This window comes from Columba livia, chromosome 2 (assembly GCF_036013475.1).
Source record: "Columba livia isolate bColLiv1 breed racing homer chromosome 2, bColLiv1.pat.W.v2, whole genome shotgun sequence".
Lineage (NCBI taxonomy): Eukaryota > Metazoa > Chordata > Aves > Columbiformes > Columbidae > Columba > Columba livia.
In genome coordinates this window covers 101,575,741-101,710,379 of record NC_088603.1, presented here as the reverse complement: position 1 = coordinate 101,710,379, position 134,639 = coordinate 101,575,741, and the positions used below count along the sequence as shown (strand labels likewise).

General features: G+C 40.9%; 3 protein-coding genes across 10 annotated transcripts; 1 reads left to right on the top strand and 2 right to left on the bottom strand.

Moving 5' to 3' along the window:
- Positions 1-41,984: 41,984 nt before the first annotated feature.
- Positions 41,985-56,548, bottom strand: LOC102095953 (cytochrome b5). Its single transcript, XM_065053022.1, has 5 exons — positions 56,103-56,548; positions 48,261-48,389; positions 46,543-46,572; positions 44,000-44,034; positions 41,985-43,130 (listed from the first exon to the last, which is right to left on the bottom strand). Exons 1-5 carry the CDS (start codon positions 56,244-56,246, stop codon positions 43,052-43,054), a joined length of 417 nt encoding a protein of 138 aa, XP_064909094.1. The 5' UTR covers positions 56,247-56,548; the 3' UTR covers positions 41,985-43,051.
- A 149-nt stretch (positions 56,549-56,697) lies between these two features.
- On the top strand, positions 56,698-79,282 carry C2H18orf63 (chromosome 2 C18orf63 homolog). Of its 4 annotated transcripts, none has more exons than XM_021291385.2 (15): positions 56,698-57,310; positions 59,569-59,734; positions 61,137-61,215; positions 62,587-62,643; positions 63,947-64,058; positions 65,263-65,304; positions 66,290-66,366; positions 67,562-67,671; positions 68,329-68,425; positions 68,529-68,617; positions 69,177-69,354; positions 70,439-71,512; positions 72,456-72,569; positions 74,222-74,309; positions 77,439-79,282. In XM_021291385.2, the coding sequence occupies exons 2-14, from the start codon at positions 59,601-59,603 to the stop codon at positions 74,276-74,278; spliced, it is 2,220 nt and encodes a 739-aa protein (XP_021147060.2). In that variant the 5' UTR covers positions 56,698-57,310; positions 59,569-59,600; the 3' UTR covers positions 74,279-74,309; positions 77,439-79,282. The 4 variants fall into 4 exon arrangements, with proteins under 4 accessions (XP_021147060.2, XP_064909092.1, XP_021147064.2 ...); XM_065053020.1 differs by having other exon boundaries at positions 56,698-58,887; XM_021291389.2 differs by lacking the exon at positions 65,263-65,304.
- A 28,485-nt stretch (positions 79,283-107,767) lies between these two features.
- Positions 107,768-122,966, bottom strand: DIPK1C (divergent protein kinase domain 1C). 5 transcript variants are annotated; one of them, XM_065053018.1, is made up of 6 exons: positions 122,468-122,883; positions 122,156-122,285; positions 121,579-121,636; positions 115,241-115,918; positions 110,058-110,222; positions 107,768-108,957 (listed from the first exon to the last, which is right to left on the bottom strand). In XM_065053018.1, exons 1-6 carry the CDS (start codon positions 122,541-122,543, stop codon positions 108,847-108,849), a joined length of 1,218 nt encoding a protein of 405 aa, XP_064909090.1. In that variant the 5' UTR covers positions 122,544-122,883; the 3' UTR covers positions 107,768-108,846. The 5 variants fall into 5 exon arrangements, 4 of the variants coding, with proteins under 4 accessions (XP_064909090.1, XP_021147082.2, XP_064909089.1 ...); XM_021291407.2 differs by having other exon boundaries at positions 107,768-108,997; positions 122,468-122,683; XR_010470404.1 differs by lacking the exon at positions 107,768-108,957 and adding an exon at positions 114,836-114,985 and having other exon boundaries at positions 110,086-110,222; positions 122,468-122,966.
- Between the last annotated feature and the right edge of the window lie 11,673 nt (positions 122,967-134,639).

Genomic DNA, 134,639 nt, shown 5'->3' with positions numbered 1-134,639 from the left:
TTGATCGCTGCATCATTAATAATTATATATTATATATGCTCAAAAACCTGTTCTCCTTTAGGAAATGAAATTGTGTCACTGAAATGCTGTTTTTCAATAAAAATTGTATGGCAGACTACTAAAAATATATTTGAGGTAAGTGTGCAATTTGATCTTAACTTTTCCATCTCTGCCTTCATTTTTGTGGATGCCGAAACTACCTGTGTGTATAGTACAGGCAGCCAACATTCTTAGAACTGGTTTGTGGGAATAATAATGTTTCTTTGTCATCTCCATGACCTCTATTTGTGTCTAGGTCCTTTGTAGACTTGCTGTATCGTGACACAATGAAATATACCTTCAGGAAATTATTTTTTTGAAAACTTTAAAATGTAAAAAAAATGACTATTTTGTTTGCTAAGCTTCAGTAAGCAGAAGGTCATGCAAATAAAACAGAATTTTAGACTAGGGAAGAAAAATGTTGTTGTGCATGACTGATCGAGTTTAAAAATGACCTTGATACGTAAGTATTTCCAGCATGGAAATCAAGTTTTAACAACCAGTTTAGGCAACGGAGTCATGATTTTGGGAATGGTTGCACATATATGCATGTCTGATACAAGAAACTTCAACAAACTCACTTAACAAGCAGGGAAGACAGGAATGTGAGTAAGACAATTATTGCAACACATGCCAGCTGCAGAAATAAAGACACAAAAATGATATGCTGGGGGTTTTCACGATTAATGTCAATTCACTTTGTTCCGAGCTTCATCTCACTATCACAAGGGATGTCATCTGTCCTAATACTCATGGGATTATTCCATTGTGTTAAAGATTAGGTCCAAAAAGCACTGAAAACAATGGGGGGCAGGTTTTGAGTCAAAACCCACTTTTAGGATTCATTGCAGCCTGTAAGCTGATGGAAACACATTAGGAAAACACAAAGATTAAAAAAAAAAATAAAAAGTTAAAGGGTTTAAAGGAGCAAGTTTGAAGTAAGGCCATAAGGGCTCATGACTGACATCTGTGAATTTTACTTGAAGATCTAGAATACAGTCGGCTCTGGAAAAAGATAAATTTGAATGCAAAAAGATCTCCCCTCTGTTTTTCTGCGGAAAAGAAAAAAGGGACGGGGCGGGGGCTTAGTCCCTAAGTTCACTTGCTCAGAATAAAGAATAATAAACCTCCAGTGCACATTCTCCTTAGGCAGCTGGGAATATATACCAAGGATTATGAAACAATGGTTCCGAAGTGTACTATAAATAATTGAATGCAGAAGTGTTTGATAGCTGGTGGTTTTTTTATTCTGTCTTATGTAAAATAATCTATAGGAATTATAGAAGAATGTGAATTAACACCATCTTGTATTCTAAATCAGTACATTTAGATTTTTGTAATACTGGTATATACTTAGAAGTTGAAAATGTACAAAAAATATGTTGAAAGTAAAAGGAAATAAAAGTTTAAACAAACAAACAAACAAACAAACAAACAAAAAGCTTGTTTGGAAGTCTTGTGATTGCCCTAGGAGGAATACTTTTGATTCCCTTCATCTCATATAGGTCATCAAGGAACATTTGTAACTTGACAAATAAATGAAACAAGCACAACTACCTGTTTCAGTAAAGCAGTTCAGTTCGGAAAGCTCGCGGTTGCTTCTCAGTGTTCAGTATCAAACTACTGCATTTCAGTTTAAATATCCACATTAAAATAATACCAATTATGGAAAAAATGTAGTAAGCAAGCTTATCATTACCTATCTAAAGGAGATGACACAATACGCCTAAAAGACAGTATCAGGGATTTAATAGAAAATGTCAGTTTTAATTGTTATATATGTACAAGTACAAATGTTTATGGGGTGAAAATGGGGAACAGCAGGAATAAGAAATCTTGCGGTTTGGGATGAAGATGGGGAGATCGCTTGCCAGTTACAGTCGCAGGTAAAACAGACTTCAACATTAACTTTATTTATTGCCAGTTGTTGCTGTTGCTGCCCATGTTGCTGCATGGCATGGCAGCGTGGGCACCAGGGGGCTGATGGTGCAGGTGTCTCTACTTCCAGATCATGTACATGCATCTGCCTCCGCATCTGAAAACCTCCTGGTACTGTGCTGGGAAGTGTTTCCAGGATAATTATGTTTATCCAACCTCCATTTAATTACAATCCCCCTTTATCTGAATCACAATTATGTTTTCTAGCATGAATTGAATTATTGTATTACTCTTTACAATTATCTCTATTTACCTTCATTTATCCGAGCATGTTTTTACTTTTTATAGGAACAAGGTTGTTTTGCAATTTCAATCCTACTCTTTTTTTTTTCCCACTAGAAACATAACAATAACAGCCATAACAATGTCTTATTACAGCTGTTTTATACACACACTAAATAAGTGACTGTAGTCCCTGAGATCTGATTTGCTTCATTAGCACTGCAACATCCATATAGGAGCTGGAAGTGAATTGCTATTTTGTATGCTGTCTGAGGCTGTGCATCACACTATGTTTAATAACACGAAGCCATATCCCAATGGCAGAGCACAGCTTTGCAGAGTATCACTAGCTGCTTTTCGGCATGAGACCTGGCAATGTGCAGGTGCCCTCTCCTCCTCCGTGATGCTGGAAAGCCACTGTATCCACGTATGTGACACTAGTAAGGATACAAGTGGCAGAGACAAATAGCTGAGGCACCTCAAGATTTCAAACAGAAAGTAGCCTTCTATCACCTGTCTTGGACATCAAAGCCTCATAATAAGCTACAACTACTTTTCTTCGAAAACATCCGTGAAAGATGTCCTGATTTACTAATTTTTTGTATTCTTCCCACTTATTTTCCCTTAATTCCTTTTAAACACTTTTTTTGGGAGTCCTGCCAGCCTCTGCATATATTTCTTTTTCCTTTCAAAATATTATGCCTAACTTCCATGTCTGCATTTCTCTTTTTTACCTATATTTAATTTAGCAGGATGAAAGCTGAGGAAGAAATATTACACCTTCAGTTTCCAAGATTTCTAGAGCTGGCAGCTTTTCTCCTGTGGCTTTCTCCAACTTTTCCATCATGCTGACTCGCTTAAAAGGTGGTATGAAGTCAATGTCTACAGCCTGTAATTCAGCATCATCTGGATATCAAATATTTTACCACAGGTTAAAGTGAAATGATTTCAGGGAAATAATTTTAATTTTACTGGGTGTCTGATTCCTACATGAAACAGCAACAATACATTCAATGTATTGCCTGTGATTGTATCAATATACCATATGATGCACAATGCTTTATATCCAAAACAAAACTCAGGGAATTCAGCCCTGTCCCACCAAAAAATGAACAATCAAGTCCGAACAAGAATGTCATCCAAACCAGTCTTTCTGCCCCATTCTGCAACTATTTTCATTTTAATGTAGCGTATGTCTATATATAAATACAGATATATGCATATATATAAAAACATACGTGTGTAATGTAAAGCATGCATGGTGTATAATATCTAGTATGTATATGGAATAGAAATACCTACCTAACTATATATGGTTTTGACCTTCTTGTTAAGCTTTTTGTGTAACATCAAATTAAACCAGCTCCTGAGGCCATTCAAAAGCATGCACCTACCATTACTGATCAAGTCATATGGGAGGGCAGATCTCCAGTGATGCTCCTGAGATTGCTGAGATCTTCGGAGGCCATGCAGAGCTCACAAATGTGAATTTTGGATGGTGAGTCAGATCAACCCTTTCATTTTGAACTGATGTTATGCATCCCATCCAAACTTCCAGGCGCTGACAGCTAAAAAAGCTCCCGGACATACTCCACTGGTAAACACTTCAAGGGGAATTAGAAAGAATCAGAGAAGCACTAAAAGGATGTGAGTTGTGTTAAGATTAGAGGCAGTCAATTCTAATCTCCTCTCCTGCACTGTGTGAATCATGACAGCAGTTTTTCCTTGATGATGCCCCACTCCAGCCTGCATTGTAATGCTAAAGGCCAGAAAAATACTGCTGTATTCACTGGCAGTTGTCAGACTTTTTTGATGGAATACCAAGATGAAAGATGGCTAGGTTTTCTGTGTTAATGTAAAAACCTACATTTTTCATATCGAAAGTATTAATTCTGAACCAACTGCCAATGTCACAGCCTGCCCTGGCCATCCCGCTGCACTGCCCACACAAGGGATGTGACATAGTGTGGTGATGAAGAATGATGCAGACAGACACAGACAGATGCACAGACACAGAGTTCGTGTTAGCAATGAGAGCAGAACCAGGCAGAGCAGAGCTGAACTGAGCCAGGCAGTTCTCAATTTACAGGTTTACAGATACGGGCCTGGACCAAGAGGTTAAACGGGATGTTTTTTCAAAAAATGTTATTCCCAACACACCACACTCATGTTGTGACTGTTTTCAGTCATGTTCTCATGCATATCTTGTGGGTGGCATTCCGACCCACTCGTTCAAACGCCCAGGCCCAACATTCACACATCATGCATACAGGGGCAGTTTTCTGACCTGAGATATCATTCTCACTGGCCTGGGCTATCACTTATTCCACTCAAGAAAAACATATTTCTGTATAACATGTCCAAGGCCCTTTAGCTGGAACCACACATCCTGCTGATCCCACAACATAGTGACCTCCTTTTTGTGGAGGACTGGCCCTGTGCTTCTTAAGTGAAGTGCTCCCACATGACATCTCCAACATAATTATCAACCACAACATAAATGTCAACACATACATGCACAAGATCAAAGAAAAAGTAACACTCTAAAAAATTAAGCCATCGTAATGTCAAGAAAGAGACTATGTATTCCATGCAGTGAAGTCCATATTTTTAAATGTAACATACTTCTGTAAATATTGTCAGGCAACAGTATAATCAGTGAGTAATCTTGCTGTGGAGAGCATTAAATACTTTTGCTATATGTCCAATCTGATGTGGTTACATTGCTGTATTGCGATAAAATTCAGGAGCACATACCAGTCCATGCTGAGGTGATAGTGATGACTTATAAAGGTTTTGCTGCTGTGTCCACTGGTGTCATACTCATGGGAGTCTCTGCCTTGCAACTGGCTGACATTTGATGGCTTTCTCTATATTTTCTCTATATTTTTCTCTATATTGTGTTCAGTCTTGGAGCCCTGGGGAAGTTTCCTGCCTTTAATACAAGGGTGATTAATCTCCTCCTTGCCGACCTGCTGGAGGGCAGGAGGGCTCTGCAGAGGGATCTGGATAGACTGGAAAAATGGGCTGATTCCAATGGGATGAAGTTCAATAAGGCCAAGTGCCGGGTGCTGCACTTTGGTCACAACAACCCCCTGCAGCGCTACAGGCTGGGCGCAGAGTGGCTGGAGAGCAGTCAGACAGAAAGGGACCTGGGGGTACTAATTGACAGGAAGCTCAACATGAGCCAACAGTGTGCCCAGGTGGCCAAGAAGGCCAACGGTATCTTGTCCTGTATCAAAAACAGCGTGGTCAGCAGGACAAGGGAAGTGATCCTTCCCCTGTACTCTGCATTGGTGAGGCCACACCTGGAGTATTGTGTTCAGTTCTGGGCCCCTCAGTTCAGGAAAGACATTGAAGTGCTGGAGCGGGTCCAGAGAAGAGCAACATGACTGGTGAAGGGACTTGAACATAAGACCTATGGGGAGAGGCTGAGGGAGCTGGGATTGTTTAGTCTAGAGAAGAGGAGGCTTAGAGGTGACCTCATCACTCTCTATAACTACCTGAAGGGAAGTTATAGCCAGGTGGGGATTGGTCCCTTCTCCCAGGCAGTTAGCAATAGGACAAGGGGGCATGGGCTTAAACTCTGCCAGGGGAAATTTAGACTGGATATTAGAAAGAAATTATTTACAGAGAGAGTGGTCAGACATTGGAATGGCCTGCCCAGGGAGGTAGTGGACTCGCTGTCTCTGGAGGTTTTTAAATTGAGATTGGACATGACACTTAGTGCCATGATCTAGTAAACGGACTAGAGTTGGACCAAGGGTTGGACTCGATGATCTCTGAGGTCTTTTCCAACCCGGTTGATTCTGTGATTCTGTGATTCTGTGATTCTGTGATTCTGTGAATAAGAGGTGGTTTGCTGGAGGCAACTGCAGGGTAGTCCTTCAGACCTCTGTGTACCATGCACGTTCTTCAGGATATGCTTTCTGTGGCCGTGCACTGTGTGACTCCATGCAGGTCACAGTGTGATTTTAAAGACAAGAGGTACCATGGATATTTTTGGAACCGCCTATATATCTCTGCCACAATATACAGGGTTACATGAGAAGCACAATTTCACACAGAAATAATTTACTTAGTAGAAATAAGGATTTGTCAGTAACGATGCAGGTATTTTCTGCAACCAGGAATAAGCACAGGGATGGGACTCAGGAAATACTGATTCTAAACTAAATTCTGTCATTCATGCCATGTATAGGCCTGGAATGAAAGTTATAATAATCACCTGTCCCAGATGAATATTGTGAGAATGAGGTAATGAACTGAAGCTGCAGAAAGCCTGGGCCAGTAGGCAGGAGCCCTCAGAACAAAAGCATGAGTTTCCTGAAAAACCCAAAGGAGCATGTTTACAGAAACTCTTGAGCACATTTGTTAAATACATTTCAAGTCAGATACTCAAAAGCATTTTGCCAGGAAGAATATCACATCAGTCTGTCAATTTAAGTGATGAGAACAGAAATTATTACATAATATGTCACATCACAGGAAAAAAAACCCACAATACCAAACTTTCTATCAGGCCATACCTCAAGAAATCCATGGTTATACAGGAAATTTCATAGGAAGCAGATAACATTAGTGCTGATAATGAAGGGCCAAAATGTCCGGTGTATCCTGGACATCCCACATCCCTGCACTGCAATTAATCTGGTTTTAGTGAAAAGCTCCTCATGCTTGAAAAAAGAGTATGTCAAGAAGCAGAAGCTCACTTTGAAGCTTAGATCAAAAACAAAACAAAACAAACCCACCACAAAACAAACCAAAGATTTTCATGCATAACAGAGCTAAACCTATAACTCAGGGACATCATCTACTTCTTTATGCATATAAAGAATAAAATACGTTCCTCTGAGCTGGGTGCAGCTTTCTTCTGATGCAAACAGAAGCCATAGCAGTGTGTGCTGTGACTGGGAGCACACACATCGCTCCACGATACAAGGGGCTGCATGACTAATAGCAATTAAAAGTCATTGAACTGCCACCTACTGTAAATGGCAATGCTGTAATTGATAAAATATGCTCTGGAAGAACATTTTAAGCCTAACTGGTGGTTCTTCCTTTTTGCCCCTTTATAGCTTAACTCCTCAGAAACGTTTCTTTCACTAACGCAGTGTGTCTGGCTGGGGAGGAGGAGGGGGAGGCTGAAGCACATCTCCTCATCTCCAGGCACAGGGACAGGGTGCAGAGCCTGCGACCCCCAGTCCCTCATGAGCACAACTGCCCGAGGTGAGAGGGGGGAGCAAAAGCAGGTCTGGAAACAAGATCCAGCTGAACACGGGTGTATTATCTTGCACCACAAGTGGTCTAACAGGTAGACTTGTCAAGATTTTGCTCCCTCTGCTGACACTTATTGGATATTGTGAAACATTTGCAAAGAGAAATATGCAGGTCTGTGTCTTGGACATGCATCTCACTGACCTTAATCTACAGCTGCTTTGGCTCCAGGGTTATGCAGATGATCCCTGTTCAGGAGCTGCTGCCTCTCCCAACAGCCTGGGGCTCCAAACTAACCCATGCATGGCAGTAAACGGCCACAAACACAAGTGTGTTGGCAATGAGCAAATTATTTCTAAGAGTGAACAAATATATGGCAACAATAAAGTGATAATCAGCCCATCTGTAGTTCACAAGCAAACAGGACAGCAATAACTGATGAATATTTCTTTGCTGTTAATAGCAGGTGCAGCCGCATCATACCTGGATCTCATTGAACTTTTGATTAAAAGTTGGTGGAAGTAAGTTGGAACACTTACAACTTCAAATAACTTTTTAAACAACATTTGAAAATTTTACATGATTTCACACCCGTGAACTAAGCTTTCTACAAGTTTTCATAATAGATTCCCACCAGTCATGGAAGGGGGTAGGGATGGGTAGAAATTAAGAGCAGATCTTAGTTCTAAGATTGATTCTTCTTACATGACAAAATAACAGATGTTGCAGAAAGGAATGGGCTTTCCTAACACTGAACTGGGAACTTTATTAGAAGATAAATAATATTATCCTAAGCCCATTCACCTTTTTTTTTTTTTTTAAGTTCTCTACAACATTCCTTCTACAATCTTTCCAGATTTCAAGAAACGGTCACTAGCATCAGTAAGTCCTTCTTTACCTGCAAAGGATGCACACTCCCTCAGCTTTTGCCTTAATTTGCAGTTTAGCAGCACTTTCATAGACATGAAAGAATGACAGCTTTGCACTGCCAGCTCTTTTGCCTTCAAGCCTTCACACAAAAGCAAAGAAAAAGGAAAGTACAAAGAAGAGTGGCTATTTCCAGATCTGTTTTAGTTCCTAGACATTTTTAGTAATGAGATGGAGTTCTCCATCCTCAGTAGTTTTTAGACCTCAGCATTTTTTAGAAACTATCCCACAGACTGGTGCTCCCTGTAACAATTCGGTTATGACAGTCTATCAACAGCTGTGAATCTGTGCTGTCACAGTTTCAAGGCCTGTGGCTTACATTTCCAAGTCATGAAAACTGAAGTTTCTAATGCAAACTGTAGTTTATGCTGAATGTAGCATAATTTAATATTAAAAAGGAGATTGTTAGTGCCAGATCTGAATGCAGTCCATTTGCTCAATGTTCTGGGCGATAAGTTTCAACCTATTTTCTACACTTTGTCATAAACAACTCTTATGGTAAGAGTTTCAGTGATTCCTTGAAAAACAGACAGAATTTCCAATGGTAGTTGGAAGCCGCATAGTACACAATATAAATATTTTCTTCCATAATCCAAGGGCATGATAAGAAAAACAGTAAAGGTGACAGACGCAGGGGTAACTGACCTACATTAACATATAAATTTAGTCCATACCTCAAAGAAAATTCGAATGAAGCATCTAGTTTTTTTTTCCAATGCGGTCTCCAGATTTCCCCTTCTACTCATTCCCCAGCATGCCCTCACTTGCATGGGGCATGTTCAGGATCAGCTAACCAAGAATAAGCTTAATCACAAAATTACCTTACAGTCACCCTCTGCAGGCCTAGGCTGACCTCCTTATCCTGTGACCCAGAAGCTGCATATACCCCCCGTGACATGCCTCACATGTTGATACTTCAAAAGAAACCAGAGTTCTGTGTACTTTTTCTTGGTTTTGTGCTTCACTTCAGCACTTCAGACTCACAGCAGGTACTCCCCAAGATGTAGTCACAAAATTCGGGGTGACACGTGGTGGCAGTCCTGCCTGTGTTTCTTGGGACAGCCTGGGGGCTAAGCCACTTAGTGCCATGTTGGATGCTGAAGCTGCATCCCCCCTTAATCCTCTGCTTCCCTCTCTAGTTGTTGCTTTTAATATGGATGAAACCTCTTACACATTCTGTGTCTTAGTTTCTTTGCCTATGCAAATTACTCAAGCATCACCTGACTGTGAATATAAAGCAACTCCTCATTTTTGTCTCTTTGAGGGAAGAAAAAAATAGTTATATCGTATACAAAGCAACCATCACACTTCCCCTGCTAAAAGTCTTCACCTTTTTATCACATACTTAATTTCCCAAATTCAGAACCTCCGTGGCAACCAACAGTGATTTTAGTTATGGCAGTGAGCTAAGAAATGGGCATGTTTACGTCTGCTGACTCTGGGCAGCAACACAGAGAGAAGACGATAAATGAGAAGAGAGGAGCAGCAAGTGTCGGCCTTTAAAATCTTCCTCAAACTCCACATGTGAATCAGGTATGGTTTCTGGAGGCAGCCTCCAGAAAATTCATGTGAATTCATCTTTTAAGGTGAATTAGTTTATTTTCTTTACACTTTTGTCTGGATGTTCTCATGCAAAATTTAAAAAAAAAAAAAAAAAAATCTAAAGTGGTCTTGATTTCATTTCCTTAATTTCCAAGAAGAAATAAAGCAGATTGAATTAAGGACACTAATTCTGGCTAAGAGTGTCCACATCACACTGTGCACTGTGTAATGCATTTCAATCCATGCCATTTCAATTCATATTTTTAGCTTATTTAGACTGCATTTCCAGCGTGGCCCTGAGAAGACAAACACCAAATGCATTACTGTTTGAAGAATGTTATGATAGCATGCAATGCTAAACAGATATATGTTATTTTCTTGTCCCAGTTAATGGACCATATAAATATTTCCATAGACATTTCTACTCAGTAGAGGCAACTGCATAAACAGATCTGTGTGTTTACGTGGCACATATTTTTGATGCTTCTGTTAAAATTTGAATTTCACTTCAATTGCACCTGCAGTTTACACAAAAAAATGTATTGTATCAGAGAGTTCTTTCAACTGTATGTGACATTTACACTTGCAGAAATAACTGTTTTTCATATAGACATGCCCATGGTAAACAGATTAACTCAGCGGGGAAACTATTTTTAAATGTCTGTACTTCCCTTGGCTCTCCAGACCTTCTCAGACATGAATCGTTATTTCTAAAACCTCTCAGTGTCAGGTCCAGACCAGCCACAGAGTGGGACAGGTAGCTCAGTTAGGAAAGCCATGGGGACAGCTAAAGTGTTTTGGCATTTTTTACTCATGATGTTAATATCCCCAGTTTATTGAATTGATTTGGGCAGGCTCTGACCACTCTTAGTAAAACAATAACACTGAAATTGAGCCAACAGGTATCTCAGGGGTGTTAATGCTGAATAGCAAGCCCTTTACAGCTCTTGTCCATCAAACACTGTGGTCCTGGACAGCGCAGCCTGCAGAGCAGGCAGCTGCCCAGGACTGGTGGAGATTCATTGCTAGAAGTGACAAACACCACAACCTGATTGTCCATACAAATGGGATTGCAGCACCTGGGCCTTGGGAAACTGGGGGCTGGAGAAGGGTCTGTGGGCTGCCCATGTTATGAACTCAGTCACATTGATTTAATGCTTTTCTTCAGTGTAACCCATCTTCCCTCATAAACGACATCATAGTATTGTGGCCAGTAAGATATTTCTACCTCAAATGTACTGCCCTGGTGAAGACATTTGTTTGCCAAGCAGTTTTCTGTCTTCCAGGTAAGTGAAGTTTGCAATTAGCTCCGTGAGCATAGTATTTGCATGGAAATTGTGCCATTAAGGATGCTCTTTTTGTCTTTCAGCTGCTGCACTTCAAATTTGACAGCATTGCCGTGCTGTTAGAAATTTGAAGAGAACAAAGGGCGAACAGCGAGAACAGAAGGCACACAGTATTAGCAATTATTGTTTGATGAATACAAAGTGGTAGCGCCAACTATAAAAGCTAGACAAGTCCTGCTTACAGTTGCTTAACAACTTGAAATTAAATTTTACACAATGAACATCTGTTATCAGCTGATTTCCCCCACACTGCTTCACCAAAAGCTTCAGCACATATAGTTTGCCCATTTTTGGGGCTAAGGCTGAACAAAAAAAAGTGACTCCATTTCTCTTCCACCTGACATAAAATACCAAGACCCTCTTCTGGCAGCTCCAGCAACCTCTGATTTGAAGCAGGGACTTCAGATATCTTTCTGCACAGCTTCTGCAGCAGAAATGTAACCTTTTATTCCCAAGAAAATCTGAGCAAGCTTGGCCAATACACCAGAAAGTGATTATAACTGTTGTTTGCTTCCCACAAGCTGATGCAAATCCCCTCTGCCTGTGGCTGTCTCACAGTAACCAGGACTAGGCAGCCCCTCCTGGGTTGTGGCACCATCAACTGCCCTGGGGTGCCCAAACCCAGGCAACCCTGGCTGCTGGGTCGTATCTGTGTGAATATCCCACCGGGCAGCAGGAAATCCCCTGGAGCCTCTCAAACAGCAAACAGAACCTCACCCTTGCCTACAGGATTTACGGCAAGCAACAGGGAATCGCCCTCTTGGAACACTTTTTCATCACATTTTTAGAAGGTGACATCTTGCTTGTTCTTGACTGAAGCCTTTTTGCATGCTGACAGATCCTGGCAACCTTCACACCTGGCAAGGTGAAGCCAGCTGAGCAGCTTGCTGTTCCATCAGAGCTGTACAGCTGCAAAACTCAGTCAGCAGACCCAACACAGCTACCGTGGGGAGCCTGGGACCTCTACTTGGGCACCCAAAGCATAACTTCTGATTAAATTATTTAGACATTTATTCTGACATGGATTTTTTCTTTATTGTCTTTCTTTTTTGTCTTCCTGTACATTGAGAGCACAGGCCACTCATTCTCAGTAACTGCAGCAGCCTCAGGAGACGTCATTCTCAGTAACTGCAGCAGCCTCAGGAGACGTCTCTGACAGGGGCAGGGACTGGCAGGCCTGGTTTAATTAGCACGTCCCAGCTTACCCTGGGGATGGGTGGCTCCTTCAGCCACCGTGTCTCAGTTGCACCCAGTCATGTCCATAAACCCTTATGTTTTTGCTGTCGCCATAGAAAAGGTGATAAGCAGAAGTCTATAGCAATGCAATAGGATGCTTTTCCAGCGCTGTTTAGCAACAGCTTGTATCAAATGTTTGTAAACTCCCATGTACTGCAAGCAATTGAAAAAACTGAAAAAATTACCAAATTGTGTTAGGTCACCTGCATAAACAGTTTAACTCCCACAGATACTGCTCTGCATGTTCGCTGGGGAGGAGGCTGCCAGCAGACAGCAGTGAGGACCCACCAACACCATCACCTCTTCCCTTGGTACATGGGTCAGGAGAGGATTTATTTCCATGGACTGACAACTGAAACTCCTTAGTTTTAAGCCCCGCTCAGACTCTTTAAATCCACTCTGATGCCCTCAAGTCTTTTTTTCCACTTCTGAGTTCCCAAAGTGGTAACTGGATTAATTGCTGTTTACGCAGAGCTTTGTGATCAAAAGACTTGATAAAATGTGTTCTGTAGGTTTAGCAGTGTTAGGACTACAGATTCAAAAAATTGCAATATGATGTTATTTAAGCATCCTCATTCAGGGAAATACTTAAGAGCATGTTTGCAGTTAAGGATTTGGGTTAAGAACTCCACTAATTACAAGCCTAACTTTATGAATTTCTTTTATAAAATGAGCAGTTTTCCATGTTGGCATGCATGCCAGATTTCAACCATGTTTTATTTAAAGCTGTAAGCAAATTACATTTTTGTCAAGCATCTGTAAATCCTGCTGAAAACATGTCTGAGTTATTTTGCATAAATAATTTGTAAATGTATATTGGAAGATTCAAAATGTTTGGAGACAGATGCCTCTTCTAACTCCCTGAAGAAAAATTGAGAATAAAAGTGTCTTTAACTGTTTAGCACAGATGGTAGGGCAATAAAAGTGCTGAAGAGCTATAAATCAGGCACCAGAAAATGACATCCATCAAAGAAGAGCCAGTAGCAGTGAGATGCACAAATACAGATACTAGAGAGAAGTTAACTTAAGAGCAAAGAATGAGACCTTTTATCCCACATGTCATATTCTTTCAGCCTCTATGTCATTTTGGTTGTCCTGATGCCAGTCTGCCATTGAGTGGTGAACAAAAAATACAGTTAATTGCTTTACTGGAAACAGATCCAGCCATATTCAGCATTCATCCCTCACGAGCAGTGGTGGTTGTATGCTGTACATGCAACTGGTTTCTTCACTTACCAGTGCTGAAAACAGTGAGCATTTTTTGCTGTAAATTCTAAGTATGCTATCACACACGCCGAGAAACTGTTTTTCCTGCTCTTCCCTGTCTTGTGCTCCGACTTGCCCTGGTACAACTTCCATGCAGAAATGGAAGGAACCAGGTTACCTTGCCTGGCTGTTCAAGGGCAGCATTCAGCACCCGATGTGCTCATGTATGTGTTCATTAACGATTTCATTAGCACAACTGTCTTTCTCTCTGCTACTACCTGACCGTCTGTGGCTTATGGCAACTGATTTTTCAGACTTCTGTTAAGTAGTATTTTAGTAGTTAGTAACATTATTAATCATTACATTATTATCTTTACAGTTACCGCTAGCACTCCTGAGCTTAGTGAAGAGCTCTAAAGCAGAACACTTCTAAACTTTTATCTACCTACTCTGGAAGACCATTAATTAGGTAGGCTATTTGACAAGGTAAATGGTTTCAAAATTTCTCATTATTTGTTATCTTCAGGCTTTGAAAGTGTCAGTAGAATTCTTAGGTCCGATCTCATCTATTCCAAATACCCAAGTGTCTCTATAGGACTTTCTTACTTGGTGGCCTTGTTGTCTATTCAGGTTCCTCATGCTCCATGTAAGAAGTCTTGTTGTCTTCAGTTGTTCGACTGAAAACTTTGGAAAACAAGAATCTCCATAAGGAATACATGTTATGTTTCAGAGCACATTTCTAGATTTTGCAAGCCCAGAATTTAAGACTTTGGAAAAAAAAGAATCCCCTTTCAAGAACATGGAGTTTTATCAACACTAACACATTTTTTAAATGAAGCGATTCTTTTAATTTGTCGCAAACAATGATGCTAACTGCCTATTCACATGTTTATTATCCTTTATTTTCTTTATTTAGATTCTTATGCTTTGGATTAAATTTTAGTATACTCTGATTTTCACCACAGTCACAGAGCCTACCTGTAAACCAAGAATCTTGGATAAATCAGTTGGCTCCAGAAACAGAAAATTTGTGCACTTCTTCTCTTCAAAAAAAGAGTAGCACTGCAAGTAAACGTCTATAAACAAAAGGGAAAGAATAGTTCATTTTTCTTACCCAAGTTTAATCAAATTCAAGGAGTAGATAAGAAAATAAAGTAGGAAAAATCAATTAGATAATTTAAGTCTTTCTTTTTGATATAAAAACTCTTGGTAGACAAGATAAGGATTATTTATAACTGAAAGTATAGTTTGTTAAATCTTCATTGTTTTTGTTTCACCAAGAGTGCTTAATCCCATGTATTGCCCACGGAATGGGTGTCTATGAGGCAGCATAGAGCAATGAAAATCTGATGGCAATTCCTAAAGATGCGGAGTTAGGCTTCTTCTTTCTTGCAGAAGTATAGAACAATTCTAAGTTACTTTCTTCCCTAGAAATGAAAAATTCTCTTCCCTTTGGTGGTTTCTTTAGAATTTAAGACATGCAGATGAAGGCTTGAACTTTATTGACACCAGGAGGGTTCACATCAACTGAGTGTACAAAGTGATGCCCTCAGACCTCCTGATGCTCCATTTTCTTTGGGATTTATCACCACATACAAAATCAGACCTGTGAATTATGTCTTTGCTTCAAAACAGTTCTGTGGTTATCAACCAATGCTTCACACTACTTTGCAGTGTTGCAGTGACAGGCATTTTTTCCTGAATGAAAAACAGATGAAAGGTATCTGGAAATGCAGTTTCTCTGTTTGTTTGTTTGTTTTTCCGAATCAGATCGATATTTTTTCTCTATTCACAACCTAATTTGTTCAGCTGATCTTTACAAAGAGCAGATACAGGATTTCAGAGTGCTTTTGTCTGTATCACGCATCACTTTTTACAGACCTGCAGTTACATACTATAAAATTGGAAAACAGGTCCCCAACAAGGCTGACAAGTTCACAGACTTTTCCTGATGACCAGCAGACTTGGCTAGAGCTTTAACATTTTTCTTTCTGTACTGTATGCCAAAAAACTATGACTCATACCAAATTGACGTAGCCCCTAAGAGGATAATACTAATTCTGGCTAAAGCCAAATAACTCACCCCCCGTTTTTGTGTGTGAACAAGAAACAGATTCAGCAGAAATTGTCTGTTATAACTGAGACTAACATAGCACAAAGGGGCTGTGGCAGGTAAAGGAATGAGCTGTTTCATTGGATATGCCTGACAGTTTCAGAGAGCTGAAGAAATATCTTTCAGAGTCCATGGGTAGCACCTTAGAGTCAATAAGTCAACAGCAAAGCTCCTACTGACTTTGCTGAACTGCCTCTGACCGGATGGATCTTCCCAGACATTTAGCTGCAGACTTGCCTGTAATTCATCCTGGCAGGTCAGCCTGCAGGGACCAACCCTGAAAAACATAGGAACAAAGAATTTCATAGAATCATAGAACCACGGAGTGTCTCGAGACGGAAGGGACCCATAAGGATGATCAAGTCCAACTCCCTGCTCCTCACAGGACAACCTAAAACTAAACCACATGACTCAGAGCATTGTCCAGATGCTCCCTGATCGCTGACAGGCTTGGTGCTGTGGCCACTTCCCTGGGGAGCCTGTTCCAGTGGCTGCCTGCCTTCTCAGTGAAGAAAATTTGAAATATGGAATTGCTACATTGGCATAGATGCAAACATACTAATTAAGATGTGTTCATTGCACAGTAACCATCAAGAAGGCACACAAGAAAATATAGTAGCTATTGAGAGATAATTACTATTAATCCTTCTCTGTCAGGATGCCACTAAAGCAGAAGTAGCCTATTAGTTCAAAACATGTGCCTCTTTTCTAGTGTAGATGCGAAATGTTTTAGCATATCATGGCAAAATTAAAGAGAAAATGCACACCAGTTTATATGATAGTATAGCCAATGTACAACTTCTGCAATATTTCTTAATGGAATTCTTAGTCACTTAGGAGAAAATGTTAAGAATATTAAATGAAATCACAGCAGCTTTTAGCACTTGTACAGTCCTCTGCATGTTCCCTGAAATGCAGTCATCCATTTTTCAACCAGCCAACCCCTCTCGTGTACACTCAAAAGGGTTTAAAAAGAACACAAAGCACATATATGCTGAAGGCGTGTACCTCCCGGTGTATTGTGGCAGCATGTAAAACTAAGGCTATGTCTTCACTGAACAACATAGTACTGGAGAGACCTCTGCAGCAGCTGCAGCAGCTGAAGCTGCACAGGTGTGTTAGTGTCATGCTGCAACAACGTTGAATCACACTGTGGCTTGGGCCAGACATCATAGCTGTTCAGCCCAGTGCAAACTCTTTGTACTGTACAGACACAACCACAGATAAAATCAAAATGGACTTCAGTTTAAGAAGTTACCAGCACCCACAGAAACTACGGTCAACAATTTTCCTCCAGCTTTGCCAAAAAGCCTGTGCAGACCCCGTGTGAGGTCTGCCATTTTTGCATGGGACAGGAAGGACACCCAGGATGTTTTCTGAATCCACAGACCACACCACCAGCACGTCTGTGATTCAAATCCCCCCTGGCTATGGATTGCCTCTGTTTCATCAAAGGCTTTTGCTGGAATCTGCTGTTAACACTGCCTTTGACCTTAATGCTTACATTCCCATTTGCTAAACTCATCATTATAGGCAAAAAGTAGCTATAGGACCTCACACGGTCAGTGCAACCAAACTGTGTCAGAAAAATGTATGCAAAATGCCAGGATATGTAACCCCACAACAAAATCTGCTCATCACACACTGCTTGGTGCCCCAGAAAAGGCAACAGTGATGCTCTCCCCCCTACTCCCTCACTAACGCATCCCCTCTGCTTTGCAGGCAGCAGCCATGGCTCCTCTCAAGTCTGATTAAGGCAATTACTCCGTCTCTTCTGAGCAGCTGTTCTCAGCATGGATTTAACTTCATGAGTTGCCAAGAATTTAAAATGCAAAGACCTTTCTCTGTACTTGCACAATAGCGGGGTTTTATTTTGCAGAAAGCCAGCGCACGCACACCCACCATTGATTGCACTGTATCCCAAAATTGTGAACCGTGCTTTTGTGCTTTTAGACCTGAGCAGTCATGAAAGAGACAGACTTCTCTTATCAAAGTAATATGAAGCTAACACACCCCGTGCCCAGAGCCAACACCGCCAATATCCAAATAAATGGTAAAGGAACTCAAGTGAAACAGAAACTGTTGAAAATATGTTGTAACTAAAATTTCTGTAGCATGTTTGTTAGCAACAGCTAGGGACTTTCCAGAAATGTAAAACAGGATCATCTTTTCCCTGAAGAAACTAATAAACAAGGGCAGATAAATGTTAGGGGATTCTTGTACCCGAGACATACTAGAAGGTTACCAGAAGTTATTTAATTAGAATTTAAAGAAAAAATTATTTTCATTAACAGTGGGAAAGTTCTTAAACAACCACTGAATACAACTGAATTATTTTTCACCTGAAGTTACCCTTACAAAATTTTTCATTACATGGCATAACTTTGAATAAATGGCTGAACAGTATTTTCACATTAAAAAGAAATAAACAAACATTTGAGATCACAGGATAATTCTGGTTAGAAGTGAGCTCAGGGTACCTCAGTCCAACCTCCTGCCCACAGCAGGACCAGCCCTGAGCTCAGGCCAGGTTGCTTTGTCCACTTCATCCACTTCTTACCACAATGGATTTTTTTCCTACTCAAAGTAAGAAAAAGAGAAAAAACATGGGAAGAAGCTGCACTGATTCAAACCAAGGAACCACCTAGGCCAGGATCTTACTTCCAGTGGTGCTCCACCAGCTGGGGCACCAACAGCCATCTTCATTCATGTCCTTCACAATTGTGCCAGGCAGCTTCACCTGATGTCCCAGTGCTGTACTTGGAGGGAGGGTGGTCAGTCCTTCTCTAACTCAGTCATACCAACCACAATTTTGTACTGTAAGGGAGCCACATCACCAGAATTTCCTCCTTTCCTCTCCTCGGTTGTTCCATTTCTTCTTTTGTTTAATTAAAAAAGATACACTAATGAGCCCACAGACCAACAGTACCTGGTGTCTGAGCTTTCAAATATGACAGAAAGGACATATTCAAACACCACTGGATTAAAAGCAGGCAAATAATTTCCTAACAGAAAATAACACAGGTCTGGCAAAATATAGGTTCTTGTAAGACATTCTGGGTGAGAAGTTTGCATGAAAGGAACATATTTTTTTTTTTCCCCCAAAAAAAAGATAAAATTATAAGAATGAATAAATATACATGCTCTGGAAACTTTACATGATTTTATATTAAATTGCGTCCTCCAGAAAAATCTAAACTGCCATGTTGAACAGGAAAAAGGGGATATTTCAGCTTAAAAATGCTACTAATTTAAAATTCATTAGTACATCATTAATTGCTATCGCAAAGGCACCCAGCATCGTTGCAAAATAAGTGCTTTCAAAGGCCTCGAGAGAGGTCCTCCTCAAAAGCTGAAGCGAACTGGGGAACTGTACAACCACAGTGCTGTTCAGTGCCTTCTCTACAACATACACAGCATGAAACAGGTATCTCAGAACCCCTCTTTAGCAAATGTCAGCAAGCTCACTTGGCTTGCATCAGTTTCATGGAGGATATGAGCTTCTGATCTAGTAAAAATGCTTACAAAACCTCTTTTCATTTATAAAAATTAGGTCTCAATAGTTAAGGCAACTCGTTCTGGCTGCAAAATCCATGTACTTATATTGCTGTTACCTTAAATATTTTTCACCTTCAGATACAGACTGTTTTCCCCCTGGGTTTGAGAGAAAACAGCCTTTCAAATTTGCCATTAACTCATATTGATCAGCAGCTTATAGATGGGCCACTGTGAGACTGGGCTGCTGCCCAATCTACTGCCATACTACAAAGAAGTTTTGACAGCACTTATCTCAACCATGTCCCTTGAGTTGATGGGTTGCCCTGCATCACTCCCAGCTCTCACCAAAGCCTGGGATGGCAGTTTGCTAACTGCAAATAAGGGAAGAGAATAAATCTAAAAGAAAAAGAACTGCTGGCCTGTTTTTACATGCGATTGATTTGATAGTTCCAGGCAGAGAAACATGTTATTCCTCTGTATGTCACTAGCAGAAAGTTAATCATCCCTTTCTTCCTCTACAAGGGCAACAGTGATAGCTGCTTGTTTCTCAGCTTATTTATCAGGAATGAGTTCAGATGAGGAGCATTTTGGATCCTATTCTTTAGCTGAATAAATCATGATTAATTATTTCGAGACATTTTAGCCTGGTAGTGTTTTACATCCTTCTCCAAAATGCACACAGTGACACATCTCTGGGAGCTGCTTATCTTTACAGGCAGTTTCGTACACCTTGTCTTATAATACTTTGACATGTGAATATCCACTGAAATGTACTTAACGGCTTTCCTCTGCTTGTATTTATTTACAGCTTTTGTGGTCTGTTCTTTTTGTCGTTGCCTAACACAGGAGTTATCAATGCACCACACAAAGCTGCTTGAGCATCTTGCTGCTAAAATATAAAGCTGTAAAGCACACAGAAATTCGAGTTTCCTGATTTAAGGATTGCTATTCTGTACTTTAAGTCAAAATGGCTATAAGAGAACAACTCTTGGCTTAAAGAAACCAAAATCATACAGCATTGTGTAGAAGGACTTCAGAAAAGGTAAAAGACGCAAACCAGGTATTTTGGATACAATTCAGTAAAACAATTAATTTGATCAAAATCTACTCAAATATAACCTCTGATACAGTTTTAATGAAGGTTTTTATATACCTGAAGATACAAGTTTGTTTTGAACAGAGAGCTTTTAAGCAAGTACAGGAATGAAGGTGGGTACCTGCACTGTCTCTCAGATGCATTTTAAATCTGCTGAGTGTACAAGGTCAAACAGTTCTTACATAGTCAGCCCTGCAAAGGCTGCCAGAGAGCTGCTAAATCAGGGTGGGTTTGGTTTCTATTTTTGGGGTTTTGGATTTGCTTTTTTTTCTATTTTTTCGCACCTACAATAATTAAGGTCTCGCAGGAGAGAAGGTTTCCATGTTCCAGCAGCAGCAACTGTATCCTGCTCTTCATTAAGCTATTTCAACCATGCTGAAAACTGCCAAGTGGCTTGAAAGTATTTTACTGGCTTCATGATTGCAATGTAACATCAATTTTGGTCCACAGTGCACTCGCAGGAGAAAAATAATTTGTTCTGAGCTCCGAGGTTATGGGTCTTGCTTACATTAGGGATTTTTTACACAAAAATCCCCAGTTATTGTAATTAAAGCTGAGTAGATACATGATTTTCTGCTGAAGAAAAAAACAAGGTGCCCTTAAGTTTTGTATGGCAATATATCCAAAATTAACATTTCAAGATGTGATCTCATCAGAGGTAATGATAAAGATCTAATTACAGTTGGGTCTTTCTACTTCAATTTTGTGATGCTAACAGCTCTAAAAGACAGAAATAATTTATTTTGATTTCTAAAATATGCATAATTGACTTCACATGCAGCCTGGTTGCAAATTTACTGACACAGAAAACACTGTTCTTGTTGTCATGTGCAACAGAAGAATTGCTCTTTAAATATAATTAAAATCCTCAGAGAGAGAAGCTTAAATATTTGACAATTTTCAGGTCTTGCTAAAGCGATGTTGATTATTTTTCAGATTCTGCACCTTTCCAGCTTTGGGAGATGTCTTTCCTGTGAGTGTTATGTGTTTGTGTAAATACCTCATTACCACTGAGACTGAAATTATCAGGGTGGTGGGTTTTTTTTCTAATTGTAATGGCCACAGCACACAGGATGCGCATAAAATCTGGCAACTATAATATCCGGCAACTATAATATCCCTCCTTCTGCCACCCCCTTTTACTGATTTTGCAGAAAATACTGCCTTTCAAAATACATAAAGAGATCAGTGGAAGCTTTTTACATATGTGTTAACCCTGCCTTTCTGCACATGCTGAGTATTCTGTGGATGAAAACACATTATATAATAAGAGCATAATATGCGTGGAGAGAGATGGGGGCTGGGGAAGAGGCAGATCACTGAAGGACCAAACTGGAAGGAAGAAATGAGGTGACGTATTGTGGCTGCAGGTAGACAGCTGGTCCCTGTCTGCTGATGCTGTCTCAGCAAGACATGGAGAAATTGCTGGAGGTGACAAAGGACAGTGGGAGAAACTGGCAAAAGTTAGGAGAGCCAGGAGGGATGGCTGGATTTCGTAAGGGTCTGAGGGGAAAGCACGCAAGAAAGGGCCAACCGTGACAGCTGAAGGTTGCACAGGGGACTTTTGTACCTTGCAAGGCCAACAAGGTTTGGGGATCCACCTCAGTAAAGTCCTCTAAGGGGGAGATGGGAGGTGGGATGCAGCAAAACTGGGAGGAATGAGGAAAACATGATTAGGGGAAAGCTGTTTATCTGAGTGGAAATAGGGAGAGGTGAAGAAAGGGGTGTAAAAGAGCAGCTAAAAAGGTGACCAAGAAATAAGAAAAAGGAAGAAAAAGTATACCAACAATGTGGTCTATGTAGTCTGGAGGCACTTACAGAGCACTTACTTACTCTTGGTCATCAGGATCACAGGACCATTCAGGCTGGAAGGGAGTTCAGGATGTCTCAGTTCAACCTTCTGCTCACAGCTCTGAGGTCAGACCTGGTTGTTAAGGGCTTTCCCAGTTGGGTCTTGAAAACCTCCAAGGATTGCCAAAACCAGGATGCTTAAACCACATCAGTTGTCATGCCCACACCACATCTCAGCCCTGTTGCCGTGGCCCGGAGGCTGCGAGATGCTTTTCCCCCCGCAGCTGAAGGCGGTCCCTGGGGGACACATCAAGTGTGGACCTTCCTTACCAAAGCTGCACATTATGGCAATGTAGGCCTCCAAAACTGTGTTTGGTGTGTCCCTGATGGCTGTCTGAAAGCTCTTTATCCCTTCAGCCCTGCCTTGCTCCCTCTCTCAGGTCATCTCAATGGACAGAGACACAGGGCAGGGTTTAGCCAGCAGTGAGTGACTGTATAAGTCAGAGTCAACCAAAAATTTGTTTGCAGGTAACTCCCCTTTAACACTTTGAATCAAGCCTTTCCTACGGAACTAAGGATAATACACAAAAAAGTGGTTTTAATCAGGATATAAGCCATTTATGCAAACCGATGTATCCAGTGTTTCAACATTTAGTAATTGGTGACTCATTGAAAATTTTGGCACCTAATTGTTTAATCACTCGCTTCTCTGCACTCATCATATTAACCAGGACTAGAGATGGCGTATTTCCCTATATTTCACTTTTTTATTGACTCTTTACATTAATCACTCTAGGACTGCAATGCCAACACCTCTTCCTCGGGCTTCAGAAATTATGATTTAACCACAGCAAACATCATTCATGTAGCCATAAGGCAGTAAAAGAAAACAAGAGCTCAGCTAATTTAGGCCTAGTTTCAAGGCCAGGGAAAATTGCACCTAAAAATAAACCGTCTAACTTAAAGACTTTTGGCCATGGCAGATCCATCATCACCTAGAAAGTCTCCTCCATTGCTTCCTACCCTTGGTATGTTATTGCAGCACTGCTGCACAGTGCTCACAGTCCCCAAATGTCCTCTCATCTTTTCCTGCAGAAGAGAAACAGCTGTTCCCCGTGCAGTGACAGTACTAAATGGTTCCTGCCCAACTGTATGACCTTTGTTCTATCTCCATGATGAAAATGATCCATGTCTTCAGTTTCTCAATATATTTTTAACTCTAACTTTGTTCCCCTGTGTTCCCACCTTCTTGTTTCCAAGAAATTCTGCACAAGAGCAAGGCGTAAATCCCCTGTTCTCTAATGAGGCACTAGTGAAGGTGTCTCTAAGTACTCTCCACCTCAGCCTCCCATGGGCACTTTGAGTCCACACAGACTCTGCTCCTACACTACCATCTCTCAGGACGTGCATTAACAGCTTTTCCTTTGTAGCTGGCTAGTTATTTTTACATGTAGAGTCAACGCTTAACATCTCTGAAACCTTTTCCCTACTGCCAAGTTTATTTTACAACAGTAGCCAACAATTTCAACATTTTTCAGGGGAAATAATGTACAATTTTGATTCCAAAAGTAACAATCCTTTAGAAAATTATAAGAGAAAATGATGGGTTAATGGATTTTGCGCTCACGTCAGGTAAATAATTTCTTCAATGGCTAAGCAAAATTACCTGAACCCACACCTGAATCTAACATTTTCAGCTCTAGAACACCTATTTCTGCTACAGTTTTAACATCCTGGCATAGGATGACAACTCTTAAAATGGCAACAGTCTCAGGCCAGGAAAAGATCAGGTATTTTCTAAACCCTACAAAAAGAACTCATTAAAGAGTTACCTGTTTCATCAGAAAATGCATTATGATACTCATCTGGCTTTCAGAGATAGTGTTTTTTTATTCAGAATGACAAACCTGATGTTAATGCGTATTTAGTGCACAACATTGGTTTTAATTAGAAAAAGGCTTCTTGTTGTGGTTTGGTTGGTTGGTTGTTTTTTTGTTGTTGTTTTGTTTGTTGTGGTTTTTGTTTGGATTTGGTGGGTTTTAGTGGTGGTGATGGTTTTTGTTTTTCAGTTTTGGTTTTTGTTTGTTGTTGTTGTAGTGTTTTGTTTTAATGGAAAAGAGTCCTATCATTTATGCTTTGACTTACTAGTATTCCAGATCAAATAAACTTCTGGTTCTTTTTTCCTCTCTTGTCAAAGTGGTTGTTTGGAAGAAAGGGAGAAATAGCTACTCCTACTGCACCAGTACTTTAGATATGTAGAATAATCTGTAGTTGACATATTTTGTCACTAGAGGGAAATCCATTACAGTGCTCTGGTCAGTAATGCTGGTAGGTACACTGTTCTCCAGAGCTGCAAAATGTGCAACAGTCTTGAGTCTGGATGCCAAAGTTGTAGCAACGGAGTATAACATAGGGAAGACTGTTTTTCCCTTTCTGAGAAGGATGCCCAGGTAAATTGTCCTTAGTCTCATCACATCACATCAGAAAATAAGATGGAAGATTGTGGACCACAAGGGTTCCCAGGAAAGAGAAAATCCCAAACTGGGCCAACCTCAGCAGTCCAGTTGCCCTGCAACAGTGTCTCCAAGCCGAAACCAGGACAGAAAGCTATCTCCCTGAGGGGAGCACAGGAAAGGAAACAGTGATGCCTATTTCCACCACCAGCTCTCAGACCACAGACATTTGGGAAAATACTTCAGCAATTGAGACACTTCTAAGTACCACCTCTAGCTGCTCTTTCTCTAGCTGGTCTGCGTCTTACACCAGAGCTCACATGGCTGTTGGCCATCAAACAAGATACCAAAGACAACTGGTTCTGTCTAGTTTAAAAGGCTGTGTCTCTGGGACCAAAAAGCCAATTTGGAAGTTAATGGTCACAAATAAAAAGCATGGCAAGCGGCAAGCTGGGGTGCTGCAGGGGCAAATCTATTGCACTCTGCCTCACGGCCTCCATGTCCTCTTATGCGTTCCTGTACTTGATCTCTGCAACACATGCTGCAAGCTCCAAGGGCATGTCCATGCAGGGTGTGTACATCCCCGTGAGGACCTCAGCCTCGCTCCTTGCCACCCCCAGGCCTGCTGGCTGACTTGACCCCGCTCCTGCCATGCACCCCAGTGCAACCAGAGCTCCTCCAGGTGAAAGTCCCGGGTGGCACCTGGCCCAGGTGTTGCTCCAGCCCTCGCATTGCTGAGGATGATCTGCATCGCTAAGAAAAAGAACAACATGAAAGAGAAATGCTAATGAGGGAGCAAACCTGATTTTCAGTTCTGGCTCCTAGGGATTTTACAGTATATTTTATCTTTCACCTCATTTGGGAGGTGTCAAAGCAAGTGGATGAGAGAATAGAAAAGGATGGCATGAGCTGCTGCCATTTTGCATCACAGTGTGTCCATTTCTAGTTTAAATGTTTCATTTCAAGATAATAAATTGAACTCATCTCCAGAAACACCATTTCATGCTGTTTTAGCAGTGACCTTCTGCAGCGAAGCACTACAGGAATCAGTATCGCCTGTGTAGCTGGTATTAATTATGCCCCTTTTAATCAAAGCCTCATTTTAAATGAAACACAGTCACCACAATTCAATGATTACTACTTTTATTTCCCTTTTTAAATTGTGTTACACTCCTTACCATTCAAACATTGCATCTAAATATCAGGACATTATAAACCCTGAACTTCATGCTATGAATGAAATAAATAATAAAGAGTTGTCTGAGTGATTTCTTGATAGACCAATCCTCACTGCCATCCATGCTTTCTGGTTTTGTTTGTTTGTTTTTCTTTCCACTGTAGTGATATACACTAATAATCACTTTTCTCCTCTGGTGTCCTACACAGAGATGTTGAAAGACAGAGTAGATCTTTGGACTGACGCAGGGTTACATTGACTTGTACTGGCAACATCCTCAGCTCTGATCAGCCCTCTATATAATTTCCCAATTTTATTATTCCTTTAACTCACTGCAAAGTGATTTTCATCCTCTTACACAATTTACTTTGAATGCAGCTGAGCATTAGATTACAAGATTTTCAGGCTTCAGAGAGAATGCCTGAACTTAAGAATCTTCAAAGCCTTTGGAGATCAGACTGAAGAAATACTTGCGTAATTCTAGTTTTGAACAGCTGTCAAAATCGATTTCACTTTCAAAGTTTCTTATTCTGTTCCAAAAACTGGAGTAGCTCTGTGTTTACATATGGAACAGCCAAAAAAAACACAAACAAACCAAACCCCAACACCACACAAGAAAACAAGACACATTAATACATGAGTCCTAGGAAGCTTTTTCTCCTAACAGTATTTTCTTATCCTATGAATATATATTTTAGCACACATATTATGGCCATTTTAAAAGGACTTATATGAGATTTATGTGCTATTCCTAGATGATAGCAACTAGCAGAGAAAAGAAGTAGATGAAGTAGACCAGGAACAGAAGAAGGAAAAGAAAAAAACTGTGGAAACCACAAACAAGTAATTAGTGAAGGGGATCAAAATCGGTTGGAGGAGACACAAGCCTTAGGCTGTGACTTCCATCCAGTGGCTGCAGGTCACCTTTTGCTGTGGGGACAAGCAAGACTTCTCGATTTGCCTGTTTTGGAGCTAGAAATGCCAAAACATCCAGGATTCAAACTTGTTTCTAGAATTTTTTCTTCCAATAAACAAGTGTCTTGGGAAAAATAAATTTAACTTGCAGAAATCCATAAACTGTAGCTCCTTACTCACATGGGTTTGTCGCACTGTAGCTCATTCTCCATAGCTACATGCTTCAGAATCACAAGATAAATGAAAATAATTTTTTTTATTCACTGACTTAACCAGAATGCTTTATGACAAATTTCATACTGTTTTCAGGGAAAATTATATCATTAGGCTGGAGACAAGGACTAACCTTTTTTTTCAGTGCTTGTTTGCATACACATATATACACAGGTATAGAGAAACTCATAGAAAAACTTCAGTTGGAAGGAACCTCCTGATCTCATCTAGTCTGATCCCTGTTCAAAGCAAGGCCAACCTTGAAGTTAGATTCAAAGTTAAAATTAGATGGGATTGCTCAGGGTCACATCCAGTCGAGTTCTGATTATCTCCAAGGATGGACATATATGCTCTTTCCATGATAAACAAGTAGCTTAGATCCAGAGCACAGGCAGCTCAAGGACTTAACCCTTTGGACTTTATCTGCAAAATAAATTAAGAACACTAATGGAAGGTATCATATGAAAGAAAGACACTTCATCCCATTCACTAGTCTCAGATCTGGACTTAGATTATAATCTACTGTTCTGTGACTAATCTTGCTTTTCCATTTCCAGTGTTTTACTCTCACCCTAATATCGCAAATATCACAGGTATTTTTTCCTTTAGGGAAAAAAGTTTATTACATTGCATACAGGTATGAAATTTAAGGGCTAAAATTAAAATTGTATCAAGATGTTTCCTTTTATGTTCTCTCACACACAGAGAGTCTGAAAAACTTCCTTTACTGATTAATAGGCTTCTGGCAATCAAAAAGTCCAAAGTTTTACTGGCAGGACTGAACTCTCTTGCTCTTTATTGACGATGAACCTTTTCAGAAGCTGCAAATGTAATTAATTAGGCTTTTTTATACATTATGCAGGGAAAAATATTTCCTTTTCACCAGCTCAGAGTTGTCAGTAAGAATAATAATGAAGTCAATTGGCAAAAACTTAGGTTAATTTCAAGACAAGTTTCAAAATGTTGTGGCATTTGATGTGTTCCACATTTATTTTGAAAGGCTGAGCAAAATGTTGGTATTTTACTTTATAAAATGTAATTGCTTAAAAATATGAATTGTTTTGGAAAAAGTGACTGCAGACAATGTTTTAAATACACAAAATATTGAGTAGCAACATTAAATTTTTTCAGCTAGGTAGGACCCAGGTGAAATAGAGGACCAGACTAGAAAACAAGGGCTGCTGTAGCTTAAGCCAAAGTTATTTCAGATCTACTTGGCCCCACTGAAGGCCTCTATTCACTGCTGAAGGTCGCTGAGCCCATCCCTGTCTCCATTCTTCATCCATCACAGTCATGGCCACTGCAAACCTCTCTTTTATGGAGATGGACTTGAACTAATATGCTGATTTGTAAACTGGGATATACACAAACTGGCACTGGCACAGAGCTGCAACCTCCAGCAGAATGGGACTAAATCCACTGCTACATCTGTCAGAGCCATTAGGCTCAGCAGCACACAACTTTAAAGCATTTGTCCTCAAATGAAGAACAGACTCCAGATTCCTTCTTCCTTTATCTGCCCCTCATCTCTTAAAAGAAAAGTTTACCTCCACCTGTGTAGCATGCTGGCCCTCAGCATGTCCACATTCTCAGGGGATACCAAAGTCACTCCTCTCAAACCAAGGCCTTGGGCACTTTAAACAGACAGATATCTATTCTGTGGTTCACATGATCAAGGTATCAATTTGCTCATCCTGGTTAATGCTGGAACATCTCTGGATGGATAAACAAATGCTACTGTAGTCCTGGGGGAAACTTAAGTCAGACAGAAAGATTTTTTTCTATGGATATTAAGAGACACCAGGGTTAAGCACTGCCCAAGCATGATTTTCAGGACCTTTATTTTGGACATAGGGCAATACCTTAATCTGGCTTCTAGCCCCAACAGCAACAGCACATCAACAATAGGAAATAAAACAGGACCAAGGCACAGGTTGCCACAGCATAGACCCAGCCCAGGCAGCCTTACACAGGTAGGAGCGTGTGTGTGTTTTAAACTTAAGGAGGGGAAATTCAGGCTAGACGCAAGGAAGAAATTTTTTACAATGAGGGTGGTAAAATACTGGCACAGAGAGGTGGTGGATGCCCCATCCCTGGCAACATTTCAGGCCAGGCTGAATGGGGCTCTGAGCAACCTGATCTGGTTGAAGACGTCCCTGCTCATTGCAGGGGTTTGGACTAGATGACTTTTGAAGGTCTCTTCGAACCCAAAATATTTTGTGATTCTATGGATGGTAGATTGAGATTTCCATTGGCTTCTCTTGTCCTCATTTCCAGGCAGAGTATCCAGCACATTAACCTCTCAGTACGTTGATAAGTATGATCCTAAATCCATCCTTTAACAAGGTCTCATTTCTCATTGCCTGAGCAAAGGCAGTGTGAGCCATAGCACAGCCAGTGCTATACTGTCCCTAAGTTGTTTGCATGCTGTTTCCCTGTTGGGATATCAAAAGGCTGCCACGACCCACCAGGACACTTGTTCTGTGCTCAGTCTCCAGCCTCAAAAACTAAAACCGTAATTGCAGCATGAGCCATATAGGATAGAACATGGCAAGAAGTCTCAAACTTGATCCCTTGTGGCTTCCTCTAACTGAGACCTTATTCTTGTTTAGTGAGCTCACGCACACATCTTACACCCTGCACCTTCCCCCCCAAATTGACCTATGCTGATTTCCCATTCCACTCCCCGTCTGTCCCAGCCCTTATTCATGTCAAATGTCCCATCATTGCAGCCCAAAAGCAAAAAGCTGCAATTCCCTCCAGAACAAAATATTACCTGATCACATCAGCTTCCAAGAAAGTAAATACATTTAACCATAGCCCTAATCTTTTACACATGCTTAAAAAGGTAAGCCTGATCTAGTTGTCTTCATCAACACATTTCACTCAAGATACTCAGAGACTCCAGATTTACAACTCAAAAATAAATAACTAATAGCTCAATAATTAGAAAATTATGTCTTAAATATTTATTTTATTTCCCTAACTCCCCACTTATTTAACTGAAATCAGTAATTAACTTTAACTACAAATCATCCAAGGGAACTCCTATCAGTTCAAGAGGAAAATCAAAATAGGACAGGTGCAATAAAACTTGGGTTTTTTTCTGAATGGACTGATTCTGAAAGATTTACCTGAAAGATAAATCCTGAAAGATTTACCTCTATATTTGGAACACTGAAAAAACCTACTCCTGCAAAGTCCAATCAAACCATACCTAATACTAGCAAAAAAAAGGTGCTTTGTAAACACTAAAAAATGCCCTCAGACCACGCCAGTGCTCATCCATAGTTTGGTGTAGCCATCCTTTACACCCACCTGCTTCACTGGAGGAAAGGGTGATCCTTCTAATGGAGGCTCAGAGGAGCTGCCCCATGAGTTAACCGGAACTCACAGTAGCCCAGGAGAGCCATTTTTTTAAAAGCAAACAATGGGTGTCAGAAACACTCTAACAAACCTCATTTCAGAAAACCTGGAGTCCGAAACATACAGAAGTAAATTTAAAGCTTCTTCAGACCTCAGCCTGGAGCCCTAACACAAAAATTACTTCTACCTGCATAACCCCTCTCCAAATTGTCAAATCCCAAACCAAACCCTCAAATAAGTCTCATTTATTATAAACAACTGCAAAACATAAACATCCCTCAAAATATCCCCCACTTAGAAGTGAGACTGATCAAGGAATGATACTGGGGATAAAGTTAGGAATGGAAGTTACCAGAACAACAGCCAAATTGTTTTATGTTCATTGCAAAATAAATGAAACGACCCCTTCCGCCCAACAGGATTAAAAATCAGTGTCTGCAAAAACTGGGCCAACAAACCCATGCTTCTTTGCAAAGCTGACATTGCAAGGGGATCCCAGCACCTGACCCATGCTGAACTTAGACCAGAAGAGAAAGAGTTTATTCTGGTATTGCCAAACCAAATGGCAAAATAATAAATGGTTTGTGCAGGCCACACTGCGGGTGCAGCCTTGTAAGGACAGCACAGCTGTTGTAGGTAACCGGGCACAGGCTTTGCTTTGACCCTGCAAAGGCTCAGGACAGAGGTTTATCAGGCTTGCTTTGCCTGAATTTGTCTAGACCTGCCTGGAGCTTTCCTTTTATCTAGTTTGATTTGTTACTGTAACAGCCATTTTTCTAATGTCCAGGTAGCTACGCCTAACTTGCTTTGCTTATCTTCACACAGTATAATAATAGCTTTTATACAGGTAGCAGTAACACGCAGCTGTTCTGTGTAGTGTGAAGTATTTATGATCTTAGCAGAATGATCTAATACAGGTCTGGTATGACAACAGAGGCCCTGAAGGTTGGCTTGCAAGTGGTGGTGTAGAGGAGTACAGGCACAGGATGAGAGTTGGGACATGGGCTAATGCTGAAGGCTGCAAGGCCGTAACCCACACACCAGTGATCAGATAGCAAAGTACAGACCTGGGAGCTGAACAAAACCCATCTCAGGGGTAACAAAAAGTAACACAAAGAGTAAAGAACAGGTTTCTAACATAGTTAAAATGCACCATATATAAGAAATTGAGATGTGATGTAGAATTGCAGACTGATGAAGAAAGACAAAGCACAAGAGTTGTTGGGAAACATGAATATGACGGTAACTGGATCCTAGAGGAGGAGGAAGAAACCACCCCACCACATTCCTCCCAGCAAAGGACTCAGGATGCTGCTGCCTTGTCATACCCGCTCCCCCCAGACAGAAGCCATTTACCCAGAGTAGCATTGGAGGGGTGAGCAGGACACCAGGGGAAAATGGTAGGGCTTAGACAGTGCGTGCATAACAGTTTTGACTCTATTATTATTATTACTATTACTATTACTGAGGCTTTCCATAAATAATAATGTTCCTAATATTTTTCCTCTTTCTTCCTGTTTTAAAAAACAAACAAATCAATCTGCATAATAACAATTATTTTATTAGACTGCTAAGACTTGAGTTATACTACTACTAAATTCGCAGTGTCCCCTGCTCTGCCCCACAGCCCCACAAGAATCTGAATGTCACAAGGCTTATACAAGCATGGATGTACTCAGGTGAAGGGCAGCAGGGGCTGCTAGGCTGGCTGAGGCTGGAGTCAGAGTTTGATTTCAGATTGGGTTCATAGTTCAGGCCTGAAGGGGCTCTGCCAGAAAGTGTAGAGCTTGGGCTCCAAAAGGTCTGTCAAGTGTAGCTGAACTCAACCGATGTCATTCACTGTGATCCCTTCACATCTGCAGCTACATTTCTGCAGTCATCCCTAACTCTAACAAAATCATCACTTCTTGTTGAGGCACCCTGAGCAGAGGCAGGGTTCAGTGACCCATGCAGGCATCAGCTGACAGCTTAACCTGCCACCACCTTTTTAAACTTATCAGTTGCCTTGGTGTATCCCAAATCCCAGCTGCAGCCAGGCTATGGGCAAGGATGATGGCTTGGGCTTGCATACACCCATGAGCAGGAGCAGGCTGGAGGTGAGCCTAACTGGAGCTGCCAGCACTCCTGCAGCCTCCTACCTCCTCTGCCCAAACCTGGGAGCCTGAAGCTTGGAAAGGGTCATGTTGTGCCAACAGGAGGGGAAAAGGAGAGAGGCTGCCCAGGAAGAGCTCAAATCAGTTCACTGTCCCCAAGAACAGTCTCAGCTTTCCCTTGGGCTTTCTGGTGTCTCTTGATTTGACTTAGGCCTTGGGGGACACATTACTCTGGGTGGTTTTCCTTCCAGTTTGGACACTGGACCATGACAATAGCTCTTAGGCAACAGAAATAGTTAATTAAGCATCAAATCCCTGAATGGAGCTGTCACGCAACAGGGTCAATTTAACTCATTTGCCTTGGACTCTGTCCCAGGACTGCTGTCACCACACAGTCCAGAAGGACACAGTCAATGTTCAAGTAAACAAAAGATTATTGGTCTGCTTGGGAAACTGGGAAGAAGGGGAAAGATAAATTGAACTGCCTGGATAACCATAAAGAGATTGATTTTTGTTACTAGTGCAGGGCAACGATAGAGGATAAGAGCTATATCCAAGTTTTGCAGTGAAAAAAGACAGAAAAAACACTAAGAACAAAGCCTTTCCTACTTATATGAAAATTATTCTACACATAGCCACCGAGTTAAAAAAACAACTGAATGAGTAGGAAGTGAAAGATTTTTATCATTCCTCCTCTTTGTTAGAAGGAATCAAAATCAAATGTGAAGAGCTTACTTTAAATTAATCACCTTATTTTCTTTTTATACACTTTGTATTTACAGGTAATTTACTAAGACAAAAATATTTTGACTTTTCATTAAATTGAAAAAAAAAATAATAGACCTTAGGGGTTTTTTCCCACCTTCTTTCATCTTTGGATGTTTTAATAAATGGCAATTTTTACAGAAGACAACACTACTCTCATTCAAGATGTCATCTTCATTATGTCTCTTCAGGTAAGCCCACAGCCTGACACAACTATATTCCCCATCATTGTAGAAAAACCTTTTTGACAGTTAATCAACAAGATTCCTGCAAGGATCCCAGCATATGCTGTTCCCGTTGTGAAACTTTATGATGCCTTTCTTCTAAGGTCACTGGTGTTCTTTTCCTTAACATGCACTTGCGTGACACGGCTGGTCCTGGCACACCTTCAAAAGAAACTCCCCAGCAGCCTGTCACAACCCACAGAGAAACGTTTGCTCTGAGAGCTTAGCAGTATTCAGAGGTGCCCATGAAAGGAGTATTGCAAATAAAACCATACTAACAGAAAAGAAAGAGTGCTGGGAACACAACAGGCAGCCCTAAAACATCACCTCTAAAACCCAAGGTCTCTACTGTTGGATATTTGTTCAAAGAACCCTCAGCTGTAGCTAATTAAACCCAGGGCCACAGAGTGAATCAGCAAGCGCCTTCAGGCAACAAACCAGCACTGGCAAGCATTGAGAAAAGACACATGAACACAAAATTTCCTCTTCTGTGGCTGGTGTGTGGTATTTCTTCCTCCTCCGAACCTCGAGTACTTGAAATAAAATCCACTAAGAATGAGGGAATCATCCAAAAACCCCCCTGGGCACAGACCAGGCCCCTCCATGACTCAAAGCCCTGTTATTTCAGCAAGGTCAGGGTGAGTTAGCCTGGACTTAAAGTCAAGTAGCATTTGGCCCAAAGTTTTTTTAAAGGCACTGAGTTTTCTTCTGCCTCTGCTTAACTTTTAATTAAAGGCATAGTAAAACTGGGGGAGTGGGATTGAGTGGTGTATTAATAGTGAACCCCCCAGACAACCTTGTTCATGGTGTGATGTGTATCACCCATACCGGGGAGAAAAAAGCTTTGAAGGAAGAAAACACAGCAGCAGTGCTTGCAAAAGCCAGGTAAGTCCACATGGCACATATTTCTGTCATTTTATCTTGACAAGGAAAAAAATTAATGGATCATCTCAGCCTCTTACAAAACCTGTTGTTCCTCACTAGTTGTGTTGTCTGGCAACAGAGCAGCTCTGTGTTTGGCCTGGAACCTGTATCTGAGCTGTGTTTTGGCTCAGCTACAAAATCCAGGCACAGGTTTTGCCCCATGGAATAAGGCATGACAGGCTTGAGAAATAAGGTAAAAGAGAGCTACTCATTCTTAGGTAAAAATTTGAAAAGATGTTTTCAAAAAGAATAAGATTTTTTTCAGTGCTCAGCTCTCACAGATGAGCAAATAAGCTTCAGAATTGTTTCTTCTGTGAGAGCTTTCCCTGTTTCTGTTACTAACATGTAGCTATGTGTATGCAGCTAGATAAAAAAAATTAGGAAGATATCTAGGTCCATTCAGCAGCACATAGCAATAATCCAACTAGTTTTTGGCATTAAGCAGCCTTAAGACCCTGATACCTTAGCTTAGTAAATCTTATTTGGTCAAGTATTTCTCGTAAACACTGTGTCTTCACGGCTGTGCCTCTGGGAAGAGCAGCTCCCTCAGCACCAAGTTGCAAGAGGTTTGGAGTATAGATGGAATAAGTGGGTGAAGGTAGCCTTGTTTTACCAGCACAAGACCTCTTGTGAATGCAGCTTCACTAGTACAAAGCATCTTTAAACTGAAGCAACAGTGCCCATTTTAGACAGATCAGCCTGGTCAATGCAACCAAGTACCACCAAATTGCTCTGGAGGACTCTCTGACATCTGAGGAGGCTTCAGCAGCTGCAGCATGGTGGCTTAGCAGAGTAGAGGAGCTGCAACACTTGAGAAGCTGGGCATGAAGACTGTCAGTACCCAAAGATCATTCCAGAAATGCTCTGCTTTTGAAAACTGGCACCAACAAAATGTTGCAGGACACTCAGAAGGTGACATAAGAAAAGCAACTCTGATTGGGAAGGGTTTCCAAAGTTTTTCAAATCCGTGTGCTTTGGTTTTGATGGCCACTGCCTGGAGCAAACTATACTTTTATTTTAACAATTAAAACTTGTTTACCTTGCATTTACCCTCTATATTATTTTCTATTGCCAGCAATTTAAAGAGTCCTGATGAGCTATTTTTGTTTTACTGTAATACTTCTAACCTCTGAACTGCTTGGTGACATGGTAATTCACAATACCACTAGAAACTGGAGGAACTTTTAGATGCAAACTTCGGTATTTGAAATACTATAATTAAAGAAAAAAAAAGGTAATTTAATATGTTAGTGAACCTTTCATTTTTATTCTAGAGTGGAAATCAAATTAAGTTCTGATCTTGTGAAGTCATTGGCTGAACCATATGAAATTTTTATTATTGGGGAGAGGAATGAAATGCCTGCACTCTGGCTTGGGCACATTAAACTAATAATAAGACTCAAACTGTTTCATGAAAGTGAGAAATCAGGAGGAGAATGCTAAAAAGGGTATAGAGTATATCATCTTTCACTAATGTCTCAGCCACTTAAACAAAAGCCACTAAAATTTGTTTTGATACTACTTTCTATTTATATTATTTATAGTGCAACACGTTGATAAATATGAAGTCTATATTGTTACACTCCTCAGACAAAATTCGTCATTTGCTGAGCAGCTGCTTTAATGGATTTGTGGTCTACTCACAGGTGATCTATGCAACAAGATGCTAAGAAATATGTATGCCTAAGCCAACTTGTTTCTGGAAGAAGGCTATCCTTATTCCAGAGCATTTTGACAGCACTTTATTGCATAGACTGGGTATATCCCTCTAAAATGAACAGTTACCTCAGTTTAAAGTTTACCTAAATAAAAAAAAAAAAAAAGTATTTTTTATGATATAGCAATATAATTTCTGTGGAAGTCCTATTTTCTTCATTATATTCCTGATCACTGATCTCCATCACAGTCAGGTTATGATCAATAAATACTAGAACTCGTAACAGTTACATGACACTTTAAAAACCTAGAAGTCCTTTTTAATTGTGTTAATAAAACGAGTATTATAGTAAACTTACACTTCTTCTAATAACATTGTATGAGCATATTCCAAGTAAGATTAGAAGAAGGTTTGCCCAAAGACAGAATGACTAGAGTGCAGTACGCCAGAAGAAATAGCATGCTGAACAACATGTGTACTCCCCTTCCTTACTTAGAACAAATGCTCCACAGCACTGCACGGTTCATCACAACATTCACATGTGGTGTCTCACTTTGTGCTCAGTTTCAAGACCAAGTTTGCAGACTTAATTAATTCCATACTTGAGATTTTTTTTTATTTGTTCTTGTAGTTTACGCAATAAACAACAGCAAAAAAATCTAACACTAACACGCACAAATTTGTGTTTATAACGGAATTTAGACTCATCCACTTGCCTGCAAGCCCCATAACTGGTACCCTTTTCAGCAGTGTTATTAGAACTACTGAGCACTCCAAACAAGATCAGAATCTGTTTGTACCAGGTGTTTTAGACATAAGACTAAAGTCCCTGCACCAATGGGTTTAAAATACATGGATTTTTAAAGTACAAAAATAATGTAGTTCAGAGATTTGCTATTAATGTTAACCCTATGCTCCTTTTTTAAAAATTCGTATTAGCAGTTGCAAGTAGGAAGGCCATCTGTTTTAAAGGATTCATAATGAGCTCACACCAACCTCGATATCAAATGCCAAGGACATGGAAGTGTGCAACAAGTCCAAAGCTGTTATTCTTGTGCTTCATGCAAACCAGAAGAGAAGCCCTGCAGAAATCAGGAAGGTTTTGCCCAAGAGAATGATGCAGACATCCAAGTTCCCTCTAAACTAGGCCAGAGTTTGCTCAGGCTGTAAAACTTTGTCCAAGTACCAGGGTAAATATTCAAGCAGTTCATCTGTTCCCATAGAAAAAACAACGCTGGATTCACAGCAGAGAGGAGAGAGTGAAATTCTTTGCAGTTTAGCAGTTAGGGCACAAAGCTCAGGAAATAAAATTCCTGGGTAGTCCTTGCTTCACAACCTGTTTCTTTTTTCTCCAGTGACTGTTCCCACTGTTTCTCATCTGCTGACACTTACTTGCAGACAGCAACTTACTGTATGAAGAAGCACAAGTTGTTGTGAAGAGTCTGATCGTGTTGGTGTGTTATATATATGATACGAGACACCATCCTGGATCAAGACACTCACAGAACTTTGAGCAGGAAAGTTTTGTTTGGTCAGACTTACACATCTACTAGATGTTGAGCTTCTCAAGCATGTGGTCATATATCCTTCAGCAAAAATGGAATAAATTGACATGCTGAGAGTTGGGGTTGTTCAGCCTGGAGAAGAGAAGGCTCCTGGGAGACCTTACTGCAGCCTTTCAGTACTTAAAAAGGGCCAATAAAAAAGATGGGGACAGACTTTTTAGCAGGGCCTGTCGCAATGGGACAAGGGGTGATGGTTTTAAACTAAAGGAGGGGAGATTCAGATTAGACATGAGGAAGAAATTTTTTACAATGAAACACTGACCCAGGTTGCCCAGAAAGGTGGTAGATGCCCCATCCCTGGAGACATTCCAGGCCAGGCTGGATGGGGCTCTGAGCGACCTGATCTAGTTGAAGATGTCCCTGCTCATTGCAGGGGGTTGGACTAGATGACCTTTGAAGGTCCCTTCCCACCCAAACTGTTCTACGATTCTATGAAATTATCTTGCACACAACTAAGAGCAACTCATCAGCAGGAGATGCCAGGGAGTAGCTAGCTTTAAATCTACACACCCTAGCTTGTATTTTAGTAACTTGTTCACTCATATCCTCAGGTCTGTAGATCTCCTCATCATGACAACAAAGTAGATAATAACCTGTGTTACTCAAGTGTCTTTGTTACTTCAATACTTTCAAAAAGTAGTTCTACAGAATCACCTAAAAATAAATCAAGGTTGCCTCATTCTAATCCCAGAAGCCGTGACTGCTCAAATACCAACTTCCCTTTATTATTCATAAATTGCTTGTTCTCCCTAGGCTGATGCAGAGAATGTTACTCATTGCAACACTACTCTGAAAATTGATACAAGTAAATACAAGCTGGGAATCCCTTCAGTATTCAAATGAAAGGACATTTTTTCTCGTTCCCACTTACCAGCCCACCACCCTGCAGGCTTCCAAGCAGCAGGCTAAGCTCTTCTTTCATGTCCATCCTCAACATCCTCAACGACACACGTATCATGCTCTTATGATCAGCCCTGCAAGCCATGTTAAGATTAGATGAGTGACACTAAAAGCACCAACTGGCTTCAGAAATCTGTGACAACCAAATGTGACAGGAGAATGAGCCTTCCTTATTTTCAAGACACCACTTAGGAAAGCACTCCCCTTGCTTGGCCCACCTTCCTCTAACCACCTCCTCCCTCACCTTGAAGCAGTGTCCAGAACACATTCTGTTTAAAGGAACCGTTTCCCACATCTGCTGTGTAAAAACTTGTATTTTCAAACAATACAAGGCTGCATTTATCCAGGACCTAAGCAGGTGGAAGTCCAGAGATACCTGCAATAGGATCAGTCAAACAGCTTCATCCATAGACCAGGGTCTATGGAAAAAGGAGATATTTCTGAGGTAAGTGTGCTACAGGGTATTGTTCTTGGACTCCGGGGGGCCATGTGAGTTCTGTGATGTTCTGTCTGGGGACACCAAAAACATTACCCTAAGGTTTTCTTGTGCGCATCTTTTCTTGCCTGACAGCGCAAGCCTTCTCTCAGTGAACAGAACTGAGAGCTCCTGGCATGATGCTGTCTGCTTAAGCACAATAAATTGTAAGACACAGGCACAGAAATTACACTACACAGGATAAAAGTCAAAATCTATTTCTGATACATGATACTCTGCACTGCAATCTAGTCCATTCTGAGCTCTCTTTAAGTACTTATCGAGACAAGTAGTTGCATTGCATGTCCCGAGTTTTAGAAAGCTGCTAAAGAAAATGTCAAGGATTGTTTGAAGCACACCCTTACATGCAAGAAGATTAAGAACAAGTCTAACTAGTTTTCAGAAAAAACAAAAAATCCAGAATTAATCATCTACTGAGGTCCAAAGTTCCAACATTTCTCATTAATTCATGTGCTTGTCTGCCCACCCACTTATAAGCCGGGTCATTCAAAACTCAAAATATTTCAACAAATAACGAATTAATCATGACAAAGAACGTAACATAGTATGAAAGTGAAACGAGGGAAGTAAAATGCAAATATATGATCCATCAGCTACTAGCTTCACCTCAGATCTGGTCAGGTGTTACAGCTAAGCATGCATGAATATCAGCTTTCTTCCTCTCCTTGTTCCTTCTATACTGTTTCTGAAATCCTGCTCTATATTCAAGAGAAAACACTGTAATACTATTGACGTGCTACACGTTTTGTATGATACTTTGATACAGCCTATTCATTCTCGCTCCAGTTTCACCTACTAATCTTTATTGCCAGCCTGCAGAAAATACAGCAAGTTTTGCTCAAAATGGCCAAGAATTTATAAGCATTCATTTACCCTCTGTAGTCAAACACTCAGGGAATAAAAATAGCACCTTTTCATTTTTTTTGCATCTGAAGAAAATTTGTGAGCAGCTTCCATTTTCCTAGCTTTTAGCCTCTTGGCGTTTTCTCTCCGGCATTCTGCGAACTCCTGACTGCAGCACAACATTCAGCACTAGAAAAAGGCACTGAAGAGACCAGGACAACATACTCTTTTTTTCTCATCATAGCAGAGGGAGCAAGTGAACAAGTTGTGTTGGCTTTACTCCACAGACACCAAGAGGAAGCCATCTCCATTTGATGAAGCTCTCTGCCGCTATACATTCTTGTGAACAACAGAGGAGAAGCAGATGAAGGCCAAAAATGTAAAGCCCAAATAATTTATTTCAGGATACAAAGGCAGTATAAACATTGTGAGGTTGTACAAGTAAACAACGTAAGACAGTATCTGATGTAAAGCATCAAACACCAAAGCCAGCTTCTCCAAGCAAAAATTAGTATTAAAGCTAACTGGCAGACAATTAGAGCAAATACCTTCAGATTGTACCCGAGGACAAAGGATTTTGTTCTGAGAACAAAGCAGACTGTCTTCTTATTGCTGTCAGACTGTAAAAACCTTGACTACCCTTAACTCACTTCACTTCACCAGAATAGTTATTGATTCCTCATCACACCCATATATCTTTTTTCTTCCTCTCATATTCATAATCAAAAGCTAAAGTCACACAGATACTCCTGTATGGCCCCCTATTAAAAGCAGCTCTATCTTTAGGGTATTAAAAAGGAAAACGATAAACCAGCTTATTTTTTTGTTGCTGTTTAACCAGCTTACATTTAAAAACCTGAAACAGTCGTGCCATCTCTGAGGAACAATTTATATCAGCACTAGCAGAAGGGAATCTGAACAGACCAACTATAGGGAAGGAGCTGTGTACATCTGCATTAGCATTTTAACTTGTATCAGCTTTGGAAGCATCGCCTGCTCGCCTCTACTCACTGTGCTTTTGGCTCACATTGTAGAAATTCCCTGCATGTGCCAGTCCAACTGCTTTCAGATGGGACTTACCTTGCTATAGGTATTGCAGGGGATTGCATAAATAAACATCCAGTATAGGGGACCCAAACAGAGTTACAACATACTGAAACTCCCAAAGCATACACAGCATGGAGAAAAGGCCTTTTAAAGCACATGTTTTGCCTTACGGATCTACTTTGACTGCACTACCCTGCCTGCTGATGTGGACGTAACTATCCCAGCCTGAAATTCTTAAAAAAAAAAGGTTAAGCTTTAAGTTGCTTCCCACTTTCCCACTCCCCACCCCAGACATGTGAACTTTAATGTTATTTTAAAAGGTAACAGAAAATTCAGTACTTGGAACTTGATTTATGAGTTTAAATACCAACTCATAGTTAATACATACTTTTGAAAGGTTATCTGTAAAAAAAAGTCACTAGAGCTTCACTGCATTCAAAGGAAAAGCTAGGGCAAGAACAGAACAAAATGAGATATGGCAGTGTCGGGGATTGTGCCTAGCACTTTTTACTGCAGGTTAAGATATCCAACATAAAGAAGCTGACTGTATCTACTGTAAGTGCGCATGTGTGTTTGTAAACCAAGTCAGACAGAACACATGAATACAAATATAAGAGGTACTATATACTTTCACCATCGAAGCTAGATGAGATCTCCTTATTTGCTGTAACAGTAAAGGAATTCCCAGAAAAGGAATATCAAAATATGGAGTCCTTACAGAATACCTCTATTAAGATATTTTTACATATGCACAAGACTATCTCCTGAAGTCACAGCACTTTCCCTCCACCATTTATTATTATTACAATAATTATTATTATTATTATTAACAGCTGCTGTTCAGTATACTGTCTTTCAATTTTGACTTGTGACAGGGCCTGAACTGCATGCCTCTTCCCTGGGGCTGCAAGTCCTGATGACCATCAGGGAGGCAGAGCTTGCAGGGCCAAACCACTGTTAACTCACTACTTGGTGCTGAGGTCATGCTGATGAAAACATTCACTTATGCCAGCTGCTCCAGAATAAACTTTCCCAATCTTACATGCAACTTCCCCGCATAAAGAACATATCTTGACTTTCAGGATGCACCATCAAATAAGTGTCTCAATATGAAAGAATATTTCTTCCAAGGCCTTCAAAAAAAGTTTGAAATGAATGCATTTGAGGCAACAAGAGTAGGCAATTAAACTTTTATTCATGATCATTTACATATGACTAAAATGTTCACCACAAAATGCAAACTTTCAGTTATCTCGTATTTAGCAATGAAAATAGTAATCTCTTCATAGTAAAGCACCAAGGAGCACATCACAGAACAGTCAGAAACAGATTCCATGCATCAGTTTTTCCCTCATAATGTACATGACAAAACTGCAGATTTTATAAAAGTCTAAAAGTTCCAAAACAAATTCTAGAGTCACCTGAGTGCTTGGCAGGAACAGTATTATTTAGTAGCAGTTACATTACCTGTAGTGGGATTTACAAAGCACTTTTTTTCTGCCTTTCTTGGGAAAAAAAAAAAGATACTTTTCACAAAGCTGAGACAGAGATAACTGGGCCAAACGTTGGGCTTTGTACTTTGCCTGTATTTTTCAATGGGAGCCAAACAGAGCAGTTTGCTAGTATCTACAAAAACTATAAGAGCAGATGTCAACAAGAAAAGAAAGGGGGGAAACAAACAAACAAACAAACAAATCTGTTCACTATAGTCTGATCAGTAGGGCCCAACTGCTTAGAGACACCTATACCCACTACTCCACTCAGCTTTTTCCATTATATTTAATTAGCATTTCATTCAAACACACTACGTTTAAGAAGACAACATGATTTTTTTAAGTTGCCTACATAGACAGATTCATGTACACACTTTTGGTAGTCATTTAAAGCTGTAAAATTTATATGTAAAGAGAGTCCTATGGACTCCATTACAGATCAAAGAAAAATAACCAGAATCAGTGTTACATACAAAACAATATTCTAACACAGAAACCAATACAGTTATCAAGTAATTCATTAGGGAATAAAATTGTTATACAAAAAGAGAAATGGTGCCTTTTTATCACTTTGGAACAGCAAATAAGAAGGCAACATTAAGAAAAGTGCACAGCAGAATAGAATTGTTCAGTTTTCAGAAAAAGTTGAATTTTTCTTCAGACATCAGGCTTTTTGTCTGGAAACATATTGGGTTAAGATTGCTTATATCTAGATCAGTCTCTTCTTGCATTAGTTCTCAGCAAGGCGCTTAGTCTGACATGTACGAACGATACATCATGGCCACGATGATTGCTGCTATTGCTGGGATCACCCAGTTGGACCACGAACTAAAAAGAAGTTTTTGAAACAGCAGTTTAGGAAGTAATAACCAGCAAGTTAAAAAACAAAACAAAACAACAACAACAAAAAACAACCCACAGCACCAAGTCATTGCTTAAAGATGACCTCCTTCCTCATCCCAACAAATACGTGAAAGATCAACCCACAGAATACCTAGGCTGGCCAGTAATACTCTAGCCAAGTAATAAAGAAGCTTGTACTGTTAAGGTTTTGGACTAGAGTTTACAAGAAGTTTGCTTACTAGAGAAGTAGGATTCCAGACACGTTTAAAATCATGGTATGCTGCCCAGGCCCATAATATCATTCATTCAAAAGCCATTTAAGCAGCAGCATCACATGATACTTTCAAGCATCCAAGCTCCCCACTCAGAGCGGCATGGAACAGTCAGCAGGATACAAATTCATGAAGTTTGACTCAGTGGTGTTCCAAAGTGTTTTTTCCCTCCTCCCAATTATGACACAGATTTTCCTTCTTACAGACACAATCCTTTGATTTCCCTTAGATGCAATAGTTGTAGTAAGTCATAAAAGTGAGGACTACATGTCAGTGAACAAGTCAGCAAGAGCACCAGGTGCCTGCTGTTCACCCAATAGTCTCCAGAAAGGAAGGCTTGTGCAACGTAAACCATTTGGTAGATATCGATACATATTGATGTGGGAAAAAAATATCTGGACAGTAAGCTAAAATGCTTGTAAGGTGGTAGAGTTACCAACTTGGTCTTTATACAGAACAGAAATTTCCCTGTACCATCCCCTGGCAACTAAGCTTCCAGCAGACAGAAGCTATTCAGCTTTCCAAGCTTCAGAAACATAATCATAAGGAACTTCAAGTTCGACATCAGGTGCCATACTATACCTGGACTGAGACTGAACCGTCGTAATAAGAGTTTCCTGGAAAGCAAAGCATAAAAAGATATTTACACCAGGCAGACATCCCTCTCCATCTTAACTAGCTCCTTAATTTCTCAAAACTCATTAAGTAGGACTAGTTTAAAAACAGCTAGGCATTGCATTTGGAAAGCATTTTCTCAGATTTCCTTTAACAGACTCTTATTAGAAGGCGGGTAGCAGCAGCTTCTGTAATCAACATTGCATCAAAAGTTATTAAAAAAAATATAATCACAAATAATTTTGCTGCAAGTTTTCCCACGAAGCTGTCTTCAACCTCAGGTTACATTTGAAATTTTTAGTCACCTAAAAGAAAAAGATCCCTTATTTGCCTAAAACCTATTTGAAGAGACTTTGAATTAATATATGTGTTTATTATATGTAACCTGCATGAAGAAAGCTATTAATTTACATCCACAGGCTTATTAAACTCAGGTGGTTGTTTTTTTTTGGTGTGGTGTTTCACATTGCGTAAGAATCAGTCAAATTATTATAGCTGTTTCCAATATTGATTTGGAGTTTTTGTTCAGCTTCCACAGAAAAAGAAGCACTACAAGACCAAATCCCAGTTGGGTACATATATGCAATTTATATGAAGACTTATTAATTGGAATACTACTAATTGCACAGGGCCCTAAGTGCATTTAAAAGATCCAAGCATTAAAACCATCACTAAAAAATGAATCACTCCAGTATCAGAATATTTGCAATTCATTTAAAAGAGCAAAAGATTCCTAACATCCTCTCATAGGTTTAAACAGGCTATGTTTTCAAGCACACAAATTATCATAGGTTTACACACGACAAATACCCTTTTTAAAAGAAAAAGACACAGTGATTATGCCTATATTGGTTCTGAGAACACCTCCATAAAAACTAATCCCAAAGCCAAACAGCGTGGAAGAGCTGCCCGCACCATCATGGTCAACACCTTCTACAACAGGCTTGTCACCTCCAAATCCAGGGGGTGGTTTCCCCCTACACTAAGACAGTAAGAATATGGCCCAGCTCATTAAAAAATGGCTTTAAACAGTATGACATTGGACATGTGCACTGAAGGTACTTTAAATACAGGGGAGAGGACATTTGAAAGCACAGGGCCTTCTGACGGCTCCCAGTGAGGCAGGGCAGAGGGCCTAACCTTGTGTCACCCACCCAGAGCACAGTGCACACTGAAACTGTCTTATCAGCTACACACACACGTCCTGCTGGAAGAACATGCTCCAGCTTCTCTCTGGAATGATGGAACACACACGCAGTGTAGATAACTTTGAAGAGTGCTAAAACAATGGAATAAGCCCAATAGGAATTCAGAAAAAAGCAATTTGTATACATCTTAATGCCCAACTGACCACGCTTTGGCCAAGCTAATATTCTAAGTGCTTCAGTTTAGTAAGTTCCTGTGAGCTTTATTAAGCGATTGTATTGCTACAAGTTGCACTGGGCAGTCTGTTTTTCAGTTGCATTTACAGCTGGAGCCCTTACAGCTTAAGTGTAAATTGCCCTGAATTTCAGAAGAAATCTGACCAGCAGATGTTACTCTTGGTGGGAAGAAGCTCTGAATTCCAGTCACCACTCCATTACTTATTTTTATTAGTATACCAGTTCCAGTCCTTAATTAATAATAAAATTGATAATTGCTCTGGTGAACATTTCAGTATGTATATTTTTTGCTTTCTTTCTTTAACTTATTAATATTATTGGAAGATCTTACAAAAGTGATTGTTTCTTAAAAGTAACCTCTCAAACAGCAAGAGTAATATCCTATTCCTGCTACGCTTCATTTAAAAATAGTCTTCAAGTACTTCCTAAGTGCACTGCTGTACTGTTAAGCCAGCCCTGAGCAAACACCCTCTATACACACAGCAGCAGCAACTGTACAAATTAATCTGTGATGCACCTGCTCCTTTAAGGGACATCTGTATTTATGAGTTTGATAGCTGAGTTTCAAGACATAAAAAAAAAAAAGAGTGCAATACCGCATTGACAGGACACTTAGCAAAATCTACTGAAACAGTCAGGAAAAACAGTATTTTAATCTTGAAAAGGGTTCACAATTTCAAATTAGCTCATCTATAACACAGCATGCAAATGCCTCTACTTCAATAATATATTGGCAGCACTAGTAGATAAACATCACATTTTTTCCCCACAAACATTTAGTTTAATCCATCCCATCTATAAACTGATTTTTTATTAAATAAGATACTAGAAAATCACTGACTGATTCTCCTTCCTCCTACAGTGTAATGCCAACACAACTAGTAACCTCTTGGTTTGCAATGATACAAATTAAAGAAAAACAAACAAAAACCAAACCCCACAAACATAAAAAAACAGCTAACAGGAAGAATAAGTTGAAGCCAGATCAACACATTTAAGAGATTTATGACCTGAAAAACTACACTTAAAATAAAGCTGAATTATTTTTGCTTCTGAGGGTATATCATTTACAGACACTGTCCCTAATGCTTAAAAGAAACAATGTGGCATTTCAAGAAACACACTTACTGATGGTTTCTGCAGCTTCGCTCTATCATCCTGCAAGAAAGCAAGCAAAAAAAACCCATTTAGACAAAACCAAAAAATACTTGGATAACAGTTATCACTTAATTCAGTTTACAGTTCTGTTAATGTGTACCTATTTTTACCTAGGAAACAGATATGCAAAAGAGCGGATATCAGTGTATGATTTTGAGCTATCATAAACAAGATCACTTCCTTAAATACTTCCCAGTATACAATAAAGTTAAACCCTAGTCTCCAAAATATTTCATTATTTCTTGTGCCCATATTTTTGCATTTCCTTTGCCTCTAAACAGTACACATAACCTTAGCTTATACATTGATTACAATCATATTAGTTTACTTAGCGTACTTGTATTACCGAGCAAAGTCATCTAACTAGTTATGGTCCAATGTTCAGTACAAAGGTCCCAAACTCTATGTATCTTTCATAAACTCATTAAGTTTTACTTGACATAGTCATATTTATTACAAAAAAAGCACCCAACAGTATACAATCTTGACAGTGCTGTGTTTGTACATTAAAGTATCAAGCTGTATGTTTCATATAAAATGAAAACAGGTGTTTATCAAACAAGGAAGAACTGGACTGGTAGCCAGGTTAAGAACAACTTCACTGGCATCAGCTGCCATCTGAGATGACAAGCCTGCAAGGTTACAAGTGTGCATCAGAGCTGAATTATTTCAAACTAGGAGAAGCTACACTAGTAGTGTTTATTAACAGAGGACCTAAGGCAGATACGAGATCAGGAATCTTACTGTGAAACATGCTACTGAAGACAGTGATACTTATGCCAAATGCTACACAAAATATACACAAAACAGACAGATGTGGAATAAAGAAGCAGGGATGGGCAATAGAGCAGATGGGCACCGTTAGGGAATAGACTGCCTTAGCACAGCAGCTAAACTATGAGCCTAAACCTCTAGCAAGTGGTTTTCAACTATTAAGATGCAAAAGGGCTTAAATAAGGCCTATCTGTAGGAAGTCAAGGCAGCAGCTCTGCAGCTAGAAATAAATCCTTCAAACCTTGAGGCAGCAGAAAGATACTTGTTGGAAGTACAGGAGATGGTAAGGACAGTATAAAAAAGAGGAAGGGACAGATGATCCAGTGGGAACTGATCATAAACAATCCTGACAACTGCAAGTAGGGAAAACTGATAGAGCTCAAGATGGGGGGAGCCAGAGAGGAGAAGACAGAGCAAGATGCTTACATAGCCATTTCCTGAATGCACATATCAAGAGCCAGGACTGTACTTTTTAGATGCAGATGGAAACCTGGCATATACGTTTACAATGATGAAGGAATGACAGCAGTTGTCAGTTATCACTCTACATACTGATGTAAGAAAAGACATTCTGACATTTCACTTTCAGTCTCATTTCACTATACAGTCTCATTATAAAGCTCACAGCGTACACCAGAAATTGCATGATTCCATGTTCAATTTATTCAAGAACTAAGCTGTAAAATATTTCAAAACAGCAAACTTTTCAATGTGACCATTTTTATGCTACACTAATCAAATCCTTTCATTGTGGGGGAACCTATGTCCAGGCCAGGTCCACTGATAAACAACTGCAGAGCTGGCATCCAACCAAACTAGCAGCTCTCCTTTATTTTGAAGTAAATTACCAGAGAAATAACTATACACAAAACCACTATGGTAAACAGCAAGTATTTGTACTCTCACATACTCACCGGATGAAGTTCCCCAATAATAAAGGTTTCTGACAGTGCCCTTGCATCTGTGGAATGGCCAACATCTTCAAAGTTCTCAGTAGCGTCTCCCCCAGCTTGCTCCCTTAGGACTTCTTCACCACCTGGGTGCTGCAATTTGTAAAAGATTCAAATTTGTTACTGAAGACCATTCCATGTGCTAAAAGTGGAATTGTTAATTTCTACATTTCTAAAAAAAATAATAATTTTTTATAAGTTACTTGCAAAATCAGCTGCTAGACTTCCTAGAGCAAACATAAACCTCTCTGAATAACTACAGATTTTTATGTACTGTCTGAAGCAAAAACCAAGGAAACTAAGTCTCTATCAGCAATGGAGCAGTAAGAGGCATCACCCCTAGCAACTAAAGCAGCTAGAACACTGTAGGAATCAGTCAATCTTTTAATAGACCAACTATTATATGAAGTTACAGTCCATGTTCTCACTTATGCAGGAAATGTATATTTTTATCCAAACAACATTTTATGCAGCAAAAGCATAAAAGCCAAAAGCTGTAAGTTGCATCAAGAACATTCCAAGTAGATATAACAGAAAACTTTTCACAAGAGTAATCAGGCACTGAAATAAGTTTACAAGGGAGCACACAGAATCTCCATCCTTTGAGGCTGCCTAGACAAGGCTCTAAAAAAACCTGACCTTCAAGTTAATCCTAGCTGGGGGTTAGACCAGATAACCTCCAAGGGTCCTTTTCAAAATAAATTATTGTATGATTATCTAGTAAGCCAGTTACTTTGAAACTGCTTAAGCACAACTGAAAGTTCATACACGACACTAGAACAGCAATTTGGTTTTAGAAGACTATGGAATCCCAAAACCACACTGCTGATAAAACCCTTGAAATGTTAGAGAAGTCATCTTCCACTATCTCCTAATACTTCAACCCATCACCATTGCCTTAACCTAAATCCCTGTTCTTCATTGATTTTTATTCTTCCCCACATGCACTCTTGGGATTGCATTAAGTTCCACAATTCCATCGATCAAATAAGTCAGCCTGTATGTACTGCAAGACACAGCACATCTTCTAGTTCAGTGAATTTTCTCAGCTTCAAGTTACTCATTTTTATAACAGATAAGTAACACGCCATAAAAATTCATCACTGAACCTTTATATAGGAAACTACCACATAGACACTAGGAATTATCAGATAAACAAGCTGAAATCACTATATTACTACCGCCTTGGATTAAAGCAATCACGAAATAAATTCTAACACAGGAAGTAAGGCTTTGGAGCCTCAATTCCACTTTTAATGCTTCTGACTACTGGATCTAAAATGATGAAAATAGATTAAAATGCTATTATTTAGGGTCATGTTGCCTGGGGTACAGCTGAACAGCAAGGCTATGCTTAGACACTAGATGAAATAAATGGCATAAACATTTCTACTAGTCTAGGCAATCCAGGTTAGCATTTACTCAAATCTACCGTGTTAGCCTCCTATCGATCCCCCTCTTTCAACAAGACTTGTTCATACAGATCAGGAAAATACTACTACCGCCAGTTTCCAACAGTACCAGAACTCCAGAACTTGGACCTCTGTATTAAAGGTATTTATTTTAATAGATTAAGAAAGGTGCTTTAAGAAAAAAACAAAACAAAATAAAACAAACAAAAAAACCCACAAAATACACACAAACTCAAACCAACCCAGCACATTTTTTTAAAGAGCCAAGATACCACAGCTAGAAGAAGAGATCCCTACCATGACTAAGCAAAAACAAGATTAAGCAACTGATAGCAAGATCAGGCAGAGCAGCTGAGCCAAAAAAGGTTAGAAGAGTGCATTACGAGTAAAGATTATGCAAGCAGACGTGCAAATATGACACGCTCACCAAAATCCTGCCCTTGAGTCCATTCTGATAAGTACTTAGGGAAAGGACTGGACAAAAGTTGAGGGATTACTCAAGTTCAGTGCCTTGAAATGCATAAATTTTTCTTTTAGACAGCACCTCTGCTTAAAGATGTAAATTTGCAAACCCTCTGCGAACAACCAGCATGTAATACAAGCAATTAATGAAAAGACATCACTTCCCCTAATGAGAGGGAGCAACTGTAATGTCTCACAAAGGACAAGAAGTGACTTTTCTATCAAAAGCTGAGCATTTTCCATGGTTGGATGAGTTTCTCAAAGTTTGTTTATACAGGGCCTTTGTTCACCCTTTGGCATGGTAAACCAAGATTGTGATCAGAATTTCTACTTTAATGAAGAGCCTCTGGACAGACCCTGGGACTGGAAGACCACAAGACAATATACAGATAATGACTCCTAAACTGAAATCCTGCCAGTACAAAGAACTAAACTGCTTTTGCAGGTAAAATTGTGGTTCAAGGGAAATGAAAAAGCTTTTGCTGATAAACTGAGCTAGTCTAGCTCAATCCGAGGACATTCCAAATATAATAACATAGATATTTAAGTTACACGTGTAACACAAATCTGCACAAAGCCAGAAATGGTACGTATCATGGACTAATTCCTAACAGAAGCACATTAGAAAGCTTTATCTAAAAGCAAATAATCAGTTAAATTCACTGCTCTCACTGGTGTCAGAAGACTGTGATTACTTCATTCTGAACTCCTATCACCTTCCCCTCGCTAGCCATGCAACTTCCTCAGTGTCATAGTTCAAGACTCTATTAAAATATAACTCTCATAATTCACAATTCCTGCACCCTCCCCCTTCCCATATTGGCAGAATCAAATCTAGGGTCCAGTTTAACTTTCCAGGAGATTAGCAAAGGTCTCCACCACAAGCAGTCTCATAAATTCAAGTTTTGCTTTCTGCACTACAGAGAATGAGAAGCAGAAAGGACGAGCAGAACCAAAGACCCACAAAACCTCTGCTTTATTGTGCAAGACAGACAGAACAATGCCCATTTGTTTTAAGGACACTTTCAGGTAGTTTGAAAAGAGTCCTCCCAATTATCTCCATCATCTCTTTAAGTTACAGGACAGAAATTCTGTACTTACGTAAAACTCTCAGAGGCTAAGGGAGTAGATCTCTTTATGAGTGTATTTTTGAAAACCATTATTACGGTTTTAGATGAAGAGCAAAAGAAATGCCCAGTAGCTGGGCACTCAGTTCCCTGCTTAAAAACAATTACAGCTTCCAGTATCTTGCACAAAAGACTGCTAAGAATTGCTATTTTTTGAAGCATTGTCAAATCTTCCTGCAAGGTTCAGCAGAGTTTAAGGAAGCGATAACACTGGTTTTGATCCTTAGACTGCAAGGTTCTGCAATAAAAATCCACATGATACATTGACAGACAAAACGTGCTAGTACCAGCACCTTTCAATGTAAGTCACTCACTACCTTCCACATGGAAGGTGTTACGCTACTCCTCCACAACATCATCATATACGATGAATATAACTTATCGCTATATAGTAGACAGAACATTTTTCATTTCAACGGAGTAAAACAATTTTTTCTGCACTTTATTTGATCAGCATTGCAGAACAACTTTGTGGTAGCTATCCGTTCTGTTTAGAAAGAGCACCATGAAGGCGCAAGTTCACACCTTATGAAAAATCAATTTTCACTGGCCATTAATATTTTCACTAAATTATTAAACCAACAACAACTGAAGTAACAAAAAAAAAAGTCTGTATTAGATGAATATTAAATACAGACCACAGTTAGCTTCCAGAATAAGGAATTTCTCTCGGGTAGAGATGTTCCTATTCTTATTAGCTTCTCTGCCTAGCTTAAAGAATCCAACCAAGTTCCCACCAAAGCAATAGGGCATACTCTCACTACAATGGCAAGTGGATCAAGACACTGATCATTTCATTCTTATTTTTATAGGCCCAGGTACTCTTGTTTGGCTCATTAGATTGATATAAGAGCCTGACTAGTGGGATTGCTTTATTAAACTATGGAGAAATACTATCAAGCATTACCAACATACTTAATCCATTAATTGACATTTAACACCATTCACATATGTAATTACAGATAATTACACAAGATGCTGCTGTGAGTACACATGCATTTCTAGCCACTATCTTCTGTTAAATCGTGTAGGACTTGAAACTATGAAAAAGCTTCACAATTTTTCTGTCATACAAGTCTGATAGCCTTTGAATGAAAAAGATGATACACACGTTTCTGGTCTCAAGAAGATACTTTCATGCACTCCAAAAGCTGAGGTCTCTGGATTTCCTCTTCTAGAGGATATACTTTAACAATCAAAGAAAATTCAGAGATATATATTCAAGTTATAAAATTTTCCTAGCAACTGCCATATATATATATATATATATATATATATATACACACACAAATATATATATCAGCAATTGTTGGAATCTTCATCTTCAGTAACCCCTAGGAAAAGGTGTCAAAGTACACAATCCTTTCCTCCTCCAGCACTTGATCTCTATTTCAAATTATCTTTTTCAAGCCTTGTCCTTAGGAAACCAAGCTAATATGGTCCCACTGCGCAATGCCTCCACTCCCTGTCAGCCTCATCATTTCCAACGCATATATACCACCATCCCCAGTCCACTGACTATCTAACTTCAATTAAGAACAAACCAGCAAGAAGCTAGCTCCAATTTCTCCTCTTATGTTACACGTAAATGCCTCAGTGTCCGGCAGTATCAAAAGAATTATTGCATCATTTGATAAATTCACCAGGTATCAAAGGCATTGAAAAATGTTTAAAAAAAAAGTGTCCTATGAAATGAACATGACAAGATCCAAGAGCCTTCCTTAGGACTGTAGCGTCTTTCAGAACCATTGTTGAAAATGGTTACCTAATCTCATTTATTTATTATCTCAGAATATGAACCAGAATTTAAGCTCCACAACCAGCCACTGAAAGCTGTGAGGCTAAGTTTTGACCCATATCTACCAGAGTGCATCAGACATCCCACAATTGTCCAAGAAACAAATATTTAACTGCTTACAAACTTAATTCTTTTGATATGCTGCTGAATTAGCAACATTGTTCTGAAAGCTGAAATGAAGACTTCCATGGAGAAATTCACACATGGTGGTGCCTCCTAATATTTACCAATTTCACCACATACTAAAGAAAGAGGCTATCAACTTGTTTGTGCAACTACTTAAACCCAAGAGCTCATTAGATCACAGACTTCTTCCAAGTGTGGTTTTTTTGTTGTGCTGTGTTAGGTTTAGGGTTTTTTTTTGGTTGGTTGGTTTTGTTGCATTGTTTTGGTTTGTTTCGTTTGTTTGGATTTTCTTGTTTTGTTTTTTTTTTTTTTAGTTTGTTTGGGTTTTTTTTTTGGGGGGGGGTCCCTTCCCAGTCTGAAAGCACTCACATAGTTATGTATCAACCAAAACTGATCAAGTTTCCAAGAACAGCTACTTCAATTTCTTAGGCTGCATGATAAACTGCATTGTCCTCTAGGGCTTCTATAAATTGCCCTTGCCTGAATAACAAAAAAAAAACATTAACTTTCAAAGCGTTTACAACCACAAAAATCAGGACAGGATTACAGAACTAGAGGCTTGAATTCTGTCATGTCACTACCAATCTGAACTGTAGTCTCAAAGCAATTAATAAAAATCTGTAATCACACTTTTTGATTGGATGATAGATCTCTGCAGATAATAGGGGTGAGGGAAAAAACTCAAAAAATCACTAATAAAACCTAGCTACACTTAATACTAACAAAAATGGCTCAGTAGTTGCATTTATCATAGAATGTCCTGAGTTGGAAGGGACCCACAAGAATCATCAAGTCTGATTCCTGTCCCTGCATGTGACAACCCCACAGTTCACACCATGTGTCTGAGGGCTTGTCCAGTCTCTTCTTGAACACTGTCAGGCTTGGGGCTGTGACACCTCCCTGGGGAGCCTGTTCCAGTGCTCCACCACCCTCTGGGGGAAGAACCTTTTCCTGAGGTCCAACCTAAACTTCCCCTGGCACATCTTCCTGACATTCCCTCAGGTTCTGTCATTGGCCACTAAAGAGAAGAATTCAGTGCCTACTCTTTCTCCTCCCGTTGTGCAGAAGCTGTAGACTGCAATGAGGTCTCCACAGCAGAACGTTTTGGTCCACTAACTAAAAAGCTTCTTTGTTAACCATGACTATCAATGATTACATCAAATGTTCACTACCAGCAAGTGTCCAGCAAAGTCCAGCTGAAGGCCTGTAAGCAGAGTGCCTCAAGGGTCAGTACTGGGGCCGGTATTATTCAATAGATTCATCAATGATTTGGATGAGGGAATAGAGTGTACTATCAGCAAGTATACTGATGACACCAAGCTGGGAGGAGTGGCTGACACACCAAAAGACTGTGCTGCCATCCAGCGAGACCTGGACAGGCTGGAGAGTTGGGCATGGAAAAATATAATGAAATATAACAGGGGAAAGTGTAGAGTCTTGCATCTGGGTAGGAACAACTTCAGGTTCCAGTGTAAGTTGGGGAATGACCTGATAGAGAGCAGCGTAGTTGGAAAGGGACCTGGGAGTCCTGGTGGACAGCAGGATGACCATGAGCCAGCACTGTGCCCTTGTGGCCAGGAAGGCCAATGGCATCCTGGGGTGTATTACAAGGGGGGTTAGTAGGTTGAGAGAGGTTCTCCTTCCCCTCTACTCTGCCCTGGTGAGACCACACCTGGAATATTGTGTCCAGTTCTGGGCCCCTCAGTTCAAGAAGCACAGGGAACTGCTGGAGAGGGTCCAGCGCAGGGCAACAAAGATGATGAAGGGAGTGGAGCATCTCCCTTATGAGGAAAGGCTGAGGGAGCTGGGGCTCTTTAGCTTGGAGAAGAAGAGACTGAGGGGTGACCTTATTAATGTTTACTAATATATAAAGGGTGAATGTCACGAGGATGGAGCCAGGCTCTTCTCAGTGACAACCAACGGCAGGACAAGGGGTAATGGGTTCAAACTGGAACACAAAAGGTTCCGCTTAAATTTGAGAAGAAACGTCTTCACAGTGAGGGTATCAAAACACTAGAACAGGCTGCCCAGGGCTGTGGAGTCTCCCACTCTGGAGACATTCAAAACCCGCCTGGACACCTTCCTGTGTAACCTCATCTAGGTGTTCCTGCTCCGGCAGGGGGATTGGACTGGATGATCTTTTGAGGTCCCTTCCAATCCCTAACATTCTGTGATTCTGTGAAGTGACCAAGAACGTCAACGGTTAAGTGGGAGAAAAACAAACAAACAAAAAACAAACAACAACAAAAACTCCAAACAAAACAAAAAAAGCACAACAAAAAAAAAAACACAAAACAAACAAACAAAAGGTGCTCAACTTGACCGCTGTATTCTACTAGAGTTTGAACGTTTGCAGCTTCGCAGACCGGCGTCGCACACCCCCGCAGAGGGCGTTAGGACAGCAGTGAGAGAACAAAGGCTCCGGAGAACTTCGGTTTCTACAAGAGCAGAAAGTTTAAAGGCCGGGGAAGGCAGACAGCAGCTCTCAGCAGCGGATCACACGCCAGCGGGGGCCGGCACACCCGGGTTTTCCCAGCCCGACAGGCGCCCGCTGCCCCGCGGGGGATCCCGGAGCCCATCCCCGCCGTTAGAGCCACGACCCCGCCCCCAACAGCCCCTACAACCGAGTCCCGGGGCCGCCCTACGGCCGCTTCTCCAGAGCAATACGGCGGCAGGCCGAGGGCGCCACCCCGCTGTGCCGCTCCCGTCCCCAGTCAGCGGGAGGCCGACGAGAGCCTGTAAGGGGCAGCCCCCGCCCCGCCGCACAGCGCGGAGAGAGAAGAAAGCCGTCCGACGAGCCCGCACCGCCCCACGGGGCTCGGGGGATCTGGTACCCGCAGCTCCCCGCTCCTCCTTCACCGTCCCCTCCCCGAGCACTCACCTCATCCAGAAACTTAGTGATATCGTAGATGCGGTGGTGGATGATGATCCAGGCGCTCTGGCTGGTGTTATGCTTCTGCACCTCCTCCAACCGGTAGTACCGGCCCCGCCACGACTCACCCCCGGCCTCGCTGGAGCCCACCATGTCCCCCACAGCACGACAGCACCACAGCTCCCACCCCACCGGCTTCGCAACAGGCTATAGCCCCCCGCGCACGCCGACTGCAGCCCGCCCGCAAGCCTATCGCCACCAGCCACCGCCCCCTCCGCTCCGCCCGCCCTCCGCCTTCTTGCCGGTTTCTCATTGGCGAAGCGGAACGCCTTTCAAAGAAGGCGTCAGGCTGGTAACCGAGGTGGCTCCGCGGGGGCGGGACTTGTGGGGCGAATCGGCAGCCTCATTGCTCTGCCCTCTCTCCGCGCTGTGGGCGTAAGCTGTGCCCTCCACGTGACCCGCCGCTGGTCACGTGCTGCGGCGAGGGGTGTTACGGGCTGTCGCCAGGCTCTGAACCCGCGGCTTTCTCCCACACAGCTTTGCGGAACGTGGTGCTGGGGGAGGTTACCCCAGCGCTCGTCACCTTTGGCCGCGGTTGGCTGCGGTGCGTGCCGGACCGCGTAGCGACGAGATGACTATTTGTTCTCGGCTCCTTTTTATCCCGGCGGCTGCTGCCGGTTTATTTCCGCAGGAGCGGCGGGAAGTGCGGGCGGGCACCTCCCGTGCCGCCGGGGAGTACTGTGCCTTTCCCTGCCCGCCTTTCCGGCCGGCCGGGGAAGTCTCACACGCCCTGGTGTCCCCGAACAGCCACTCTGGGTGCCCTGCGGGGTCCCCGCAGCGCCGGCGGCCGCGCCGCGCACGGCCCCGCCCTCTCCCCGCGCGCGGCCGTTGCTCGCGCCAGAGGCGGGAGGCGCGCGGCAGTCCCGCAGCCTGCCAGTCCTGTGAGGGAGCGCGGCCGGGCGGGCTTGAGGCACGTCCCTGCCTGCCGGGGCTGCTGCCTACGGCTCTTCGAGCTCCCGGCTGGCGCAGGAGCCGCCCGCCCTTCTCTGGGAGCGCTCTGCCGCGGGCTTCCAGCTGGGGCTGCGCTGTGACAGCCTCACCCTCACACCCACCTTGCTGCCGGGCGGGCTGAGGGCGCAGGGAGCAGCATCTCCCCCAGCGCTTGGTGACGCCCTTTCACCCACTGCCCACCCCTTTTTCCTGCAGTTTTGTTGAAGGTAAAAGCTAGTTCCTCTGCTCTGGTCTCAGATGCGTTTGATGGCGTTGTTTGCTTGTTGAGCCAGAATGGGCCTCACTGTCCCATTCAGGGCAGCGCCCTGTGCTGTGCGGCCAGTGCTGGGTCATGCTCATACACTCCTTGGGTGCCTCAATTTCAATGGCCTTGTGTTGTACATGCTTCGGCTTGATAATGTGTTGAATATTTTTTGTGGAGTTTGTTTACACCATAACTTCAGTGGCATAAAATTTACCCAATGTGACTTGTCAAGACCCCTTTCCTTGAAGCTGGTGCTTAGGTAGGTTCTTTTTGTACCTGATGCCTGTGCTGTTCTTTATGCTGTTTCCCTGAAAATAAGACAGGCTCTTATATTTTTGCTCCAAAATTTATTACTTTTTTACATGTATAGCTGCCTGGACACTATTTCAATTGACTTTTTAATGAACTGTATCTAGGGCTTATTTTTGGAGTAGGACTCATATTTGAAGCATTCTCAAAAATCCTGAAAAATCATGCTAGGGATTATTTTCAGGGTAGGTCTTATTTTGGGGGAAACAGAGTATCACCGTGCGAGACAGCTCCTTACTACCCCATGGAATGCCACCATGATCTCCAGTTTGTTACAGTCAGCCTAATGGGCAGAGTAGCTGCTGCTGCCCCACACAGCTTGGTGTACTCAGCTTTAATAAGTTCATTACTGAAAATAACAAGTATCACTACAAAGCTCTTGTGTTTCACCTGCCTGTTCTGACACAAAACGAGCAGTAGCTGTTCTCTGATGTCCTGTTCAGCTTAGCAGGAGCTTTGTGGTGGTTTCAAGTTCATGTGGTGTGATTATCAGCATTTAAAGATGTAAATTCTCCCACACATGTTAAGTTCTGCTTATACAGCAGGCAGTTGCATTTATTTCCTATGATTTACAACTGGAAGATCTATGTTAACTGGTAGTTCCCTCTTTATCCTCTCCCTGAAGGGAGAAGCTCTTTGGAAGCCCTCTGTCCCTTTAGCTTTTAAGATGACACGCTGAACACAGTGAGTGCTTCCCACAGGGGAGTTGGTCTCAAACAGCAAGCGGATCACTGGAGCGTTGCAGCATGTGTTTTACAACATCTTCACCACAAATATCCCCGGTTGGCAATGTAGGATTCTTTTAAACATTATGAAAGCTGAGGACTCAGGCTTTCTTTTCTATGTGTGCAAACGGACAAGGTTTTTTTTCCCCATTTGTTTACAATGGCCCTTTCCCTTAAGCTGCAGCTTTTAGAGTTCTCTGATGAAGAGATAATCTTGACTGGCATTTTTAAAAAATCTGCTTTTCATGACTGCTAGAAAAAGCTTTGAATATGTTTTCCTTAAGGGCAAGAAACAAGAAAACATGTTATTTTATTTTAAATTACAGTTATAAAACACTGATCTTGTGATTTTTCTAGGATATGACCGACGTTAATCTTTTTAATGTGTTACGCTGTAAGCAAGTGAAAGCAAAATCAGAACAGTGAAGTTGTCTTTAACTTTGTTCCTCAAAAAATCTTTCCAGTTCATCGTTTTTGGATCACGATTTCCAGAATTTCTTTTCAGGTGAATACCTGGTGATTTCATAAAATTCAGAAACAAATTACTTATTGCTATCTTCACTGCACTGGTAAGATGATTTCCCAAAAGGCTTTTAGGTTTTGAAGGGGGGAGATCTATTAATATTAAACCAGCTTTTTCTGGTGTGCGGTGTTTGTTCCTGGCTTTTCATAACAAGCAGACTTTCAACCTGCTCGTTTTTCTTTGAAACACTTTGAATGAAAAAGGTACTGTGATTAGAAGGTGTATTTTCTTTAAATAATGAAATATTAGATATTTTTTTTTCAATAAATATTCTGATTCCTTTACACTGAGCCTGGCCTGTGCTGCAGTACATAGGATTGTACAACAGGCTGGATAATGGCCATAATTCCAGTATTACTCACATTCAATTTATTAGTATTGCATGTGAAAGGATTGCATTCTCAGTCTGAAATTCTGGAGTCTTTTTGGTGCTTTTTAGGAAGTTCCAAAAATGCTGGTGTTGCAACACATCTGCTCAGCAGAATGGCAGTGAACACACATTACTCTGTATTCTAACTTCATGTGAAGTATCAGGTCATGTGCACTTCAAGATAATTCCTTACTTAATCAGAAGATTATTAATTTACCTGATACCATATACTGCTAAAGTTCTGTAAACAAATATCTGCCATACAAAAGTGAATTTAAATTTTTCTATTTAAGATCCAGGTGGCACTTCGAGGCAACAGTATAACATGAATGACACCAGGCACCAGTCTCTTTTCTTTGTCAGTCTGCCAGAGTTACAAAAACTATGTGCCACTACAGTAACACTAAATTCTCGGATACCAGAAACTGAGACAAGGAGTACACAAATAAAGATTTGCAGGTAAAGAGTTCTGAGGGTTATTGTTTTCAGAAGCTGTTGGTGGCTGTTATTCAAAGATTTTATTAGCAGTACTAGAATTAACTGTAATAAAATCAGCAAAATCGTTATCATCAGCAGCAAACAGTATAAAATTGTTCAAAATAAGGGTAGGGGTTTTGTGGGGTTTTTTTTGTTTGTTTGGTTTTTGGTGTTTTTTTTTTTGTTGTTGTTGTTGATTGGTTTTGTTTTTTTAGGGAGTCTTGCTGGCTATTGGAAAAAAATATAAACACATTTCTATTATGTTTTAAATGTCATCAGCTGAAACTAACAAGGCCACCTACTTCAAATTAATAAATAGTTAAAATTAATCTGTGTTCACCTGCAAAGTTGGAATGCTTTAGGTACATCTTTTGAGCCCTCGTATTGTTTTATAGCAGTGTGCCCAGGTGGCCAAGAAGGCAAATAGTGTCCTGGCTTGTGTCAGAACTAGTGTGGCCAGCAGGACTAGGGAAGTGACTGTCCCTCTGTACTTGGCATTGGTGAGGCCCCACCTTGAATCCTGTGTTCAGTTTTGGGCTTCTCACTACAAGAAAGACACTGAAGTGCTGGAGAAAGTTCAGAGATGGGCAACGAAGCTGGCGGGGGGTCTGGAGCACAAGTCTGATGAGGAGCAGCTGAGTGAACTGGGGCTGTTTAGCCTGGAGAAAAGGAGGCTGAGGGGAGACCTTATCGCTGTCTGCAACTACTGGAAAGGAGGTTGTAGCATGAAGGGTGTTGGTCTCTTCTCCCAGGTGACAAGTGATAGGACAAGAGGAAATGGCCTCAGGTTGCACCAGGGGAGGTTTAGATTGGGTATTAGGACCAGCTTCTTCATTGAAAGGGTTGTCAGGCACTGGAGCAGGCTGCTCAAGAAAGTGGTTGAGTCACCATCCCTGGAGGTGTTTAAAAGACATGTGGATGAGGTTCGTAAGGATATGGTTTAGAGGTTGACTTGATGGAGTTAGGTTAACAGTTGGACTCAATGATCTTAAAGGTCTTTTCCAACCCAAATGATTCTATGTAGGTTAAGTCTCAACAAAAAGTATACTTGGAAAGCATAAGTACAGTCCTTAGTGTTTCTTGAGAATTATGTCATTCCCTTTAATAGGAAGTGTAAGAAATGAGAAATACTGCCAAAGGAGCACTTCTGGAGAGTTCTGTTCATGTGCCAAAGGCCTGTAGTCTTTGCCCTAGGCCACTGAGGGTGGGTTAAAAGCAAGTAACTTGGACTGGTTTGATATATTATACTGAACCACTTGAAACTGAAAATTGAATGTATTATGTTTGCAGAAGGTGAAGAAAATAAATTTAAGCTGAGAAAACCAGGTATGGAAAATTATTTTTGAATTTTTTTCTAACTTTTTTTTTTTTTTTTTTTATATAGACAGTTACTATTCCTGTATCAAGACATCCTTTCTGCACCTGTCATTGGAACACTAAATCAAATTTCAGTTGTAATGGCGGTCAGTATCACTGTGTAAATAAGTATATGTAGTTACATGTAGTTACATACCATTGCGGATGAGCAGAATGTACCTCACTCAAAAGAGAGAAACAGCAATATATTTTCTTGAGGTAAAATAATAATTTGACAGAGTTCAATAAGTTTGATGGCAAGGTTCATCATATTAATTACTGCACAGCAGACACATATAAAGGAAAATTGAGTTATAATGACTCACACAGAGACCAGAGGTACACAGAGTAAAGAGGACCCTCCCACTGAGTCATGAGCTTCAGAGTGCACTCCCTTGCTTTCTGAACTCCTTTTTGGAGCCTAGGTGTGGCTGAATCCAATCTCCATCTCAGACTTGGTCAACCATTCATGTCTAATGGAATTATCCATACAATGTTTATAATATCTGGGTAGCCACATGGATTAGTAATATTTTGTAATATTCAGCATCTGTCAGCCACTTACTGAGAATCTGTCGTGGGTAAAGGAGCTCTCCACCTTGGGTAATGAATGATCTCTTAGTAAGAAATTGTGAACCTTGAGAGTCGTCCCTGCTCGAGGGGAGCATCGCCTCGCGTGTGGTCCAACTGCCTGTCAGGGAGAGCTCAAACTGGACCCATCCTGCTGCTGATATTTATTGGGTGAAGTAGTCAGCTGCTAGTCAATAGTGTAGACAAGATAGATGTCTTCATTTTAGCTCTCATATGCTGTTCTGTGCTTTGGTTATCTTGCACTTTTGGGTTTTGAAACCACCCTTCAAAATTTAAGACACCTTCACTCCCATGTATTACACATGAGCCAGGGGGTTCTCAGCTCTCAAGTTCGCCCCAAGGACATGAGGCCTGTTGCTTCTTGGTCAGCTTGAACCAAGGTATGGCTAAGTATCAAGTGTGTCCATCATGTGTATGTTTCTCTAAGACATGTTTTGTTTGAGGATCAAGGATAAGTAAAATTATGTCATTTAAAGCCAACTTTTCTTTTTGTGCATTAGTAATGTAGATGACAACTTATATCTTCTACTCTTTTGATGAAGTAACCTTTTCAGATGGTAAAACTTTGAAGCAGAATGAACTTTATTGGTAAGATGCCACCCAGTTCACAATGGGAGCAGCATGGGCAGAGCCCTGCAATTCTGTTTTGGGCAGTCTTTTGCTTGCTTGTTAATGTATCTTCAGCTGGAAATGAAATTACACTATGACAAATGACTGAACTAATTTTAGTTATTCTCCTTTAAAATATGGTGTCTGCTTTAACTGTTCTTCAGCGTGTTTTTCTTAGGCAAAGTCACTGATGGACCAAAATTTAATTTATGATTTGCTAAAACACCCCTTAATTTCAGACACTTGATTTTTTTTTTTTTTTTTAAATTTCTTTTTAGATACCATTTTACAAATCAGGAATATGTCAAGCCTACATAGAGAGACAAGGAGCTACTGTAAGTGCTGAAAGATGTCACAATTCTTAAGATTGTTATACTTGTCTGCAGTTGCTGTCGCCAGAGATTAGTATTTTACATAGAGCATGCACTTTGCACTACAGCAGCCAAGTTCCAGGGTAAAAAAGTCTGTCCCATAGACAAAGTGTCTCTTATGAATCTGGGTATAGTAAGAATACTTTGTCAGTAAAAAGTTTTAAGAAGTTCCTAAGCAATTTCACTACATGTCTCCGGTGCAGTGAGGTCCTGATGCTTTTTAGGGGTGTTGGGGTTTGACCTGGAGGCAAGGACAGACCTGCCCTTTGGGCCAAAGACCAGCAGCTCCCCTGCTGGTGTCACCCCCTCTGTGTGTGCCCTATAGGTTCCATAAATGGGGGTGCTCAGACAGCTGAACTGTCTTCCCATTCACATTTTGCATTTATCCAGCCTGTATAGGACAATCTCAGAGAAAAAAACTAAAATCAAAGAGAAGAAGTTGAACCCATGAGCTTGACAGCTGACACATTTTTAAACGATTATGCAGTTGGGTGTATTTTATCTTTGTTCTAAGAAATGTAAATGCATGCCTGGTTTATTAAGACATACACTGTTCAGATATGCTTACCTTACAAAACTGCTTTATGTTGATATGTGTAACTGAACTGCCATCACTAGATTTTCCAACACCAGCAGATTAGTAGTATGAAATATATTTAATAACCATGAGCTGCAAGCAGATCCTTGCAGGATCTTGTTAGAAACATTCTCTTGGAGGTCTATTAGTTAACTCTTTTTAATTCATTGTAATTAGTTTATTTTTCTTGACCAATGTTGACTGTCAATAGAAAGCTATGCAGGACAGGCAAGCAGTCAGGTAAGTAGTACTACTGGGTGAACAAAGCTACATTTATTTATTTTTCTTGTGATCGGAAGAAAATGTGTCTGATCTGGAGCTTGACAGTAGAGTTAATATATATAAATTTTGGATGTTGTGCCTATTGTCTGGACAGAGATGCGCATCTAGTAAAGTACTCCAAATAGTTCAATTAATCTTTTCTCCAAGTCTGTTTTCAGCCCTGTGAAAACATTAAATGAATTGTAGTGCACCTTACTTTGATGATGCATGAAATCTAAATGCGTACATCAAATATTGTGCTAACTTCCTCTTGCATCTAAGTAGATGAAAAGTAAAGATGTGTAACATATACTAGGATTTGGCTCCAAGATGAAGTAGCAGTATCTTTGATTAAGTTTTGATTGAAGCCTTTAAAAAACGTGTTAAGTTATTAATAATGTATTGTTCTTTTTTCACTGATGTGATTAGCTGGAAGCACCACAATCAGTTAGTCCAGCCATTCTCCAAAGCTGTCTCTCCTACACACTTACAGCCAGACTAGCTCCCAGGTGGAACAAGGCTGGTCATCTCTTGGTGCAAGGTATTTGACTCACCTGGATCAGGGACTGAGCATTTAGCTTTCTGTTCTTTATTGTTGCATCATTTTCAGTAATATAATTTCAATAATTATTTCGTTTCCATCATTATTTCATTCATTATATTCAGTTGTTCTTTCATCCTATGATTTTTTTCTTTGATTGCATTTTTATTGTTCCTTTGTCCAAGTGCAGTGATCCAAGTCAACAATCTGAATTAACGTATATTTCACTTTTTCATCTTCCTCCTCATGTTTGTAATAGGTGAAATAATTATGTCCACTGAATGCAACATATAAGATGAACAATTTCCAAACCGAATACCACTGGGCTGCAAATGTCTTCTAAAAATTTGGCCCATTTTTCAGATTCATGCTTTCATTGGTGTTATTTTGCACATGGTTTACATGCTTTTCTAATGCAAAAGTGTTTTTCTTTCAGACTATCTTCTTCTACTAAGCTTTGTCTTTTTACATGGCAGTTCCTTTGTCTGACATCCCTTTGCTAACTCCTGTGTAGGATGAATGTGAATTACCAAAGTATGAAAAAACAGATGTGTTTCAGCTAATGTTCCTATTAGGCAGAACAATGGTATAAATCATTCCAAATATACATTGAGAAAAATGTATATGTTATTATCTTATTTCCAGCCACAATATTAGCAGTACCTTGTTTTAATTATCTTCAAAATATATAGCTCTCTGAATGAAATGAACTTTTTCAGGAATAGGAGCTAGAAGTAGAGGGCTAGATGATAGCTGGTATAAAACTGGGTTCAGTGAAAGGTATTGACTAACAGCAATGTGACCCTGGTACATGCAGCTTGTTTCATCATATATGTTGCTAAAGCTGGGCAAAACTCGTGGCAGATGGCAAAATATATAGTAATATGATACAGATTTGCTTTTGAACCTGAGAAATTTATTAACTGTTAGTCAATTAATCATAGTTATGTGTATAAATTCCTTACTGGGGGGAACGAATGATGTATAAATTACTGTCCACCAATATACTTTTATATATATTTTTATATAAGACGTTAATGAATCAGCACAAAGGTAATTGATAGAGGAATTTTTCTCTCCGTAAAAAGGAACAAACCTTCAGCATTAAAGACACACACAAATGAAACTGTGTGATTTCTCTTTATTTTGCATAAAGACCTTAGGCATATGGTTTAGAAAATAATGTATATCTATTTTATTTAAGGAAAATATTTTTTGTCTCATTCAGGAAGGCAAAATGCTGTTGGTAAGTATAAATTCTCTTCATGGTAAACTTGTGAGAGCAATGCATAGTTATGTGCTTTCATACTGCCATGACGTTGATATTACCAACACAATGTATTTTTGGTTTTCATTCTGAAATAATCTCTGTCAAAGTATACTTGGTGGCAGATAATGCTCTGTACATAATAGTTGTCAGCTCAACTGCATGTTTGAAAAATTACCTACAAAAAAGATATTTTTTCTACTATTAATCTACACCCATAGATTGAAATTCACCATTTTAAAGTTACAAGTATTACAATTAAATGCACTTGCCTCAAATTATGAGTCTTGCAACTGATGTGAAAGTTCTATAATAATAAATAGGAAAAAGAGCTACAGTGACTCTCCTGTATGAACTGTGTTTGCTGTTCACAGAATTTAAGTCACAAAGCATGCTGCTTAGCTATTGCAAAAATTACGAAGTAATTTTTAAATCTAGCATGAAAGTTAAAGATTACATTTGGGGATATCAAAGGCTAAATTTGTGACAGGGTCATATGTTGAAGAACATAATCCATTCAGTCCCTGTGCTACAGCTTGCTCAGAGCTGAGTGGATGTTCTGGGGATGTGTCAATATATGCTTGTACATATAGTCTTTCCTATTGACCAGTTCTGGGTGCATAATACTGGGTCAGATGACTCAGTACAGCTGATGGTTATAATAACTCTATTTGGTTTGAAAATGGGTGTTTGTGTATCTAGGATATGAGTATCAAGCATCCAGCTGCATGGACAGCCATGTGTTCCTAGGAAAGTGTACCGTATGGATAGTAATTCATTATTATTTTAAATTTTCATAGTTAAAATGCAGTTAACTTCAATTTTCATGCTGAGGTAGTCTAGCCTTTTGATTTTTCAAATGCAGCATTTTGACTAACAATTACTTTAAATAAACATTTGGGTTAGCTTTCTAACAGATGAACTGTGGTTAAAAACAAGGCTTTGTGCCTTGTTTATGTTTTAGTTGTAGATCTCAATGTATCAGAGAGACAGCTTTGCATCAGTGTGGAGCCTTGCTCGATTCGGTTGCCACCTGCTGAGGTATAAAACGATTTTGTATGCCTGTATTTGTCTTACTGATTTTTATCTTATTTTCTGTTAGGTGACTTGCAATTAGCCTGATGGGGATAGAAGCACTTATTTCTGATTGTATTAAGATAGTAATCTTACTCATTGACAATCTGCATCTTTTATAAGTGCGTAACATCTGTATTATATCTATATTGATGCATTCTAGCAAGCATTGTAAAATTGAGATTCTAGACTAATTAAGAGACCTTTCAAAATGCTGACAGAATATAGTAGTGAACTGTCTTTATGATTCTAGATTTTATTCTAGCAGCGTTTTCTAGAAGCCATTCACTGGCTCACTGTAATACATAGATAGTTTTGAGCAGCATCTTAAAAGTGAATCTAGAAGTAAGTTGTCAGCGCTGTGTTTGAAGTCCCTGTATGTAATTATTCTGGAATCTGCTTCATTTTCTATGCAGCTTCCAAAATACTGCAGCAGTCTGGACTATATTGCTTTTAAGCATAATTAATAAATTTATTAAGAAATCATGGTTGAGGTTGAAAAATTACCATCCTTTCTGACAGCTGCGTCACCTTTGTTGAATATGTACGGGGACATATATGTTAGGCTTGCTGATTTCTGCCGAAGGATTTCTTCTGTGACCTAGTTGGACAGTGAAAACATTAAAGTTTAAACATTAAATGAGAAAAAAAAAGTAGGAATCAACTTCCAAAATGACACAAAGCAGTGATGGAAGCTGTCATGATGTGGCTTCATTATCAGTTTGATCATTTTAATACTTTCCTAAACCACAAATGGCTAGATTTTCTTGTCAGTAAATAAGTGCAAGCCCTGGTAGACCATAAAGAGAGAAAATGTTTCTCAAATCTCAGTGTTTGATTGGCCCCTACAGTCAAATATGTGAAAATGTGGGGGGCTTTTTCAAACGTGGGTTTCTAATTTGAACTTCAAAAAATACACATGAAAGTGAGACAGTTCTTAGTTTGAGAAGTTCCTTTTGTACTTTCACTTTACTAATAACCTTTGAAACTTGTACTTAAGTTTTGGAAGCGAGAATATATTCTGAAATAATCAGTCTGCGAAAGCTGATAAAAGAATAATAATGTATAAGCTTCAGTATACTGTGATACACAATTATTTTTGAATATTTTGATGATGTACTGCTGTAGAAGTATTTGCAAATATTTTTTTTTCTGTTTTAAGCTGGAGGATTTTGATATTTCAGCAAACACCTTAAAACTGTTTGACAGCAATGAAAGTACTGTTATTCACCAGCATTCCATATTAAGTAACTGGTGCTATGTTTTGCCAAGGTAGGAGTCTGTTTACATTTCAGCAGAACCAAACATTTCCTGGAATGTTTGCCATGCAAACTGTGAATTTTATGTTAGTGATAAGAACACTTTTGTTTTACAATCTGGTTTACATTCAGGAATCTTTCTTTTTCACTTTTATGATCTCAATGTTATGGAAAATGAGAAAAAAAAAAAAACAGTGAATCATAAATTGCACATTTAAATATTTCAATTTTAGTATTCACTCTGCTACTTCTGTCATATGCAAGAGCATTACTTTTTCTCAAATATTGTTTTAGCAGAAAGTGTCAATTAAAAAAAAACATATTTCCACCTTTGCCACAAACTATCTCTATTTTCATCTATGATTTTCATCATAAAAATATGAGAAATAATGATACATTTATTCTTGTTCTACATTCACTGGTAGCGCGTATTACAGACAAGAGAAGTTAGACTTGTAGGTGCCAAGTTATTTTCCATACTTAAGGAAATATTACTATTGTTCTGTCATAAACTTATAAGCTAAGGATATTAATCCAGAAAACACAAAAATAGTCCGTAAATAGTTTGAATGCCAAAAATAAGACTTTTTTTTTTTTGCAAAAGTCTGGTATATTTTCAGCTGAGTTTTATGACACCCTGTCTAAGCATCCCTTCTTTACCTATGCACAGCATGAAAATGGGTCAGATCATAAACATCAGCCACATAATTCCTCCAGAATCTCCTTTCCATTCATATACAGAATTTCAGATGCACTGGAAGAATCTGGTAAGAAACAATATTCATTGCTTTCTTTTTTCCCTTCCCTTCCCTTCCCTGTTGTGTACCTATTGAGTTTGTATTTGTAATACAAGTTTGTGTTTTTTTAAAGTATGGATATATTCTTCCAGAAGAAGAATTTGAAGAGAAAAAAATATACGTCAGTGTTTACTTCAAACCAATAGGGGAAAGGTTCTTTACGTATCCTTTCAGAACATTTTTGTTATGTTTCCTCTACTACACTTCTAGCGAAGCTCTAAATTTTCATTTTTGAATGTGCCCCATTTTATTTTTCTATAATTTCATAGAAGTTAGTGGAGAATTGTTTCACTAGGCAAATTGGAACAAAATATTTAGTCAAGTCTCTTTGTCCTAGTATTGAATAATAATAAGTCAGATAGATCAGTTTGGTTCACAGCTTCTGTAAATATGTTAATGCCACTCTAACTGGTGATGTAAAAGGAATAATTAAATTCCTGTAAAAATATGGCCAACAAATATCTGTTTTAAAGATAATTTTCCTGCTAGGAAATACTGGACCAAGGATTACTTATATTGAGTGAACTTTGCTCTGGTATATTAGTATGGTATAATCATGTTGAAGTCCTGTAACTTTATAAGCTTTAGTCCCTTAAGCAAGTGCTTTTGTTCACCTTTTTGAAAAAGCTTTAGACGTGTTCCTACTTTCTTCTCAATGAAGATGATTCATAATTCTGGAAATGTAAAGAAGCTTTCTATGTATCCCTGAACACTTATTCAGGTACCCTTTAAGTTGCATTCGAAGTCAGCCGGTGCAGTATTTTCCTAGAACAGATTCAGAAAGTGTGTTGAACTCTTTTCTTTCTGACATGAAGCAGAATCTTTCACATCTATGTGGATTTCCAGTAAAAATGACAAGTAAAGCACTTTATGCTACACAGGAACTCTCCAGGGCTCTGGTGCGTGTAAGGTTTTTTTGTAAACATATTCATGGCATGTACTTTTTTCATGATATGAAGTGGTCTTTATCACATTCAGAACGCAGTAAGAGTATAAAACTATGCTTTTCATGACAAACAACTATCAATCATTTAACTTTAAATGAAATGTGTAATTAAATATTATATCGCTATTTGCCATTGTTATGTGACTCACATCACAAATACATTAAAAAATTTGACTTAGTGTTAATTAGTTGCTGTCAATATTTGCAGTTCTGTAGACCTTATTTTACAGTTACACTTTCTCACACTTCTTCCATAATAAAAATAATAATAATGACAACTATTATTATTATTATGGTTACAATTTAATTTAAAAAAGTAAAAAGTTCTGTGGAATTACACATTTAAGAACACTCAAGCTGTAAGATTTACTCCATGGCTGGTGATGGAAAGGAGGCAAGCAATCAAAACTCCTTTAATTTGAGGTTGTGACAAAGGCTGAGAATCAAATTTCTTTGGTAGTAGTGTGTGAAAGAAAAAATGAAGTAATTAATTCTGAGCAAAGAATAGTGACAGAAATTGCAGAGATTGTAAAATACTATAATCCCCTTTCAGAAAGCAGTTCCTGTTTATGTCTCTTCAGTGATCAAAGCTAGAATGGCTCCTGTTTGTCATCTCTGGTTTTTATAGACTTTCAAACTGCCTTTCGCTCATAATACAGATGCCCTTAGAAGTCTTAAGAGACAAGGAGCCCTGTTAGTCAAACTCTCTGCAGACTCCTTCAAAAGGGGTAGACATTACCCAGTCGGAAAACACTAAACCAAGATAATGACAGTCATTTAAGTCTTTCCTTCTGAGAAATATGATATTCCAGCACAGTTTATAAGCAAAGAACTAGGGGGAGGAGGAAACAAATCTTCATTTATAGTGCCAACAAAATATTATTTAAAAATATAGTTCATTCTAATTCAGAACAGGAAAATGTATGGTTGTATATTGTGATGTGTATTAGGTAGATATAATATACTGATACATTAAGTGACACTGTCAGATATTTTAATCCAGTTCATTAAGTTTATCAACTCTTGTTGTATTGCAGGAAATAAAATCTAAGCATATGAAACTGGCTGGTGAGATGGTTTGTGTAGTATCTCTAACAGAGGCTCCTCCAAGAAAACAGACTTTGCCTAATTCTTCATCATGCAGTATGGAAAAAAGCCACTGGATGGAGCATTTGGTCAAAGAGCCAGAAACACACGCTTTTTTGAGTAGCTGTAAGGGTACAGAAGAGGTTAGCATCGAAGCAACAGGGAAATCAATGAATAATAGGCAAATACCAGGAGTACCAGAGTTACCCATTGTGAAGGCTTTAAGAATGCCTGTAAATTCAGCCTTTGAACTCCCACCCAAAAAAGTCAGCAAAATTATACCAATTTTCAAAGGAAAGTTGTTGCAAATGAATGGAAAGACCTCAAATCAAGTGGATGGAAAGAAAAGAGAAAAAGCTGAAAGACATTCGCCAATTAAAAATATGAGTGTTTCCTCTTCTATGCTGAGTGTGTGCAAATCCAGCATATTCCAGGTTTACAAGCCAGTTCAAAATATGTCAGTCAAAAATCCTGCTCATAGCAGCATATTTCAGGTAATAAATGCAAAAACACATGCAAAACATGGTATACCTGTATTTAAATGGAAAACAGAGTCTGGTGGACAAACAGCTAATTCTCATCTTTCTGATAACTCAGCTCCAGGTGGGAATTCAAGTGAAGTCAATCACAAAAAGGCAAATTCTCCTTCCTTTCTTAAGAATGTTGGGTCAGTGCTTCAGAAATCAAACATCAATCTGAGTTTGAATACATGTGCATCTCCTGCTTCCAGTGTAAGAAGAGGGAAAAAGTCCACAAGTCAAAATACCATGCAAGTTCTTGAGAAACACCACCAGTCAAAGAAAGTACCTTTGCAAATCTGTAAATCAGACAACAAAATGACAGGCTTTGGTTTATCACAGGAACAAACAAAAAGATCAAATGGAGGAGCAGAGTTAAATATTCATGACTCTGTCTTAGATGATACAATGTGCATCGCCAAAAATGAAGGAAATAAAGCAGCCTGCCATTCTAAAGACTGTAGTGCTAAGACAACTAGTCATCATTCCAAATCTAACTTTGAACAGGTATGGTGAATAACAGGGCTTATTCTCACTGGTTCTCACAAATTTGGTAATGTTAAGCAATAAAGAGCATGACTTTCATCATGTTCTGTCATAATTCTAAATACCATTTTCTAAAATTTCTACCCGAGAAATTAATGCTTGCAGCCACTGCTGCTTTTTTTTCTGACAGAGAATGTGATCTACTGTGTTGTCTGAGATACTCACTTTTTTTAATTTGGGACTTTTAAGATGAAATGTTTAGTTTTCATTCCTTTAAGACTGTTTATCAATATATGTGTGAGGTGAAATTCACATGGTGAACTTTTTGGTGTTTGGCCTGTCTTCATATGATACCACATAAATGAACAGCTCCTGGAAGTTGGGTAGTGCTGACTGCAGTGTATGTAAGGCATTGTGCTGTTAGACAAATATGGAACTTTGACAAATACAAGTTTAATTATAATTACAATTTCACTGAAAGCACAAGTTGCAAAAGGAGAAATTGCTGCTGGGCATAAGGAAAAAAAAACTTCAGTGATAGTTGTTAAGTACTGGAAGAAGTTGCATAGAGAGGTTGTAGAATTGTTCTCCTCTCAAATTCTCAAAACTTAATTGGGTGGGGTCCAGATCAATGTGATCCAACTTAGCTGTGTTTTGAGGAAAAATTATTATTAGATGACCTGTAGAGGTACTTTGCCAGCTAAATTTTCTATGATTCTGTCTGCATTTCAATAAAATAAACAGCTGAGCTGGTTTCAGTGGAATTTCCATGAGGATGCTATCCCACAGATTTGGCACATGGATGAAATCTGTTGTGCTTATTGCTTTTTTCACCTAAAAAAAGGTAATTTGGTAGGTTGTTTCAACTTTGTGTTATGAGGGCACCTTTTGGAAAGTAGATAATTTTAACAAATAGTTACTGGGGTTTTTTGGCTAATGAATATATAAATTTCTGTACTTTAAGATGATTACAGGGAATGGTGTGAAATGTGGAACCTTGACCTCAAAACCAGCTTCCTCAATCAAAGAGAGCAACCTGGAAATATCTGTAAAGAAAGGTGGTGCCAGAAAAAGACAGGTAAGAAACCCACACATGTACACCCCTTAATCCAGTCTACAAGGACCTGAATGAAGAGATAAAAAGGAAAGTTTTTTTATTTTAGCATGTTCCAGTTAAAGCGAGGAAACCAAGAAATCTTATTGAGACCACTCTGGATAAAATGAATCATTGGTTATGTTACTGGTACTTCAAGTGTGCATTTAAAATATTTGTCTCCTGCAAAAGATACTACTAAAATGAAAATGTTTAATGATGTTACTGATGTAAATATCTTTCTGAAGCAGATTTTTGAATTCTACAGAAAGCGGTTTTACGCTCTCTAATATGACTATGGGCATTCTCATTGGCTCTGTAAGTGTCTCATCTTAAGTGCTTGAATTCAGCAGCATTCCATAGAAATGAGTTCCAAAAGGCTATTTGGAATTCATTCTGGGCTTTTAAAAGGTGTATTCTCTTAATTATTTAATGTATTTCAGTTGCTATTCTTTTGCTAGAGAGGTGAACAGCAGGGATTATATGGGTTCCTAATACTGTTTGTGGGGTTTTAATACTTTTTTCTCTGGATTCTTCTCTGTCATAGTAGTGTGTGCTTTTAAAATAATCTTTAAAATATTTTTTCATTATTTTAAAATATTGCTTTGATGTACCACTGTGCTACACTTCTGTTTCTAAATATTAATATGAGTTCTTTAAAACTCAGCTGTATCTTGTGTCCTTCTCCTTACAACCACTTTCTTAATGTTTTTACTATCTAGAAATTAGGTGGATTAGAAAGAACAGGTCCCAAATTTCCAATGCTCAGTATAAGTGTATTTTCTTACTTAGATATGTATGTATTATTTGTGATAATAGCCAACTGAAAATATTGTGCAATAACTCTAGAAAATAAGCCAAAAGGGGGAAAAGTAGCATGCACTTAATACGCTTTTCAAAGGTCCCCTTGCCTTTTATATTTCACCTCAACCATGTGACCATTTGAGGTCTCATTACACATGATCAGTCCGAAGTGCCTTAGCGAGGTGGGTGTTTGTCTCTTTTTCCCAAGTAACAAGCGATAGGACAAGAGAAAATGGCCTCAAGTTGCACTAGGGGAGGTTTAGATTGCATTTCAGGAAAAACTTCTTCCCAGCAAGGGTTGTCAGGCATTGAAACAGGCTGCCTAGGGAAGTGGTTGAATCACCGTCCGTGGAGGTGTTTAAAGGACACACAGATGAGGTTCTCAAGGACATGGTTTAGAGGCGGACTTGGCACTCCCAGGTTAATGGTTGGACTCGATTTTAAAGGTCTTTTCCAACCAAGATGATTCTATGATTCTATATAAACTTGCCATGTCAAATGTCATCATTAACCGCTAAACACTTCTCTGAAGAGTAAGCCTTTGTCATTATCTCATGTTTGGACACCCAAGGTGATCAGTTGGTTTTGAAAGTCCTGGCTGCCAGCATGTAAAAGGGTATTTTCAAAATGGCTCTGGCTTATTTACCCACCATACATACAAATATACTTTAAATTATATTTATGCTGGAAAACAGAAACTTCTATTAATTACTTCTCATATCATTCAACTAATCATTTCACTCAGGAATAACTTTTTAGTTGAGCTGTTAGCTTAGTATTACTGCTTTGTTTGCGTCACTGTTTGTTGCCTTTTGTTTGTTTTTTGTTCACAGAAAGAAGAAGGTTATTTAAAATTAAAGAAAGCCAAAAGAAGTAGGCCTTCTATTTAGGATGTTCTGGAATACTGAAAGAAAACTCCAAGTATGTTCATTACAAATTTTAAATATTTTTTCTTTATTAAAATGGTATCACATTTATAATAATTTCTACTCTTTTGCATCATGATAATGGTATTGCCTGTTTCCAAAGGAATCACTTTACTGAACAAATGGTTCCTAGAGCAAAATAAGAAGGTAGCAGAAGCTAAGATTTCTTGAGTTTATTGGACACTAGCAAATAAAGCTTTGATTTTTTGTGAAGCAAACAACATTAAATACAAAGGCATTTTGTACTTAGTAAAACTCAGAATTTGGCATAAATGTGTATTTTCATTGGCTCATTTTCTTTCAGACTAAAATAAACCTGTTTTTTGTGCTGCTGAGTTTCATTTCATTTGAATCTGAGCTGAAGTTAAAACCGTAAACCATTAAAGTGAAGCTATGTGTATTGTTTAACATCATTACATGAAATGGGGTGGCTAAAAGCTTTTGTGGTGCTAAAATCTAATTCAAGGACAAAATGGTCTGTCAAACAAAATGAATCAACTTAGTTTTGTGACCAGATATTTCAACCCACGTCGTGGGTGGTTGTTGATAATAGTGTTGCAGGATAGAATAAGGTTTTCCTTTGAATATTCCTTTAAATATTTAGGATACATATGGTATATGAAAAACACCAGTTTGATTGTCCTAGCGCCTGTCACAAGTTATCGGTAGTTAAGCATGCAGGAAGGAGTACCCTATACAGTTAACTGTTTAAAAGATAAATAGAAGTATTCAAAAGAAAATATTGATGTAAGCAAGAGGGTCACACAGACATACCACCATAAAAAATGCTTATTGTACTTAACAAATAGAAAAACATCGCAATAAAGAAGGAAAATATAAACAGTGCACCTTTTAATCTGGCTTTTGGCTTCAACATAAGTGATAACAAGTAGCCAGATATGCGTTTTGTTTCAGAGATGCACTTCATGTCCTTCCTTTCTTTTTATGGATAAATTTCCTTAGGTGAACATATATATCAGTTGTCTGCTTTCCCTAAAGGAAGTCCATTGTATGGATGGAAACTTCGTACTCCAGTATTCAGCAGTTCCTGGGTCTAGCGTTTCATCTCTCCTGCTTCCAGTCAGGCAATTCAGGCACGGTCCTTCTGCAGAGGTGATCTGTTCTAGTGGTTCAGCATAGATATCTGTAGGTCCAAAGTCTGTGACTTTCACTGAGGACAGAGAACAGAAATAGTGTCTCTGAGCATGGTCAGAACTTGATTTTTTTTCTTCAACAACAACAAAAAAAATCTAACTTTTTTCTTCTTTATGAGTTAGATACCACAGGAACTTTGATCATGGTAGATGATGCTTAAGTCCTAGAGAGGAAACAGTATCTTCCATAAAACATGTAGAATATGATTTCTAAGAATCCAATTGGTATGGGCTCTTCATTGGTGTTGATGATTTAAAAAAAACCCTAGAGCTAATATAACTTCTGCAATTGAATCTGTGCCTACAATTTTGACCTTGACAAGCTTTGCTCTGAATGTCTTTATTATATATTACTACACATGCATTCAGAGTGCATGTTTTCATTTGAACACTTGAGAATTACTTTTAAGTTTTCAAATTTACTGTGTAGCAACATTTATGGGTGAGAAGGTCTTATAATGGAATTCAATGATGTAGTCAACAGGAAGGTCTTGGATCTATAATTCATGGCAGTAAAAACATTTTTTTTACAATTATCTTGCAAAAAGGGTCAGTTTTTATGACTAATGTGCCAGATTGTACAGCGTCTTAAGTTGTCCAGGAAATCACAGCATAATCCAAATTTTCTTATTTATTTTGCTGGTGAAAATAGTGGGTATGTTAATAAAGCAATGTGAGAGAAGTATTTAACATTTTAAGAACTTGGACATGCGATTCCAATACTAAATCATTCTCATTCATTCTGTTTTTACCTACGTGTAGACAGTCCTCCACTCTCTATGGAAGGACTCAGGCTTTTCTTCAGCATAAAAACAGTATACAGATAGATATTAAGCATGAGTTTGAGATACCTCCCTCCCGCCCCCATAGTTAGGGGTCTGGACTGTGCTGGGTATATCATTCTATTTCAAAGCCATGCAGATTGGGCCAGTGGAACATGTAAGGCTGCTGAGGTGCCCAAGCCCATGGGGTGGGGGCAGGATATGTGCTGCTGAGTGGGCTCTGCAGAGCCTGTTGGGTATGGCTACTAGATTTCCATTGAATTTAATGGGAGTTTGGCATCTAACACATGTGGACAGCTAAACATAAGTACTGTAAATCTGGAGCTCAAAACCATCCCAAGAGTCAGACTAGAATAGTTATTCAATTTAAATAAAGACCTGCATCATTACAGAGTTTTCAGAAGAGGTTTGTAGATTCTTCTCAGCTATTTTATATTTGCTGTCAAATTAAAACAAAAGTCTTCATGTCTTTCATTAACAAAAGTCATCCTATAATTTCAAGGTCAAAAACTGCTGTGAAAGGAAAGTTGGCTTCTAAGACCAATCAGAATAGCGGAGCTTCCAAAGAAGAGTATATACTAGTCCAGAAAAAGTATTTCAAAGATGGATTTGTATCATTATAAATATCGGTGCTGAAGTTCCCAAGCCTTTTCCACTCATCTGCAGAGCTCTTCCTCTTGCTTTGCTCGTGGGTTGTCATATGATACTGACCTTTGCTTTTAGTTGCCAAATTTCTTTTAGCAATTGAGAAGCTACAAATTCATCACATATAGTAATAATATTAATATTTTACATGAACATAATTGCTGCCACTACTGTAAGGATATTGTATGAACACAAGGTGATGGCAGGGGATCCACACAACTGGAGTTAGGTAAAAATTAGCAGCAGTTTTGTACAGAAGGGCTAGAGATTTACTGAACTGTTTCTTCTAAAATGTGGATTGCCCCAAGCCAACATTTAGGAATTTCTCTTCTAATTAGAAGTCTATGGTACTGCAATTTCAACAAAGCTATCTTTCAAATGCTTCTTTGTGAAATATTAGGTTAAAATAACACCTTTTAAGATATTGTATGAATATAATAGCTTGAGCTGTTTTTGTGAATAAACAGTTTTAACTTAAATTTGTAAATATTTGCATGGAAATTGTATGTGTTTCTTAAGATTCTGTCTCTTACTTTCTTGTAGATTTAAGGATGTGGTTTGGCTGCCTGATCACAGCTGGTTAAGAACATGTGAACAGACTTCTGCAATTGAAGTTCCTCCAGCACCACAACTGATTATAATATTTTGAGGGCTTTAAAATTGAAAACCGAAGAGGAAGAATAAAGCTGAGCATAGTATCATAGGTTTATCAAGGAGATAATTCTTTCTCATTCTGTGTAAAAAATGCAGACATTTAACTTGAATGCCATAAATCCAAACTTTGTAAACAGGATGCAAATACAAATGTGGAAATACAGCAATGTATGTTTGCCTATTAACCATACAGTTTTGAGTTGTCTTTTGGTCTCTTTGGTGATCTAAACTTTTTTCCTCCGTTGGATTCCCAAGAGGGCATTAACATACTTGAGGATCTCTGAGCTTTGTGAATATTATTCTTTATATTTCTCATCTTTGGTACCTGTTTCTGGATGAAAAACTGAGGGTTAAAGACATACAGTCAAGTGAACCCATGTATCAACAACTTCTCCAGACAGTTTAGGTTAATAACTTTCTAATGAATTTGAAAATTTGGCTAATTGCTTAGTTTTTTAGTCACATTATGTCTGTCCTAGCACTTGGTTACACAATCATTCTTCCAAGTTATTTTGAAGTTTCAGGTCTGTCTTTTTATGATACAATTATATTTAATTCTTATAAACAATGTCTGGGCTTCTTTGTTTCGTCAGTAAAACATTCCTAAATCACTTTTCCATGTCAAGTCAGGTGGTTAGAAAATAAACAGTACATTTTTTTCTCGGGAATAATCTGAAGGCTGGATTTGATTTAAGCTTCATTAATTCTTGTTATGATTTTTAATGAATTTCCATTTTCAGAAATGAAATTGCTCTGTAAAAGATTTTTTAAGACAAACAGATAATGCCATTCTTTAGCAGTTCATGCAGAATGTGTATAGCTGCTCTTTGAGTAATTTTATTAGCATAAATATTATCTTCAATGACCAACTTGAAGGTATAGTTACCAATATATACTTATATGTGATTCTTGCCCCATAATTGCTCTTTTTAAGTGAATATTATTATGTTACCAGGAAAATGAGAACCAAATGTCACACTAGCTCCTGAACTCAAACAATATAGAACTGTAGTTTGACACTTGCTTTGGATATACATTTGCAAAATTTTTTTCCTAAAGGAGTTGGTACAATGGATTTTATGCACTTACTAAAAACCTTTTTAGGCTTATATTGCTGCGGCTATATTTTTATTTACCTCAGTTTTCAAAGCAGGTTTTTTCCCTACTACAATGACAACTTTTGTTTTGTTTTTTTCTTGAATGGCAATTGTTAACATAGCTCTAATTTAATGGTGCCGGTGCTTGAAAAGAAGTGGGCACTTCAACAACATGTAATTTTCTCATATGTAATAGAAGAAGTACAAACCAGTGCAAATATTACAAAAATTAGAGCAATATGCTCAGGAAGAAACAAAATTATATTTACATTTTGTCTGGAAATTGGTATGCAAAGGTACTTTTCAAATGCTGTTGATTAGTTATTCTTTCCAAGGTTTGAATATAAATAATTGATCTTTTTCTTGTCTTACAATATGGAAAAGCTTGCAGAGCATTTGCCTATATACAATGCTATATAAATGCGTACTTCAGCTGATCTGTTTCCTGTTGTTGCTGTTTAAATGCTGCTGGTTGCCAGCATTTGCCTTGTATTATAACAAAAGTCATTTTGCATTATTTGTGCTTTTGAAAATGTTTACATCATTTTGTGTTATCTATTCTAGTACTCAAAATACAGAAAATGTAATTATTGCAGATCCAATTATTCCATTTAAAATAAACTACTGAATTACTCATTTGTGCTAAATTGCCAAATACTTCCTGGTCTGTGCTGTGGGGAAGGACACTTATTCTACCCCACCCACCCACTCCTTGTAAATGTATAGTAAGATGTTGCTAGTGAGTGGAAACGAGCTGGGTGGGGGAGCAGTGGTGGAAATGCCACTAAGGAGGAGGAAGAGTTAGTGCTGTGGCTGCCTTTGGAGGCTTTGGCAAGGCTGAAGGGACTTTCGCTGCTGCCTTGGTCTTCACTGGGGGGGTTGTAAGAGCCCGTCTCACTTTCTCCTTTTGATCAGTTCTTACTAAGTGGGCAGGATCTCCTCGCTCCTGGCACGTACACGAAGCTGTCAAAGCACAGGAGCCCTCAATGTCCAGGATCTCCTGGAGCCTCCACGTGCGATATCTTCAGGCTTGAGTTCTCAGGGTTAAAGGAACAGACCCAACCACCCACCCGGAACCACAGGGTGTTTCAAAAAGATGGACCCAATTTGATCTGCTACTGCTTTGAAATGGGGTCCATCTTTTTGAAATGCCCTGTATATACATGTGGAACAAGTGGAAATGTAAAAGGTTAAAACAATCCCCAGGTGTGAGAAGCCAAAAGGAGGTCAACTGGCAGAAGACAGCACCTGCCCTTTGACACATGCTGGGTTTTATAGTGTTTCATAGCCTTTTTTTCCAGTTTTTAAATAATTTGGTTCTATGTCTACGTTGACTCAGAGTTACATTGGAGAAGGCTTCTTTTGGCCACTGTATTAGAGCTGCACTTGAAGTGTTTGTAATGAGTTCACATTATTTAGTAAATATGCACTTCCAGAGAGTGATCTTTTCTGAACTATTTTCATAAGTTGACAGTGTGCTTTTCCTCCCTGTTCTTCACAGATGTAAGCCGGAGGGACTCCTTACATACTTTCTATTGGCATACGCTCAAACTCGCTGTCAAATCTGAACTTAAAAGCTTACAAATTATTTTCTAGGTGCCTATGACAGCAGCGGAGCTTGCTGTCGAGTTCCTTTGGTGCTGGTTGCATACCAGCCCGTGGTTCATTTTCAGTTTAAAAACAGTCAGATTAAGACCTCTAAAAGTACTATGTCACTATATCACAACATAATTTACTAAATACAACAATTCAACAACTTTGGGCAGCATGCTGGTTTGCATCACCATGCTTGTCCTAGCTTCACAGAGAACTGGGAACTGAAGAATTGTGACATCTCTTGTACCAGTTCAGAAAAAGTACTAGGTGCAGCCCTGAGACAATAGTGTTCTGTCTCTTCACAAAACTCTGGAGCTCTGCTGGCCCATGAACAGCACAGAGCAGCAGCTCGACCTCTCACCTAAAAATTTGCGGGCAGGATGAGCAACTATGTTTTCCCTGGGATCCCTTGATACAACCTCTGAACAGCTTAATCCCCCCAGGGTAGCATTAGAATCTGGGACAAAGCAGCCTAACTCTGCTGGAAAATATGTGAAAATTGTTCCCAAAGAACTCACCATTCCATCAAGAACACACGTAGCCTCTTACATTTTTTTTTTAAATTGTTCAAAATAGTGACAACAAATTTCTTAAATAAACCCAATATGTAAAAGGGATTTAAGCTTTCTCCAGCAAGAGAAGTTCAAAAGTATTGGAAGCTAATATATCTGATCTTCTTGCAGGATAAAACTCCTTGTCGGGGATAAAATGATCACTTGCGGGAACAGATACAGTTTTGTTCCAGTGTGAGAGTAGCCCAACAGGTGTGTAAATACGTAAGGATAAACATATGTATGTATGTTAAAGCATGTGTGCACATACAGACACAAACATACATACATCTATGCTTCATTACATGTTTAAAAAATATGCAGACTATGTGTAATGCAAAAAATGTTGTTCTAGTACAGACAGTTCAGATTGAGCAGCAGTGTCTGGTGATCCCTGTTGCCAGATGCCATGGGATTGTGTGTGAGCGATAATTTTCATTTTGCCATTGCAGTTGCCTTGTCAGAACCCATGACACAAAACTCCATTTAAGTCAAAGGGAACAGGCTACCAAAGCATAGCTGGTTTTAACTGTGCTGTCTCTATTGGCGTATGGGCTTAATTAAATACTACTAAACCATCAACTACGGTTTAAATAAATCAGCAGTTAACCAAGTGCCCTGATAGTTGCAGCTGCAGTGTGACTGTGGTATGAAACCTGGGGTGATGCCAACTTAGCAGTGAAGGTAAAACCTTTATTCTTTTCTCCGTGCCAGGACCTACCTGTTCCAACACACAGTCTGTACACTGCAGGTGTGCCTGGGGGTCCAAGTGGTCACCTGGACAGATGATCCAAAAATATTAGGAAAAACTTCTTCATGGAAAGGTTGTCAGGCATTGGAACAGGCTGCCCAGGGAAGGGGTTGAGTCACCATCCCTGAAGGGGTTTAAAAAATGTGTAGATTATGTTCTTAGGGATGTGGTTTAGAGGTGGGTTTGGCAGTGCCAGGTAACAGTTTGAGTCGATGCTCTTAAAGGTCTTTTCCAGCCTAAATGATTCTATGATTCTATAAAGCACATGATGATGTACTTTTCAGCTTCCACAGTTCAGTAAAATGCATTTCCCTTAATTATGCATCATATCACAGCACAGATTTTAGCCAGAATAAACATTCGTCTCACAAATCAGCTGGCCACCTGTCTCAGTTCAGCCAGTGAACAGTACCTGGGAAATCAGCTAAGGCTGCTCAGTGCCAACATGCTTTCTAGAATAAAAATAAAAGGGGTTATTCCGCTGTAAAGTGAAAGAGATACCTGTGCATACACAGCCAAAATAGATGCAGATACCTATATAACTTTTTATGTTATATTTTTTATTATATGATGCAGTAGAAATATTTGTATTGTACCTGGAGCTGTACAGCTGTGGGATATTTCAAAGCAGATGAGGTAAATGAAGCAAAATTCAGCCTCTGCTGCAGAGGGGAAAAAGGGTGATAGTCATAATTCAAAAAGATAATGTGTAGTTTTCAGTTTTCTAAAGAAAAAAATATCAGAAAATTAACTTTATTTCTTTTTCTACCACTCATATAATGGAAAATAATATGGAAAAAGGAAAAAATGGACTCTATGTAAAAGAGCTATCATTCTGCAGATTACTGTGCATCTTTTAACATATGTGACCAGCATTGTAAAGAACAGAAATTTGCATAAATTCGAACATTTGTTAATCAGGACACTTCTGTAGTGCTCTTTATGTTGAAAGAAAGACCTAAGTAAGACTCAGAACCATAAGGTTTTATTTTCTGGAAGAACAAATGCTTTGAAGGCTGATAAAAACATTTCATTTCAAATCTCACAGCTCCTTTACAAATGCCCCCACTGAAGTGACACCCAGACAAATTGAGCACTTTGTCCTACTGGCCAAACCTGGGTTAATATTTTTCAGTCTTATAGTAGTAATGGGTTATTCTGCCTCTGTAGGTTTTTTATTTCGGAAAGAATAACAATAAAATCTGAATTCTGCACATCAATGAAAGTAAATGCATTCCAGTAATGGGAGAGGTATAGCTCCCCACACCTGGGCACCTGGCCAGCCCAGCTTGGTATTTGGCATCCATCTTCATTAATTCTCATTTAGGGATGAATCGACTGGTGTTAGCAGTGCAAGCTCGAGTAGTATAAACCACCATTCAGACGTAAAAGAAAAAAAAAATCACTTTGGAGATTTCACCCATACTGGGAATACTGATTGTGCACATATACACCAGCTATTGGTGTGTGTGCGTCTGCCAAAATCTGAGGCCCCAGCTGGGCGAGGGATGCTGAACTGAAGTCCCTCACGTCCTGTGATCCCCCAGCAAAGCCAAATCAGCCGGCCTTTGGGTCAGAATGCTGATTTTACCTACTTTCCCAGGCTTTTTCTGGGTTGGAGGGAGCTGACTTGGTGGGAGTGAGCAAGAAGTTGTGTTAAATCGCAGAGACACACCTTTAGAAAGCTGATTTGCATGTTCAGAATATGACTACAGAGATTAGTTAATTTTAAACAAGTCCAAATTAAAAAACTAAAAGCTACTTACTTTCTTCATTGTTCTTTGGTGATGATAAGCCAGTGAGAATTTATCATAACAATTACTCTGGGAGTTTACATACTCTGAATACATCTTTATGAAGGAATGTTCTCATCTGCGTGGAGATATATATATTACTGGAAAGTTGAAAAGGTGCTATAGAAGAAGGCTTTTTCTCTGCTTCGCAGCTTAAAATATTTAGCTTTTTTTCCAAACTTCAGTAAAAAAACCCCTATTTTTATGCTTTTATATGGACTTTTAACCCAAGATAGACATCTAAAGCAGTTTTATTGGCAACTAGAAAAGGGAACACAGAGTGGAGGGTCTCACAGAAAGTCTGTAGATTAAGTAGAAAAGTAAAGATATGCAGAAGGAAAGCTTTTTGGTGAACTGAGCCCATTCCCCTATATATCAAGGACATAACCATCTAGCTGGAATCTCATCTGAACCTACTGAGTTGTGCATCAGTAATGAGGTAATATTGAAAGTATGCATCATTAATTTTTAAGACAGCTACTGTTAGAAGAAAACTATCAGACTTCGTGAAGAGTGTAATAGACCTGTCAGGGCTACGTTTTAACACCACAACATTTTTATTTTCATGTCTCGGAAGAGTTAGTATCTGTTTAAGTTACAGCAACACTCATTTACTGTGCAGTTTCACACAGTACTCAGGGGAAATTTGATGCAAAGTTTAGCTCCTTCAAATCAACTGCACATGCCTACTACTGCATAATGAGGGTGAATATTTTCAGAATAATTCATAATAATAATACAGCAGCTTTTAACATGTTCATTACAAAAAAAAAGTTTAGCACAGAATGCACCAAGTGGGTTTTTAAAATTTTTGTGAACACAGGATAAAATATTTGCACAGTAACACACCATTCATTAAGATACAACATGTTTTCTTATCATTTTAGATAAAACAGTAATGTAAGCTCAGAAGGTCTGTAAGAATTTGGAAGTCACATTTCATCACTGGAAATGACACTTGCTGTTCTGAGGAGCTTATGCTTGACCAGACAGGTGAGACACTTACTTGAAGGTATAGGCTAAGGGTAGGAACAGAGCTGGTAAGTATTGACATTTATAACTGATTATAGGTCATCTGATTTCCATTTAATTCTTTGTACATTTAATCCTGTCTCCCTTTCTGATTATGGTGGCACTCCTATTATAGTTAGTTAATTAATGCTATGTCATTTTTGTCACTCCCCTCTCCCACAAGTTTGTCCTCAGTCCAAAGGTGTAGCTCTCTGCCTGCATCCGAATTACGGTCTTCTCACCTCTGCCTCGTGAACTGCAACGTGCTTAGAACTTCAGTGTGAGTAATGCCCTTTTGGGAATCCTCTACAGAAAGTAATTAACGGCACTGGCTTTCACTTCTAGTGAGTCATGTTTGGGCCAGCAACAATTTTCATACAGTTTAAGTTGTTCACACTTGCTTAATAGGACAGATGTGATTAAATGCATTCAGAGTGTCAGAGCCAGATGTCTTTCGAGAAGAGACTCTAATGTGAATTTAAATAAGCTTTATTTTTCCCATTTTGGTCTTTTGATATTGAGGTATTTAATTCACAGCCATGCACATTAGATTTCTTTTACCTTTTCCTTCTAACCTTTGCTCTTGGGGGAAAAATATTTTGACTTGAAATAAGACTGTGAGCATCGGTATTCTGCTCATACACTTGCTTGTGACTTTTTTACCCTTGTCCTTGCCACATCAGCTTTCATGGCTTCTTGATTGTGCTTACAATGCGCTGTCTCACAAGGCCACGCACTCCCATCCGTGATGAAGTTTTGCTGCTCTTTGCCACTTGCTGCTTTTCCTCCTGTTCTGCTCCCGAGCGCATCACCCAGGGCCACAGTCCCTCAGAGCGTCCTTGCCCCAGGTGTCTCCACCCTGGGGCACCAGCCCAGCTGAGTGGTGCTGGGACCAGCTTGGCCTGTGGGCAGGTGCCCCCATGGTGGCTGGGCACCCAGGCAGGACAACACAGCTCCAGCCCTGTCAGACAGCAGGACCATCTCTCCCATCCCTCAGCATGGTTTCCTATGCCCATACTGGTGGTCAGACAGCCACTGAACCTGGGTGTCCCCAGTCAGCAGCAGCAGGATGCTGCCTGTGTGTGCCCAGTGCTCTCATGTGTGCAGCTCCATCCCGTCCTCAGACTCAGCCCCTAAGTAACTTTTGAGCAAGCCAGAGCTTCCCACAGCCACTTCATACAACATCAGAAAAAACTTTAACAGGAATGGTCTTCATTTGGATGCAAACAGTTTGCTGTAAGGTGCTGACCCTGCTTGATGGCCCGGCCCTGTCTGGCTGCCTCACCTGGCACCCTGGAACCCACCCCTCCATCTCCCCATCCCAGGCTCGCAATGTTTATCCAGATGGGTTGATGGTGCTACATGAGCCACAGGGAGCTGATTTCCTCCTGGGCCTGGCAGCAGCTAATTCTGTCTGTGAGTACATGCCAGAAACCTATTTCTGAGCAGCCTGTTGTGCCCCAGACAGCACCAGCCTCTCACAAAGGGCTCGCTCTCTCCCACAGTCTTACCCCGGTCTGATGTTTCCCAGCCAGAAATCTCTGTCACTAGTCAGTGTTTTCTTACCCCTGCCTCGGCTTCCACACTTGTATCAGCCTGAGCAAGTGTCCAGGGAGGAATAAGAAGTTTACCAGTTGTCTACTCTTGCAAGATTTGCTTTGAAGGGACCTTTGAGAGAGAGGTCTGAGAGCAGCGGCTTTTCCAGGGTGCGTGGGTGAGGGAACATGCTGCTAATTCCAGATGAATGATGTTCTTCACCTTACTACACCATCATCTTCCTTCTAGCATCCTCTTGTGCCCAAAGATCAATGGGTACATTCCTCCAGTTTTGTACATAGATATGTGGAAAGTGATCCTGTAGCATCCCAAGATGGGGAGATGGCTGTACCAGCAAAACCACCCCACCCCTGCCAGAGCTAACATTGACACAGAAGCCATCTAACAAGAAAGTTTGCAATGGCTGTGCCTTCTGCATGTCTTGGCTTCCGTTAGGCACTACCAGAACTACCCAATGAGTAGGTGTACGGTGGACATGAAGGCTGAGAAAACACAAAGAAGGTGGATCCATTACTGACACTAACCACTATCCCTTCGCAGCCCTACAAAACAGCTGATTTCTCTGTTTTCAAGCTTTTTTTTCTTCACAAAATGCCCTGCAGTGAGTTTCCTTGGGTTCAGCATGGTTTCCTTTGCCTTTTTAGAAAAACAGATGGCCTTGTTTGTGATTCTCCTGCCGTGGCTGGTCTTATCGCAGTCTTCATGGTGGGCCTGGCTCCACGGTGGCCTCCATGACATCCCACACTGGACTGAGATTTCACAGAGCATTAAGACCATGAGAGTCCGCTGCTGCATAGGTACGAGCAAAGCATGGCAATGTGGAAAGCAGAGGTGTTTTTACATGAGGCAATACTGATGGACTTTGACCTTTGCAATGGAATAAAATCTACACCTGTGCAAGTGACAGGGGAAACCTGAGGGTGCAAATGCTGTTTGCTTGATTCAGCCCCAGTTTCTGGATGCCAGTGGCCAGTGCCAGGTTGCTCAGGAGTGGGTTTCCCCACCTCTTCCTTTTTTGTGTTAAGTGTCAGTGGTAAATGTTAATGTAAGCCAAGCAGAACCATTTCTGTGGGGCCAGATCGTTAGGGCCCTGGGTGTGTGTAATGTAAAAAAGCTATGTGGGGGCTGCAAGGGCTTGGGTGTAGACCCCATGCTCAAGGTCTACCAGGGTGCCCTAAAGAGCTGTGGTGTGGATACGGGAGTGCTTTAGCCTCGGTTACCCTCCGGATTAACCTCATAAAGGAGTATAGATGTGGCCTCAGAGATGAAACCTGTAGTTCTTGACTCTGCTACTTAAAAGTCATGAGAGTCGCCATATGTAAGATTTGGCTCCAAACTACTCTTAGTGCTTGGGGAGCACATTTTATTGCTTAGAGTTTGTGATTAAATGGAGAAGTAAGTTCTCATGCCCCTTCGTCTCCCATTTATCAGCATGGCTGCACTGAAACTAAAATATATGACCTTAGAAAGGAGAACTTGATGTTACAAAAATACTCTTACAGTATGTATGGGAAGCATTCCTGAAATATGATCAAAACAAAACCCAGATGACTCTGAGGGACTGAAGTAACATTATCTTTCCTTTATTCAACCCAAGCAGAATTTAAATCCGCTGCAGGCATTCTCTACAAATAGCACTTAATGCAATGCCAGAATATCCTGTAGAAAAGGTGCAGCACATTAATGTGTGTGGATTGTCTTTGATTTCCTTTAGCTGTGTGAAAGAGCATAATCTGATAAGCACACTAATGGTAATTGTGTAATTGATTCATTCACAACCATTAGTTAAGTGCAGTGTCATTCTTCCGTGGTGGAGAATAGGAAGTTAGACCATTCAATTATTATAATAAATCTTAGCTAGTTTGTTTGTAGGGGTCTACTTTCAAACTTGTATTAGAAAGATGACATTAGCTTTCTAGAGCAGTGCTTTGAAGGTGGTTGTTGTTTTGTTGTTGTCATTTTTGTTGTTTTTTAATATATATTTTTACTTTTTCTGCCCTTACCCCTGGGCTCTCTGCCTGATTTTACATCACTGGGCTTCAAGGTTGGTGGATTTGCAAAGCATTTTTGTGCTTTTTACAGGTTCTCATTATCTCCTTATGGTGCCATCCTTCAGCACCCAGCCTGGAAACAGACAGCAGATGGACCCACCCCAGCACAGTGACATTCACATGGGGAGTGACATGTGAGGAGTGACCTCAACTGTTCTTGAGTCTGAGGGGACTGTGTAGAAGAAACTTTTCAGCCCAAGCAGGAAAGCGTATGTTAGCATTGAGAGAAAAGCTTCCACTGGTTGCAATGGATGCCGACCCAGATTTTTTTCTTCTTCTGTCTGCTGTTTTCTGTGGTTTTTAATAATTCCTGTTTCTTCTGGGCATCTGAGGCCTCAGTTTTTCTGTCCATCTTGAACTTAGGGTAGAGTTTGCAGAGAGGAGACAGTGTCCTACTGAAAATGCAGCTGTTGAATGCCATAGTTGGGACTTCGTGGTTTTCTCTATGAGTTTCCTTAAAGACAGGTGAAGCTTTGAGTTCTGTTTCACTGTTTTTAGTTAGCCAGACTGTTGGCTGGTATTTCTTTTGAGTTTCCCGCACTGTTCTGGCCTGCTCCTTAGGCAGTAGATTTCTCTAACTTCGTAAACAGCCACCTGAGGTACACAAGAATGCAGATACTTGTTATACAAAGCAAAAGAACAAATGGGTAGGGGTTTTTGTTTTATTTTGCCAATTTGTAATAATTCCTGCCTAGAGAGATATTAAAATAATTCCATATACTCATATAGTGCTCAATGCCTTTTGAAATGCTATATAAAAACTACATTAATTCACTGTGTTTTTATAAATTTCAATTAATTTCAACAAATATATAAGTAGTTTATAATTAAAAATGCTGTCAACTGTTCTTGCAGAGTATTTTGTTTGAGTGAACATAGCTTGCCAATGCCTGACCCTGACTTACCCAAAGCTGTAAGAAAGACCTTGTAAGAGCAGATGGCTGGAAACCAGCATCGGACAGATTTAATTGAGAAACAAGTGAGAGTGATTAGCTATTGAAACAAACTACGAAGAGAAGTAGAGGGCTTTCCATGTCTGGATGTCTTCAAATCAACAGTCACATCTCACATGGAAGAAATTAGTAATCAAACAAATATTTTTGGGGCCTCAACAAAGGGTAACTGTATGAAAGTCAATGGCCTGTGATCTACAGAAGATTACAATATTTAATGATTCCTTCTGGGTTTAAGTCTGAGTTCAGGGCAAATTAAAGTACTGATAACACGAGTGTGACTTTCTGAACCCTGAATTCTCTTGCAAATCTTTTTCTCCAAGCCTGCCAAACTCTGAACATCCAACTATTGAGTTAATGGGGAAATTATTTTGAAAAAGCTCAGTTTTAAAAAGTTGCCAAGAAGATAATGGGTCCATATGTCACAGGAGACATCTGTAGGTGAAAACTTCTCACAGCAGAGAGAGGATGGTTTCAACATGATGGGCCACCAAGGAGCCCCACTAGAGATAGTCTGCCTGTCACTGGCACTCTTTGGGCCAGAAAACCCTCTGGTGACTCCGAGTGTCAGTCTGAGATAATTCCTTGACTCATTGATTCTAGATAGACATCAAATGTAAATGCTGCCCAGATCTGACTGTCTTCATGCTTGGCAAGTCCAAGCACAGAAAAACGGATGGAGCAAACCAACTTGTAAGTCCCCACCAGTTCTCCCAAAACACATTTTCCATCCAAGTGTTCCATCTAAGCAGTGATAAAACATTTATCATTTGATAAAACTGAGCTGTCAGGGACTAAGGTACAAGAACAGGATTTTACATGGTGGAAAAAAAAAACATTACAAGCATTTATTGCATTAGATGGTTTTGGTGATAGAGTCTCCACTCTGAGACCAGCAGACAAACATTGCTCGGGACCACCCGGGATGCACTGCAACGGGTGCTGGGAGCACATCTAACCCACTGCTGTCACCTCTCTGTGACCATAACTTCTCTAGCAAACATAGACTTCATATGAACAGTGGCACATATTCTGTCCATACATAACAAATTAATAGTAATTACAGGAAGAAGAATTCAGTAGCTTTTCTCTTTGCAGTAAATTATTGTTTGTGAGATACTGAAAGAGCAGCAGTTATTTCAACCCTTTTTTATAATGTTTCTCTTGCAAAGTAGGCAGACATGTTTTAATTTCAGTCTAGCACTCTAACCAGTGGGGTTTTTTTTCAAAAATTAGAAAGAAAAATTGGTTCCTTTGCTGAGTGGATTCCTGTGATCTAAAGCTGCAGTGAGATATTGCCCCTGTTATCAGTATGCAGCTGCTTGCTTTAAATCACCAACTTCTGAAACACTTTTTCAAGCATGTCTGATGTAGAATATTTCATGTGGAAATAAATGAGTTTGTGAAACCTTTTAATTATTTTGCTCCAGTGAAAAGATTAAAATCTAAGTCTCTCTCACTCCACATCCATGTTGTACCATAAAGGAATATAAAAGAGATTAATTATTTTTCACACCAGATACAGAACAAAGTCTATTTTTTTCCTTTCCCCCCACGCTATCTGAAAGCCATCAAAATCCCTCACCCACCTATTGTGCATGTGAGTTGAATATTGTCAAGTACAAATGAAGGATCTGATCTAGCAATTGCTTCTGAGCGTGGTCTCACAGAGCTGTGCTGGCTGCGCCGGAGAATCACAAGCTTGATTCAAAGCCTGCAGAGCGCTTCCCTCGTACACTGGGGATCAGGCATCCCGGAGAAATAAAAAGGCCCTAAATCTGCAAATGTGGACCACGTCTAATTATAACTGTAAAAAAAAAAAAAAAAAAAAGGGTTAGTGCGTCAATTTTAGAAAAAGATATCATCGTTTAATATCATTTAACAATATAATGGCCTGATGAGTTTTGGATGGGAGGACGTACTCATCATGAGGAGCTGTTTAGAAATCAGGTTAGTGAGGAACTAGACCCCAGGATTCAGGGGTTTTTGAGCTCATACGCTCTTGTAGTGCTATTTGCTCCAAGCTGACATATTAAACCCTCTGCCCTTCTCCCAGGGAAAGTGGCCGTTGGGAATAGATTAAAGAACAAGGACTTAAATGAAGCCTACTAGCCCCTGGGCTACAGCTAGAGAATACTACACCACACTCTGAAGAGCCATGAAGATGTTGTTTGCGGTTTGGTTCACTATAATTAGCATTTTGTATTTGTACTATGCATTTTAAATCAGGTGTGCATTAATGCATCAATTATCAAGAATGAGCAGCACAGTGTTGAGCTTTTTATGAAGACCCATTCAAGGCTAGCTGATTTTTAATGCATGTTTTGTTGCAACCAAAATTACAGTAATCAAAATAAAATTATATACCAAACAGAATAGGAAGCTTTTACATAGGAAGGGGCCAAATGATACAACAAGTGCCAAATTGATTTCTAATGCTGATTCAAATAAAACGTTTACAAGGATCACTTATGCTTTTATTTCAGTGCTGAAAAATGTGAAGATTTTGTTTATTAAAAATACTTCAAAGCTATTAAGTGCTCTGTTAATGGGGGCATGTCTATATTTTTAAATGCTACAAAAAAGTGACACCAAAATTGGGAGTTCGTTTTGTGCAGCATGGTGAGCATCATTCACAGCAACAGAGGATTCCCAAATGTTCTGCATCTCACAGTCCCCTCTTGCTCCAAGTTCCCATTTCCCAAATGGTGCATCTGTTCTCTGAAAATCATCATTTGAGTTGGGGCATCTACAACGCCAGTTTTGCAAAATGATCTGGAAACTGTGGGGTCATACGCTTTGAGGCAGCTCACAAATCAGGGCTATACCTAGGTGTGAAAATTTTGGCATCTGCGGGACCATCCCTTTTGCTGAGCAACCACAGAACAAAAGACCCCAGACATTAAACCCAGTAGTCAACTTGGCAAGAAAACACACCAGTTCAGTGTCATTTTCATGTTCCTGTGGTTATTTCTCAAAACAGATACACTTTTTTAACAAAATATTTGCTCTGATTAACTGGTATTTCTCAGTCTTTAAAAAGTTGCTAGAAAAAAAATCAAAAGCAGCTGGCTGTGAAGGCTTTACACAAGAAATAATACTCAAACAGCCTTGAATCCAATTCTAAGGAGCACTGCGCTTCTCTAGAGTGATTTATGCCCAGAATCTTCTGCAATGTCTGGTCGATTGTTGTCTGTTTTCCCTGGCTCTGTTCCATGCATTCAAGTAATTTATCTTGCCAGCTCCCTCCGTGGCTTCACTGCGAGCAGATTTCCTGCTAAGTGTCAAATTTTTCCTGTGCCCCTCAGGTATTCTGAGTTTCCTAATGGAATTAGTTTGGGCCCCATGGCTGTGATTTGACTGACAGGAAAAAAAGGTTTCTGTTCCCTGGGTTCTGTATTTGATGTTTATTCACCTGATTGTCCGTTCATGCCTGCTGCATATATGTTTCTGCACATTTCATCACCTGCTTCCTTCTGAAATGTTACCAAATGCCACCTCACCCTTATAGCCTGTAAAGGGAAGTCAATGAGCCTGCACCAAACTTGCTCTTGACCTGAGGGACAGTGACTTCAGGGTCTGAGCCAACCCATCTACCGCACCTCCAGTCCCTGCAGCCATAGAGCAGGCCCTGCTGCATCCCCTCCCTCCCTTCTGGGAGGACTGAAGGAGAGAAACACAGAGATTTCCACGGAGATCTCACCACCTGATTTTTTTTCCAGTGCTGCAGACCATGGAGATCATAGAATCATTTTGGTTGGAAGAGACCCTTAAGATCAAGTCCAACCATAAACCAATTCTAGCACTAAACCTTGTCCCTAAGAACCTCATCTAAATGCCTTTTAGTGACTCCACCACTTCCCTGGGCAGCCTGTTCCAACACCCAACAACCCTTTCCATGAAGAATTTTTTCATAATATCCAATCTAAGCGTCCCTTGGCACAACTTGAGGCCCCTTCCTCTCATCTTATCACTTGCTACTTGGGAGAAGAGACCAACACCCTCCATGCTACAACCTCCTTTCAGGTAGTTGTAGACAGCAATAAGGTCTCCCCTCAGATGTTGATGCTTTAGAGCTGCCAACTCCAGCACTACCTTGTGATTCATGGTGCTTTTCTGGGCAGGTAGGACGCGAGACCAGGCATACACAGGGGCTGGAGGCTTTGGTCTGAAAACGCTAGCCCAAAGGTCAGGGTTTCACTCTTACCTTTCCTCCGAGCATCTTATGTCAGCTTGTCTGATCAGGCGAGGCTTAAAAGATACTTGTGCCGGGAGATGCACATAAGTAATTAGTTGGAGTATCCACCTGCAATGTGACTAGCTCCCCATGACTGTTAACAATCCAAATAATAGTGTAACTCCCTATTCCTTTTTGTCTCTAAAATACATGGAAAAATGAATAGTAGCAAAGTGCTGCTTTGCAGAGGTATCGCTCAAGGATAAATGCATTGAAGTTTGTGGGGTTCTCAGCCTCTGTGTCCTGGGGTTTGACAGTGGCAGAGGCAATTCAAGCATGGGGAAACAATAAAACATGAAAAACCTCAAATCAATAGGTTACCTTCATGCAATCTGGAGGCAGGATGTTTGTTGCATCTTTTAGAAGTAGTCTGTGACCTTGTTTACCAGGATAGCTCAACTGGCAACACAACTAACCCTTTGTACAGCTGTAGACTCAGTTGTGGTGGTAAAGGGCATCCTCTGGGTTGGCCCCTGGGGTACAGGTGATACAGAAATGACTCTGTGCTTAGCAAGTACTGAGCATGTCAAAACTTCCCTTGACCATAACATTGAGGTTTTGAACCACTGAGGCTTCATTAAATGCTGAATTCTGTATTTTTTTGTAGGCTATTTTGGTTTTGTTTTTTAAGGAAGAAACCTCAAGAAGTTTGCTGTTAAATGTTGCCTGCTTATTTCTTATTATTAAAAATAAATTTATTTCTTTGCCCTGAGGTAACAATAGCAAATATGAGGTAATGCATAATGAAGGCATATGTCAGAGCACAACTTGACTATGTGATTTCACTTGCAAGACTAGACGAGATGCTAGTCTGTCACTAGAATGATGCAAGATTGCAGCCAGTGAGGATCTGACTGCTAATTTTCTTCTCCCAATGGTCTGTACTATTTTGAAAAGAATTTTTCTTTAATGAAAATTCTATTAACATTATTCTCTTTCACTGATAGATGAGAAGGTTCCATTTACTTTATTAGAAAATCATTTCTCTTATAAACTTATTCTGACATTTTATTTTTCTGATTATGAGAAAATCTCCAAATAATGTGAAAAGAATAAGAATGTGCTGCCCTTTTTTTTCCCCATAAGGACAATATTGTAAAAGATACTCATCAGCTTCATCAGAACTGGTTTTGTGAGAGCATTTGTGGCTTTCCCGATAGACAACTGTTTTGTCTGACCCAGAGTGGCTCTCTGACATGTCCCATTCAATAACTGATGAGAATGCACAGCCAGCTTAAAATGTTCGGCACCGGATCCTCAAACTGTATGAAGAGCCCCGATTCCATTAACTTCACTGGAGATGAGTCTATTTACAGCAGCTGGCATAGTCTTAAATGCAGCTATTGTGCGTGGAGGGAAGACGTTATGAAATGTGGGAGAAGCAACCACTGACAAACAGATTATATTTGACAACAAAGGACGAAGAGAATGAAATCTCCATTGCTTTTTGTCAATGCTACTGTTAAATGCTCTTCTACTAATGCCACAAACTTGCTTTTTGCTCCTACAAGCAGCAGGCTTCTGTTAGCACAGATCACAATTTATAATGCGCTAACAATTTCTGAGGACCCTTTGAAGGAAAGTCTTAAGGTAGCTCTCAGATATTTGCAGGTTGCAACAAAATTAGATGAAAGATCCTCAGGTATTCATCCCAGTTGTTAAAAAGTCAAAATGTTGTCGTCGATGGTAAACAAAACAGCTCATAGCCAAATTCCTGGGAAGCGTGTGCACCTACTAAAGAGAGTTCGATCGTCTGTTTTGCTGTGGCCACACCATGTTCTGGTCCAAGACCTTGGACGCACCACAGATGCAGCAATTTGTGTCAGTGACTCCAGCTGCTCACTTGGTGGATGACAGTATCCCTAATTCTCAGCAACAAGCCTTTTCTCTCTCTCTAAGTTCATGATTCAGAGGAGCTCATTTTGTTTTCTTTTTAGAAGATGCCACGCTCAGTTTCTTCTGCCATACAGGAAGGAACACATCACTGATTAGAAAACAAGGTTTTTATTGTCTCCTCTCTGCAAATGTGATAAGGTATGACAAGGTATACATTGCCTTTATCCTTGCTGGCATTCTAACGTTTTATGTTTTTTAACAGTCCAAGCTGCCTCTTCATTGCAATGGATGTGGAAGATGAGGCAGGAACACCTGTGGCTGCAGTCAGCTGGATGCCGTGGCAGCTTCAAGCAGAGGAGGAATTCCAACCTGCCTGAGCTTGTTCCTACCCAGAGACCCATGGGATGCATTCAGTCATCTCCTTCGCCTGATATGGGTCGATAGATGCAGAATTAGTATTTTTGCAGTATTGCAAGGGGTCAATTTCAAGGTCTCCAGCACTGTCTTATTAATGAAAACTCAAATGGTTGAAAACCGTGCTAATTAGGAGATCTTAATGGCTTTTGACTTCAGATCTGTTGTAGATCATGTGTGGAACAATATGGTTTCATACAATTATAAATTAATGAGGAGTGTGTTATTAGAGACAATGAGCTCTTTGTGGTTTATGGTTTACTGAAGAATATTTTTTAAAAGAAGACTTTGTGCTGTCAGGGCAATTTATGTTGGAACAAGACTGTCTATAAACTGCAGGTGTCTCATTAAATTCTGCTGGTGATTAGAAAAAGCAGCCATGTGCAGAGATGTTCATCAGGGGTTCCATGATTTGTGTTGTCATGCTCAGTTTTTCCCTAATAGCTACACACTGCTTAGCATTGATGCTCAGCTGCTGGGAGCAGAACTCTGCAAAACTAGTCAAGCTTCCATTCAGAAGCTAATGGCATCGAGCCAGCGATTGATTTATGGACTGACAGATGCCCCTTTATAATGACCGTGAGAATGTTTGCTGCTAACCTGTCACCTTTCTTCAGGAGTACATTAAAAATAACTTTCCACTTCATAGACAGAGTCATGCAGCATGATATTTTTACTGGTCATTTTCATAGAGAGATCTGCAAAATGTTGCTTTATACAATTGCACTGGAGAGAGAGGTTGAGAAAGTTTGTCAGTCTTCCCAGTTCTGGTTAAATGGTTTGGCCTGAAGGCAAGATGGATACATGCCCATTTCTTCCCCACATTGACATGTGTTTGAAAACAGTAACTTGGCATAATGCTAAAAAAAAAAAACACCTAAGCACGAAACAACAACCCTTTTGTATCTGCCACATATACAACTTATTTGGCAAGAAAAAGCAATAATATACAAGCTTCTAACAATAGTGATACATTATTTAGAATCTTGCTATGTCTTATTCATCTGAACAACTAAAAGGCATTTATTTTTGTATTTCTGCAGAATTCATTTTGTAATTCTCTGCTAGTTACGTGACAGCTACTTTTTGAAATCTTTGTACCTCTGGTGCTTGGCTGGTCTCTTTTTGTCCTTAATCTTGCAATTGTGCCCATGGTAAAGGAGGAGCAATGGGATTTTCTCAGCACTGAGCTTCTGTTTGGGAGGAAGAATTTAAGTCATACTGAAGGGCAACAAACTATTGGGCATAATTCCTATTATTTCTCACGCTGGAGTCTTGCAGTAGGCATAGATTATACTGATATCCACTCTCGCCCCTGAAGGTCTTTCACAGAGCAGGCCAGAGTGGTCCACATGTGAATGCAAACTCAGGTCCTGTCCAGCTCTGGACACAATGAGGCCCTGATCCACTTAGCCTGAGAGAGACAACACAATGTTTAAACCATGTTCATATTGTCCTGGATGTTCAGATGGAGATTAAGTCTTCGGATTGAAGAATTTTGCAGAAGACAGTGCAACTCTGCAGTTTCTTGGCATTCATGAAACTCTTCTTCTCACCATTCCCCAGCTTCCTCAAGCCTGAGTTGGCTTTGACTAGGCCAGAGTGTGAAATCTGTGCTTCAGTTTAGAGGAGAATATAGCTGCAAACAACTGGATGGGGTACTTGTTAGGCAGAGACTAAATATGTGCTTTTTGCTCCTTGATATAAAGAATATTCAGTTAAAAAATTAAAAAAAAAAAATGGGAATTTTGAGTAATAATCATTAAGAAAGACCATTGCATTTCTCTGATTTTTAAACTTCTCTAACATACAGAGGTCACCTAGTTCAACCCTCTGCTCAAAGGAGGCCCAATTAGACTGGATTTCTTGGGGTTTTGTCCTCTCAATCTTGAATTTGTCCAAGGATGGAGACTTCACAACATCTCTGGGACCCTGTTCCAGTGTTAGACTGTCATCTCAGTAAAAAACTTTTTCTTAATACTGAGTTAGAATTTCCCATGTTCCAACTTGCAGCTGTTGCCTCTTCTCCTGCCACCACGAGCTTCTGAGAGAGTTTTGGCCCCATTTTCTTTACACAGTCCTGTTTACTATAGACAGCAGTCACTTCTTATGGCTACATGTACCCAGTTCTACCAGCCTCTTCTAATAGTCTTTCCTATTCCTATGCAACAGAGAGGCTGTAATTTTTCTGTGTGGCTTTCTTCTTCTAATGAAAAGATACCATTATCATCTTATTTTAAAAGAGCTTCACAGTACCAGAAGTGTCTACAGAGGTACATACAAGCACGGTTTAAAAGTCCATACCTATTGGTTTGGCATTGCTCCAGCTCTGCTCTGCACTCCAGCATCATTGCAGCTTGAGAATATGTACTCAGAGAAGCTCGTTTAAATATTTATAGCTGTGTAGTTGCATGCTCCAGCTACCAGACTTTTATCCAAATGCCCTAGCAGGTGTGTGTGCCTGCACTGAAATCCCCATTGCTTCCAGAGATGGCATCTGACTTGGCTGGCAGCTTTGTGAACTCCTGGCCTACAAATTAGACACAGCCTTGCTCTGCTTTGCTGCCTGTATCATGAGAAGACTGAGCCCAACAAATTCATTCTCTTAAGTGTTCCAGAAAAAGTGCCTTATTTCGTAGTGATTATTCAGACAATTCTTATCTGTTTCCCACATGGAAAAGCAGATAGTATTAAATTTGGCCTTGCATTTTTTTTGGCAGCAGGCTATGTTATGAGAGTAAGTCTCTCTCAGCAAAGTTTGTGTGAGGCTGTCAAAATCCCAGAGCTGTGGGAATGGGGTGAAATCAAAAGACAAGAAACTTCCAATGCTGCCATGTTTTTGTTTTGTTTTCTTTTGCTGCCCTTCTTGATATGAATGCAGTGTTACTCTGAGACACCAGTCTTGGCATGGGAAAGGATGTTGCAGCCCATGCTGGAGAAACAGGACAGCGAGTAGTGCAGCTCCCCATGCAGCACCCACCCTTGTGCTGGGAATGGGAAGGCCAGCCTGGCCTTGAATGTCTCCAGGGATGGGGCATCTACCACCTCTCTGGGCAACCTGGGCCAGTGTTTCACCACCCTTGTTGTAAACAATTTCTTCCTCATGTCCAGTCTGAATGTCACTTTGTCTTATTGCAACAGGCCCTGCTAAAAACTCTGTCCCCGTCTTTCTTAGAGGCCCCTTTTAAGTACTGAAAGGCTGCAATAACATCTCCCTGGAACCTTCTCTTCTCCAGGCTGAACAACCCCAACTCTTTCAGCCTGTCCTCACAGGAGAGACTTAGGAGAGACTTTCCTTGAGGAGACACATCTGTACTGGGAACGGTGCTAGAGACTCGCCCTCCAGCACTCTATGAAGATCCATTAGGGAAGTGTTTTTTCTTTCCCAGTAAGCTTGCACTCAAGGTCTGGGACAGTGGACACTCATAACTCATTACCTAATGATCAACACTGTTGGAGGAGAGGGCTGAGCTACAGCCTTCAACCAGCAGGTTGTTCTGATCTATCTGCTCATTGTCCATATGCAGAAGAGAAAAAGAACCCATGGCCCTGAGCCTTGCCCTGAAGCCGAGAGGAGGTGTCTGAGGTGGGAGCAGAGCCACAACCCCATCACCAGGGTGCCACATGCCATTGCTGAGCCATCATCTGTGGAATCATAGTGATGGAAAGTGCTGTGATCCTTAAGGAGCATCCCTAGATGACTTCTGAGATAGTGCAGCCATACATTGCCCTTCCCACAGAGGTTTCAGCTAGGGGAAGGAAAAAGCTCTGGGCTATGGCAAAACTTCTGTATTCTCACATTTATTGAATGAGCTTATTGCTTCTATTATCCTGCCTCTGCCGATTTAAAATGCAAGGAGCTCCTGCTCTCCTGCTGACATGAATCAAGAGCACACACTGAAATGCCAGTGAGTTATGCTGGTGTAAATCCAACTTGAGCCTTAAAACATGCTAGTATCACATGTGAGTTCATGTAAGTGCATATACAAGGGAAAACAAAAGCAAAATGAATGAGGTGGGGCTGAAGATCTGTCCCTGCTATTTAACACAGAGTCCATTTGCAGGCATTTCAGCAGTGCTTATCACTGTCCTGTCCAGCTCTTGGCTTCATTTCTTCACTTTTGAGAGATGCCTAATGAAATGGCAATGGAAATCCATGTCATACACTTGCATTATCTAATGCTTCTTCGGCGATATGGCTATGGCTAATGTAATACTGTTCATCTGATATTTTCTAAGAGTTGGAGACTAGAATGTGGTCCAACAAATTTAACTCTTTAATCATTTAAGAAAGCTCAGTGAAATCAATGGGTAAAAATGCAGAACTTGATTAAGCGTTCCATTATTTTTCATTATTTCTCTACATTGTGTTTTCATGTTGCTAATTACTCTTGCATTTTCCCAATTCATATGGAACGCAATAGGAAAAATAAAAATACCAAGCATTTGTGGACTATTCACTCAGCATTTATTCTATGAAGTTACAAGTTCAGCAAGAAGATCCATGAGTATCTGTGGACATACGCTGCCTTTACTCCACAAACAATTGAATATGGTAACTAAAAGAAAGACCACAGATATAAGTTTGCAAAGGTGATTTTTTTGTTCCTCTATGCTCCAGCCTGGATACACAGTTTTGCCAAGAGTCAGTTGTAGTCTTAATCCATGTGAAAGCATTTCTGAATATAACATTGGGGAAGCATTTACTTGTACATATGTAATCTAGAATCAGATAGGATAATACTGGTATCATTCCATTAAAAGCAAAATTCTGGGTTCTGAGGTAATTACATGGCTATTTATTCAGTTATTGTTGGACATTGAGTCCATTAATCAGGTACTGGTTTAATGTAATAAATATTTAGCTACTGATAACTCTTTGCAAGATTAGAATGGTGCTTAATAACCCTTGAATGAGAGAAAAAATTAATCTTTGGAAACTGTATTTTTCCAGGTATTAACTTTCTTGGGATAATGGAAAAAATCCATTTCCTAAGGGCAAAGATGCAGCCTGAAATGTCTGAATAGAAATGGGAAAGAAGTAATTGGCATAGCTGTGGAATTTGGAGTAGTAAACAAGTTCTGTTTTTTAAATTTTCTTTTGAATGTGAAAGAAGCAGAGGGCTTTGCATTATGCACATACAAACAAATGTCAATTCATAAATGTACACAGGATGTTGGTTGAAACATCTATTTTTTCAGCTATTTATATTTAGACAAAGGCTCTCTTCTTTAAAAATAAAAACTAACCTCTGCTCTTTCTTGCAGCTTTGCACATTGTACCTTTAAGAGAATGAAACCATCTTGAACTTGATAGAGATTGGTCTTTTCCTTTTGCAGCATGAACTTCTGAGAAATCATAACCCATTTAAGCAGAATGAGGGACTCTGTTTCTAACTAGCTATAAGCAAACTGCTGAGGAACCAGCAAGGGAAAATGAGAGGTATTCACAATAGTCTCCAGCTTGGATTACGTGTATCTTGAAAGCAGCAGATGCTTGTGGAAGTGATTATGCACTGGGTGATATGCACACCCTTCTGGCTGCCATCACCACTTAGGCACATTCTTACCATAGGAAAAAGCCCCTCCCGGTTTACTGAAAAAAGGAGCTTGAAGTATGTTGCAGAAGGCACCAATAATCACAGAGTTTAGAGGAGCTCAGCAATCACTCTGCTGCTCAGGGGCCAAAGCCTGCACGACCAAAACTTGAAACAAACCGCAGGATTATGGATCATAGTCTTTCATGGATTTCAAGATTTTACCATACCTTAATTGACAGACGTAATAATGCTTCTATTGAGAAAAACACTCTTTTCTTCTTTTTTGGCTGACACAGGCTGTTACTAATCAGGATCATTTTCTGTATTTATGTAAATAGTAGTTCTAAAAGCTTTTGCTAAGTTATTTTACTCTGTCTAGCCTTTAGCCTGCAGACAGCATTATACAGCTCTACACTCTACTTGACGGATCTTTAGACACACACAACAAATGGCTTTGGAGATGACTGTACTATGTCCCCTGTGCTGTTGTTCTTTTTTATTTTAAAGAACTATAATAGAAGTGTCTAGTTTTTTCTTCTTCCCAAGCCATTTATTGACGCTCTCTGATTTTTCAGTGAGGGGTCTCTTATTATCTTCCATTCTGAGTTCAGTTTTCCTGGACTTTCATTCTTCCAAGCAACTCATACTTTCCCCCTCTATGTGTTGCTGCCTTTTTCTGCTGCTGAAAGCCCAGTAGCCTTTTCCTGATTTCACTGAGGATCCAGGAAAGTGGCAGTGACTGAGGCTCCTGCAGAGCGACTCTGCTTGTTGCTTGGACTCACTGCAGGTCAGCCCCAACAGAGGGATTTAATACCTCATCTGTACAAGGCTTCCGAGAACATCTGCCAAGATGCCTGATCTGATTGCTTCCATCAATACTCGTTACGGGTTTTGTTACAGTTAGAATCATAGAGTATCCTGAGTTGGAAAGGATCCACAAGGATCATGGAGTCCAACTCTTGCCCTGCATATGACAACCCCACAGTTCACACCATGTGTCTGAGGGCCTTGTCCAGTCTCTTCTTGAACACTATCAGGCTTGGGGCCGTGACACCTCCTGGGGAGCCTGTTCCAGTGCTCCACCACCCTCTGGGTAAGGAATATTTTCCTAATGTCCAACCTAAGCCTCCCCTGGCACATCTTTCTGTCATTCCCTCGGGTTCTGTCACTGGTCACCAGAGAGAAGAGCTCAACACCTGCCCCGCCTCCTCCCCTTGTGAGGAACCTGTAGCTGCCATGAGGTCTCCCCTCAGTCTCCTCTTCTGCAGGCTGAACAAACCAAGTGACTTTAGCTGCTCCTCACATGGCTTCCCCTCCAAACCCTTCACCAACTTCATAGCCCTCTTCTGGACACTCTCCACTAGCTTTATATCTTTTTTTTCTACTGTGGTGATCAGTTGGTTGCCCAGATGTCTAAACCAGTATTACAACTACAAGACTGATGCTACAGTCTGATACTCATTAAAAGCTGCAATTTAATACCGTCCTGCTCATTACAAACAACAGTATAATCTGCTGAAAGACAGACAATATGGTATGTGGCTTGTTTAATTTTTTTTTTTTAATGTACTTAAAAAAATAAATAGGGCAGCTTGGGTTTACACTTTTTAACCAAGGAAAACAAAAAAAAACAACCAATGAAATGTCCCTAAGTCCTTCAAGTTCCTTATCACATTTTTCACCTGTGGGAAGTGTTTTCTTCAGTCAATGGTTCTAATCAAAAGAAAAGAAGCCTTTCTCTTTCTCCTCCCCCTGTCCCAAATACCTCTTATTTATCTATTGCTGACTTGAAGAATGTATCTGAATGCTCTCTGTGGACAGTGGGGTCAGTGAATTCACGCTAGAGACTAGTAGGATCTATATAAATAACAGTGGCTATAGCAATGACCTGCTGTTCTGGGTTAGTCACCATTAAGTCAAACTCAAAACACAAGGGAGGCCATGTAAATCCTTTGGGGCAGGGAATTTTGCTCTGTTTCACATTACCCTAAAGCAGGACTATTGCTTGCAGATGTTTTAGCAGACCATACAATGCCAATTGGACAAAAACCTGCATTTAAGAAGTGGTTGTAAGCAAAGGGTTGAATTTATCTTTCTTAAAGATTATGAAGTGGACCTCCGACTGGACTCACCTCTTGTAAAATGTGGGAACAGAAAGTATACTTAGATTACTGTGGAGTTGAAGCACATGCTGCTAACCGAGATGCAAAGGAATAAACAATGACTTAATGCCACTCTTGTTCCACAGAGAGCCATAAATATGGGCAGAAAGTTGCTGAGTAAGGCACTAATGAAGCAAGTGATAGAAATGAATCAAGAGACAATGCCACTTTTATAGGGCAAAAAGGATTCAAGAACAGACTGGTTGAGCAAAGAGATGGGACTGAGATCAATTGAATGGGAATGGCCTTCTTGGATTAAGTGGCCATTCCCAGTGCAGCCAAATGCTATTAGTAAACCTACATAAGAGGAGTCATCTCTTATATGGAGGGAATGAACAGTGTGAAGAATCTTACATAGTCTATGATGTCACAAGCTGTGGTGAACTAGATAACAAACATGAATGCAAGCAGGCAGAGGTTTTGGAGGTACCTGAAAGTGAGAGAAATCAAGCAGAAATCATTGCAGCCCAAGTTAAGATCACAAGCAGTATGCAGAAATGGAGTGAGAAGCAAAGATGGCTTCAAAAAATATATGTGAGCATCATATTTTCTGGATCTGACTGCCGGGGCTGGGTGAAAAAGTCCATGCAAAAGATTTTGAGCTTTCATGACATTTCTTATCTGAATTGGTCTGAAGGGTGAAAGTGATGCGGATACTAACAAGCTTCACTTCACAGACCAGACAAAACACTGTTTTTAAGATCGTGATTAACTTCTATCTTCATCTTTTTATTTTGCAAACCTTATCAGTATGAATTAACTAAAATTGGAGAAATAACTTGCAGATTTTTCCATAGAGAAACTGTCAAAATTGAGTATGTTAGACATTTTCAAAAGTGATTTAAAAGCTTTTTAAATTGAGAGTTTTGCTGTCTGAAGTTCTTTTTAATTAGACTCTTGTAGTGCATGGCATAATTTTTGACAACTTTTCATTTTCTGACCATACCCCAGGACTGTTTCACTGCAGAATTTCCCAGCTATTACTGCTGGACGTCATATTGCAACAAATAGTGCCAATAGCAGGGTTCAGCAGCTCACAGGACTCTGTTTCAATACCCACCTGACCTGGCCATGGCCTCTGAAGGATGTGCCAGCTTGGCCTCTCTTTATGGCTAATTTTGGTGGGCAGGGCTGTCGGGGCAGCTTGAAAAGTGCTTTGTTGGAAAGGGACATGTAAGCCTGGTTCTTCACTGTCAAACACCTGTATAGATATTTCCACCATAAAACACAGGTGTAAACTAACGCGGTTTGCACTTGCCTCCTTAAGGTAAATGGCAACTAAACCAGTCTTCATTTTGTCTTCTTTCTGTCTCAGGGATGTAAAGGCACAACTACTGTTTTATTTCTGTTTTGGTCATCGGGACCTGTGCTAAATAAGTTGGAATATTTATTTGACTTCACTGGTAGTATTTTTCTCTCCCATTTCCCAAGTTTGAGTGACTTTACAAGGTGCAGAGGGGGCAGGGAAGGATCAAATCCTGTGTTCACACAGCCTCTCAGATTCCCCTTGTCTTTCCACTCACCGCTGAAGGTGTTACTAAAGCCAGCCAGCGCTGGCTGCACCAGTGATATACAATCTCACAGCCCAGCCAAGTACAAATCACCCATTTGTGTCGCTCTTAAGAAGTTTCTGAGGATTATTCTCTGTATCTTGAAAAAGTGAAACTTAATGACCTGAGAAATTGTGTGGTGTGGGGGAAGGAGGCTCCTGCCAGGTGGAGGTGGCTGCAGCCAGGCCCTGGGGGGTTTGGAGAAATCTGTCAAAGGCAGCTTCCCTTCCTCAATCCTGCCAAGGAGAAGGACCTTCTGAGCAGAGTGACATTTCACCAGTGCTTGGCTGCCACCAAGCTTCTTTCTCCATGTTTTTTTCCACGTGTTTTGAAAGTGAAACGTCACATCCAATAGATATTTATCCTGTTTGAAATGCAAACCCGAAAATGCAAAAGGATCACTGCCTTCAGCAGAGAGGTTATGTAGGAAGCACACAAACCCTGATCACACCACCAGGCTCTGTAGCATCATTTGCACAGTCGAAGATCCCTGTGTCTTCCCTTTCCAAGGCAGCCCATGTATTTGCACATGTAAGGTAAAAAGGAGTTACCTACCTCCCATGCCTCAGAAGGCTGGATTTTTTTGCAAGGGAGTGGCAAAACACAAATATAATCTGGTAATAACAGACTCACAGGACTTGGAGATAAAAGGCTACCTCAAGGCAGGATCACCGATGTAACTGCACGTAAACCATTCCTGACAGGCACTCACTCTTACCTATAGTTAAAAATCACAGCTTAAGAAGACTGATGTTTTCCTGAATGATCTGTGCCATATTTCCACTGTTCCTTACTATTAGAAAGCCTGTAACAAATGTCTAGCCTGAATTTTCCTTGGTTCAATTTCAGCTCATTGCTCATCATATCCACCAAGGAAACCTGGACAGGGCAGTTCGCTCCTATTCTCTTTTTATCAGCTTCTTTCTGTTTCTGGAGAGTGTTACCATGCTTCCTTTCAGTCTCTTCTTCCACAGACTAAATGCCTGTTTATTTAATCTGACATCTTAAATCATGTTTTCACAAAGTGGGCCATATTTTTTACTTCATTTTTTCCTATTTCTCCTTCATCTCTTTTTCCTTATCTTCTCTCTACCTGATACTTTATCTGTCCCCAAGCCTTTTCCATAATCTGATTATATCCTTGGTTATTTTTGTCTCTATCAATTCCACAACGTCGTAACAGTATCACAGTATCACAGTATGTTTGGGATTGGAAGGGACCTCAAAAGATCATCTAGTCCAATCCCCCTGCTGGAGCAGGAATGCCTAGGTGAGGTTGCACAGGAACATGTCCAGGTGGGTCTTGAATGTCTCCAGAGAAAGAGACTCCACAACCCCCCTGGGCAGCCTGTTCCAGTGCTCTGGCACCCTCACTGAGAATTTTCTTCTCAAATATAAGTGGAACCTCTTGTGTTCCAGCTTGATCCCATTACCCCTTGTCCTATCATTGTTTGCCACCAAGAAGAGCCTGGCTCCATCCTCATGGCACTCACCCGTTATATATTTATAAGCATTAATAAGGTCACCCCTCAGTCTCCTCTTCTCCAAACTAAACAGACCCAGCTCCCTCAGCCTTTCTTCATAAGGGAGGTGCTCCACTCCCTTAATCATCTTTGTTGCCCTATGCTGGACCCTCTCCAGCAGTTCCCTGTCCTTCTTGAACTGAGGGGCCTAGAACTGGACCCAATATTCCAGATGGGGCCTCACCAGGGCGGAGTAGAGGGGAAGGAGACCCTCTCTCAATCTACTAACCACCCCCCTTCTAATACACCCCAGGATGCCATTGGCCTTCCTGGCCACAAGGGCACAGTGCTGGCTCATGGTCATCCTGCTGTCCACCAGGACCCCCAGGTCCCTTTCCCCTACACTGCTCTCTAATATGTAATTTTCCAACCTATACTGGAACCTGGGGTTGTTCCTGCCCAGATGCAGGACTCTACACTTTCCCTTGTTAAATTTCATCAGGTTATTCCCCGCCCAACTCTCCAGCCTGTCCAGGTCCCGCTGGATGGCAGCACAGCCTTCTGGCGTGTCAGCCACTCCTCCCAGCTTGGTGTCATCAGCAAACTTGCTGATAGTACACTCTATTCCCTCGTCTAAATCGTTAATGAATATATTGAATAATATTGGCCCCAGCACTGACCCCTGAGGCACTCCACTAGATACTGGCCTCCAACTAGACTCCGCACCATTGACTACCGCTCTCTGGCTTCTCTCCTTAAGCCAGTTTGCAACCCACCTCACTACTCTATTGTCTACACCACACCTCCTCAACTTAGCTGTGAGGATGCTGTGGGAGACTGTGTCAAAGGCTTTACTGAAGTCAAGGTAGACCACATCCACCGCTCTGCCGTCATCCATCCACCTTGTTACATTCTCATAAAAGTCTATGAGGGGCTTTTTTCTGGAATTTGGGTTTCTTCTTATTCTATTTTGCCTTCCTGCTTTTGCAAAGGATGATCTTAAAATATTAAAACATCGTCTGTCTCACTGGTTAGAGGAGAAGCGTGGACTGAGGGCAACTTTACCAGTCAGGAGCTCCTAAGCGGTAGCTCTGGCTTAGCAGCAGCTTGTCTTCAGTACAGCCCGGGCAAGGCAGCCAACCTTGCTCTCGCTTTAATCTTCTTAAGGATCTGAGTGATTTTTAAAATTATGGTGGTTTATTGAAAGAAATAGAAAAATAACCTAGTCTGAATATTTGAGCTAGTTTTGAATAAGAGTCAGGGTCTCCTAAGCATCTCAAGTTTTCCTGGTCACAGGCAATCTTTAGTGTCACTTTAAAGAACCACTCCAGAAATGGAAAGTTTAAGCATAATTAGCACTGACAGACTTCAGGGCTGTCATAAGGCTGAGGGACATAAACAGAAAAAAGATTAGGTGCTGTTATGCAGCTTACATCCACAAACCAGATTGACAGTCTTCATACTGAAGAGTCCTTCTGAGCTGAGGGTTGTCACAAGCTGTCAGTTTATTTTTGTTTGCAGGGCTTTTAACGTCTCCATGCCAAAACCAGTTCATGGGTATATTACCTAGTGTTGGACCTAAAGGCATGCAACATCATCTGAACCCTTGTGTTAAACTCTCCAGCCAAGCTACACACATTTGAAAGGCAAAGTTAATGATTTTTAAATTAATCTAGCAATCTTTATTTATGTAACTGATTGCAAGATTATTTCCATGAAAAATTCCCTTTTGTTCTTTAAAAAATACTGTGTAAGAAAACTCCTAGTCTGGATATTGTTCTGTTCAGTGTAAAGGACAGATTGTTGGCATTCCTGGGTAACTCCGCTCTCTGGCAAAGGCGTGCTTCTTATCAAGTGCTCTGATGTTCAAGTGCCTGAGGGCTTGTTCACATGGGGAAATTCAGTGGCATTATTCATACCTCTCCACTGCAGAATGTGAGTACCCACATGGGAACTCAACAAGGGTATAATTATTTTGCTCTAGAAAAGTCCTAAGTACCTTCGCATAATTTCTCCCAGAAAGTTAGCTACAGCACAATAATGCAATGCACCAGAGAAAATGCATTTGGGGACATCAGGCAGGACTGCTTTGTACAAAAGCAGCTCTTCACTCATGTGACAATACATTTCCCTATTTGAGGTTGTTTTTTTCGCACAAAATACTCTGTCTTGACTTAAAAAAGAAAAAACTCATTCTACAGAGAAATTAAAACAAACATCGTGCCCATATCCACATCCACCCACTGATTATTTTAATTATTGATATTAATTTTGCTGACTTCAACTTTTCTTCTTCAAAGCACCATCTGTACGTAAATGAATCCTCACTCTGAGCACAGCACTCGGACAAATGCTATCCGAGCAGTGGCTACAGCTCTTGGTAAGAAAACCATGTGCTGAATGCTGATGGAGAGGGCTAGCGCTAGCTAGGGAAAATAAGCAAGAACAGAATCCAAGTAATGTAAAACAATTTCACACTTCAAAGGATATTAACAGGACGTGCTGCACCTGCAGCCATGAATTTCATTTGCATAGGAGAAAAACAATCCCTACGCTGTAAATGTAATATGAGGGGTAGGAGAGATGAAGGAAAGAAAACACAGGCTGTCTGGCACACAGTGTCCCTTAGCAGCGCCTGGGTTGTGGCCTTTGCGGTTCTGCCTTTTGTATCTACTCCACCCTTTGCAGTTCTCGCTGAGTGACCCGAAGCAGGTGGTACAACTGGGAGAGAGATGTCAGAGTCCTCTGGTGCCCGGCAGCATCCGGGTGCCCCGGCTGGGCACACTCCTGCACAGCCTTCTGCAGCTGCGGCCGCAGGGGGAGGGAGGCCAGCGGTCCTCGGAGATCTGGGGAAAACCAGCGACGGAAAATTTTGTCACAGATTACCTGAGGAAAGGGAAAAAAGCAGATTGTTTTCTCCCAGGAACCACAGCTAATGTCCTGCTGCTTCTCTGGGACTGTAGCAAAACGTCATCTGAATCTTAAATGCCTCCAGCCATTCAAAGAGGAAAGCACAGAACAGGAGCATCAACAAAAGCTGAGTTCTAGCTGAAGATCCCACCGTTTCTTCTCAGACTGCTCTTGCACTGCTGCATAACTAGTGGTGATGGTGAGGGGGTGGGAGAAGCAACCAAAAGGCCACCCAGCTATGCTCCCCCAGCCTCCATGCTGTGCCAGTGTCTCCCACCAGCCTAAGCTGGGTGAGCTACAAGACACCTCATCCCAGGGCCAAAGCTCCTCTCTCCACTGCATCCTCGTACTACATCTGAAGTGTGGAGAATCACGGCTATAGCGCCTCACTATTTGCAAGTGGACAGCCACGGCTTTACCTTTAGTGGAGACTGTGGCCTTTCAGTACTTAAAAGGGGCCTCTAAGAAAGAAGGGGACAGACTTTTTAGCAGGGCCTGTTGCAATAGGACAAGGCATAATGGTTTTAAAGTAAAGCAGTGGAGATTCAGGATAGACATGAGAAAAATTTTTTACAATGAGGGTGGTGAAACACTGGCCCAGGTTGCCCAGAGAGGTGGTAGATGCCCCATTCCTGGAGACATTCAAGGCCAAGCTGGACGGGGCTCTGAGCAACCTGATCTAGTTGCAGATGTCCCTGCTTGTTGCAGGGGGTTGGACTAGATGACCTTTGAAGGTCCCTTCCAACCCAAACTGTTCTATAATTCTAGGATAGTAATGCTAATCCCCTGCCCCTACTTTACTTTCCTATCTGAGGCACTGGGCTAACAGCTACACAAAAACAGGGCAAACACTAGGGAATATAAAGATTTGTCTGCATGCCCCAAGACAGCATTTCTGAAAAGGACTGGAACATTGTGTGGCCACATTTAAAAAGATGACTGCCTTCATCTCAGAGTCTCCTAGTACATACCATGCATTTTATAGTCAGTGTGATTTTAAAAGAAATGGATGCATAAAGCAGCTGTGTCTACTCACTTGCAAGTTGTTATTGGCTCTCTGTGCTCCACATTTTCTGATTTTCAGATTGCATTTTGAAAAGCAATCAAAAAAATTACAGTCTTCATCTCCTGTGCAGTTCTGCTCGAGAATGTCCCTCATTTTGGGTTCAAAAAAGGCCATATCCACATCAATGGCCACCACCTGTGGATCAAAACAACTCATCAGATCTGGCACAGCACAGCGTGTGAGACAGAGCTGAGCAAGTGTTCTTTGCTGCTTGCTTTTGGAAATGCTGTGCTGAGATCACCTGCCAGTGGGGAACTGGGATCACGATGAAAAAGCTTTATTTTGATTAACTGAGCTGCAGTAGTCTCATAAATACCACTTTTAAAATGAAAACAGCCAATGCTTGCAACACCAGGAAAGGGAAAATTATCTGTGGACAATATGCATCCCTGGGGTCAACTAGATCGATTTGCCTTAAACTCGGACTATGCAACTTGAAGATTGATCTACCCACTGCTGCAGCTTATGCAGATGGCACCTCCACCTTTTAATTACATGATGGTGCAAAATTATCCACAGGCCAGAACGGTATCATTTAAAATTCACCATTCAGACTAAACCCCTGCCTTTATCATTGTGGAGAGCAGCCATGGGATGTGCAGCAGATGTACCTGCACCTGATATAGCTCCAGCAAACCTGCCATTGCATTCAGTGGGTTTGAGTCTGCTCAGCTGTCAAAAGAGAAATCCCTGAGGTTGTTGAAAGCTGGGACTGGCTTTGCCTTGTCCTGTTTGCTATGGTTTGACTCATTTATTGTGCATGATTCTAGTTCTGCTTGTCCAGAAATATGGTCTGTAACAGAGTCCAGCCAGCAGCTGGTCTCAGCAGAAAAAGCAAGGACTGAAGGGATCAATCAATTTTCTCACCCTGACACAAGACTTGCAAAATAGTGAATACGCAGCACAAAGAGGTCTGCAGAGCTGCTGCTCGTGCTAGGTTTGAGACCATTTGGTAGTCTCCATTTCTGTCAGCACCACTGCACTCATGAATACTTCACTTAAAAATATCACAGCAACACGCGGTGAAAAAAAAGGAAAGCCAGTAATGGAATGGTGGCTGCTTGACATGAGACAAACTGTGGGTGACCACAATGACCGCAACCTGTCCGCAGCATGATGGATGCAGCAATCAGTGCACCTTCAGAGCTGTGCTTAACACTTGACAGTCAAGGTCAAAGACTCTCCCTTGCAGGGGCTGATATACATTTTCATGGAGGAAAAGAAATGTCTGGGACCTGGGCAGAGTAACTTGGGCTCAAATGATACGCTCATTTTTAAGATTCAACCTCCCAAATAAGAGGAGAAGCTGAACTGCATGGCTGGAGCAGCAGCTGGATCAAGCCCAGGAACTAAAGATGTCTGGTCTGGTAGAAGGCCAAATAAACCTTCCACAGGCAAAAGAAAGAACAAGGTCTAATCTTTATTTTATTCTACTCCTTTTTCCCCAGGGAAAATCTGAAAGATATGAGGTATAGCTTAAAGATGCAAGTATTTTTAAGTTTTTTGGAGAGGTTGATAATGATGATGTAGCCTAAGGAATTTCACACATTTGGACAGGCAAGTTTTCTTCTCTTTTCTTTTTTCTTTTTTCTTTTCTTTTCTTTTCTTCTCTTTTCTTTTCTTTTCTTTTCTTTTCTTTTCTTTTCTTTTCTTTTCTTTTCTTTTCTTTTCTTTTCTTTTCTTTTCTTTTCTTTTCTTTTTTCTTTTCCTTTCCTTTCCCTTCCCTTCCCTTCCCTTCCCTTCCCTTCCCTTCCCTTCCCTTCCCTTCCCTTCCCTTCCCTTCCCTTCCCTTCCCTTCCCTTCCCTTCCCTTCCCTTCCCTTCCCTTCCCTTCCCTTCCCTTCCCTTCCCTTCCCTTCCTTCCCTTCCCTTCCCTCCCCTCCCCTCCCCTCCCCTCCCCTCCCCTCCCCTCCCCTCCCCTCCCCTTCCCCTTTCCCCTTTCCCCTTTCCCCTTTCCCCTTTCCCCTTTCCCCTTTCCCCTTTCCCCTTTCCCTTTCCTTTCCTTTCCTTTCCTTTCCTTTCCTTTCCTTTCCTTTCCTTTCCTTTCCTTTCCTTTCCTTTCCTTTCCTTTCCTTTCCTTTCCTTTCCTTTCCTTTCCTTTCCTCTTCTTTACTTCCTTAGGCTTTCTAAGTTTTGTTGTTAACTTCTGTGGAGAAGAGACAGTAAAAGATGTGCAGGGTTTCCTCAGTCCTAGGATGGCTGCATCATCTCCTTGGTGGGGTCTTTGCCAGCACTGAGCACCTCTGACAATGTGATCAATTGCTCTTCTAAGAAAAACATCCCTGGCTTCCAAATGTGCGGTTGCCAAAGGGCTCAGTGGTTTCAGTGAAATTTCTCTGCTACAAAAATGTGTGGGCATCCAGCCAGACCCTGTGAGGGTAGATCTGGGTGACATGCTCCCTATCAACAGCTGGAGGAAAAGGATCTGGGGGTGTTGATTGACAGCTGGCTAAATATGAGCCAGCAGTGTGCCCAGGTGGCCAAAAAGTCCAACAGCATCCTGGCTTGTATCAGGAATAGTGTGGCCAGCAGGACTAGAGAAGTGATTGTGCCACTGTACTCAGCACTGGTGAGGCCCCACCTTGAATCCTGTGCTCAGTTTTGGGCCCCTCACTACAAGAAAGACATTGAGGTGCTGGAGCAAGTTCAGAGAAGGGCAAGGAAGCTGGTGAGGGGTCTGGAGCACAAGTCTGATGAGGAGCAGCTGAGGGAACTGGGACTGTTTGGCCTGGAGAAAAGGAGGCTGAGTGGAGACCTTATCGCTCTCTACAACTACCCAAAAGGAGGTTGTAGCATGGAGGGTGTTGGTCTCTTCTCCCAAGTAGCAAGTGATCGGACAAGAGAAAATGGCCTAAAGTTGTGCCAGAGGAGGTTTAGATCGGACATTAGGAAACATTTCTTCATGGAAAGGGTTGTGAAGCATTGAAACAGGCTGCCCAGGGAAGCCATGGAGCCACCATCCCTGGAGGTGTTTAAAAGATGTCTAGATGAGGCTCTTAGGGACATGGTTTAGTGCTGGAGTCAGGTTACAGTTGGACTCGATGATCGTAAGGATGGATGTCTTCCAACCAAAATATTTCTATGATTCTATGATTCTACATTTTGGTGGGGTTTGTTATGGTTATAATTGATGATGAAGGTACTCAAGGAAATGCAGGAAGGACCCAACTTGGCACCTGACCTGATTTAAAGTCATATTTAAGGTGCTGTAATCTTTCTAGTTCTCTTTGAGGTGCTGGTAAAAGAGGAAGCTCTCCTGGGGTACTGTATATTCACCCAGACCTCCTTCCCACTCTGTCACTTACACAGCTTCATGGCAGCTTAAAATTCCCCTGGGTGATCTACCAGGCAGTGATCTTCCCGCTCCGTGCTGCAGGAACACCACATGATGGCTGGATAGAGGGCTGGAGGCTTATCCTCACCATTTGAAAATAATCCCTAAAGTAAAACTATTGCACTCCAGGAACATTTCTGTGGGTATTAGCAACCTCATTACTGGGATGAGGAATAGTGGTACTATTATGGGTATTTGGTAGTATCCTCTGCAGAGCACAAGAAACAAGGAAGTGTAAAAAATGCTTAAAACAAACATAAGGGACAAAAAAGAGGCTGCCTGTCTGTGTCCCTCTTCTAGAACTGGTTGATAAAACCACCTAGATTTTCTGCCTCTCACTCTCCTTCCTTCTTCACCCATCAGTTCTCTGTTCACCCCCGCAGCTTTCTGACCTTGTGCATCTCCTGTCTCCCAGCCCAGGTGGGACATAACAGATGATAATAACAGGCTGAAAGTAATGTACAACTGTGAGAGCCATGTGTGAATGACAACTCACTTTTAAAAAAAAATTAATTCTCCTAAAAAATACTAAATTAGAGTATTTTCCTATATCAGAAGGTGACTGTTGTCTCTTTGGATCCTAGAAGTCATGGGAGGATCCTGGAGAAGCAAGCCTCACCAGAAGGACTCCTAAGGGAAGACACCTCCAATATCTTTTATCTTTTCCTAAATGAAATATCTTTTTCCTGTAATAGGCTGTAAAACAGATGCTCTGGTGCATGCTCAGCCACAGGCAGTCCCAGCCCTGCATAGCTAAAAAAGATGGGCAAATCCCTCCTTGAGGAATCCCCGCCATACCTCACTTTGCCTAAATATTGGCACACTTGTTTTAGCTCCTCACCCATTCCCTGTTCAACTGCTGTATTGCACCTGAATAAACAACGGGAGGGAAGGGAAGGTTGAAGGGGAAGCACTCTAATTGCTCTTAATGGCTATATGTTTAGGCAATGTTTGCCTAGTACTCTGAAAATGTGAAAGTTATATTAACACTTGGTGAGTACTGAAAACAGCATTCAAGTCCCTGAAAATGCTTTATGTTCACTCAGAGTGCAGAAACTCCCTTGAAGTTGCTGCAATTTGTGAGCGTGGTCCAAACATTTACTTAGTGCACAATGCCTCTAGTCCGTACACACCATTGCCACCGAAACCAGTGAAATTTCTGTCAGCAGAATGAATGGAAGATACAGTCAGCAATGTGGTGCTGAGCTACATCACCACTTAGAAAACGAGGATAGCTATTCCGGTCCGAATTACAGCTGTACAAAGAAAAGGCAAACAGTAACAGCACCAGGAAGTTGCATGTCACCATCATTGGGTCATTTCCAGACCAGATAAGCTGAACACTAAAGTACAAAGATGTGTGTGTTCGGATGCGGGGAATTCCCCTTGTGCCAGCTCAGAGAACTCAGCCTTACCTTTCAAACTCAAATAGTTCTTCCTTTCAGCATCCCTAGCAGATACAGTTGCCATGACTCAAATTACAGCTTCATTTACAGCTTTTGAGGTCTCCTTGCCTCCGGGAGGTGTCCCTCACCACAGCCAAGGGATCCTGTTGGTGCCAATGCCTTTGAGGAAGTAATACAAACGAGAACTGAGCAAGAAGTTCTCAAAGCAAGCAGCAGGATCTAGCACTCTGAAACGTGGCTATTACATATTACAAAGAAAAAAAGCAGTAGAGAATTTCCCCTGCCACTTGTAAATGCATTAGTTTTGCAAAAATATGGACAAAAGCTGTAAGAGGAGGAAAATGTCACTTTTACACAGCCACTTTCAGACTAGACCTCAAGTTGCTGCAACATCACCCCAAAGACCCTGCTTACCGTGAGATCGTGCCTGATAGCGAAGTTTTCTGGTTTAATGTCACACAGGTGAAGTCGGTGAGAGAAATCATTATCAAAATGCTGCACCATGTCCAGAAAGCTGAGTGCAATGTCAATGATGGCTCTCACCCTGCTTCTGCGGCCAGCAAGGGAGGGACCAACCACATTTTCCAAGGGAAAAAGAGTTTTGTGCCAGGCATGTCCAGCTGTGAGATACTCCACAGCATAAAAGTGTCCACAAGAGCCAATAATTCGCAGCACGTGTTTGCTGAAGTCTTGCAGCAAACTGAAGTAGATATATTCTTCCTGCTGGAGCAGGGACCACATGCTAGCCACCTGTGCTTTCCAATGTGGTCCCTTCTTCCTTGTCCACAAGGGACCCACGGTACTGTTAGACAGTTCTAGCCCCAGGACATTTTTGACCTCCAGTGCGACCATCAGCAGAAGCTCTGTTTCAGGAATATCCTGTGTTTCCACCTCCTCTAGCATACTGAGATGCTGGTAGCTGGAGAAGATTTCCTTTTTGGATTTCAGGATGATGGGCTGGCCTCTCCAGTCAGCCTGGATGACCTTCTTACCTCTGTCATAGTAAAGACAATGTTTGTACACCAGCTTCTGTGCCACACATAGGTCTTCACAGAGGTCACCAGTCAGGGCTCCGCTGCTGTAGTCAAGGCACTGGAGTGAAAGAGCAGAATATTCATAGCAGGAACATATGCACATGGACCACACAGAAGAAAGGCAAAGAATCACCAACAGTCCTAAGCACAAGAGGCTTGCAGCAGTCATGGTACCACAAGCACACACTTGTGATAACTGTTGAGTGATGCAATGGTTTTTCAGAAGTCTCTAGAGACTTTTTACTAGGAGAAGTCTTGCTTCAAAACAGGGATTGTTGGGATGGTAAAGGACAGGCTGTTGGGGTCAGGGCAAAGAAATGGACTAGATCACAGAATCATCACAGAATCACAGAATGGTTGGGGTTGGAAGGGACCTCTGGAGATCATCTAGTCCAACCTACCTGCTGAAGCAGGTTCACCCAGAGCAGATCACACAGGAATGTGTCCAGGTGGGTTTTAAATGTCTCCAGAGGAGACCTGACAACATCTCTGGGCAGCCTGTTCCAGTGCTCTGGCACCCTCAAAGTAATGAAGTTTCTCCTCATATTCAGAAGGAACCTCCTGTGCTTCAGTCTCTGCCCGTTGCCCTTCATCCTATTGTTGGGCACCACTGAAAAGTCTGGTCCCATCCTCTTGAGGATGGGGCGACCTGTTACTCTCAAGTTCTTGCAACGTATGAATTCAGTGAGACCAGCTCTGAACTCACTTAGCTGTGCTATGTGAGATTCTGGGCTGTAACACTCTAGGGCACACAAAATAACTCCCAGTGTATGCAGGACTTCTCTGGAAAGTTCAGGGCAGCATATCTTAGACATCGGCATTTAAACTACAGGAAAATCCATAGGTAGCTGGATTGCTGGGACCTTCCACAGCTCGGCGTGTTTCAGCCTTGCACTCAGCATGCTGTGAATGAAGCTGTGAGAACGTCCTTCTGCACTACCAGGGAACACAGGCTGTGCTCAGTGCCTCCTGGACCAAGAACTTTCAGACTTTTAAAATATGTAAATACCATAGGACAAAATTACTTCTCCAGTTTTTATATGTAATTATCAGAAGATAAATTTTGATATTAATTGCTTAAATACTTTATTTTTTTTTTTATTGGAAAAAAAAATCAGCCTGTGGAAAAATGGGAACTGCTGATCGATAGTTAAGCGGTCACTGCAATTTCATTGCAAGAACTGCAAGGATTCCCTCACCAGTCCTTCCCTCAACCCATAATTGTTTCCATACCATAATTTCCAAAAGTGCAGGCAGTCAATATATTCCTGCGGGCATTCAGAAGCGCAGCTGCAGGGACTGCTTTGGGCGAATCAGTAGAGGGGATGATCAGAGGTCCCTGGTGAAAGGGGAATAGCCTGCAGTGGTGTAGAAAGCCAAACATCTGGGAGGCGGCTTGACAGTGTCAGCATTCTTCATTGCTTTCTGGCATTTGAACCTTCATTTAAACAAGTTGGCAGCTCCCCCTGCATGTAGAGTACTTGCAATGGCTGCCTGACCCCCACTTCATCTGTGACTATATGCTGTTACATACACAAGAAACACGATTGTAAGATTCAAGCGATGTATCTTTTTAGAGCAGTCTCTGAGTTGTGCACCAGAGGAATATATTCTGATGCCAGGCAACATTCAGAGTCAAACCTTAAACAACACATTGGGGAATGGGTGGAGGATTAAGTCCAAAATCCAGGAATGGTGATAAATTCACTAAAACAGCTAGATGAGTTCAGACAGGCCTAAAAATTTGTACTCTGATGTTCTCACAGCCCAAATAGGAACATTCCATGCCAGCTAGGTAAGCCAACTCTAGCCTGAAAGCCCTGACCTGGAGTCCGGGGTGATGTATATGTATGAAACACACATCTGCATCCACATCCACATCTGGACGGCCAAGCAGACTCACTGGGCTGTCTGCACACTTCAGAGCACGCAGATCAATGTTCTTGCTTTTGCAAATCTACCCCTCTGAATGTAATACAAATTTATTTTCCTTTTAAAGTAGGAAATGTAATTTTCATTAACAGAAATAGTTTAGTTGTTCTTACCATCTGGAACTCGAAGGAATTTTAGGAAGAAAATTACAAACAGAAGGAATTTAGGGGGGGTTTCTCTGGAGCATAAATATAATCACATTTAAAATAATTTCTCTCCTGTTGAGAAGACCACAACCTAACTCTTCCTCTGCTACAGTAAGAGAATACAGGACTCAGTCCTGTAATTGGGTCCATGTGGGTGAACGCTCACCCCTGTGGACAGTTTGACTGTAGTCCTTCAAGTTCACACTCAGATGGTCCATGTGCATGGATCTCTTGCATCTGGAACAACACATGCCCAGAAAAACTTCAGTCAAAAATGTGAACATGCAGCTTGTTTTCTTGTGTTGCCACCGCATCATTATTAATCGCACTAATGAGAAAAAGTAGTTGTGGAAAAAGGAGTCTCACATTTCCCAGACATAGGAGATGAGTCATTTTTGAACCTGGCTGCTCTTTAGGACTTGTCTGCTATTCCAGTTGAATCCATAAATCTTTTATTATTAACCTAGTATCTGACAAACAATCTCCGAATCAGATTCTTCTTACACTGAACTTGTGCAGTGTTTTGCAAACTGAGATCTGTGGAACAGAACTTAACTAAGGATTTCCTGGTCTCACAGTGACGAAACACAGATCAGCCTTCCAGAAATAACATTCTCTGCTGGTCACCAATGCAAGCGAGAATTTCAAAAAGGCTTCCTCAAATAAGCAATTAAGAAGTTTGAACAACTTTCAATGTGTCTCTCTCTAATCACAGAATGTAGTGAGTTGTGAGTCACTCAGTGGCTTTAAAAATCTCTTAAGTTTCCTCTTCATTATAATCCAGAAGGTCAGCAAAGTCTGACTGCACCTTCACATCCTCGCTATCCCCACATTATTCCAAATGTTATTGTTTTATGTTTCCCCATAAGCATAGTACACTGAGTAAGCTCAGCTCCTCACCTCTCCCACTATAATAATTTTTTCAGCCCTCAGATGAGTTTTGTATTTTTTCGCCTCACTATTTCTTCTCCCCATTTTCACCCCACCAGCCTTAGAAGAACAGATATCAGAACTGAATACTGTGTTGTCCAGTGCCACAAAGACAGACAACGGCCCTTTCCTAATTCTCCTTTTTGGAGACTTTGAGAGATTATATCAGCCTTTTATGCACAGTCTGCACTGGTAGTTCATGTTGAAGCAATTATTTGGCCCCTACGTCCTTTCCAAATTCATACAGTTTTTTACAAGACAGTCATCCATCCTATTGGCATAGCTTGTACTCTTTTGCTCCCCAGTGTACTAGCTTGCATTTTACTATATTAAAAAACATTTTGGTGGACTGAAACATTTAACTAGGTGATTCAGATTACCCTGCAATGAAAAGATGGTCTGTTTATTATTTACCAACCCAAGAACCTTTGCACTAACTGCAAACTTCACCATACAAGATTTTATATCATGATGACTGCTGAGAAAAATAAGAATCAATTCCCCAAAGAAATCTTCCAGAAATGGTCCTCCACACTTCCATCCCTCTCTTAATGACGGCATTTTGAGGTCTGTCGATGAGACAGTTTTAAATCTACCTAATGAGCACCTTTGAATGTCACTAAGTGCCAGGTTTTTTAAATTAAATATGAAAGCAATACTCAGCCAAAAGCCTTATAGAAAAGCAACTACACTACACAAAAATGCAAACACAAGCATGGTTTGGACTCACTCATCTGTTTCTGTTTAAAATTGGCTACATAATTTTTATATCCTTATTATGCTTATCAAGTTAAGTTAAAAAGGCTGCGTTTAAATTCATGTAAAAGCTTAAATTAACGTAAACCCCACTAAGCTTTTGTATAAATTTAAATAACTTACAATACCACCATTACTTTTGTATAGATCAGGCCTGAGACTAAGTCCTGTCTTTCTGTCAAGTATCCTATGAATATGCAATATTGAAAAGGATTTTGAAAGGCATCAAATTCAATTGATTTTTCCAGAGAAAACAGAAATTGATTGCTATGATTTAGTGTGTTCAGTGTAAATGAAGATGAGACTGGTATTAGGAAAAAGTAAGTGGTTTTTTGCAGAGTCTGGTCTCTGCAAAATGCCCAGTGCTACTTCAGCCTTCCCAGTGCAGTCCACATCTGCACAGATGTAAATTTTACTCAGAAAAAGGAAACAAACCTTCAGAAATACTTTGCAAGGATATACATCCATGCCATTTTCACCCACTTGCTTGAAATAGCTCATCTTATCTCCTACTGAGAATATGACAGATGACTAGTAAAATAGTTTTTCTTGCAAGTTGAATTTCACTTAATGAAAGGCGTGAGACTCAAATTATCAGATTATTTGTTTTGTAGATCAATTGCGCTTTCTATAACTGCAAAACTCATGCCGTGGTCACAAGATGTTTAAAGACTTATTTTGGGGGTTATGAAGATGAACTAATTTTCTAAGCATTCCACTGCAAGGAAGACCCTTTTCTAACATCATCTGTGAAAACTGTCTACTTACAAACTTTTGAAGACTCACCTACAGAAACAGATGAGCACAGCAAACTCAGCTACTCTTCCTGTGGAAGGAGGGTCTGAAATTGAACCATCACAGGTGACAGAGCTTCCTGAAGTTGCACCTGCAATCTGATCCTTGCCAGGGCTTTTGAAGTCATGCCTAATGCTCTCCCAGCTGAAGAAAAGTCCATCTCTGTCCATCTGTTTCCTGGGAAGTCTGATGGCGAGGGCCTGGAGCTCCCTGAGATTGGTAGCTCCCTGTACCTCTGTGCTGCTCCCTCACCAGCCAAGCAAGGAGCGGGCAGGATTCATTCCTTCAGCTATAATCCCGAGCTCAGCTGTACTTCAACCTGACTGTTGGGGTAAAGAAACTGAATCTCACTGCCATTATAAACACACTGTCAGGATCAATACCTATGGTTTCTCTCCATTTATCTTACAGAATTTAGGGAATATCAATGATCAGGTTTTGCTTGCTGCAGTAATAGATTACTTAATTTCCATTAGGATTCCTCCATTTCCACCCAACCATTGGCACTAAGAATACCTTACTTAAGAAGCAAAATTAAACTCGAAGCATTAATGCACGCTGCTCCTTTTCTCGAAGTGTTTCCTACAAAATTCTACATCTGCTTTTTTTTTTTTTTTCTCCTTGAAAGAGAGAGCGATAGTTCCATGGATATTCGCAAATCCTTTCTACAATGTTGAATAACTACATCTTAAATGCCAGCCCCTGCCAGACGTAAAGGAGGCGTTACAAGCTGTGCGAAAGGCGACTTATGTACAAGCACCAATTCGACTGAATAAATAAACAAAAAAGACGAACAAACCACAGAGGGAGGTTTCCTTCCACTTGGCAGCGTGCGGGATGCCGAGCTGCCCTCTCCAAAGCGTCTGGGAAGTGGACCCGCCCGCCACGCCGGCAGCCGGCCCGCCTGCACCTGCCCTGGCCCCGGGGAGGGTGGCAGGGGAGCAGCCGCCCGCCCCACCAGGCACCGCCGGTGCCGCCGGCAGCCGCCCGCCCGGGCGCAGCGGGGACGCGCCGGTGATGCGGCAGCTCCGGCGGGACGGAGCCGGGCAGCAGCGCCCGAAAGTGGGTGTTGGGCTCATCGCAGCCCTGACGGACTCCCGGCGCCTCCGCCTGCCGGGCAGCCCCCGGGGGATGCCCCGCGGTCCCCCGGGGCACGTACCAGCCTCGCCAGGATCCGATGGCTTTTCTCGTCCGTGCAGCGCTCGGAGAAGACGCTTCTGTGGAGGAGGAACAGCGAGGCGCTCACCACCAGCCAGCAAGCAGCCCAGAGGAGGAGGAGCACCAGGGTGCATCGCCGCCAGATTTTGAGCCGTAGCCTCTTTAAGCCTGGGATGCCCCTCATCGTCGCGCCCGGGCTGGGTTCAGGCGGCCGCTTCAGCTCCAAGCGAGCGGCGGTGGGCGCCGCGCTCCCCCCTCCGCACGCTTGTCCCGCTCCTCGCCGGCGCCCATCGCCAAACACCCCCCGCCCCGCCGCCGCCTTCCCCCCTGGCCCCCAGGGCGTGGGGACTCCCGCCTCCGCCGGGCTGCCCGCGGCACCGGCCCCGCTCCCACCCCCCTCCACTGGCCAGTGCTGCCCTCACGGAGCCCGGAGTGCTCCTTTTGAATTTAAGCCACGTAGTTCCGCCGGCTTTTGTCTGCTCTCCCCTGTGCCAACCGGCCCCTGCCCCGGCACGCACTTGGCGGGTTCTGCCTGCACACCCCCCTCCGCTCCTCCTTTCCCCTTTTGAGTTTCTCACCCGAGAATAAAAGAGGTTTTGAAGGGTGATGGAGGCTGCTGTGGGAACCCTTTCCCATCCAGGCGGCTGCCCGACACTTTGAAATAGGCATCCTGGAGACGGCCGTTTTCTTCTGGTGAAAGCTCGAAAGCTTCGCATCCCGTCAAATGGGGGAGGAGGGGAAAAAAAAAAAAAAAGAAGTTGTTTATTCCGGAGTAACTTCGCGAGTTTTATCCACCCGGGGCTAAAGCAAAACGAGAGGGAAGCGACTCAGGTGCCCATTCACTAACGCGTCTTCCCAGACCCCCAAAGGTGGGTCAGCCCTTGACTCACCAGCAGCTTCTACAGCCTCCCCTGCCCGCTCCCGTCCCGGCCGCGGGGGTGGGCTGGCCCCTGCCCGGCACCCCATGTCTTGTCTCACTTGGCAGCCAGAGGAGAAAGGCAGCGAAGCAGCCCCATTGAACACACTGCCAAAACAGGGGAGGGTGCGCTGTGTCCAAGGGTGCTGGGGATGATAACTTGTCTCCCCGCCCTCTGGCAGAGTGTCTGTGGCTATGTCCCTCTTTCAGGAGGGGTCAGCTCCATGCCACAGACTCTAATATATTTGCCTTTGTTAACGTTTCTAAGAGGTGGAAGACCCAGATGTTTGTTCCTGTACAGCAAGCAAGATCTGGCATCCTTTCTTCAGCCCAGGTGCAGATGTTCACTGTCTCTGTTTAGACCAATGCATTAACTTTTTTTCTCCCTTGACTCCCATTTGACAGCATCTCACCAACACAGTTTTCAATGGGAAAATTCATATTCTGAAGTACAGCCCAGTGCAATAAGGGTATCTGATCCAGGTTTGCCATCAGATGTGATGAAAAAGGACCAGATTCTTTTTCTTTCCTTTGTATGGATGGTTACCTAAGGCTAATTGCAATCCCACAGCACAGAGATGAATTGCAGTTAATGAAACCACTCATAGGGTAAATTATTTACCCAAATGTCTAAGAATAGCAGAATCTGGCCTGTAGATGGAGAACTGCAGAATAATTCAGTAGACTTATTTTAATGAGCATCTTGTTTAAGTTGCTCTGATGCACATTTTATTAGTAAATTAATGTAATGAGATAAGCAGAAAATTCACTGTTGGAGAGCTGGGTTCAGGCATACATGTTCAGTACCATTATGTCCAACTTAATGAAAAATATCTTCCTGTACAAGTAGTTAAAAAGAAAGATGTGTCTATTGACATGACACAATTTTACCTCTCAGAACAGCAAGAAGATGAGCACAAGTGCAGCAAACTTGCTGCTATCCACACCTTTTGCATGGTCAGTAGAGTTCTCTCCTACATGGCAGAGCAGGGCTTGAAATACAGCTTCTAAGTTGATAGTAGACTACGGCAGAAAAGAAAATGGGAAGATAAAAACATTGCTGAAAATACTACAGCTTTCTAGAGACTCAGGAGGGGTATGCAAGAAGAGCAAAACCACTTTCATCCCCGAAGAGTCTAAGAGACAGCATCATGATCAGTAGCCACCTCTTCTTTTGTTTGCATGTTTTACCCTCTCTCTCTTCCATCTCCTTTCTTCGCATGCAGAGGCTGTCTATGACCATCCTTTTTGTATTTTTATTCCTCACCCTGGATCCTTTTTTTCTTAGAGGAAGCTTGCTTTTGAGGCACTGGGGGATACAGTCTGTTTCTTGGGAATGTAGCAAGCAGGAAAGACTGACTGGACAACTAGTAACTGAAAATTTCCATCCCATTTCTCAGTCAGATGCAAAATGCTTTCAGATTCCATCTCTGATTAGCTTTGGCTATTCATCTTGAAATTCCTTGGACAATGAGTGAGGAAGGTCAGGAGGGCCAGTTACTCAGTCAGTAACCAGCCAGGCTTGAACACAGCCAGCCATCGCCAGCTGCTGCTGCCACCTGGGAGGAAACACTGCACATCTGCCGTAACAATGTCTGGAACAATTCTGAGGTGGAGATATGTCCCACATGGAAGAGGGACACAGATGGTGTAGGAAACTCAGGTATCAGAAGATCTTCCTACTGCTTCATCCTAAGCTGTCTGGGTAATAGTTTAGGCACTACCAAAACTATATATATTTTACACTATATTTTTTTGAAGTGTCAGCATTCCCCAAAGGATATTATGTGTTATTATTTCATGTTCCTGAGATTCTCTATATGTATAATTTGTGTTTTAACTACACTTCTGAAAACATATCTTAATTACTGCTGACTTTGAGCTAGGAACAAAGTACGGAGACTTCAAGTCTGGTTAGCTGTCATAGCTGAGCTGCTCTAATTGCTACTGAAAGAAGCATGTTCCCTCCTCTTCACCATCCACCATTCCTTCCCTGTTTTCTTCCTGTTCTTGACTGAGTAGACAGTCACTTCCCCCAGTGAAGGATCTGTCTCACTGCCCAGTAAGTTTACTCAACTCAGTAACAGAGCAGAAAACTGTAATGCTGTTCTTTGCTGAGATTATTTTCAGAGAGGTAAGAAAGTCCCGCAGATGCTGCCAGGTGCTCTGGCGGTGCTGCTGCAGGTCCAGGTGCTGTGGGATGCTGGGGACAGAGCTGTCACGCTGGCTCAGTGGTGTCATATCTCTGCAAATGAAGAATGCAATGTGAGACTACGGGCAAGGCGATCTAAATGTAAACAGTTGTTGAAAAGGCCAATCCTGTCCCCATGCTTCTGCTGCTTCCTTGGCAGTGGGATCAGGGTAGCTGGCACTGCCAGCAGCACCTGTAGGTTTCTGAGTGTGCTTTTAATTTCCTCCCAAGGTACTAGCTAAAATTTGCTGGGTTTTGAGGTGTGTAAGGAGCCCAAATGCTTTCCTTTGGTTTGGGAACAGCTGCTACACATAGCAAGTACAATTCTACCCTTAACATAGAGGTGTCTGATGCTTTGAAATTATGGAATAAGAAGAAATAGACTAAGAAAAAATAATAGTTTTTAATATCGTTTTAAGGAAGTTTTTAATAGTTTTAATGAAAAATGAGAGTACAAAGTGAAAGGAATTTGATGAAGCAAATGCAAGTTGCCTGACACACTAGGTTTAAAAGTTTCATTTTATGGTAAAACCCACAAGAGGCATTTGCAGGGAGTAAAGCACTCTCTTCCCAGGAGATTTTTATATATCATGCAGACAGGGGAAAGGATTTGTATCTAGTTATTCAGTCTCTGAACTTTCAAATATCTCACTGATGTTAGTGAGAGTGAAAAGTTGGACAATTCTGGTAAATATATGTGTGTGTGTACACATAGCCTCACGTACGTACCTGTCTCCATATGCACATATACATAGACATCTTCAGAACAGATCAAGAATTGACCCAGAAAGCTGGGATTCAGTAAAAGATAAAAGCCTGAGTGTTTTAGGATCAGGGGGTTTAGTGTTTAACAACAATCTGTTGCCAGCTGCAAAATTCAAAGCTAGTCTTAGATTTCCCTAAACTTCAAGGATCTTTAGACTTACAGACTTAATTCCAGCCCATCCATTGTAAAATATGTATCTAAGTGTCTCTCTGTCCCATAGCATTTTTTTCCCAGAAAAAAAACCCTCTGCATCAGACAAAATTTGCTTCCTGTATATATAAAAATATGACTATTTCATGTTGCCTTACTATGTTCCTAAAGGAACCTATACCCCTATTCTCATTTTAACTGAGAATTAAGCTTAATGGAAATTAGTTGGTAGAAGTTGAATTAAAGCAAGTGGCATCAAGGGCAGTAAAAATAATCCTGAACTAGATGTATTAGTTCCTACCCAATTATATTGCCGCAAGGTTTGAATTACTGCTTAGTGCATGGTGCCAGCATCGAGTTGGGGTCTACTCTTTATCGCTGTGCTGGGCACATCACAAAATTGCACATCACTGGTGACAGCTTGGATCTGGAATGAGCCCAGGCTTCGGCAGCCAGGAGCGAGACGCCGTGGCAGAGGCAGCTGCAGGAGCCTGGAAGGGGCTCTGCCTCTGCTGTCCACCTACGTGTGGGCTCAGCAGCTCCTGGAGCCAGGACCATGAGGAGACCTCGTCTCGAGGAACTGCTGAGCCCACATGTCGCTCGTTGCCTTCAGACACAAAGTGCGTCGCACAGGCCCCAGTTGTATTAAGCTGTTAGTCCATATTTTCCTAATTACTTAATTCTTCTCGAGAGTTTAAAAGAAACAAAATAAATCAGTCATTAAGAACTAGCTTGGCACTCAAGTTAATGAAATGTAAAACTGGTTCATTAGCAGTTATTCTTTTTGATTGATTTCATCGCCTTCTGTCATTAGCACAAGGTTGTCTATGGAAACAGGATATGTTTCTGCTAATCATTCACAGGGCACAAATGAATCTCCTGTTTTCCTTCTAGAAGCTCAGGAAACTTTCAAGTGCTGCTCAAAGCTACCTTGAAAATACATTTTCATGTATAAATATTTCTTTCTGATTTCCTGTAGCAAAGTTGAATTACTAAAAAACATCACAAGGTTTGACATGTTTGAACATGTCCTTTAAGCTGCAAAATTCCGCTGGAGAGTACTGAGTCTACCAGAGGAATCCAAATGTATTTCCTCATTTATGCCATTAATCAAAAAGAATATGTTGCAAACTGCCCACAGAAGTTTTACTGCATTAGTGTGCAGTGAGTTTATTGGGTCAGGTTGCAAACCAGAAGCACAAAAATGGCATAATACAAAATAGAGCTTTGTGGACAAGGGAAAAGCCTAAAGTAATTCACTGATTTAAATAAGAGAAAGTGTTTAGACAGAAAAAAAGCTTTCCCATGTATATATAGAATAAAGAATATGTAATATATTTTGTACTGTTTGCTCTTTTACTTTCAGCAGATATTTCTTAGGCGTAGTTGCCCATGAAAGCCAAAGGTACTACTTGTTTTCTTCTTCCATTTTACAACTTTCTAGATTCCACATTGCAAATTTTAATTGTCCTGCTCTTCTCATATATCCCCTCCCAATTAATCTCTCTATTAATATCATGCCAACTTTTCCCTCTCAGTTGGAAGCAGTATCATCTGGAGAAGCCAGTGAAATACCTTGGCAATGACTGTGGCAGATTGCAATTTACTTGTATTTCTTCAAATGAGATGGAACAGTCAAGATGTAAAAATATTCTGGAAATTTTGTTCACATATAAAAAGTGATGCCCAACACCTATATTGCTTCTCTGCTGCATTATTTGTCTATTCATGCTACCAGACACCTACAGGGAAAAATAGCTTAATTACCTGTAAGATGAAGCTTAATCAGTTCGTAAGTGGAATTATAAGTGAAATTATCTTTGCCTGGGGTTGGAGTCAGTGACTTCAGAACATGTTTTCTAGCCTAAGAGGATGTTCTCCATTGGAATTTGCTGCTGTGTGGTATGTTGTATGTCTGTCCACTGTGTGTGAAAGGGAGAACAAAGAAGGGGAAATGCTGCAATTCTTTTTCAGTCTTTCTATATGCAGTTTCTATTCTGTGCACCAAGTTCAGGCCAAGTGATGTCATTATACCAATACTGAATCTGGCTCTTTGTAGCCTCCCTTTATGAGAGTCTGAAGCAATTCCAGAAATATTTTGAAGTTGCACTAAGGTTATGTAGGAAGAAGAAAACCCCACCATCTCATAAGCTAATTCTCTGTGGCCTCTTGCATTGTGCTTTTATTTACATGAGTGATCTGAAGTCATTTAAACAGGCAGATTATTTCATGCAACATACATATGGCTTTCACAGGGCTGTGATTCTTTAGACATGATAGCTCAAAAGGGTAAGAGAGTTAAGTGTCATATTTTCTAGTTCAATGATTAGATTATACATTCCAGTGTGTTGACTAAGAAGATGTTTCTACAGCTGATACTGTCAGAAAAGTTACCATGTTGTCATATAGGTTAAAATTGGTCTAATGGTTGCGGACTCTCTGAAATTAATTTATGTTAGGAATTTTCACCAGGCTGATTTTAAATTTCTTTCACTGGCAGCCTGATCTTGCATCTTGTTATGTCATAATGTTTAAAATGCAGCCCAGCTGTTTCCAGAGGTCTGCATGCTCTCTATTGCTAGAAGAGAAGTGGAAAGCAAATAACTGATTCTTGGAGATGGAAAAGGGCATCTCCGTTGTAGGCACAAGTGACCACCAAGTGGATAGTTTTGATATTGCACATGAAAGATTTTGTAAACTGTAAATAGACATTCTAGAGAGAATGTCTTGCTTTTCTCCATTTACATAAGCAAATCTGAATTTATAGCATTTCTGTGGTTGTTTTGCTTTGTTCTTTTGGCTAAAGTGCTGTGTACTATGGTACTCTATGTTGAAAAAACAAATTAAATGTAGCCATTGCATATGATAGATCATAGCCCATTTACAAGCGGGTATATCCATTTCTTGATTTCTGTTCTAAAAACCCAAACCTGAAATAGAAAAAAAAGAAAAAAAAAGAGTATTTAGCTAGACCACGGATGGCTTTCTGTGTCGATTCTGAAAAACTGAATTACTTTCGGTTATTTCCTTGAAGCTGTTATTTGCAGTTTTTTTGTGAATGATGAATGGCTGGGCATGGAGCAAACTGCAAAACAATCCATTAGTGGAATTCAATTTTCCATCAGTCTTTGCAAGTAATTAGCTCTTCTTTAGGTAATGTATTGTTAGTTTGCACGCATCCAATGTTGTATGACATTCGTTTAGGGAAGAGTAGACAACTTAGTTGCTGTACTGCTTCCAACATACAGCTCATAATTACACCAAGGTTAAATATCCATTAATGTGAGTGACTCCTCTGTGTTACTCCTGAGCAAGAAGTCTGCGTGTGTGATCCTGTCCAGTTGCCTGAGCAGCAGCAGACCCACAGCTGTGTGACGTTCCTCCTGTTACATAGAAGCATCCTCCAGGAACCTGAGTAGTTCTAGTGGTCAGGCCTGTTTCTGAGGGAGTCATTGCCACACAGGCATCCAAAGCCAGAATAATAAACCAGGAGTGCCATGGCGCTGCCTCCTGCTTCAAGTAGAGTTGTCTGTAGCTGGGAAACCTTAGAAGCTGATTTCCATAGCTTCTTCCTCAGGCAGTCTTTGTACCCTGCTTGCAATGCTCTTCCTCACACAAAAAGAACAGACAGAGGGAAAAATTTACTGCTCATCAAAGTCAAGCTGGTGTGTACGATTTATTCATGGATGTGTCTTTCAGGAGATGTAACATACCTCTCCATTGCTCCCCATTCTGTTTTAAAATCTGGCATTGAGTCAACTCTTCCTGCCAGGCCACATTGGTTTTTGTGAGCTGTCTTTTGATGAGAAACTAAATTGACTGAGAAGTACTTTATAAGGCAATAACGTATCTTTTGAACCAACTTAATTTGATATAAGCTGGAGCCAATGGCCACTGCAGTCAGTGAGAGTCATCCCATGATTTTCAGTTGGCTGTGGCAGTGTAAGTATCTTTCAGCTTTAAGGATGTGTGATAACAAAAATTCCCATTTAAGTTAGCTACCCAGTTGTCCTTATCTGCACTTGTGCAATGAATAATAAAATTTTGCCTTTTTTCTTTAAAGCAAAACTTCACGGAAGCTTGAAAATGCCTTTGTGTAATGAAGCTTCTGTTACAGAACTTCTTATGATTAAATTGGCATTGCTATTCTTAGATTTTTTCTGACGTGACATGTTGTCATCCTTCTGTCTGACATTCATTTTTCTTCAGTACGATACCATTATTCTCCTCACTTAGATTTTTTCAGTTCTCTTTATTCTCCATTTATTTACCCTTTCTGTCCTACTTAGCCCTTAGTTATCTACCACTAACAGCATTTGTTAGCCATCTTTCTGCTCAGAGGACTTGGTGTGTTGCAGAAGGAAGTCCTACATCCTTAGCAAGTGGCTTCTTCAGACAAGGAGAGGTCTAATTCTGACTCAATATCAGTGAAATTACTTTTGATTTACACTATTGTCTACAAAAGGAGGAACACACAGAGATGCCATTGCCAGACCATATTCAATACTCCTTGCTTTTGCGACTTCCTGTTTCCTGCATATAACTAAATAGTGTTTTCAGCTCTTGCTGTAGAGATGCACATACATATACTCTTAGCAAAAAAACTCAGAGCAAGTCTCTCAAAATTAAAAACATGGATTGCATTATTCTGGACAAGGTCCTCAATCTGGCAAGAGGAGAGATCCACACAAGGATGGGGAAAGGAACCATGGTGGAACCACAGTGGACACTGAAAAGCTGTCCTGCAGAACTGCAACCCTGGAGGAAAATTCCAGCTGGGGAAACACTTAATCTCTATTTCCTCCAGGAGATCATACAGAGCTGGCCAAGTCTCTTTAATATTTCTCTTTCACTTTGGCAAATCAACAGCTTATAAAAGACTGAAATAAAGTCTCCAAACGCTCCAAAATATATTCAAGGAGAAACTGGAAAAGACGCCTATTCACGCACGCAACACCTGCCATGTGCTTTCAGCACGGACAAAGTGTGCATGGTGTTGGGATGAAAAGCTGGGATGAAATACAGAGTAGTTGAGATTAAGTTGCAAAAGGGTAAAGGCTTTGGCACTGGGGCTCTGTGGTCATTCCAAATAAAAGTGCTGGATTGAAGCAGTTTCCAAGGGCTGTGGTTCTCACTTGCAGCCAGGCTGCATCCAGCCAGGCTGTTGACCCTTTGCTTGACTGTCTGTTACACCTGCTTGCTACATGGCACAAGTCTCACCCTTTCAATTTTAGCCACTGCCTTGTTGTATTAATGCAGAGTATCAGGACAAGCTGGCAGAAACGCAGAGTGCTTAGGTGACTCTTAGGCAGAGGAGCAGATATTGAAGAAAGGGACGTAGGTGCATCTTTCACTCCTTTTAGAGCACTGGCACAGCTGGCCTAACACTTCAGCAAACAAGGAATCAATTGGCATTCCCATTCCGTGACTTTCCAAGAGGTTTTGGCTCCATGGTTTGCAAGCCAGTCCTCCAAAGTACTGGGAAAGAACAATTTACTAGCAGTCTCTCCCTTCTATCTGTGCCTCAAAAGCAGAAGAGGGAACAGCACTTGCCCTCTCTGAGCCTCAGATCCCCGAAATAGAAAGACTGCCTGTTCCTGGGCAACGTTAGGGCAGTGCAATGGGGAGCATGCTGCCAAAAGCACATTAATATTTGGGCTATCTGCACATTAAATTTTCAAGAGTTTCTTTTTGTCTGGCTCTCTGCCACTCGCTCTAATTAGAGCCAGTCTCTCCAGCCCTCTATACAGGTTAGCAATTCTTCAGGTTTATTTTAGGTTCCTGACAGTAACATTTCCAACGTGTCACTGCTGCATCCTGACAAGAGGACACAGAAAACAGAGATTGCAATATAATGTGCCGACTCAGCAAAATAGCATGTACAGGGAAGGGCAAAGCAAACCACCTTGTATAAAGAGAGGGAAAAAGAAGTGAAGACTTATCCAGCAGTGCACAGCAAGACCCTTGTATTCTACTTTGTGTTTTCATGGTCTGCAGATAAATCTAGTGCCTAAGAGAAGAGACTTCAAGATCTGTGGTGGCCAGAATTGGCTTAGTTAAGCAGCTACTGACTACTGAAGTAATTAAGTTTTGGTACTTTATGAAGACACTGGGGGATTTGAAGTCACAGCAAGCTTCAGAGTGTGATTTTTAACAGGAAAGTTACACCCTTATTGATATAGAGGCTACTGGAGTTGCAGGAAGGTTCAATGCATCAACCACTGAGTCAAGAGGTTGGAGATAGGAAGAGGTTTGTAGGATCAGTGAGGAAGGAGAAGAGCCCTGAGAACCCTGACCATCATGAGCATCCAAGCCACCCTTGCAGGGCACAGAGCAGAGCTCCTCAAGCTTGTGCCAACCAAGCCAGAAAGTCAACCTGGCACAGCAGCCCAGAGCCAGCCTGCAGCAGCACTGTGCTGTGCTGCACAGTGGCCTAACCTGCAGGACTCATGGGAGGTCAATGCAGAGGGCTGTTCTGAGCTGGATTGTGTGGAGCCACAGTATGATACGTGCCCTGGGAGTATAAACCTTCACTTGCCAGGATCAGTATAGTGAGAGGACACTAGAGATTACAAAAAGAGCAACCAGCAAGTGGTGAGGCAGAGGAAGGGAAGGAGCAGGGGGAGGGATAAGGGTCCTTTAGTGTTTATTAGTGTTTATTATTTTGTGGGCTGCTGAGCCACATGGGCCCCATTTGCTACTGGTGCCCTGTTGTGCAAGGATGGGAAGAAGGGTCATAGGAACAGGACTCTAGACTAATATTCAGTTCTTGTTTCAATTGCAGCGTTCCCCTGGCTCCACACCTTTGTCCACAACAGCAAAAGCTGGGTGCATAGTCCAATGTAGGGACATGGCACACTCCAACAGGATTCTGACCAGGGACACAAGCATCCCACACTGTGCTCTCTCACATAAACATCAACACTTGCTACCCAGGCTAAGTGTAATCTGCCCTGTACTTTGATTAATTACTTATTAAAAAAAATAAAACAGATTATCTTTTCTGGAGGATGCTTGTGAGGATCAAACTCATTAATTATTATATGGCATACATGTAGATCAGGAAGGCTGTGAGCATACCTAAATATTCAGCACCCTGAAATCACATGTGTCACATAAGCAGCCCTGTTTATTTTGGAGGTCAGAGCAGAGTTACTTCTGGAGCCATAGTGCTGACTGGAAAAGAGAGACAGCAAATGATACCTTGATGTTTTAGTTGAGTGCTATTCCTATAAATGAGTTTGGCCTCTGAAGCCACATTCTTCCTACCACTTGGTTTGGAAAAGCCAGAGGTAATAGTTGACGTTCGCATATCTGGAATGTCAATGGCAAGGCGATTTCCAGATGTGAGCAGTTCTGTTCACATTTAGTCAACAAAGGCAAACCTGGCAGAGGTGGGTTTGACTCCATCATTGGATTTGGCCCATAAACTTTACCCTCTTCTGCTGAGTCCAATATGAATAGCAGCGTACTCTGTTCCCAGAGCATTACCAGCACATTTCCTAATATTTGTAGCATGGAGGACCACATTGCCCAATAGGTTTGACTGAATGGTGAACCTCCCTCAGCAATTCAGGTAAGAAAATACTTTTACTTCAGCCTGGGGCCAACCACCATTTTTACAGCTCTTTTAATAATGTCCATAAAAAATATTAGTTACCAAATTATTATACCCAAACATGGTTAACAGCTATAGTATTAGAGCTCAGAGCTATAGTATCAGTACTCATGAACAGAGGCAGCTTCAGCAGTGCCCATCTTATAAGGTCTTACTTCATTTAAGTCAGGTGCAGGGTAATAGCAAGTCTCACCTGAACTTTTATTTTTCTGTGTGTGGAATGACTTTATGTCTTTCTGCCATTACTAGGAGCTGAGAAAACTCTTTACCAGGTGATCTGACTTCATTTTTGCATCTTACTGTTCATACTACACTTTCCTTATCTAATCTATAAAAATACATGTACATTTATCTAAATCTATCTAATCTAAGCCACAGATGTAGGAAGGTCGTAAGGATGCTCCCATTTTTGGCCAGAATAATTCAGTTGTTCTGTCAGACTTTGGTCAAGATCTCCCAAATTTCTCCCATATTGTATCTGTCAATATTATGTTTGCCCATATTACATCCCCCCTTATTATCTCCCCTATTATTTCTCAGATTTCTCTCATATGATTTATGTCCCTGTTGGTTTGAGGCAAGGGCATTGAAGCCAATCAGACATGGTGTATTTCTTTCCACAGCTATGACCTGCACTTGATGTACTTTTTTGGCAAGATGCAGGTGGCTTGCTGTGACACTCTGGACACACACATACCACAAGATGAAAAAGCTGGTCTACAATCTCCTTCCACTAGGACTCTGCAACCTCCTCAACCCAGCCACTATCTACGCTAACAATGAGATCAGCCTGGGAGATATTGAGATATGTGTCTTTGACTACAATTACATGTTACACCACTATTCTAATTTACTACACTCTATGATTTTCAACACTTCCAGAGACATCCTCATAGAACAATTGAAGCATCCAGAAGGGCTTGGGAAGTATGACCGCGTTCCAGAGTTTGCCATACATGCACTCCACTACAATGTACGAAAGAGTCTTCTGATGAGGACTGATGCTTTCCATTATGCCCAGCTGGGGACAGTACATAGAGTGCTCAAACCAGTGCCTGATGGAGAGGCAATCGAACTCTACGGTGGTGCGCAGCACATCCCCCTGTACCAGATGAGTGACTTCTATGGCAAGGGTCCTTCACTGTAAGCAGTGTATGGACATTTTTTCTCTTCCTAAAATGACACTGCTCTCTTCAGTCATTGATTACTTCATAACTCATGGCATTGAGTTTAACCAGGTGCATCTTTACAAGGATGTATCTGATGCTGTTAGAGATGTACATGTGAATGGGGTGATGCACAAAGGATTGAAAAAGATCTGGAACAGAATATTCTGCATGGGTGTGAAATCTATGCTGTGCTAAACCGAGTGGTGAACCATAAGAAGAAACTCTTCCTCAGGGCAGGCACCCTTCACTCCC

Coding starts and splice junctions, on each gene's coding strand:
- LOC102095953 (XM_065053022.1), bottom strand. CDS start 56,246: ATGGTGGGCTCCAGCGAGGCCGGGGGTGAGTCGTGGCGGGGCCGGTAC. Junction 46,573..48,260: donor TTATTGGGGAACTTCATCCG/GTGAGTATGTGA, acceptor GCTTTCTTGCAG/GATGATAGAGCGAAGCTGCA. Junction 43,131..43,999: donor ACGGTTCAGTCTCAGTCCAG/GTATAGTATGGC, acceptor ACTTCTTTTTAG/TTCGTGGTCCAACTGGGTGA.
- C2H18orf63 (XM_021291385.2), top strand. CDS start 59,601: ATGAATGACACCAGGCACCAGTCTCTTTTCTTTGTCAGTCTGCCAGAG. Junction 68,618..69,176: donor ATAGGGGAAAGGTTCTTTAC/GTATCCTTTCAG, acceptor ACACTTATTCAG/GTACCCTTTAAGTTGCATTC. Junction 69,355..70,438: donor AGGAACTCTCCAGGGCTCTG/GTGCGTGTAAGG, acceptor GTTGTATTGCAG/GAAATAAAATCTAAGCATAT.
- DIPK1C (XM_021291407.2), bottom strand. CDS start 122,543: ATGGGGTGCCGGGCAGGGGCCAGCCCACCCCCGCGGCCGGGACGGGAG. Junction 115,919..121,578: donor ATCGGATCCTGGCGAGGCTG/GTACGTGCCCCG, acceptor CTTTCACTCCAG/TGCCTTGACTACAGCAGCGG. Junction 110,223..115,240: donor CTATCAGGCACGATCTCACG/GTAAGCAGGGTC, acceptor TTTGATCCACAG/GTGGTGGCCATTGATGTGGA.